The sequence below is a fragment of the Medicago sativa genome, chromosome 6 (assembly GCF_051527215.1).
Source record: "Medicago sativa cultivar Bolivia chromosome 6, Bolivia_mono, whole genome shotgun sequence".
In the NCBI taxonomy this organism is placed as follows: domain Eukaryota; kingdom Viridiplantae; phylum Streptophyta; class Magnoliopsida; order Fabales; family Fabaceae; genus Medicago; species Medicago sativa.
Genome location: NC_140754.1, coordinates 30,253,537 through 30,397,715, shown reverse-complemented (window position 1 = coordinate 30,397,715; position 144,179 = coordinate 30,253,537). Strand labels below are relative to the sequence as shown.

Genomic DNA, 144,179 nt, shown 5'->3' with positions numbered 1-144,179 from the left:
TGGCAGAGGATACTGTTGGTAGAATGGTGGGAAGAAAGGATGTTGAGAGTATTGCATGTAGTGATAAGGCAGAGGTAATTGTGTAGCAGCTGCAGATGGGTTACCAGATACCATCCCCACGTCAGATTCTTTCTTCTTATGATGACCATTACCATACTTCTTTGGTGCACTGTTTGAAGATTCACCTTTCTCTAGGACAATAATACCATCTCGGACGGCCTCCTCTAGACGCGTTCCCATTGTAACCATATCAGAGAAGTTATTTGGGGCAGAGACTATCATTCTCTCCTTATATTCCTTCTTCAGAGTCTTCAGGAATGTCTGTGTTAACTCTTCCTCATCAAGTCGAGGAGAAACACGGGCAGCTGCCCCTCTCCACCTCTGAGCATATTCTCGGAAGGTTTCATCTGATTTCTGAGACAAGGCTTTAAGAGAGTCTCTATTTGGCCTCAGACGGGTATTGAATTCATATTGACTCTGAAAAGCAGCAGCCAGATCCTCAAAAGTATGGATGTTGTCCTTACTCAAACTAGTGTACCAATCTGCTGCATCATCTGTCAAGCTACTCTGGAAGCAATGGATCATTAGTGCATCATTGTCGGCGTAGTTAGCCATCTTTCGGACATACCGGATAACATGGTTGTGTGGACAAGAAGTCCCATTGTATTTGTCAAATTCTGGCTCTTTGAATTTCTTAGGAACCTCAAATCGGGACACCAAGCATAGATCACGAGCTTTAGCAGGAGCACCATTGTTTCCTCGGCTAGCCTTGACCTCACGGAGTTCTCCAGCCAACTCCATCAACTGTCTTCTCATAGCTTCCATTGCGGGATCTTGTCCGCGCGGAGTGTCAACATCAATCACCTGTTGTACAGTGTGTACAATAGGGTCGGCAACAACAGTAGTCACCTGAGGCATAGCAGTAGATACAGGAATCTGTCCTTGACCAGCAAAACCAGAGACACCAGCAGCAGTATTAGGAGAATAGTAAGCTGAGAGACCATAAGGACGCCCATTGGGCATAACAAAACGAGCATCAGTAGCCACAGTAGATAGTGGGATAGACGGAATTGCTTCAGTAGAAACTGGGACAGATGTGGCTGGTTGTTCTTGTGCGGCCAGCAAAGCGGACATAGTGTCATGAGCCTTAGCCAAGTCTTCTTTCATAGCAGCCAATTCGGCACGGAGCCGAGCGTTTTCTTCTTCAAAGTTAGCCATAACCCTTCTCTTGTGAAATCTTGTTTGGTGAATTCTATCTGGTTGATACACTTTGCGAGCACGAGCCACTTTTCAGACTGCGGCGGACAAAACCAGGAGGCAATGAGCACGAGAGAAGCTTTTTGTGACCACTGAATGATGCATATGATGCATGATATGCAAATGCGAAAAGACTCTTTTTTGTCAGAGGACTTCTTCAAAGTGGTTGTGAACATCACGGAGAAACACGGTTTTATTTGAAAATCTTGAGCAAAACTAAAAGTTTAGTTGAGATGGTATCACTTGGCGTTCACATCCGTGATGTTCAAAAGATGACTTGTCTAAGTCCTCCGATAAATGCATGGAAAAAAGTTTATGCATGTATGCATGTATGCATGATCACATTCAAGTTCGGAGAAAACATGGTTGGTTGAAGTTCAAAGTCGAGGAGTCATGGGTGGACACGGCGTCCGGTGAAACTAGGGCTTTAGGATAATAGTAACCGGGTTTTACAAAAGGTTCCCAAGTTGCAACCTCTCCAACGTATATCATGGTGTCACGAGACAACACTCGCTCCATGATTATCCGTGGAAGGTCTAACTTGAGTGTAGTATCGCGTGACGACTAAAACTCGAGACAACACTCGGTTTAGCCTCCGCACTACATCCTAGAAAATGGCCATGGATGGGTTTGGTTATCTACGGTTCATAGCGTCATAGAACAATTAGAAGTAAAGTGCCTAAACGCGACAACACGTGCCGACAACATCACCCCCAAAATGCCTCAGCTATGTGGGATTGATCGCATAATCCAAAACACGAGGCAACCCCCGGAATGAATTGTCGATTATATCCCCCCTAAATCCTAAGTTCACTCAGCCCGGGTGCAGGACTTTTGATATTCTCACCCCACACGTTTGCAAGAGATTAAACATTTATTCACATAGGAAAGCAAGTAAAAGAAACAAGCAAAAATACAAGCGCAAGCGTGGAAATAAAGACTAGGCGTAACTCTCGAATATCCCCAGTGAAGTCGCCAGCTGTTTTATCTTGGTTTTCGGGTGTCAAACATTGATTACGTTTGAACCTTTTAAACCGGTGATATCTTATTTTTTCTTGGGAAGGGAAAAAGTAAGCAAAACCCTTGAGAATCGAGGTCCGGGAGTTGTTTTCGCTACGGGAAGGTGTTAGGCACCCATAACGACTATAGTATCCTATAGGAACCGTCTTTAATTTCTAAGCGCGCGCTTTATTTTTAAATGCTATTTTGAAAATGTTTATTTAAATCTAAGAGTTTTCTAAGTGAAGAATTGGAGGGAGAAGAATGTTTTTGGATTTTTATTTTAGTTGAATTGAAGGAATTTTATTCCTTGCCTACGTACCCGTTTAAGGGATCAAATCCACCGTAGTTCTCTTCCAAAAAATGTTTTTGTTTTTGTTGGTTGATTTTAAGTTTGAAAATTGGAGTTTGAAGAATAGAAAGAGGCCTCAAGGGCATGAGATTTAGAAAAGAGTGGGGTTTGATTAGTTATTTGCAAAAACAAGTCAAAGTATGATTAAAATTTGTTGAAATTTGATTAAGAAAATAAAAGGAAAATTCAATGGGGTTTTGACCCCAAGGTTTATTATGAAAAATGCTTGAGTGAAGTTGTTCACATTTGCTTGAAAAATTGGTTTTTTCTAAGTATAAGTCCTAGGCATTCATCTAAACATACAATCCTAAACATACATCTAAACATGCATATTCTAACTATATAGTGATGTGTGTGCATGTGTCGGTGCTTGTGTCGGTGTACATCATTAGAGTCCATTGTCCTTTACATCATACCCTAGATACATTCTATGGCCTCTTTGCCAAGAAATTAAAAGCATAGGAATATTACAAAATCCTTAGGTATCACATTCTAACTTTGGTACAAATTAAATTGCAAGAAAAATAGAAATGAATATGGGATGAAATGGAGATGCTTATGATGAACATGAAACATGAAATGAGAAGGTTAGTAGCATAAGGCAATATCAAAAGAAATAAAGCAAGAGAAACACTAGGATATAAAGGATAGAAAATAAACCAAAACAAAGGCAAAAAGAGTGCAAACATGACTAAAATTTGTTCATAGAATGCAAGAACCATATGACCTATAATTCTCATATTTCAAAGTGATGTTTTAAGATTTAGGATGAAGTTTTAATACAAGAATTAAGGCAACATGATTGATCTAGACATTTATGGAGCAAACCTAGACATTTTTGCATTTATTTATTCACAAAGACAACTTGCAAAGCAAGTAAACAAATAAAAATCACACACATGCAGCAACACAGTAGCAAAACATTCACCAAATCATTCAACACATATCATCAACACATCAAGAATTTGGAATAGAACTTGGACTATTTTCCATAAGAATTTCCACATAAAATCAAGAAATATAAGCAAAGAAATACAAGGATATTTTTTACCAACATTTTCAGTGAACAAATTGCTCATAAACTTCACAAAAATCATCAAAAATATACACAAAAACTTGTAGAAATTTTCAAGCAAATTTGAGCATATACGGAGGTGCAGGGAGTGAAAAAGGTATAGGAAATAGCAAAGATAAAAGAAAAACGAAATCTGCAAGGATGCTAAGCCCAAGCCCAAACCCATGGATGTGTCTGGATCATCCAAGAGCCTTAGAGGCGTTGGATTGATCCAGGGTTTCCAAAACCTAAATCTAACGGTCAAAATGAAAAGGAACCGAACCAGAAACAAACCGGACCGGTTCAACGCCTTTATATAAGGTATGAGACCGGTCCAGTCTCATTTCCAACACACCTCTCTCTCTCTTCTAACGTTCTCTCCTCTCTCTAGCCTCACCGGTCGTCTTCTCCGGCGGACTTGACCACCGCCGGCGACGGAACCCTAGTTTTACCCAGAAATTTGAATCAAGCACATCAAAATGTTCGTAATCTCATCCTAAGCACGAATCTAAAACTGGATTTCACAAGAAAGGCCTAGAACGGCGTAGATCGGATTTTGAAACATTCGATTTTGAAAAATGTTTTGAGTTTTCATGATTTTTTGAAAGAACGTATTCGATTTGCTTCGATCTACACCGTTTGAGGACTTAGAACACACATGCGAGGTATAAATCGACACTGACTTGCAACTGTAAGGCGAAGTATGCGAGGAACTTGAGATCTTACCTCGTTGAAGCTTTGAACGGAAGATGAAGAAAGAGATCCTCGCGAAATGCTTCGTTTCTCGCTTCTTTGGAGATTTTTGAACTGAAACCCTAACTGTCGCACTCTGCTTTGCAGGTTTAGAGTCCTCTTCGTTCTTGAGCTTTCTGGTTCAATATTCGATCTGAAACCCTAGGGTTTTGGATTGGTGACCTAGTCCTTGACTTCAGAGATGTTTCATGATGATTTTTGGATTCGGTTTCTTTCTGTTTGATTCTTCTTCTTCTCTTCTTCGAATTTGATTTCGCGATCGCACTGGTTCTCGTACTTCGCGATTGAGCTGGTGCTTGAATTGCGAAAGAAAAAAGTGCTCGATGATGAAGATCTTCGATCTCTGAGAGCTTGATTTTTTCAAAAGAATAGATTCTGCTGTTTTTTGCTATGTATTCATGTTTATTGAAGAAGAAATGGTGGATTTGGATGATGAATTCACGTTTCTGGTGACTTAGGGTTTCGGTTAGGGATGAATGTTCTTAATTTTCTTGATGAATATTCATCAAGTTCATCAAGAACTTTGGCTTTTGATCGAAAAAGGCAGAGAGAGAAAATTGGAATTGTGTTTTTGGTGATGTGTAAGATAATGAATGGTGTTGCAATGATTGGCGCCTTTTATAGGCTGCCACTTGTGATATTCTGGCCTGTCATGATCTGCCACGTGTACTTAGACCTGTAACTAACTTTCTGGACGCCTTTGCAATTAACCAAAAGACAAGGACCAATCTGCAATTATCAAACAATAGTGGACTGGACTGTGACTGGGACAAAAGGACTAATCTGCAAAATGATGAAAAAATAAGGACAAAAAATGACAAAAAGGAAAAAATGACACAAGGACTAAAATGCAAAATTAGAAACTTTAGGACTTAGAAAAAAACTAAAAATAAAATTGGAATAAAAAAATGGTAATTTGACTAAACGTAAAGTGAAACAATTAAAACTGACAAAACGGACTAAAACGAACCAATGGCCTAAATGAGGTACTTTAAAGTACCTCTCTGCCGAAATTTCGTGTGAAATGACCAAAATGCCCCTGGGGCTGAAAACGACTAAAAATGACTCAGATGCAGTTAAAAAATGGATTTTTGACAGAGATTGAATCAAAGACTCATACAAGCAAAATTAAAAGGCTCAGAGACAATTTTTAGGATTTAAACAGGGCTTTAACACATGAAAAGACTAAAATGCCCCTAGGGGCAAAACTGACCCAAAATGACTTCAAATGCAATTTTTGAAATGGATTTTGACATAGAATGAAACAGATACTTATTCTAACCAAATGGAAAGACTCAAACAAATTTTTAAAAGACTGAAAGTAATTTTGACATAGGAAATGAATAAAATACCCTTGCATGTGAATTTTGCAAATGACATTGAAATAAAATGCAGAGAAAGGTGCAATTGATCAGAGACATATCAAATGACTTGAAATACAAGAAAAGAAGAATTGAATTAGTATTTTTAGGTCCAAAATTAGGGTATAACAAAGAGTATCCACTTGGAGCTTCTAACAGAGATAAGAAGACTCTAAGAAGGTTGTTTGGCAATTTCTTCCTGAATGGTGACATTTTGTATAAAAGAAATTTTGACATGGTGTTGCTCAGATGTGTGGACAGGGACGAAGCTGATTTATTAATGCATGAAATACACGAAGGCTCCTTCGGAACTCATTCTAGCGGGCATACAATGGCTAAGAAATTGTTGAGGGCAGGCTATTACTGGATGACAATGGAAGTTGATTGTTACAAGCATGCCAGGAAATGTCATAAGTGTCAGATCTATGCCGATAAGATTCATGTGCCGGCAACTGCATTCAATTTTCTTTCATCTCCCTGGCCTTTCTCCATGTGGGGCATTGACATGATTGGAAGGATTGAACCAAAAGCTTCAAACGGGCACCGCTTCATTCTAGTGGCTATTGACTATTTCACCAAGTGGGTTGAAGCTGCATCATATGCTAATGTGACTAAGCAAGTGGTGGTCAAGTTCATCAAGAATCATATTATCTGCCGCTACGGTGTCCCTAACCGGATCATTACAGACAATGGGACAAATCTGAACAACAAGATGATGAAAGAGTTATGTGACGATTTCAAGATTGAGCATCATAATTCTTCGCCTTACAGACCTCAGATGAATGGTGCCATCGAAGCTGCAAACAAGAACATAAAGAAGATCGTCCAGAAGATGGTGGTAACTTATAAAGATTGGCATGAGATGCTTCCCTTTGCGTTACACGGATATCGTACTTCTGTACGCACATCGACAGGGGCAACCCCTTTCTCTTTAGTGTATGGTATGGAGGTTGTACTCCCCGTAGAAGTTGAGATTCCTTCAATAAGAGTTATAATGGAAGCTGAGTTATCAGAGGCTGAATGGGTTCAAAGTAGGTATGATCAATTAAATCTGATTGAAGAAAAGCGCATGACAGCCTTATGCCATGGTCAGCTATATCAAAAGAGGATGAAGCAGGCTTTTGACAAGAAAGTTCGTCCCCGTGAATTCAAAGAAGGTGATCTTGTGCTCAAAAAGATTTTGACTTTCCAGCCCGACTCCAGGGGCAAGTGGACACCTAACTATGAAGGTCCATATGTTGTCAAAAGGGCCTTCTCCGGTGGTGCCATGACTCTTCAAACCATGGATGGTGAAGAACTTCCACGTACTGTAAACACGGATGCAGTCAAGAAATACTTTGTCTAAAATTATAAGAACAACTCGGTAAGTCGAAAACCCGAAAAGGGCGGCTTAGGAAAAAATGAGCGTCTCGGTGGACTGAAAACCCGAAAGGGCGGTCCGGGCAAAAGTTAGAGACATTAAACAGAAAATCATCCTGATAGGCTGAAAACCCGAAAGGGCGGTCTATGCAAAAGTTAAGGATAAAAAAGGAAAAGACAAAGTAACTGCATCCGATCTGGCGCACCCACTTGGGACATACCTGCTATCAAAGAATCTCCAATCTGAAGCATCAAAAGCAGCGGAATTCAAAGTTGCTAGGGAAAATAGGGTTATGAAGTTCAAAGTACCTCTCCATTTTAAATTACCATTTTTCAAAATTGTGTAAAGATCTATGGAGTCGTGCCATTGGCAGGCCACCATTCAATCAATAAAATTTGAGCCTTCGCCCTTTACTTGGAATTCTCATTTATTTCGTCTTTCCAAAGTTTCTTCTATTTCCTTGATGATAATACTTTGAAGCAAAATTCTTAAAACTTTTTCACATCTCTTAAAGAAAGCATAAACGAATAGGTGCATTGTAGGGCTCGAGAGTAAAAGAAGTGAGCATCCATGTTCTCCTCAAGGGTGGTTAAATCCTACTAAACAAGCATGACTAGACACTGTGGGAAGCCCTCAAAAAAATGGAAAAAATAAAAGCTCGCTGAGTCGAAAACCTGAAAAGGCGGCTTAGGCAATAGAGAGCGTCCCGGTGGACTGAAAACTCGAAAGGACGGTCCAGGCAAAAATAAGGGGCATAAAAAAAAGAATATACTCCCGGTGGATTGAAAACCCGAAAGTGCGATCCAGGCAAAAGTTAGGGATTCAAAAAAAAAAAACAAAAAAAAACGAACAAATCAAGAAAAGGCACAACGACTAAGGTGGGTCATTGGAAGAGCATTCTGTGCTGGTTTACAAATGGCGACTTCTTCCAGATTTTTGGTCAACAATGAGCTTTATCCCCAGGGGCATCAATTGCTACCTTGTGCCAGACTCCACCCCGTCAACGGCTCGATTTTGTTCGCAATAATATCATCTCCAATGAAGTTTGCCGAGTGTATGTACTGTGATGTCAATCCGCTTCCCATCTTAGCTGCCTTGTCTCGTTTCATCAAATTCATCTATCACAATCCAATCTTCACACTCATTACATTCATTCATCCATTCACACATTCACGCATTATTACTTTCATTCATACACATCATACACATCATACACAACATCATTCATACATGGTCGCATTTATCACGACGTCGCCAATCAATTTTAGTCAATTTCAATTTCAAGTTCAAAAGTGTCATCCCCAGCGTTAGCTGTTCTAGTGATGTCGCTAATCAATTTCTATTTCAATTTCAATTTCAATAGTGTCATCCCCAACGTTGGCTGTTCTAGTGATGTCACTAATCAATTTCCATTTCAATTTCAATTTCAATTTCAATTTCAATTTCAATCAATTTCAATTTCAAGTTCAAAAGTGTCATCCCCAGCGTTAGCTGTTCCAGTGATGTCACTAATCAATTTCAATTTCAATCGCAATTCCAATTTCAATTTCAATTCCAATAGTGTCATCCCCAGCGTTGGCTGTTCCAGTGATGTCACTAATCAATTTCAAATTTCAATTTCAAGTTCAAAAGTGTCATCCCCAGCGTTAGCTGTTCTAGTGATGTCGCTAATCAATTTCAATTCCAATAGTGTCATCCCCAGCATTGGCTGTTCCAGTGATGTCACTAATCAATTTCAAATTTCAATTTCAATTTCAAAAGTGTCATCCCCGGCGTAGCTGTTCAAGAGATTTCGCTAAAAAGTTTTGTCTTCATTAAACTATCGTCCCAAACCAATACGGTAGTAGACAATCTTCCCCCAGTGAAACTACATTCCCTCTAGCGGAGTCGGATCCCATTCTTCAACAAATTTGGGTATCCCGTTGTTGCTTCCCGTCTCAGTCAAGTCCACTTTGTCGTCCTGCATTCATACATGAGTTTCATGAGCATTCCATAAGCATCTTAGGTCAAAAATGGTGCACTTTGTATTTAAGTCTCTTCGGCCCGTCAACTCGAAGATTCCATCTTCAAATCTCCGTACGAAGAAACTTAAATAGGGGCATCTGTCATACCCCATTTTTTGACCTAAGATACCACTGACACGTGTCGATAGACCATACATTCATATGTCGCATGACCCTGATCGATCTCTGATTTTCAGTTGAAAATTTGGCAGAGAGGTATTTCAAAATACCTCATATTTCGTCTGAGTCAGGCCCTCTTCTATCTTTATTTTATTTTCATCTAATTCCATATTTTATTTTTTTAATTAATTAATTTCAATTTTACCTTTTATCATTTTAACTAGTATTTATTAATTTTAATTAGTCTTTATTAATTAGTCTTTATTTATTTTCTTTTCTTTTTTTTAAATCACTTCTTTTTAGTCTTTATTTTTTTTATTTCTTTACTTTATTATTATTATTATTATTATTATTATTATTATTATTATCCTTTTGTCCATGAGTCCAAAAAACAGTCCCGATACAAGAAAACCCAGCCTGTCACGCTCTCCTTTTCGTCTCAATCCAGAAAGTTACCATCCTAATCCGACGAAAAACAGTCCAGATTCACTCCCAAGCATGTCACGCGTCTGCTCTCATCCATCCTAATCCAGTTTCACGCCTTAAACACAGGAACAGATTGCTCTCTCGGTTCCCTTCCAATCCAAATCCAATCACATAATTTTTGCTCCTTAACAACAAACCTAGCCTTGGCCTAGCACTATAAATACAATCATCAACCTGCACACAAAGGGGGAGACACAATTTCGAACCAGAGAAGCAAAGAGACGGAGCCAGAATCGCACAACACACAGATGAAGCATCACGATCCAGAACCAGTCTCAAAACCTGATTCAAATCGACATCAACATAACAACAAACAACAACAGAACCGATCCAGACAGAGACACTACGACCAGAGGAACAACTCAAATCGGCAGCCCCATAGACCAGAACCAAAAGCAGCGAAGGTATAACATGTTCCCTTTCATTTAGATATAGGTTTAAGTTCAAAACTTTGGATCATTTGTTTTTTTTTTTAAAACCAAAATAGGAGTAGAAAGAAAAACGAAACAAATTGTGGAAAGGTAGAAGAAGAAGAAGAATCCGAAACAAAAAAAATTAAAAAAATTAGGGTTCCGACGCGGTGGCGTTGCCCAACCGGCCGCCGCACCGCCGTCGGATCCCCCTTACCGTCGCCGGATTCTGGGTCGAAGGAGGGAAAATGTTCTTGCTGTTCATGTTTATAAGGAAGAAAGAATAAGAGAGAGAAAAGAGGATTTGAGAGAAATTTTGTAAGAAGAAAGAGAAACGTGATGGAGAAATGAACTGAAAACCGGTGGTATCTTTTTTATACTCACCCTAATGAACCGGTTCACTTAAACCGGTTCGCTCCAAAAGAAACCGACCCCTAGGCCCAACGTGTGCCTTCTGTTCTTTTAGCCCAATTCTTTTTTTTTCTACTCTTTGCACTCCCTGACTGCTCCTGCACCCCATATGCTGTAACTTTATTTTCTTTTTTCGTTAGCATCGCATTTTCTAATTCTCATGCATTTTCATTCATTTAATTTTATTATTCTGCTGTTATTATTACCCATCGCATATTTATTTTATTTTTACTTTAGAATTAGAATGTATAAATTAGGATTTAATGTAATTTATCCTTTTGTTTATTGCACATGGTTTAGAATGTAAAATAGGCTTTAAATGTAATTTATTTATTTTCTCGCAGACCATAGCATGTATAATAGGTTTTTTTAATAGCTTAGGTGCATGTGTGCGTGAGTGGGTGTATGTTTATTTTTATGTTTGGTAGTTTAGGTAAGAGGCCTTTGTGGTGGTCCAACGCCACCATGGGGTCCTCACACTTTTATTTCTTTATGCTCCGTTAGTTTAATTTTATTCTAGTCATTCAAAAAACAAAAAACATGCAAACAGTTCCAAACACAAAAATATTTTTTAAATAAACCTTGATCTTAAATCAAGTGACGTCTTTTTTTATTTTCTTTCCTTAATCAAACTTCAATCAATTTAATCATATTTTCAAGTCGTTTTTTCTTTAACATAAAAAATACAAACAAATTCATTTTGCCATTTGGCTTCTCCGTTTTAAAACCTTTTTTTCAAACTAATAAAAAACACACAACCAATCAAACGTCAGTTTTTTTTTAACCCCGAACTACGACGTTTTGATCCCTCACGGGTACGTAGGCAGAGGACCATGTCCTTCCAAATCAATAAAATGTAGATTATTAGGTCTTCCCTTTTTCCATTTTAAATTCCTTTCTTTTTTTCAAAAATAAGCAAGTTATATCACACTAATTAAATAAAACCAAGAGGTTCCCGTAGAGTACTACAGACATAAAGGGTGCTAATACCTTCCCTTTATGTAACTAACCCCCGAATCCAAAATCTTTTCAAAATGGGCAGTTTGAACTTTTTTCCCCTTTTCTTTAAAAATTAAATGTTCAGTCGTGAAATAAAAAAGTGAGTCAAAAGCTAATCAAATAGCCTTGATCTCCGAAAAATGACGCGACAAATAAGATAAGGAAATATAGTTTCCTTAAATAATATAAGGCGCGCGTACAAATAGGCATACAACCAGGCACATTGAACCATGCCAGGATGTTGGAACATCATATCCAACATTGTACAAAGATGCCTGAAACATGTTGGAACATTGGTCCTAACAACACATACATGGATATTTGTTTTAGTAACAATGCAGCCAATTCAAATACCCAACAACATTAAATAAGGCTGGTGAAAATACCAACTAACACACATATAAAATATCACTTAATTATTTGAAAAATGACTTCTTATAAAATTTGAAAAATTAACTTTTTTATTTATATTTTTTTCATTCTTGCAAGTGGGCTAAAATTGTTCTAAAATCTCGTGATTACATAATATGTGAAAAACTTTGGGAAAAAATAATTAACATTTTGATGTAGTACAAAAATATCTTAAATTGAGTGTAAAAAATATCATATGGAGTACGGATATTATATTTAGAATTGTTCTAAACCGGTTAGAAAGTCAGTCCAACGGTGACACGTGGATCAAACACCCACCGGACCAAGGTTTGTCGCCTAGAGGAATATGCTAGCAACAGTCCACCCTGCTTTACTAGAGCATGCCCTCATGCATCAGACACCGTAAATTTGTCTACCAACGGCATCCTGATTAGGCGCCTCAATTCACGGGGACGGTTATTCTTACACACGCCTATATAAGGGGCTTCATCCCAAAGGTATGATTCCCTTTTCCCACAATTTTCACACATTCCATCTCATTTCCCATAATGACTTGAGCGTTGGAGTGCGAACGTGCCTGCGGGCACCTTTGTCCCACCGTGAAGCTTCACTCAACGTTGCCTCCATCAGTTCTTCACCGGACATATCAAGAACGAAAATATATTTCAGATCAAATACCAAAATATATTAGATTAAAAACAAAAATATTTGAGATTGTGCACAAAAATATTTCAGATTTCATTCAAAAATATTTAAGCAAAACTTTGGGACTATGAAATCACTTTCTAATAATGTTTAAATTTAATTATTTAATTTAACATCTCATAATAAAATATATAAGTGTGTGTGTGTCTATAAAATTTAGCATCTCCAAATAAAATATTTAGGTAAAAAAATCCTAAAATAAAAAGGTAAATTTTCGCTTGTACTTACTCCGTTCACAAAATTATGTATCCCTTTAGAGGTATATCCCCACTATATAAAGAATACTGATGTATGTGATCCATCAAATGTGAGACTTTCAATTTTTTCAAAATTCACACTACACTAGTTCTTTCTAATGTGGGACATTGTGTTTAGTCTTATAACTCTCAATTTCCACAATGTTCCAACAAATGTTGTAACTCACACTACACTAGTTCTTTCTTTTTTTTTTTGACGTTAAAGACAATTTCAATAACCAAAGTCTGGCAACAAATCAAATGCCAAGACTGTAGAAATACAAAGCGGAGTTTCTTCTACCCATATGCAATCTAAATTCTTAAGAGCATATTTAGCTAAATAATGAGCAGCTTGGTTGGCTTCACGCCTAACATGCAAAAAATTTAAACTACGAAAACTACCCTTAAAACTAATACAATCTCGAATAATAGAGCCAACATAGTTGGAAGATTGTTGGTGATCATTCAACGCTAAAACCACATTAGAAGCATCTGATTCTGCGATAAGATTCAGAAAAGACATGTCTTTTGCAAATTCCAAACCCTTCCGCATAGCTAAAGCTTCTGCAACCTCTGAATCTGGTAATGAACATACTTGCCAACAACTAGCACCAACGACAACACCTTCATTATCTCTCACCACAACACCAATACCCCACTTGTCACCCTCTATCGGACCTGCCGCGTCAACATTAAGCTTATAGAAACCACTAAACGGAGGTGTCCAATGAACATCAACACTACACTAGTTCTTTCTAATGTGGGACATTGTGTTTAGTCTTATAACTCTCAATTTCCACAATGTTCCAACAAATGTTGTAACTCACACTACACTAGTTCTTTCTTTTTTTTTTTTGACGTTAAAGACAATTTCAATAACCAAAGTCTGGCAACAAATCAAATGCCAAGACTGTAGAAATACAAAGCGGAGTTTCTTCTACCCATATGCAATCTAAATTCTTAAGAGTATATTTAGCTAAATAATGAGCAGCTTGGTTGGCTTCACGCCTAACATGCAAAAAATTTAAACTACGAAAACTACCCTTAAAACTAATACAATCTCGAATAATAGAGCCAACATAGTTGGAAGATTGTTGGTGATCATTCAACGCTAAAACCACATTAGAAGCATCTGATTCTGCGATAAGATTCAGAAAAGACATGTCTTTTGCAAATTCCAAACCCTTCCGCATAGCTAAAGCTTCTGCAACCTCTGAATCTGGTAATGAACATACTTGCCAACAACTAGCACCAACGACAACACCTTCATTATCTCTCACCACAACACCAATACCCCACTTGTCACCCTCTATCGGACCTGCCGCGTCAACATTAAGCTTATAGAAACCACTAAACGGAGGTGTCCAATGAACATCAACACTACACTAGTTCTTTCTAATGTGGGACATTGTGTTTAGTCTTATAACTCTCAATTTCCACAATGTTCCAACAAATGTTGTAACAAGTGTGGAAATTAAATCGATAGTCTAAATACAAACTTACACATTGGGTAGAACTAGTGTTGTGTAAACTAGTCTCACATCAGATGGATTACACACATTATTAGTGTTTATATATTAGGGTGTACATCTAATAGGGGTAGATGATTATGCAAACGAAGTAAGCATTAGCGAAAAATATATATTTATATATTTTATTACATGGAAATTTTAAATTAAATAATTAATTCAAACATTTTAGATAGTGTTTTCTTTGTCCTCAAGTTTTGATAAAATATTTTGGAACACAGTCTGAAATATATTGGTATGCAATCTAATAAATTTGGTACCGAATATAATATATTTTTGTACTCAATATATATATTTTGGTACTCCATCAGATATTTTTGTACTAGATCTAATATGTTTTTTTCGAAGAAAGTACTAGATCTAATATGTGAATTACTTGTTCTCAAAGTAATTTTTGAATTACTTGTTCCCAAAGTTTCTCACATGTTAGTTGTAATTTTTCTCTATAAATAAAGAGATCACACATAGTTCATTCCACGCACTGAAAAAAGACTTCTGAAACTTCTTATCATTTTTTATTTTTTTTGAGCTTCTCTTCTCCCTTTTCGGTATAGTGAACTTTCTCTATAAATAGCAATGTTGTTAAAACCGGCCCGGCCGGTTTGACCGGTTCAACCGGGAACCGGACCAAGCACCGGTCCGGACAGTTATATAGAACCGGATGTCATTAAAACCGTTCAAAAAGCCGTGAAAACCGGTAGAAACGATGAACCGGTCCAATTTATTTCTGACTGGACGGTCTACCTTTTCCTTTTTAAACCACTAGAATTCCATTGTTTCTTCTACTTTTCAGCCCCTCAAATTATTTTGTATTCAATGACTATAACTCACGTTTAAATTTATGTATGTATATAAAGGGAAAACACAATAATTTACCTTGATGAATTGTTAAACCTGTGGAACAGTTACCTTATATAGTGTGTGCAACCATTCCTCATTTTCAACTATTAACTATGAGATATAATTTGCTATAAATTGGATACCAAAAGAAAAAATTGTTATTAGTTGAGTTCACTACAATTACGCCTTAATTGATTTGGTCAAATATGGCTAAATTGATTTGGTCATTTTTGTCAATGTTCTTATAATTATTAGACTATCTTTTAAATAAGAAATTTTTACTTACACTTAGTATGAATGAATCATAACATAACTTTTGTATTGAAATTGAATTTGCTATTATTTTGACTTGATGTAAACAAGACCTGACACTTTTGAATGCTGATTAATTTTATTTCATGTATTTGCTATGAATATGACTCTTTTGAATGTTTTTTTTAAAGGATCTTTTGAATGTATTTGTTAATGATGTTTTGTGTATTTGGTATATTTATGCTTTTTTACTTCTTTTTTTTGGGTACAATTATGCATTTTTACTTTATTAGTTATGATTTGAAATGAATTACTTATACAAATTAGCACTAAATGTATTATTTATTTATTTAATTCCAGTTTAAACAGTTCTATAGCGGTTTAAACGGTTGGACCGGTTGAACCATGACCCGGAGGTCACACCGGTTCGACTTCCTGTTTTAAAAATATTGATAAATAGTGAACTTTTTCTTCGTTTTCTCTTATCGACATAGGAAACCAATTTGAGAGTCCCACATACCCCAATATCATAAGAAAAATGAAATCGACCTCATTTTCTCCATCATCGATGTTCATTTGCTTCTGCCTCATATTTTATGCTTCTGTTCCGGTACAATGTGTCAGCTTGTATGAAACTGTATGCACCGAGGCCGGGCAAGATGCCAATGCTTGCTTGAATCTTTTAAAAATTGACTCAAAAATTACCTCAACCACAAATTATCATGACCTCTCCAAGTCAATCTTGTTTTTTGCATTTAACAAGGGGCTAGAGGCTCAAGCTTATCTTTTAAAAGTGGCAAGACAATTTCCCAATGATCAAGCTATTAGTGAATGTGCAAATGAATTCTACAAAATGAGTATTGCATATTTTGGAAATGCAATGAGTGATGTGGATACGGATCCTCAAAATGCAAAAAATGATGTTAAAACTGCTGGTGATGGACCTGCGAATTGTGAGAAAGCTATTCAAGATGACAAAGGAATTCATGATCCAACAATTCATGCTGAAAACAATGAGATCTTTTTACTTAGTGAAATTTCCTTTTTAGCTATAAACCATCTTACATAGTGAAGAGTTATGAAATAACCACAGAAAATTGTTGGCCTAATTTAGGATTTCTTATCTTTTTTTGGTGGATCTTGCATATATTATGCATTATCCCTATTCAAATAAAATTGTTTTTCGTTATGTTCTTGTTATTCTAAAGAATGTTTCGCCATTTTAATATTATGCTTGCGCAAAATTTATTATTATTTAATTTATATTTGATAATATGCGATGTCCTTTCTTTGAAATATATTCGAAACATTTTTGAAGATTTATTAATAAAAATACATTTTTTTTGTTATAGTTGAAGGAATTAATAGTGTTATTAAAACTAAGATTGACCAATTAAAACTAAGATTGACAACCGTTTACTATTAGTATTGTGAAGAAACCATATTTTTTTTTTTTATTGTTGAATGAATTAATTTTGGGCTCATATGAAAGTACTTGGTTAGATTGGGCAAAAAATTTGAACACTCACATAAAATATCCCTTATTTATTTGAAAAATAAATTCTTCAAATAAAAATTGAAAAATTATTTTTTAAAATTATTTTTTTCTTGCAAGTGGGCTAAAATTGTTCCAAAATCTCGGACCACATAATATGTGAAAAACTTTGGGAACAAATAATTCACATAATAGATTAGTACAAAAATATTTTAAATTGTATATACTAAAAATATCTTATAGCGTACAAAAATATATCTTATTGTCTACCAAAATATATTTCAACTCAAATGTCAAAGTATATTAAATTGCATGCCGAAATATTTCAGGTTGTGCACCAAAATATTTCAGATTGCATTTCAAAATATTTTAGCAAACCTTGAGGATTAAGAAAACCTTTTCTAATAATGTTTGGAACAAGTGTGGAAATTAAGTTAAAAAGATAAATACAAATTTTCACATTGGTAGAACTAGTGTTGTGTGAACTAGTCCCTACATTGGACTGATCACACACATTAGTACTGTTTATACAGTTGGGTGTTCATCTAATGGGGGTAGATAATTATCTGAACGAAGTAAGCATTAGGGAAAAAGTATATATTTATATATTTTATTATTTGAAAATTTTAAATTAAATAATTTATTTAAACATTAGTGTTTTCTTAATCACTAAGTTTTGCTAAAAGATTTTGGAACGCAATCTGAAATATTTTCGTATGCAATCTAATATTTTGGTAGTATTCTAGGTACCACATCTTATATGTGAATTACTTGTTCCCCAAGTAATATTTGAATTACATGTTCCCAAAGTTTGTCACGTATTACTTGTTCAAAAATCTCGTGACGACATAATTGCTTAAGAGAAGGAACTCCGAGTTCCTGACCGATATGGGTTTTTTCCTCTGAACCAGTTTGAAAAACAAGCAATTAGTGTCGATATGGGTTTTTTCCTCTGAACCAGTTTGAAAAACAAGCAATTAGTGTGTTTTGCCTGCAGCAAAAGCGCAGGGGCGCATAGCACAATACACATGGGCGCATTAGAAAACCCTGATTACAACACCTACAGGCCCCTCCCACAATTACACAAACACACTGAAATAGACAAACAACGAAAAGGTAGACCTCCTAACACACTAGTCTTACATAGTATCAAAAACCAAAAAATTCTACTACCATTAACTAGACCACCGAAAACCGCCTCCCAAGAATCTGCCACCCAAAACAATTACCATGCAAAGCAATATCTTGAGTTCCAACAACACTCATAGTACAAGCACGAAGTATTTTTTTCTCTACTCAAACTCCAATAGTAAGAAATCACCTTAGTTTTGTCAAACATTACATCAGCCTTCAATACTTGGTTATCGAAGATCCTATCATTTCTTGCCTTCCAAATTATCCATATTGTTGCATGTCAAATAAGCCAAGCATTGCGTCTAAGCTTCTTGGAATTCACCTCGTTTGTCCAACAATTAGGGTGAATGAAAAATTTCAGAGGAGTAATCAAATTAAATTTAAAAAAATTTGCCACCTTTCGCCTCACGTTAGTGATCACATGACAATGAAGAAAAAGATGAGTCGTCGTTTCCTCAATCTGACCACAAAAATTACAACATTTTCCACTTTCGTCATCCAAAAGGCGACGCTTCACAAGTTTCTAACTTGTTGGGATTCTATCCACCATATAGATTAAAAAGAAGGCCATACCGAACCACCCGTTCTTACTTTCCCACTCACCCTTTGGCAATATTTATCCTCTAAAACACTCTTCCAAAGAGTAGAGTTTTCGTTTAAAAGTTTCCATCTCCACTTATCAAGTAGGCTTAAGTTTACCACTTCAATGTCCCTTACACCTAAACCCCCATTGTTCCTCAATTGACACACCTTCTTACATTTTACACAACTAATTTTTCCTTCCTCCATCAGCTCCCCCATAAAGATTTTTTTTTTTTTTGTAATCCACCCACCAAATTTACCACACTTACCTGCATTTCTTGAAAAAGGAAATATACAAAATAGGAACCAATTTAGGAGTGAAATCCTTCCTCCCAAACTAATATATCTATTTCCCCATTAATTTACCATACTCCGTACTTGATACAACAACGGTTCCCAAGTTGACGTGTTTCTAGGATTTGCACCCATCAAAAGGCCCAAATATAGCAAAACGCAACGAACCCACGCTATAATTTAGGAAGTTAGATAACATTGTCAATAAGTTTGAGGACACATTAACCCCCATTAGAAAACGTTTTGTGAAAATTGACTTTCAACCCCGACACCATCTCAAAGCCACTTAACAACGACTTCAATATCTCAAGATTGTCCATTATCGCCTCCGACAATACAAAAGTATCATCGTCATATTGACGATGTGACTAAACCGTCCAGCCCCTCTTTATTTCAAACCCTTTGAAATATTCTTGTTCATTGCAATCATTATTAGACCACTAAAACATTTCACCACCAAGAGAAAATAAATGGAGCCAAAGGATCACCTTGTTTTAGACCCCTTTGGATATCAATTTAATCCGCGGGACACCCATTTACTAAAATAGACATACTCTCTCCAAACATACACGCCTTCATCCATGCCACCCAGTTGTCCGCAAAGCCCACCCTCCTTAACATTCACACTTCCTCCTCTTGGCTAAATGTCGCCCCTTGAAAAAAGTTGTTTGAGAAGATGAGATAATTAAGTTCATTACTATCGACAACCTTGCTGACAACAACTGTCCTATAAGTTTATACAAACCTCCAAATAAAGAGATCCGCCTATATTCCTTAAGAGGTATAGGGGAATTTACCTAAGGGACCAAAGTGACAAAATACGCCAATAAACTCTTAGAAATTATCTCATTTACGTGGCATTGATCTGAAAAGAATCCTCACGTCATTCTTCACTAGATACCAAAATTTTCTAAAGAAAGCAAAATTAAAACCATCTGGACCCAGACTCTTATTTCTAACACTATATTTCACCACCAATTCTATTTCCGTCATTGAAAAGGGTACGATAAATTTCCCATTCTCAACTTCAAAAAAAGTTGTAAAGTTTACCTCATCCAACCTTGGTCTCTCCCAATCACTACTTCTAAAGTGCCTCCAAAAATAATAAATCACCGTCTTTTAAATATCATTTGGTGTTTGCACTGAACCATTCCGACTAAATCTAATATTCATACAACAATTGAGGTACTTCGAATTAGCTTCCCCTCCCCTAAACCATTTAGATCTAGACCTTTGGATCAACATTTCCTTTTTACTCTTTAACGATCTCCACAACTCCTCAAACTTGCCTTTCATATCCACTACCTCTTGCTTGGATAACTTACCCCTTTTATTTTTCGTATCTAATTCCTCAATATCCTCGTTTAGCTTTTTCAACTAGTGTTCATCTCCCCATATTCCACCTTGCTCCATATTCTAATGTCATACTTGTACCCCTTCAATTTTGATTTCAAAAACTCCATCCACCCACTCACCTCATTCTTCCTCCAAGTTTCTTCCTCCACTTTCTTGAAATTACGGTTTTCAAGCCAATAATTATTCAATCGGAATGGCTTTGAACCCCAATCCCAAAAGTTCATCATAAAAACCAATAGACAGCGATCAGACACATCACTAGATAGAGCCCAGTAACGCTCCCCCAACACTCTCCCCACATCCCATCGATGGAAGGAAGACCCATTCACAATCTCCATCTCCCCACAAGTTATAAAACATATTATCCAAAACCGTTTCCATTTTTGTTTCTTGAATTGCAACAAAATCCACCTTTTGATCCCGCCGCAACAACTTAATCGTTTTACGCTTCATCACACCCCTCACGTTAAAAACAACAGTTACATTGGTTACCAACCATTCTCTCTCTAACACCTTTATTTGCCACATCGATATCCTCAAGCTCAACAAGTTTGTCAATCACCATTTGTCAAAAAAAAAATGACAATTACCTTCCCAACCACCATGATAAAAATAAGGGTCATGTTAACTTGTGCCCTTAGGGCACAGGGCACAGGTTAAGGAACTCAAAAGGAGCAATTTTGCATTGGAAAACATAGTATTTCAACTTTTAAAAAGTTGACTGCACGACTTTTGATACGTATATTTCTATAAGGAGTTCCTTAACATATGCCCTTGAGGGCACAAGTTAACATTTGCCTAAAAGTAATTCCTGCATTAGCTAGAAAAACAAGCAATTAGTGAAGGGTTGTAAAACTTCACTAACTAGAAAAACGAAACAAGAACAAGGAGGGGGACATAAAACCAAAACCTCCTAGAAGTTGATAAACCTATAGTTAGGCATACCTAATCTATTTTTGACATAAAATTCATTCGAGGTACTAGGCAAGACATTCCAAATTGTGAGAGTATCAATGGTCAGACCAATAGATGCTAAACAAGTTGTTTTTTTGAAGAAAAAAAATTCTATCATTTTTAGTTATAATAGCTAAATCTTATTTAGCAAAAACATCGACAAAATAAAATTTAATTTTTCTGAATTTTTACTACTCATAATACAAAATATTGATTATTTCTTATTATAAAATGTAAAAAATTTAGTATGATTCTTATAAACAGTGAAATCATTTTTATTCTTATGAAATTACTTTTTCTAAAATATAAATATCAACAAATAGCTCTTTATTTCGTAAAAATGATCGTTAATTTATAGATTTTGGAAACAAATGTATGGATACACCTCAATTTGAAAGTGATCTTAGAAGCTCCCATAGATGATTCCGGCACTACATACCCCATTTCCAAAAAAATAAAAAACCTTAATATCTGTATATATTTATTTCTTTAAATATTAATTTGAAATAAAAAATTGTGCTCTGACATAATTAAAAATATTTTGGTCAAAATATGTAAATACGATGAATGTTTTTAATTCATACTTATCCTATCATATTATGGCCATTTTTGTTAGCATATAAAATTTTATAATTAAAAATTAATATTTCTATATTTTGTAATTTTCTATATGTTTTATTCAATCATAATTTTAGTTTAGAATTTCGAAATTGCTTTATAAATTGGTCAAATATTTAAATTGATATCTCTCGGTGGAAAAGAATAGATACATTGAACTTTCATATAAGATGTCTTTTTATAAGTCACTTAATCAAAGAATATAAATTTATATGGCACATGTATAGACCTTTTGTATGTGGTTCAGGCCCTAACCTGTCTTTTAATTCATTTGCTTTATAAAAAAAATTAAAATATCACAACTCACTGAAAAAAAATAAAGAATTCCTCAAAAAATAAATAAATAATATCACAATAGTTATTGATTGCTTTATATCAAATTTAATATTGTTTTTCTTCATTGAGATTAATTGCTACTTAAATATATTAAAGCTTTTAAATATTTTTATTTTATTTTCTTACATTCTACCCCACAAAATATTATTTTCCATATAACCACTATTTTGTTACACATGGTATCATCAATAATTATTTTATTTTTTAAATTAGGAAAAAGGAAATAATTATTAATATCAATGATAATAATGATTATTTTACAACTATCTCGATAAGATTTAAATCATGTTCATTGAACAAGTATAACTTTTATCACTTAACCAGCTATATATATTTCTAATTGTTTCATTTTGAGAGGATTGAACTAATTTCTGTTTGGTACATTGGCATAGAAAATTCATTTGACTTACCCATGTTCATCAATATCAACATAAAAATGAAATCTATCCCACTATCACCATCATTCTTCACCCTTTTCTTGTGCCTCATATTTTATGCTGCTATTCCTGCATTAGGTCTTGGCTTGTATGAAATTATATGCAATGAGGCCAAACTGGTTACTGATGATTGCTTGGATGCCTTGAGAAATAACTCAACTATCACCTCAGCCACAAATTATCGTGACCTATCAAAGTATATCTTGGAGAAGGGATTGAAAAGGGCAACATCAGTTCATAATTATCTTATCAAAGTGGCAAAACAATATCCCAATGATCCAGCTATTAAACAATGTTCAACTGACTTATATGATAGGACTGTTGGAGCATTCATAAATGCATTGAGTGAGTTGGATAATGATCCTGATAGTGCATTAAATTTTGCAAGAGCTGCTGGTGATGGACCTGCAGCTTGTGAGAAAGCTATTGAAGATGAAAAGGCAAATAGTCTTGCAATCAAAATTCTAAACAATGAGATATCTGTACTTAGTGATGTTGCATTTATAGCTATTGAGCATCTTACACATAGTGGAGGCTTATGAAATCAACCATATATTGGAAGTTGATTGCCTAATAATTTAGGATTTCCAATGTAAAGCAAATAAAATAACATGTTTCTTTTAGATATGTAGTTATTTGAAAATACATTTTTCCATTTCAATTTTATTCATATTAGCCGTAAGAGTTTTTTTTTTTTTTTTTGTGGCCGGGGTTTGAACTCCGGACCTTGCATATTTTATGCATTATCCCTAACAACTGAGATACGCTCACGAGGACAGTTTAACATTGTAACATGAATGAACAAATTGAAATTCCATCAACCGTGATTTTAAATGTCAATAGTACAAATCAAAACGGCAATCTTAAAAACTTTTTTTTTTAGTTCGATAGAATCGTAATATTTTTTTTCTCACCGGCCCCAGTTTTTCAGTGATAGAAACTTCACATTATCTTTAAGTTTTCTTTTTCTTTCATTCATTGAGGAGGGGTGATTTTAGGTCATTTTTTGACCTACAATTACCCCTTTGCATCTTTTTCATCTTTCTTTCAATTTAAATAAGTGGTTTTCACATATCAAGTTTTTTATTTTGTGTTTTTTCTGATTTCGTCGTCTGAGTGTGGAGTTATGTTGTTCGTCATCTTATGCGGCGTTTGCTTTTGCGCCTTGTTGCAGTGTTCGTTTGGTTCATTTTGAAAGATCAACTTCATCAATTACAGATTCAATCAATGATTTAGACGTCGACGTTGGAGATCCGGAAGCATGGGTATTTCGGTGACTAAGAATTTATCATATTATTTGTAGATATTTTGCCGTTGTATGCTATTAACTTGGGTATTGTGAGTTTATTCGCAAATTCACCCTTTACGGTTTTAGTGATGTTGAACATGTTATTGTATCTGATGTACTCTCAATTAAATGAATGAATATCGTTTTGTTTTTTGTCAAAAAAAAAAAAGTTCAAATAAAAACATGTACCTATACTTTTGATCAAAATAAAAATGCCAATAAAAAAAACCAAAACCAAAATAATTTTAATCAAAATCAAAATTTCTTTTTTTAAGAGGACTAGTCATATTAGTATATATAGGTGTAACCTCCCCATAAGTGGGTTAACTTTCTCATTTGTAATATTACATTTCACTATCAATAGAACAATTCATAAGCTTTTCTCTCCTTCATCCATGGATACCATGTTTCCTAACATGGTATCAGAGCAAATCTGGTATCCTCCTTGAAGAATTTTCCGCTGCATTTTCTTGAGAAAATCCAATTTTCTCAATTTTTCTTTTATTTCTCTCTCTTCATTTTCCTGAGAAAATCTATTTTTCTCACGCCAGTTTCAATTCCTTTTCTTGTTCCTTTTTCTCGTTCATTTTTCTTACTGATTCAATTTCTTGCTTTCAAGTCTTTGATTCGGTTTCACCTTCTTGATTGTTGTTTGATCAATTTTCGTTTGCTTTCAGTGAATTTCATTTTTGTTTTTCTAATTGATCGCATTCGATTCAATTGTGATAATATCGTTTTTCCCCAAATTCTAGGGTTCTGTCTTTGTTCTTCTTCTTTTCGATTGAACCGATCATCCTTTGGTCAATTTCTGGATTCGGTTTCAATCTCTATCCTTTTCTGAATCTGTTTCCTCTTCGATTCAAAATTCTTTGTTCGTTCTTTGCTATTTTGTTCTTCTTTGTTCTGTTAGTTTTTGATCAATTTCATGTGCGATTTGAAAGTCTTGATCGAATTCTTCCTCGATCGCAATTTCGAGTTTCGATTTGAATCAGTGATTCGAAACCGTTTTGCGATTCCTCTTTATCATAGTTTTCGATTCAAGTCGGAGTCATCGTTTTCGCATTGATTTTCTGTGCCGTATTGTGAAATTTGTTTTCATAAACGATTTGTGTTGTAATTACTCACTAGGTGTTTGTGGAAATTCCTCACTGAAAGACATATTGGTGTTGAGGTCAGTTTAATAGCAACAGTTCCTGGTGCCACTGAAGTTGTGAGAGTTCAACAACTTTGATCAATTGTGGATTGCTAATAGCTTGTTGCTTCCAAGCGTTGTTGAATCAGCTTTTGATCTTGCTTTCTTTGATTTGTTGGGATTGGATGCATTCAAGTGTTCTAGATTTATGATATAGTTGTTCCTACCTCTTCAATTGGTGTCTTTCTGCCTATGCTCCACAAATTTATATTGCAGTTCATATTCAAGTTCTCTAAGTGTTTCATTGGTGATTTGATAGTTTTGTTTTGGATTTGTGCATCTGGTTTACTGGAAGTAATAACCATGCATATGCAATACGCTTGTTGCAATTTTTCTTTGAGATTTTGGATGCAATACACTATTGTTGATTGGATTTGAGATTGCCAATGGAGCATTTCTTAGAACAGGCAGTATAAAAATGAAAGATAGTGCTGTCATTTTCTTTTTCATGAAGATTGAATTGCCTTGATGTGAACTACATGGTTTGTTGTTATGAAGTTGTTCCTAACACTGTGATATATGATCACCTCACTTGACTCATGTGGATGTGGAACTTTGAAGCTTATAAGTGTCTTCAGGAAGGGAACATATTTGTCTCTCTTGGATTAGCTTAATTTGGTTCAAACTGTGAGATATTGCTTAGTCCACTCAAGTGTGAGATATTGCCTTGATAGTGGTACATTAATATTTGATACATGATGCATCTTCTGAAGCTCATATGTTAGTGTTAGAGAAAGCGAGAAAGTTTCTGTTCAATCACAAATTTCTTACAGATTTGAAAATTATTTGAAGTCTGTGATGAGTCATAGATAGTATTAATTATTGCCTTATTTAGTTTAGTTTTATTTTAGATTTGATTTAGTTTTATTGCATTTTATTTTATATTAGAATATTTTACTTCAAATTATGTTTTATTTTATTTTAGGAATAAATATATGGTGGAAGGTGTCTTGGAGCAAAAGAAAGAGGACTGGAGCAAATACAGCACAAGAATACGAAGATACGGGACAAAAATATGTTCCCACCAAGTCAGAAGCTTGGCACGGCCAGTGCCAACATGTGGCACGGCCGTGCCACCTCCAGAAGCCACTTTTGCTGCTTTTTCTTCAAGGCCAAGTTACCCTGTTGCAGCTTTACTGTTTTACCCTTTTAGTTGCTTAGTTTCTAAGTCGATTGTAAAGCTATAAATAGAGTAGCTCTCCACCATAAACAATCATGCTTTACTTTGTTTATTTCAATTGCAATTTTAATAAAAGTCTTTATTTTCCCTTTTACTTTCTTTGCAATTTATTTTACCGTATTTCTCTCTTCTTCCTCCATGTCTACGATGAACATGAGTGAGTAGACTTCTTAGTCTTAGGATTATTGGGGAGTCTAATGACTCAATCCTAAACAAAACATGTCTAAACCCTAATTTCTATGTAACCCTAATTTCTAATCTAGATTCACCGTCTTAACGTGGATTAACAATTATCAAACTGTGGAAGCGAAAGCGGAGGGTTTGATAATTGTTAATCCATCATCCCAAACATCAATTCATAAAGCGAGAGCGGAGTCTTGATGTTGGAACAAGTGAATCTAGACAATAGTTGCAAAACAGTGAAATAGTCTTTGCAACTATTGAGACAAAGAGTAGTTTCAATCCTCTATGCATCTTCTAGTAATCATGTCAGTGAAATAGGCTTGGTTGCTAGAAGTAAACTCTCACCGGACTTTCATCGGAAAGGTGAGGGGCTAAGGGAAACCGGTCTTTAGAAATTAGTGTGTAAACCATGAAATTAGAAGTTTAGGTTTTGTCAAGTGAAGGATTAGTTATTAAGATGAACCAATGATCCTAAGGCCCTTTTATTATTATTGTTTTTACCTTCAGCAATCAAACCCTTTCTAACCAACTTTCTCTCCTCTAATCATTCATTGAAAGTTAATTAAATTGACCAACTCCCTAGCGGAACGATACTCTACTTACTACTATTACTTCGATAGGCCGTGCGCTTGCGGTTTGGCTCTATCAAGTTTTTGGCGCCGTCGCCGGGGAGTTAACTAATTTAATTAGCTTTTTCTTAGTGATTAGAATTCTCTCTTCTTTCTCTTTTCTTTTTTTTATTTTTAACCTTTTTTATTTTTTTTCTATTATCGTTAACTTCTTGGGTTCTCAACCTTGTATGCGAAGAACTAGAAATCAAGCGGTATTCATACCCGAGATCGAAAGGTTCTTACATAGAAGGAGGAGAGCAGCACAAAATAACACCGCCATGGCCAATCGCACTCTCAAAGAGTATGCAACGCCGTCTACGGCTGAGCCACAAGCTGTTATAGTGTACCCAACGGTTGAGGATGACAACTTTGAAATCAAGCCTGCCCTACTTAACTTGGTGCAGCAAAACCAATTCTCGGGATCCCCCACTGAGGATCCCAATCTTCACATCTCTGTTTTCCTACGAATTAGTGGAACCATGAAGGAGAACCAAGAAGCCGTAAGACTTCATCTCTTTCCCTTTTCCTTAAGGGATAGAGCTAGCGCTTGGTTCCATTCCCTCGAAGTCGGTTCCATTACTTCATGGGATCAGATGAGGCAAGCATTCCTTGCCCGTTTCTTTCCACCATCTAAAACCGCTAAACTTAGAGACCAAATCACGCGGTTCAATCAAAAAGATGGGGAATCTCTCTATGAGGCGTGGGAGCGTTTCAAGGAAATGCTAAGACTTTGTCCCCACCATGGCCTAGAGAAGTGGCTTATAGTCCACACTTTTTATAATGGCTTGTCTTATACCACTAAGATGTCTGTTGATGCAGCTGCAGGTGGAGCACTTATGAACAAGAATTACACGGAGGCGTATGCCTTGATTGAAGACATGGCTCAGAATCATTACAAATGGACCGACGAGAGAGCCATCTCTAGTTCTTCACCCTCCAAAAAGGAGGCAGGTATACACGAAGTCTCTAACTATGATCACCTTGCTTCTAAAATTGATACACTAACTGAAAAACTTGAAAAATTCAATGTTAGTGCTATCAATTCTGCATCTACTCCTTCTTGTGAAATATGTGGTATAGCTGGTCATGCTGGTGTTGATTGCCAACTAGGTAGTGCTATTAATGGTGTTGAGCAAATGAATTATGCTCAATACAACCAAGGGATGCGACAAAATCAAAATTTTTATAAAAACCAAAATCCCTATGGACAAGTAGCACCACCCGGTTATGCAAACAACCAAAGATTCACTCAAAAATCCAATTTGGAAATTTTGTTGGAAAATTCTATTGCCAACCAAAACAAACAACTTCAAGAACTTAAAAACCAAACTGGATTTCTGAATGATTCTCTTTCCAAGCTCAATACCAAGGTTGATTCTATTGCTACTCACTCTAAAATGCTTGAAACTCAAATCGCTCAAATAGCCCAACAAGTGGCTACATCTTCCCAAACACCGGGAGTCTTTCCTGGTCAAACCGAAGCCAACCCCAAAGCCCAAGTTAATGTCATATCTTTTAGGGGTAGTAAGTTAGGCGAAACTTTTGCTAAGGTTAAAAACATTGGGAAAGAAAATGTCAAGCCCTTAGGTGATAAAGTTGTGATAGAAGAAGCTAAACCACTTGAAGAAAACAAAACTCCATCCCCCTTAAATCCCGAAAAGCTTAAATTAGAGGGTAAATTTGAAAAATTTGTTAACATACTTAGGAAAATTTGCATTAAACTTCCCTTTGCTGAAGCTTTGTCTAGGATGCCTCTTTATGCCAAGTTTTTAAAGAAAATTTTTTCAAAGAAAAGGGCTATAGAGCATAATGAGACAATAGCCTTGGCTAAGGAAACTAGTGCAATCATCCAAGAAGCACCCCCTAAGCTTAGAGATCCAGGTAGCTTTGCCATACCATGTGAAATTGGGAATGAAACCATAAACAAAGCCTTATGTGACTTAGGAGCTAGTGTTAGTTTGCTGCCTTTGTCTCTTCTTAAAAGGATAGGGATAGGAGAATTGAAACCTACCGAAATGGAACTAAAGATAGCTGATCGTTCTACCATGAAACTTGTAGGATTTGTCGAGGACATACCTATTAAGATAGAGGGGATATACATCCCCACTGATTTTGTAGTCGTTGACATTGAAGAGGACGACGACGTCCCTATAATCCTAGGTAGACCTTTCCTCGCAACTGCGGGAGCTCTCATTGATGTGAAACTTGGTAGGATAGTCTTTCAAGTGAGTGATAAAATGGTAGGATACGAGTTGGAAAATGTTATGAAGGGTCCCGCTCTTTACTCTTGTTGCATGCTTAACGATCATGTTGTGAAAGAACGTTTTATAGCGTCATCTACACAATATGATATCTTTGATCCATTCTAAGGACTCTTTCTAACCGTCAAGCTAATGACATTAAAAGAGCGCTTCGTGGGAGGCAACCCATGCATTTAATTGCTTTTCTTTTGTTTTTCTTTGTTTTAAGTTGTTTTGTAGGTAATTGTCCAAGTTTGATTCGAAGAAAACCAAGAAATTGAAAAATTCTGAAGCCCCCAGGACCAGAAAGGTGGCACGGCCCGTGCTAGGTATGGCACGGCCGTGCCAAGTTTTTAACAAAAAAAAAATGGCCATTGAAGTCAGAATGATGGCACGGCCCGTGCCAATAGGTGGCACGGCCGTGCCCGACTTCTAGCACCCTATAACTTCAAATTTTTCTTCCTTCTTCCTCATTCACAAACCACAACCCTCTTTCATCTTTCAAACTTCTCTCTAAACCACCATAACCTTCAAACCTTCAAACCTTCATATCTCCCTCAATTCTTAACCAAATCACTCCATTCTTTCACCAATCAACCACAAACTTCACCCAAAATAAAAACCACCAATCAAAAACATCTTTCATCCATCCAAACCCACAATTCACCAAAACCCTAATCCTTCAAAACCTAACCCAAACACCACAAAACCTTAACCAATCTCCATATCCAAACCAACAAAACTTCCTTAAACATCAACCCCAACCCTAAACCAATCCTTTCCACCAAAAATTTTCCCAAACCCTAAACCTTCAAAACCAATTCTACCAAAGGTCAATGGCTTCAAGAAGAAGTGGTAAAGAACCAGCAAGCTCTCAAGGAGGACCTCCCCCAAAGAAGCAAGCCCAAGTGAAGAATCATGGGATCCAGTTCAAAAACAACAAGCAAAGGGACAGGTATAAAAATCTTATCTCTAAACATCTGCACCCTTCTCGTTATCCTGATTCCCATACTTTAGATATGCTAGAGCTGCTTGATGATGTTTCTAGGTTGATAGGAAAGTTAGGTTGGACTGAATTGCTGAAACCTATGAGGGGTTATGAAAATTTCACGTATGAATTCTTGAGCTCAATAGATTTTACTAAAGATAAGATGAATTTTGATAACCCTAACCATAGAGTTGTTTTCCGGTTAATGAATATTGATTATGACATGTCACTTCAGCACTTTTGTGATGCCTTAGGCTTTGCAAATGAGGGATATATTCATGATCATTGGGATCCCAGCCTTAAACTGGATAACTATGACCCAGCTGCCTTTTGGAAACAAATCACCGGTCTTAACAAATACGTCCCTAGGGCGAACAAAGCTAGCAATATTCACAACCCCGTACTTAGGTACCTTCAGAGGGTAATGGCTTGCACTATTTGGGGTAGAACCGAGCTAGGAAACACTAGAACCGATGAGTTGTTCATGCTATGGGCAATGCTCCACAACCACCCCGTCAATACCTGTTTTTATTTGATTGATCACCTAGACTTTGTCGGTACTAGACCGGCCGGTAGAGGAGACATAGTGGTGGGTGGCATCATTACATATATAGCTAGGTGTTTTGGAGTGGGTGAAGATGAGGGGATCAAACCAATTGAGGGAAATAATAGGCTTAACATAGAGACCCTTATTGCTATGAATTTCATCAAACATCGTCCACCCCTCCATTACCAACTTAAGCTAAACGTGCCAATCATGTTTTTATTGCCTAACCCATCTCGGACTACCACCGAGGTGGAAGAAAATTGGTTGTATGTTAATGATGTGCAGGTTCTTGGTGATGATGAGGGAGAAGGTGCTAACTTGCACCATGATGAAGGAGAAGGTGCTAACTTGCACCATGAAGAGGGGCACCATGGCCATGAAACCGGTGAGCCTCATGAAAATCAACAATGGACATGGATTCACAATGAAATCGAGAGGATGAGCACCGAGCAACAAAGGCAAGGTGTTGAGATCTCCGGCCTTCGCAATGAAGTTCAAAGGGGCAACCGTGTCAATGATGAAAATAATGAGATGCTCCGTTGGATGATGCAACACCTCCAACTTCAAGGTCCTCCTTACGGACCTCAATAAACAAATGTGAGCTTTCCTCTTCCTCTCTTCCCTTCTTCTTCTCCCTATCTCTATCATCTTCTTCTACTCCTTCTTCTTCTTCTTCTTTTAATTTCTTTTTCTTTTGAATCATTGAGGACAATGCTTCCCCTAAGTGTGGGGGGGGCCTAATAAAGTGTCTAGAGTCGTAGTGTCCAAACTCCCTTGAACTTTATTCTTTCGTTTTGTTTTTATAGCAAGAGGCATGACTAAGTAGCTTGTTTTTTTTAATGTAAAAATGGCATGAAAATTTTTGTTTTATCTCTTCTTTAGGTCGCCTCTTGTACATGAAAATAGTTTCTTGTGTTTCTTGTGTTCTTGCTATACCCATATCATGTTTTATTGTGAAATTCTCCAATGAGAAAAGCACCCGGTTGCAATCCTTGAGTAAATGTATGAATAGGTATTTTAAGGAACACGTTCTATCTTTAGTGTTAACTCAGACCCTTTAAAGTCTTAAGAGTAAAAGTAGTATAAGTTTGTGTGGGAAAATTAATCAAATTGCTCTTAATTGTTATATTCTTATTAATTTGTTAATGTTAAATGGGGCGGGAGAATGGCACCAACATGTGGGGGAAAGGACAATCCCTAACTTCCTAATTGTGGTGGTGACTCCCTAATTTGAACCTAAAGTGAAACAAATTCATCAATGCTGGGGGAAAGGACAATTACATCCAAAAAGACTTCCTACGCGGAGATGAAACAAACAATAAATTTTGCAGCACTACTTAGGGTGATTTTGAATCTAGGGGGAAAGGACAATTACATCCGAGAAGACTCCCTACGAGGATAGATAGCCCCTAAGCATCTGCAGCCCCTTGTGCTTAATTGTTATATCTAATTTAATGTTTAACTCAAATTCCCATCACTCTTATATGAAATGAAGAAAGGACTTTTCTCGGTTACTTTAGCACTAAGGATAGAACCTATTCCTCATAATATCTGTATTATACAGGAGCAAGAAAAGGGTTGGACTGCACACACACACTCACTTGAGACTTGATGTTGGGTAGAATAGGTTCATGAGAAGTATTTGAAATAGTAATTAGTGTACTTGAGGCAAGGCCTTTCTCTAGAGACATTTGTTTTTAATATTGCCATAATCAAATCTTTTGTTGCTACTATGTTGCTGCCTTTTGCTTGAGGACAAGCAAAGATTCAAGTGTGGGGGAGTTTGATGAGTCATAGATAGTATTAATTATTGCCTTATTTAGTTTAGTTTTATTTTAGATTTGATTTAGTTTTATTGCATTTTATTTTATATTAGAATATTTTACTTCAAATTATGTTTTATTTTATTTTAGGAATAAATATATGGTGGAAGGTGTCTTGGAGCAAAAGAAAGAGGACTGGAGCAAATACAGCACAAGAATACGAAGATACGGGACAAAAATATGTTCCCACCAAGTCAGAAGCTTGGCACGGCCAGTGCCAACATGTGGCACGGCCGTGCCACCTCCAGAAGCCACTTTTGCTGCTTTTTCTTCAAGGCCAAGTTACCCTGTTGCAGCTTTACTGTTTTACCCTTTTAGTTGCTTAGTTTCTAAGTCGATTGTAAAGCTATAAATAGAGTAGCTCTCCACCATAAACAATCATGCTTTACTTTGTTTATTTCAATTGCAATTTTAATAAAAGTCTTTATTTTCCCTTTTACTTTCTTTGCAATTTATTTTACCGTATTTCTCTCTTCTTCCTCCATGTCTACGATGAACATGAGTGAGTAGACTTCTTAGTCTTAGGATTATTGGGGAGTCTAATGACTCAATCCTAAACAAAACATGTCTAAACCCTAATTTCTATGTAACCCTAATTTCTAATCTAGATTCACCGTCTTAACGTGGATTAACAATTATCAAACGGTGGAAGCGAAAGCGGAGGGTTTGATAATCGTTAATCCATCATCCCAAACATCAATTCATAAAGCGAGAGCGGAGTCTTGATGTTGGAACAAGTGAATCTAGACAATAGTTGCAAAACAGTGAAATAGTCTTTGCAACTATTGAGACAAAGAGTAGTTTCAATCCTCTATGCATCTTCTAGTAATGATGTCAGTGAAATAGGCTTGGTTGCTAGAAGTAAACTCTCACCGGACTTTCATCGGAAAGGTGAGGGGCTAAGGGAAACCGGTCTTTAGAAATTAGTGTGTAAACCATGAAATTAGAAGTTTAGGTTTTGTCAAGTGAAGGATTAGTTATTAAGATGAACCAATGATCCTAAGGCCCTTTTATTATTATTGTTTTTACCTTCAGCAATCAAACCCTTTCTAACCAACTTTCTCTCCTCTAATCATTCATTGAAAGTTAATTAAATTGACCAACTCCCTAGCGGAACGATACTCTACTTACTACTATTACTTCGATAGGCCGTGCGCTTGCGGTTTGGCTCTATCAGTCTGGTTACAGTTGGTGTTGCTTATTAAAGATTGGCTTTCGTTTTCTTCACAAACTCTTCAAACATAAGATGGTGATTTTTGTGGAATTTTAACATGTGGCCTTTGTGAAGAATTGGTTACTGATGTTTGGTGTGAATTTCCATGGTGTGAATTTCCATGGAAGGATTGAGGGACTACTTTTTGGATTTGTTTTAGCTTCACTATTGGAAGCATTGATTTTGGCCTCTATTTGAGTGCATCCACATGGATGGTTTTCTATGGTTTGAAGACATATCACATAACTATGCATCTCTATTGGCTTGCTTTTGGTTTTTTCTTGTCTCGGTTTGGCATAGGAGGGCATCACTTTTATCTTTGGAAGCTTGGTCTTGTTGCTTCATGGTACTTTTGGTATGAAGTTTGTTCAACATATGACCTCCTTCCATTGTTGACTATGGCTCTTCCTTGCATTTGGTTTTTCTTGTCTAGCTCCGCATTGGAAGGGCATCACTTTTATCTTTGGAACCTTGGTCTTGTATATGACCTCCTTCCATTGTAGACTATGGCTCTTCCTTGCACTTCTTTTTGGATATCATCATTGTTTTTTGGATATCCTTGTATTTCTTGTCTTGTGCTTCTATCTTGAGTGATTGAACACTCTTGATGGTTAAGCGTTGTGCCTTAATTGGCTTTGTTGATATTGGCTTCTACCGGATGGTGGTTAAGCGTTGCTTGGATGCTTATTTCTTCAATTGATTCAACCTTGAGTTGTGGTTGCTTCTTGTTGGATAAGCACTTGTTTGATGGTTTTTTTTTAGCCGATGTATTCCCGACATCTTTCCTTGTATTTTCTCATTTCAAGTTGGAAGTGTTTTGAACACCTTCCAACTTGAGGGGGACTATTAAAGATACATAGTTACAAGGAGTACTAGTCATATTAGTATATATAGGTGTAACCTCCCCATAAGTGGGTTAACTTTCTCATTTGTAATATTACATTTCACTATCAATAGAACAATTCATAAGCTTTTCTCTCCTTCATCCATGGATACCATGTTTCCTAACAAGGACAATAAAAAATTCATAAAAACCGTTGTTCATAATTTATATGTATTAACGCAATAAAAAGATAGGACAAATAGGCACAGAGTGTCGGTCTGAACGATAGTGATTTATAATATAATTAACAAACTTGTTGTGGAAGTTGTCTTTTTTTCATCATATATGTTAAGCATAAATATTCTTTTTATATTAAATAATTTCGATTCAAATTCAAAGTATCTCAGTCAATAAATTTTAAAAATATTTTATGAATTTTATTATAATTAAAAAACTTAATGAGGAAAATTCTTCATATATTTAATATAAAAGTTTTTTTTATCTCTTCATTTTGAATCATTATTGAAGAATCGCAATCAATATATGGTAATAATATTTTATGATTTTTAATATAATAAAAAAACTGACTAAGAAAGATTGCACATATTTTTCCAGTTATTTTATATAAATCAGTAGAAAGACAGACACTATCGTTTCTATCTTTTAGCTCTTTTTAGAACTTTAATTAAAAATAATTTTTTTGATTCAATTTATTATCACCGATGTATTTTCAATTTCAATATGTGCGTGATTGATTGGTAGTTTTTTTTTTTTTTTGAAACATCATAATATTATTAGGCTAAGATAGCGCAAGGTGCACTATCCCACAAGGAGGAAAAAGAGTACAAAGGGAGGCCTAATAACAACAGCCAAGCCCCACGAAAAAACTCGATAAAAAACCCCCTAACTACTGAATCCTGAACAAGCAGACAACAGAAAAACCGCCAACAACAGAGGCCAAACCGACCCCCAAACAGACGCTGAAAACCGCCTGCCTGCCGCTGCCAGACCCCACACATCCGGACTGCACTCCCACAGCAGAAAACCGAACACACACACCAGCACCAGCAGGAAACCGCCATCTCCCATCAGCCACGCAAACAAAACCTCGGGTTCCAACACCATTCAAAGTACAAACAAGTCTCTATATTCAATCTCGACAAACACCATTGCCAAGACAACACTTTTATATCGTCCACCAATTCCAAAATCTCAAAAGTCTTATTATTAAAAATCATATTGTTCCTAGACTTCCAAATCACCCACACCACCGTGTGCCAAATCAACCAAAACCCTCTACGAAGCTTCTTAGAGTTCACCTCTCTAGACCAACCGATGGCCTGAAGAAATAAATTAGGCGGAGTGATAAGATTAAAATTCAACCACCGCATAACCTCTCTCCAAACTTTCGAACCCAATTACAATGAAGAAAAAGATGAATTGCCGATTCTTCCCCTTCATCACAAAACACACACCTTTTAGATTCATCCCCCCGCAAGAGGCTTCTCTTAGCAAGATTAATCTTTGTCAGAATTCTATCAAGCAACAAAGTTCATGAAAATGCCAAAACCTTTGTCGGAGCCTTGGACCTCCAAATGTCCAGAAAGGTCACTTTTTCCACCTCATTCAAGTTAGCTCCTCCATAAGACAAGTTGCGAAGGAGAGTATAACATGACTTAACAGAAAATATCTCATCTTCCCCCGGTTTCCAAACCCACACATCCGGCTTACCCCCAAAACTTTCCCTTCCAACCGCACCAAGAGTTCCTTTACAAGATCCTTTTCCCACTCAAACAACTCCCGCCGCCAACCAAATTCCCACCTCACGGCACCCTCCCCACTACGACACATATCTCCCACCAAATCATCTTGGACATTCGCTACTGAGAAAAGCCGCGGGAAATCAATCATTAAAGGCACATTCAACACCCATGCATGCTTCCAAAAGAAAGTCCTCCTCCCATCTCCCACCTTCCTCTCCACTTCCCTCCTAAACCACCGGACCTCCCCACTCTCATCCAACCCCATTAAATCTTTCCACCACCGCGAAGAGTTCAAAGGCCAAACTTCACCCTCTAATCTACTTCTCACACTCACCAAAGGACCATATCTATCTTCGAGGACCTACCTCCACAAAACCGGCTCCTCGTTAATAATTCGCCATTTCCACTTTGCTAGACGGCTCAAATTCATCAACTTTATGTCTCTCACACCAAGCCCACCATTACTTCTAGATTGGCAAATCGTCCTCCACTTCACCCAACAAATTTTCTTTTGACCCCCCACTCCACCCCAAAGAAACCTTCTTTGGATGCCTTCCACCTTCTTCATAACCTTGGCCGGCATCTTCAAGAAAGATAAATAGAAAATAGGGATTGAGTTAAGCACCGAATTTAAGAGGACAATACGACCTCCTAGACTTATGTACTTATTACCCCAAGTGCTAAGTCTCAATCTAATCCGATCCAACACCGGCTCCTAAGTTGACAACTTCCTCGGATTAGTACCTACCGGTAACCCCAAGTACATAAAGGGCAAGGAACCCACTCTACAATGGTGAAAATTGGAAGCCATCTCCAAAAAGTCCGCCGAAACGTTCACACCCATAAGGCAACTCTTATTGAAGTTCACTTGGAGTTCGCATTTCCCTCTTTAAGCCACTTAGATTTCGACCTTTGGATAAGTAAAGACTCCTTACTTTTCCAAAGCCTCCAAAGTTCCTCAAACTTATGCTTCCTCTCTTCCACTTCACATTTGACAGGACACCACCATCACACTTCCGGTCAAGAACCTCTATCTCCTTTCTCAACCCATCTAAACGCAAATCCACATTACCATATTCCACCTTATTCCACTCACGAATGTCCCACTTCAACCCCTTCAATTTCGACTTCAAAACCACTCCCATCCACCCACTTCTCACATACTTCCTCCAAGCCTCCTCCACCACCCTTTTAAACCTCCGATTTTCCAACCAATGGTTTTTAAATCGAAACGGTTTAGGGCCCCAATGGAGAGAATTACCCTTTAAAACCAACGGAAAATGATCGGAAACATCTCTAGGGATTGACCACAAGGAAACATTTCCCCAAAACTCCCTCCATTCATCCAAAATAAAAGCCCTATCAATCGTACTCATAGCAATACCATTAGAATTGTACCACAGAAACTTTCTCCCCACTAGGCTCACATCTTCGACCTCCAAGACATCTACCACCTCATTAAATTGCTCAATTTCTCTTCTATACAAACCTCTTGGCACCTCATTCACACCCCTTCTTTCTTCTGGATGAAGAACGGAATTAAAATCTCCAATGAAACACCAAGCCCCCACGCCCAAAGAATTTCTAAGCCACACTAACTTCTCTCACAACCTTTGTTTACCTAATAAGTCACACTTTGAATAAACATTAACCACCAAGCATCTTCTCCTCAAAGGACCCCACTCCAAACAAACACCCACTATACCTTCACCTACAAAGGAGTAGATAAAATTGGATACCGATTTGCGCCAAATAGATAAAATACCACCACTATTTCCAACCGAAGGGAGAAATGCCCAAATAAAATCATCATCCCCCCATAAATTACGACACAAAGACTCCGTGATAATTTCCTTCTTAGTTTCTTGAATAGCCAAAAAATCCACCCTTTGATCTTTCACCAACTCTCTAATCTTCTTACGTTTCAACAAACCCCCCACACCTCTAGCATTGAATGATAAAACTATCATTAAATAACCTCCCTCCTCTCCTTAAATCCGTTCTTTGTATCCACATCTTCCATCACAACCAACCTATCCACCACCGTCCCATCTGCCATAGTAAAAGTCACACCAGCCTCTTTATCAACATTTAACAAGTGCACCGCTTCCGCCTTCTTCCTACGAATATCTCCTATCATACCCCAATTTTTGACCTAAGGATCCTCCATTCATACACCGACACGTGTCCTCTAACCCCGGTCAGTCTTTGACTTTTTCAGCGAAAAATTCGGAAAAGAGGTATTTTAAAATACCTCATATTTGGTTCCGAGTCGGACCCTCTTTTCTCAATTTTTATTTATTATTACTTTTAGTTTATTTATTTATTTATTTATTATTATTATTATTATTATTATTATTATTATTATTATTATTATTATTATTATTATTATTATTATTATTATTTATTATTATTTTTTATTTTTTATTATTATTATTATTATTATTATTATTTATTTATTTATTTTAAGTCCAAAATCTGTCCAAAAATATCCAAGTCCAGCACCAAGCAGCTGTCATGTTCCCTAAAGCAATTTCTGTCGCCCCCTTGTTCAGACATAATGTCTCAATCAAGTCTATAAATACAAGCACACCTGCAACCAACAGAGGAGGAGGGATTTCCAGCAAAAAAGAGGCGAATTCATGTGAAACAACAAGAAAATTTCCAGCCAACACAGAAAAATTCATCAACCCAATTCTTTTTTAAACCTGTATATTCTCAAACAATATTCATCAGAAGTATCAACACACAAAACCCAATCGGCCCACACCAAACCAATCAAAGCCGATTCACAAACTCACGCATACACACACACGCACCATCACAAACACACTCACGCACAACCACACAAATCCATCATAACAGAGCCTCATTCACAAACCCATTCGAACAACACAAATAAATCAACTGAACCGCAAAGCCTTCACAAACATATAGCCAAACCGATTTCAAAATCAAACCATAAAACCGGCACAAGCCACTCAAAATCCAACACCAAACCGTCACAAAAGCCGTTTTCAAACAAAAGGTAGTAATTTTAAATTCCTAGATCTAGGTCGTTTTGTGCGTGATTTGATAATTTTGAGCTTGGAATCGGATAGAGGGAGTGAAAAGAAGTAGAAAGGACAAAAAAAAAATAAAAAAGAGGTGGCTCTAGCGGCGGCGCCGCCACCTAAGGTGGTCGGCCACCGCACCGGAGCCACCTCCGGCCGTCGCCCTCCTCATCGGAGAAGAAAGAGAGAGATGGGAGTCTCTCTCTCTCTAGAATAAGGGAAGAGAGAGAAGGAAAGAAGAAAAATGAGAAAAAAACCGGTCAATAGCATATATATAGTGCTCTGAACCGGTTCGGTTCTCTTGAACCGAACCGGTCTAACTTAAGCCCACTAGCGCGCCTCTGCACTCCTCCAGGCCCAATTCCATTTTTTTCATTTCTGCACCCCCTGCATTATATTTTATTTTATTCGTGCATTTCAATTCCGTTTATCGTCTTATTTTTTCTTCTCATGCATTTTTAATACGTTTAAACTCTTCTATTTTCTTCTCATGCATTTTTAATTCGTCTAATCACTTTTATTTTCTTCCAATGCATTTTTAATTCGTTCAATCTCTTTTATTTTTTCTCATGCATTTTATTTTACCTTTTGCATTACATTCTATTGTCTACTGTTATCATATGCATATTTAAATTTTGTCATTAAGTACACACTTCAATCCAGAGTGCTCTGGTCCTTGTTAATTAAATTAATCCAGAATGCTCTGGTCCTAAATTAACTATTAATATTATTTTATTCTCCAGAACAATCTGGTCCTTGTTAATTAAATTAATCAAGAATGTTCTGGTCCTAAATTAACTATTACTATTATTTTATTCTCCAGAACAATCTGGTCCTTGTTAATTAAATTAATCCAGAGTGTTCTGGTCCTAAATCAACTGTTAATATTGTATTTTCTACTTATATAATCGTTCTCCAGAGTATTCTGGTCCGTGTTAAAATAACCTCATATTTCAGCTTAATATTATTTTTCTCATTCTGCTTATATAATTTTCATATTATTATTTAAAATAACAAAAACATGCAAATATAATCAAAAATCACAAAAATATTTTCATAGCAAACCTTGATTTTTCAATCAAGCGATCGTCATTTTATTTTGTTTTCTTAATCAAACTTTAATCAATTTAATTCTACTTCGAGTCTATTTTTTCTTTAATATTAAAAAACACAAACAAATACTCATTCGCCATTTTGGCTTTTCCTTTTAAAACTTTTTTCAAAAAATATTAAAAAACACAAAAACAAATCAAACGTCAATTTCTACCCCGGACTACGAGGTTTTGATCCCTCACGGGTACGTAGGCAAGGGACACGCGTCCTTCCAAATCGATAAAAATGTAGATAAATTAGGTCTCTCCTTTCTTTTATCATTTCAAATTCCATTTTTGAAAGCAAGCAAGTTTATAGCACAAAAGTTAAATAAAATCAAGAGGTTCTCGTAGAGTACAACGAATATTTAGGGCGCTTAACACCTTCCCTAAATATAACCAACCCCCGAACCCTTAATCCCTAAAAAATGTGGTATTTGAACCTTTTTCCACTTTCTTTTGAAAAGAATTAAATGTTCAGTCGTGAAATCAAAAGGTGGTCAAACGCCAATCAAATGGCCTTTTGACCGTCCGAAAAATGACGCGACAGAAATGGCGACTTCACTGGGGATTTTTGAGTAAGAGGTTTAAGCCTAACTTGGCATTATTTAAAATTTGTGCAATAAACTTGCTAAAAATTTTATGGAAATTACGTGTATATTTGTTCTCTTTTCTTCTTTATTATTTCTTAAACGTGAGTGGTGAGAAAGTAAGTCCTATACCCGGACTTGAGGGAAATATAAGATAGGATGGGGTAAAATCATAGTGACATACCAAGAGCATTCTTGGACCATGTTTACAAGTGATAACCCTACTCGGTGGAGGCCTCACGGAAGGTAGTAGTCTTGTTAACATGAGCATTCGTGTTGACGTTATTACTTTCAATGTGAGTGTCCGTTGAAGCCGTGGACCTTAGTAACCCTTAACCCATCTTGGCCTTTTTAGGACGTAGTGCGGTGGCTAAACCAAGAGCATTCTTGTCTTTAGTTGATACGCGATACTACACTCAAACTAGACTACCTTATGGATGTTATTGGAATAGGAGCATTCCTATACACCAATATATTCACAAGGGGGTTGCAATTTGGGAACTTGGTAGAACCCTTGCTACATGTGCAAATGAAAATCATAGTCCTTACCAAATGGCGTACACACCCTTGACTCCATCATCATGGACCTTAAACCTCACCATGTTTTACCGTTTGTGTTGCATAATCATACATACATGCATTCATTCATAAACAAACTCTTTTTCTCATAAATATATATATATATCGAAGGACTTAAAAAAGTTTTTGCTGTAAATATTGTAGATATGGCTACTAGAAGTATTAAGAGGTATAGCTTCCAAAGCCAAAATTTGGAAAGCTTGAAGAGTTTAGGAAATGTCATTACTGATCCGACGGGTTTTCAGTCTCGCCATGGGAAATTGCTCAAGATTCTCAATGCAAAGTTCGACGAAGGGATCCTCAAGACTTTGGTTCAATTCTACGATCCTCGCCTCCACTGCTTCACCTTCCCGGACTACCAGCTCGTCCCCACCCTTGAAGAGTATTCCTATTTGATTGGTCTACCCATACTTGATAGAGTACCTTTTAGTGGCCTCGAGGAGGACCCTAGGGCATCAGTCATCGCAACTGCCCTTCATCTCAAGATATCCGACATAACTGATAACCTCACTACCAAAGGAAAAGAGCAAATCTCGGGGCTAACTTCCAAGTTCCTAATCAACAAAGCCAACATCTTCGCTGCATCAAAACATACCCTCGCTTTCGAGTCTATCCTAACCTTGCTCATCTATGGCCTTGTGCTTTTTCCCAACATTAGTGGTTTTGTCGATACTAATGCCATCCAAATTATCCTCACCAATAACCCGGTCCCTACCCTCCTTGCTAATACTTACCACTCCATCCATCATAGGACAAAGAAAGGTGATGGAACCATCCTTTGTTGTGCACCTTTACTATATAAGTGGTATGTTTTACACTTACCCCAATTCTACCTCTCCAAAGACAAAGATCCATACTCAGATAAAATCATGTCCCTTACCCCAGATAATGTAGTTTGGTATAACCCGGCTTACGACACTGGAACCATCATTGACAAATGTGGGGAATTCAGTAATGTACCCCTCCTCGGTATTCATGGAGGAATTAGCTATAACCCTATCCTTGCCAGGCTCCAGTTCGGGTATCCCCTTAAAGAAAAACCTCTTAACATTGCGATCGAAGGCATATTCTATCACAAACATGCCGACATCAAAGGTATGAGAGAACAATTTGCGAAAGCTTGGCATACCATCCATAAGAAAAATAGCAATCAATTGGGGGATAAATTGGACCTCACTTATGAAACCTACACTCAATGGGTCATTGCCAAACCCGTTCAAAATAGGATGTCATACACTCTATCGAGGTGCCTATCCTCAACCACTCCAATGATACATTCACCCCTACCCCTTTGTACCCAAGAAAAGTACCGGAAGAAAGTGGCTGATTTAAACCGTGTGTGTGCAGTTTGGAAATACTACAGACCAAGCATGAGCTCCTCAACAAAGAGCGACAATTGATCGAGAAAAACGCTCAGATTCAAGCTCAAAGTGTGAGTCTTGCACAATTTATCAGCAAGAAAGAATGCATGGATTTCTTCGCAGGGGCACACCCAGACTTTGGGGAGTAGTCTGCTTCAGGAGCTCAAGAGTTTCCCAGTTGTTTTGTCTTTTTATGCTTTCTGTTATATACTTTGGAGTCTATCCCTTGGCTCGGTTTTGTTAAAAAGGGAATTATCTTGTTTCTATTTGTAAGTTTATCCCTTGGCTTTGTGTTTAGAAAGGGAATTATCTCGTAATACTTTAGCTATTCAATAAAATTTTCAATTATGACGTTTACCAAAATTACTTTTATAAGTCCTTCGATAAATAAAAAAAAAAATCATGTCTATTTTTGCATAAACATATCATGCATCATTTTGCATTTCATAGTCTCAAAGTTCAAAGTCTCACACAATTTTCTCTTTTCCAAAAAGGTAAGCTAGTTACGAAAGTGGCCCGACGTATTCTCCACCAGTCTACCCGTACTCATTACACTCGAGCAACCGTAAAGAGAAAGATGGATCTTCTTGAGCAAGAGAATCTAACACTCCGTGAAGAGGTAACTGCCATGAACACTAAATTGGATGAGCTGGCCGACATGAAAACAAAGATGGAAGAATTAACCAATCTGGTAAAGCGGTTGGCAGTAGCACAGACTCCACCACCTCCTCCTCCTATCAGGACCTAAGCCGAAGCTATTACCTCTGCTATCCCGGATTGGACGGTATGTGCTGAAACTCCAACATACTCTGCTCCACAACATTCCACACCATGGTTTCCTCCTCTGACTGCTGGCGAAATACTCCGTCCCACTGCCTGTGAAGCGCAAATGCCTACTTTTCAACATATAGCTCATGTTCCTCAGCAAGTTGCTATGGTTCCTCCCACTGTTGTAACATTTTCAACACCCGTTGTTCATACTACACCGCAAGAAGAAGCTCGACAAGGTTGAAGACTTACAAGAAAAGTATGAAGAGATGCATCGGGAAATGAGAGCCCTAAAGGGAAAAGAAGCTTACGGGAGATCTGCTTACGACCTCTGTTTGGTACCGGATGTCCAGATACCCCATAAATTCAAGGTACCTGATTTTGAAAAATATAAGGGAAACTCCTGCCCTAAGGACCACTTGACAATGTACGTAAGGAAAATGTCTGCGTATGCTAAGGATGATAAGGTCCTCATCTACTTTTTCCAAGAAAGCTTGACTAACCCCGCTTCGAAGTGGTACATGAACCTGGACAAAACAAGCATCCGAAGTTTCCAGGATTTATGTGACACCTTTGTGCAACAATATGATTACAACGTAGACATGGCGCCAGATCGAGGTGACCTCCAGGCTGAAACTCAAAGGGACAGAGAAACATTTAAGGAGTACGCTCATCGGTGGAGAAATATTGCTGCCCAGGTTAGCCCACGGGTAGAAGAAAAAGAGATGACCAAGTTATTCTTGAGAACTCTCAGTCCATTCTACTATGGAAAAATGGTAGGGAACGCATCCAGGAGCTTCGCGGAGATGGTCGGCGTAGGTGTAAGTGTAGAGGAAGGTGTCCGAGAAGGACGAATAGTGAAAGATGGTGCGTCTACTAGTGGTACGAAGAAATATGGTAACAATTTTCCAAGGAGGAATGAACAAGAAGTCGGTATGATGACCAATGAAAGAACCCGGCAACACTATCCAGCATATCAACATGTTGCTGCCATCACACCCACCACCAATGTAAATCAACAACAAAATCATCAACCACAAAGGCCACATAATCCTCGACCATATTATCCACCACTATACCAGCCAAATTATCAACCACAAAATCCTCAACCAATCTACCAACACCCATATTACCCTCCGCCGCATAATCCTCAACAACAACATCGTTTCCAAGCTCCACAACAACCTCGCCCTCCTAGAAACAATTTTGCTCCCATACCTATGTTGTACAAAATCTTGCTGCCTTCTCTACTTGCGAGAAACCTTGTGCAAACTAAGCCTCCCCCCAGGTACAAAATCCCTTACCTCACTGGTACCGCCCTGAGCTCACATGTGATTTCCATCAAGGAGCATAAGGCCACGATGTGGAGCAGTGTTACGCTCTCAAAGATGCAGTTCAGAAACTGATCCAAAGCAAAGATTTATCTTTCACGAATCCTGACCCTATTGCCCAAAACAATCCTTTACCACCTCATGGGCCTGCTATTAACATGATCCAAATATATCAAGAAGATAGCCCAGTCCTCAATTCTCGTGATATCAAGACTCCATTGGTCCCGAGACACATAAAGATGTGTGAGATGATTCTTTTCAACCATGATCATGAAGCATGTGACATATGTTCTGTAAATCTTCGTGGCTGCATACAAGTCCAAAATGACGTGCAGGGTTTGCTGGACATAAAAGAGCTAATTGTCACCAGGAAAAACAAGGATAAAGATGTTTGTGTCATCACGCCCGTATTCAGAACCCGGGAACCGCTAGTGATAACGCTCAGCCAGGCGAAGCCAACCAGCACTCCTCTGGTAATTTGCTCTCCGGAACAGACGTCGTACACTTCTCAAAGGACCATCCCGTACAACTATGAGTATGCAATCATAGAAGATGGAAAGAAGAAACCACTGGATTTGCCAATCCCTGTGGACAATATCGCCAAAAATAGTCAAATTCTGAGAAGTGGACGTATTATCCCTTCTATTGTTCAGAAAGAAGCTGGTGCTCCGGTAGAAGAACCAATGAAGGAGCAGAATTTGGGTAAAGGCAAAACCATGGGACAATCTAGTGGAACCACTTATGAGGATAACGATGAAATCCTGAAATTGATCAAGAGGAGCGAGTACAAGATTGTGGATCAACTGTTGCAAACTCCGACAAAAATCTCCATCATGTCTCTATTATCAAGCTCTGACGCCCACAGAGAGACTCTAATGAAAGTCTTGGACCAGGCTTATGTGGACGATGACGTAACGTTAAGTCACTTTGGAAGTATTGTAGGAAATGTGACTGCCTGCAACAACTTAAGTTTCAGCGATGAAGACCTCCCACCGGAGGGAAGAAACCACAACTTGGCGTTACTTATCTCTGTCCTTTGCAAATCGGACTCTCTGTCAAATGTTCTAATAGACACTGGGTCTGCTCTCAATGTAATGCCAAAATCTACCCTGGATCAGCTGTCATGTTCGAAGGCTCTCTTGAAACCCATCTCAGTGACGGTGAGGGCATTTGATGGGACTAGAAGGTCTGTGTATGGGGAAATAGAATTGCCTATCTCGGTGGGCCCACATGAATTCAAGATTAATTTCCAAATTATGGAAATACAGGCCTCTTTCAGTTGCCTACTCGGCAGGCCTTGGATCCATAACGTTGGGGCAGTAACGTCCACACTCCATCAGAAGCTGAAGTTTGTCAGTCAAGGGAAACTCATAACCGTGAACGGTGAGGTAGCATTATTGGTTAGCCATTTGTCATCCTTCTCCTTTATTGGTGGTAACAGTACAGATGGATCATCATTTCAAGGACTCTCTTCCGAAGAGAATGTGGAGAAGATTGAGACTTGTATGACTTCTCTGAAGGATGCCAAGAGAGTAATACAAGAAGGTAAGACTGAAGGCTGGGGTCAGTTAGTGGAGCTGACTGAGAACAAACGCAAAGAAGGGATAGGTTTTCCCAACAGTAAGCCTGGGGTATTCAACCCTACTGGAGGTACTTTTCATAGTGCAGGATTCATTCATGCTCCATCAGAGATTAATGCACTGCTCGAGGATCAGGCTGAAGAAGCAACACCTGTCTTTGTGAAGCCCATAGGAACTTGCTGCAACTGGATCGCGGTGGACGTCCCTTCTGTGATGCCTTATTCTAAGTAATGTGTTTGTCTTGTTTTTGTTTTTCTTAAAATTCCTTTCGTCCTGCCCCAGACGACCGTACTTTATTTTATTTCGCATTTTCTGGAAAAATGGTAACACATAAAACCAAAAAAAAATCTTGTTTTTTTTCTTATTTTGTTTTCTTCCTTTTAAAAATCAAATTCAAAGGTCTGCATTTACTCATTAAAATCAATCATAAATCATGTGCAGACCAAACATAAATGAGCCCGTTGAACATGGCAACCCTATGCTCCCTCCCAACTTTGAAGTCCCTGTTTACAAGGCTATGGTAAAAGAGGATGAAGAGATTCCTGATGAGATCAGATGGATGTTAGAACAAGAAAGAAAGGCTATTCAGCCTCATCAGGAAGAAATCGAGATTGTCAACCTGGGTACTGAGGAAGACATGAAAGAGATCAAGATCGGGGCATTGTTGGATGCAACAGTTAAAGAAAGAGTAATTGAGCTTCTCAGGGAGTATGCCGACATATTTTCATGGTCATACAAGGATATGCCAGGGTTAGATAATGAAGTAGTAGAACATCGACTGCCTCTGAAGCCCGAATGCCCTCCGGTTAAACAGAAATTGAGAAGATCTCATCCTGATATGGCCCTCAAGATCAAAGAAGAAGTACGAAAGCAGATTGACGCTGGTTTTCTAATCACCTCTGAATATCCTCAATGGTTAGCCAACATAGTACCTGTTCCGAAGAAAGATGGCAAGGTCAGAATGTGTGTCGACTACCGAGATTTGAACAAAGCCAGTCCGAAGGATAATTTCCCTTTACCTCACATTGATGTATTGGTTGATAATACCGCTAAATGCAAAGTGTTCTCCTTCATGGATGGTTTCTCCGGGTATAACCAGATCAAGATGGCTCCTGAAGATAGAGAAAAGACGTCTTTCATCATGCCTTGGGGCACCTTCTGCTACGTAGTGATGCCGTTTGGTTTGATCAATGCTGGTGCCACCTACCAGAGAGGTATGACCAAGATCTTCCACGATATGATACACAAAGAGATTGAAGTCTATGTAGATGATATGATTGTCAAGTCAGGGACTGAAGAAGAGCATGTTGAGTATTTGTTGAAGATGTTTCAGCGTTTGAGAAAGTACAAACTCCGACTGAATCCTAATAAATGTACCTTCGGTGTCAGATCCGGGAAGCTTCTGGATTTTATTGTCAGTCAGAAGGGTATCGAAGTAGGTCCCGACAAAGTCAAAGCCATCAGAGAAATGCCTGCTCCAAAGACTGAGAAACAAGTCAGAGGATTCCTTGGTCGACTGAACTACATATCCAGATTTATCTCTCACATGACTGCTACATGTGGGCCAATATTCAAATTGCTTCGCAAGGATCAAGGGATCGAGTGGACTGAAGATTGTCAAAAAGCCTTCGATAGTATCAAGGAGTATTTGTTAGAACCTCCAATTCTCATCCCTCCAGTTGAAGGAAGACCCTTGATCATGTACTTGACGGTGTTAGAAGACTCTATGGGCTGTGTACTTGGTCAACAAGATGAGACTGGAAAGAAAGAACACGCCATTTACTACCTGAGCAAGAAGTTTACTGATTGCGAATCTCGATACTCCGCACTCGAGAAAACTTGTTGTGCTTTAGTCTGGGCTGCCAAGCGTCTCCGCCACTATATGATTAATCACACTACTTGGTTGATATCTAGAATGGATCCAATTAAGTACCTATTTGAGAAGCCTGTTTTAACAGGAAGAATTTTTCGTTGGCAGATGTTGTTGTCTGAGTACGATATCGTGTACCGCACTCAAAAAGCTATCAAAGGCAGTATCCTGGCAGATCATTTGGCTCATCAACCAATCGAAGATTATCAGCCTATCAAATTTGACTTCTCGGATGAAGAGATCATGTATTTAAAGATGAAAGATTGTGAGGAACCATTGATTGATGAAGGCCCTGATCCTGAATCAGAATGGGGTTTGATATTTGATGGAGCTGTTAATGTCTATGGTAGCGGAATTGGGGCAGTCCTCGTTACTCCTAAGGGCTGTTAATAATCGATGAAGGCTGCGTCTTGACTGCACAAACAACATTGCAGAATATGAAGCTTGCATCATGGGTATTGAGGAAGCTATTGATTTGAGGATTAAAAGAATCAAGATATATGGTGATTCAGCCCTTGTGGTCAACCAAATTAAAGGAAAGTGGGAAACTCATCATGCTGGGTTGATACCGTACAGAGATTACGCCAGACGTCTGTTAACTTTCTTCAACAAAGTAGAATTGAATCATATCCCTTGTGAGGAGAATCAAATGGCAGATGCTCTAGCTACTTTATCTTCAATGATCAAAGTGAATTGCCTTAAAATTGTACCTTTAATCAGTGCCAAGTTCCTCGACCAACCCGCTTACGTTTTTGCTGCTGAAGCAGTCTTTGACGACAAGCCGTGGTTCCATGATATTAAAGTTTTCCTTCAAACACAAGAGTATCCGACCGGGGCATCTCGCAAAGATAAGAGGACTCTAAGAAGATTGTCTAGTAGTTTCTTCTTGAATGGCGATATTTTGTACAAAAGAAACTTCGACGCCGTTTTGCTCAGATGTATAGATCGGCGTGAAGCAGATTTGTTAATGCATGAAATACACGAAGGCTCGTTCGGGACTCATTCTAGTGGTTATGCAATGGCTAAGAAGGCGTTGAGAGCAGGGTATTATTGGATAACGATGCATGCTGACTGTTACCATCATGCCAAGAAATGCCACAAATGTCAGATTTATGCGGATAAGATCCATATACCGCCGTCTATGCTCAATGTTATTTCTTCCCCGTGGCCTTTCTCTATGTGGGGCATCGATATGATTGGTCGGATTGAACCAAAAGATTCCAATGGACATCGTTTCATACTAGTGGCCATTGATTATTTCACCAAGTGGGTCGAGGCGGCATCTTATGCTAATGTGACCAAGCAAGTGGTGGTCCGGTTTATCAAGAACAATATCATCTGCCGCTACGGTGTTCCTAACAAAATCATCACGGATAATGGTACCAATTTAAATAACAAGATGATGAAAGAACTGTGCGATGATTTCAAGATCGAGCATCATAACTCTTCTCCTTATAGACCACAGATGAATGGTGCAGTTGAAGCTGCAAACAAAAATATCAAGAAGAATGTGCAGAAGATGGTGGTTACATACAAAGACTGGCATGAAATGTTACCATATGCTTTGTATGGCTATCGTACCTCAGTACGTACTTCAATAGGGGCAACCCCTTTCTCTTTGGTGTATGGTATGGAGGTTGTACTCCCGGTAGAGGTTGAGATCCCGTCGTTAAGAATCTTGAAAGAAGCTGAGTTGACTGAAGCCGAATGGTGTCAGGATAGGTATGATCAGTTGAATTTGATTGAAGAAAAACGCATGACAGCTTTGTGTCACGGACAGCTATATCAGTCAAGAATGAAGCAAGCATTCGATAAGAGAGTGCGTCCCCGTGAGCTTAAAGAATGAGACCTTGTGGTCAAGAGTATCAAGTCTTTTCAACCAGACCCAAGGGGCAAGTGGACACCTAATTATGAAGGTCCTTATGTTGTTAAGCGGGCTTTCTCTGGTGGTGCTCTGATACTAACAAATATGGATGGAGAGGAGTTACCGCGTCCTGTGAATTCTGATGCAGTCAAGAAATACTTTGTCTAGAAAATGTATAAAAGAACAGCTCGGTAGGTCGAAAACCCGAAAGGGCGGTCTAAACCAAAAATGAGCGTCTCGATGGATCGAAAACCTGAAAGGGCGATCTATGCAAAAGTTAGAGGCATAAAAAAATGTTTACCCTGATAGATCGAAAGCCCGAAAGGGCAATCTATGCAAAAATTAAGGGATTATGACAAGTAACTGCATCAGATTATGCATCGCTCACTTGGGACACCTTAGCTGTCAGAAGTTTCTCCGATATCAAAGCATCAAAACAGTGGAGTTCAAAGTTGTTTAGGGCATATAGCGATTATTATGTTCAATATACCTTCCCCTTATTAATTACCATTTTCCAAATTCTGTAATTTGTGGTGTCATGCCTTTGGTCGGGTACCATTTCTATTAAATCAATTTGAGCCTGTGCCTCTTCATTTGGAATTCTTGTTTATTGTATGTGCAAAATTTCTTCCATTTTAATATTAGTACTTGAAGCGAAAAAAAAAAACTTCGAAAATTCTTTTGAAACTTTTGTGTTTTCTTTGAGAAGAACAAAAATAACAAACATATTATCTTTACAACTATGTATCATAGGAGCATGTGTCAGCATTCGGTCCGAAAGCAGGTAGATGCAACGAGTAGACATAGTCATTGCTAAAAAAAAAGGGAGAGCTCGCTAAGTTTAAAAACCCGAAAGAGCGACTTAGGCAAAAATGAGCTTCCCGGTGGATTGAAAACCCAAAAGGGCGATCCAGGCAAAAGTTAGGGATTTCAAAAAAAAATGAAAAAGAAATATACAAAAAAAAAATAAGCAATGACTATTTGAAGCATGAATTTGAGAAAGTGCCTCGATTTAGAAACGACGACTTCTGCCAGTGTTTATTCAAAGGGGCCTTACCCCGACAATGTTTGATTCATACCCAAGTAATGTTATCTCCAATGAAGAGTGTTGAACGATTGTAGCGTGATGTCGGGCCATTTTCCTTTGGACCTGCCCAGCTGTGTCTCATCAATCTTACCATCATATTGTCATGAGTCTCATACATATTCATACATTCATTCATTCATGCATACATAGCATGCATACAAATATCACTTATACATGGTTGCATTGTCACCCAGCTGTCTTATTTCAGTGGTATCTCATAAAAGTGTCATCCCCAATAGGACTGATTCAAAGAGCGTCACCAATCAAATTCGTTTCAAGTGGCAGGTCCCACCAAATATTCATCTTTACCAATGTCTATCCAAATTTCCCCAGTAATTGTTCAAACCTTATCTCGAGTGTCCTTTACTAATTCAAAAGTAATTGACAATTTTATTCCCTGTCATGTTCGTCTTTACCAGTTCAAAGGTAACAGACGTTGTCCTTTACTAATTCAAAAGTAATAGACAAATTTGTTTCTTGTTCGTCTTTACCAGTTCAAAGGTAACAGACATTGTCCTTTACTAATTCAAAAGTAATTGACAATTTTATTTCCTGTCATGTTCATCTTTACCAGTTCAAAGGTAACAGACTTTGTCTTTTACTACTTCAAAAGTAATAGACACTTTTATTGCTTGTTACATTCGTCTTTACTAATTCAAAAGTAATAGACAGTGTTGCGTTCGTCTTTACTACTTCGAAAGTATTTGACGGTTTCTTTCCTCGTAATGTCCTCCATTACCAGTTCAATGGTAACAGACATTGTCCTTTACTAATTCAAAAGTAATTGACAAATTTATTTCATGTCCATCTTTACCAGTTCAAAGGTAGCAGACATTGTCCTTTACTAATTCAAAAGTAATAGACAAATTTAGTTCTTGTTCGTCTTTACTAGTTCAAAGGTAACAGACTTTGTCTTTTACTACTTCAAAAGTAATAGACACTTTTATTGCTTGTTACGTTCGTCTTTACTAATTCAAAAGTAATAGACAGTGTTGCGTTTCGTCTTTACTACTTCAAAAGTATTTGACGGTTTCTTTCCTCGTAATGTCCTCCATTATCACTTCAAAGGGTAATTGGCATTCTTTCCTTCTCAACAATCATTATCAATTTTGTCCCCCAGTCGGCATATGCTTGCCGTTGTTGCATTCATAATTGCATCGCATACATACATACCATTATATTCATAAGTATTGCATTCATAACATCTTAGGTTAAAATTGGTGCACTTTTGGTATTTAAGTCCCTCCGACCCGACAAAACAAAGATTCCATCTTCAAGTCTCCGGACGAAGAGACTTAAATAGGGGCATCTGTCATACCTCAATTTTTGACCTAAAGATCCTCCATTCATACACCAACACGTGTCCTCTAACCCTGGTTAGTCTTTGACTTTTTCAGCGAAAAATTCGGCAGAGAGGTATTTTAAAATACCTCATATTTGGTTCCGAGTCGGACCCTCTTCTCTCAATTTTTATTTATTATTACTTTTAGTTTATTTATTTATTTATTTATTTATTATTATTATTATTATTATTATTATTATTATTATTATTATTATTATTATTATTATTATTATTATTATTATTATTATTATTATTATTATTATTATTATTATTTATTTTAAGTCCAAAATCTGTCCAAAAATATCCAAGTCCAGCACCAAGCAGCTGTCATGTTCCCTAAAGCAATTTCTGTCGCCCCCTTGTTCAGGCATAATGTCTCAATCAAGTCTATAAATACAAGCACACCTGCAACCGACAAAGGAGGAGGGATTTCCAGCAAAAAAGAGGCGAATTCATGTGAAACAACAAGAAAATTTCCAGCCAACACAGAAAAATTCATCAACCCAATTCTTTTTTAAACCTGCATATTCTCAAACAATATTCATCAGAAGTATCAACACACAAAACCCAATCGGCCCACACCAAACCAATCAAAGCCGATTCACAAACTCACGCATACACACACACGCACCATCACAAACACACTCACGCACAACCACACAAATCCATCATAACAGAGCCTCGTTCACAAACCCATTCGAACAACACAAATAAATCAATAGAACCTCAAAGCCTTCACAAACATATAGCCAAACCGATTTCAAAATCAAATCATAAAACCGGCACAAGCCACTCAAAATCCAACACCAAACCGTCACAAAAGCCGTTTTCAAACAAAAGGTAGTAATTTTAAATTCCTAGATCTAGGTCGTTTTGTGCGTGATTTGATAATTTTGAGCTTGGAATCGGATAGAGGGAGTGAAAAGAAGTAGAAAGGACAAAAAAAAATAAAAAAGGGGTGGCTCTAGCGGCGGCGGCGCCACCTAAGGTGGTCGGCCACCGCGCCGGAGCCACCTCCGGCCGTCGCCCTCCTCATCGGAGAAGAAAGAGAGAGATGGGAGTCTCTCTCTCTAGAATAAGGGAAAAGAGAGAAGGAAAGAAGAAAAATGAGAAAAAAAACGGTCAATAGCATATATATAGTGCTCTGAACCGATTCGGTTCTCTTGAACCGAACCGGTCTAACTTAAGCCCACTAGCGCGCCTCTGCACTCCTCCAGGCCCAATTCCATTTTTTTCATTTCTGCACCCCCCTGTTTATTTATTGCACCCCCTGCATTATATTTTATTTTATTCGTGCATTTCAATTCCGTTTATCGTCTTATTTTTTCTTCTCATGCATTTTTAATACGTTTAAACTCTTCTATTTTCTTCTCATGCATTTTTAATTCGTCTAATCTCTTTTATTTTCTTCCAATGCATTTTTAATTCGTTCAATCTCTTTTATTTTTTCTCATGCATTTTATTTTACCTTTTGCATTACATTCTATTGTCTACTGTTATCATATGCATATTTAAATTTTGTCATTAAGTACACACTTCAATCCAGAGTGCTCTGGTCCTTGTTAATTAAATTAATCCAGAATGCTCTGGTCCTAAATTAACTATGAATGTTATTTTATTCTCCAGAACAATCTGGTCCTTCTTAATTAAATTAATCCAGAATGCTCTGGTCCTAAATTAACTATTAGTATTATTTTATTCTCCAGAACAATCTGGTCCTTGTTAATTAAATTAATCCAGAGTGTTCTGGCCCTAAATCAACTGTTAATATTGTATTTTCTACTTATATAATCGTTCTCCAGAGTATTCTGGTCCGTGTTAAAATAACCTCATATTTCAGCTTAATATTATTTTTCTCATTCTGCTTATATAATTTTCATATTATTATTTAAAATAACAAAAACATGCAAATATAATCAAAAATCACAAAAATATTTTCATAGCAAACCTTGATTTTTCAATCAAGCGATCATCATTTTATTTTGTTTTCTTAATCAAACTTTAATCAATTTAATTCTACTTCGAGTCTATTTTTTCTTTAATATTAAAAAACACAAACAAATACTCATTCGCCATTTTGGCTTTTCCTTTTAAAACTTTTTTCAAAAAATATTAAAAAACACAAAAAGAAATCAAACGTCAATTTCTACCCTGGACTACGAGGTTTTGATCCCTCACGGGTACGTAGGCAAGGGACACGTGTCCTTCCAAATCGATAAAAATGTAGATAAATTAGGTCTCTCCTTTCTTTTATCATTTCAAATTCCATTTTTAAAAGCAAGCAAGTTTATAGCACAAAAGTTAAATAAAATCAAGAGGTTCTCGTAGAGTACTACGAATATTTAGGGTGCTTAACACCTTCCCTAAATATAACCAACCCCCGAACCCTTAATCCCTAAAAAATGTGGTATTTGAACCTTTTTCCACTTTCTTTTGAAAAGAATTAAATGTTCAGTCGTGAATTCAAAAGTGGGTCAAACGCCAATCAAATGGCCTTTTGACCGTCCGAAAAATGACGCGACATCTCCCGTAAGATTTGTAGGAGTTTCGGGAACCGCTGAGCCATCGTCCTCAAAAATCTTATGCACCCCGGAAACCGAAGATTGAAAATTAATCTCCACTCCCTTCCCTTTTTTCTTCTTATGCTTCCCCTCATGTCTAGTCCCTTGGGCTATTTCCTTTAAATTCACACACCCAGCCGCCCCCAAAAGTTGATTACCCTTCTTTGGTTTTTTGCCAATCACATTGCTTACTGTTGCCAAATGAACCCCCTACTTTCCACCCTCCAAAGCACAATTTATATCACCAGTAGCATTCTGCTTAGGCCCAACAGGAACTGGCCCAGCAGACTCTCCACAGCCCAACGGATCAACACTCGCAACCTGCCTAATTGGGTCCAACTGCAACCCGGCGTTGTCCCCCAAACCAGAAACCAAATTCAAACTAGGTGTGGCCCCCACTACAGGATCTTGGATGAGATCCTCCAATCCAATGTCAATCTCAAGGTTGACTTCTGCCATACCTATAGCCTCGGGCCCTACCCCTGCACCTTCATCCTTGTCAATCCCACCAACTAGCTCCATGTGTCCAACACCCAATGGCTGCAAAGTCACTTCTTTCTCCAACAACTCAGGTTGAGTCTGAATTCCAAAAAGCCTAGTGAGAATAGGAGCTTTCCTCCCCCATTCACCACGCGCCCCATCAGCTCCCTGTGGACCACTCTCCCTAACATCTGAAGTGGACACATCACCAAGCTGGGACCCACCCTAACCTCCTCACACTCCGATCTAGAATCTTCCTCTGAAAGCTTGTCGCCGGAAATTAAGTTACCAACCAAATCTTCCAACTCACCGCCCGCCACCGCCACTTTAAAAAATTGAGGATGATCTTCCTCCCATGAGACACTTGTTAAACCCACTTCACTTACCTTCTCTAAGTCCTCCCCTTGTGATTGAGCTTCCTCCTCCACCACCCACACATCAAACATAGCCCCCATGACCTTCAACCTCAACCTTTTATTGATCAAAGAAAGTTGATTGGTAGATATCAACAGCCTCACCACATCTTGTCTCCTTCTCTCAGCTGTAGCCAAATCAAAATCCACGAACTCACCGAGCAAATTCCCAATCTGGCATTTCTCCTCCCACACATGAAGAGGAACACCCCTACATTTCACCCAAACTCTTCTCCTTTTAGCCACCAGATTCGGTAACCATGGAATCACCTTGTTAAAATTTGCATCCCACCATTCTATTTTCCTCCCCAATGCCGCCACCATCCCTCCTTCCTTACTAGAATGCATCAGGACCAGATTATCCCCCATGTTAGTAACACTAACCCCCTCAAATCCCTCCATGAATAGGCATGTCTGAACAAGCTTAGCCTCCCTAGGGTAGTGCAAGAAACCAACATGACAATCTTTCAACCTATTCAACACCTCCTCCTCCTGCCAAAGCTCCAGCACCGGGACTTCCGCATCAACAACCACCTTCTTCCCTTTCTCCCCAGCCAAAACGTGTTTGAAGGAGACATCTTCAACGACCCTCTTAGAAGGTACAATCTGCTTCTTACCCACATCCTGCGCCTCCGACACCTTCTCCGTAGCCCCCTCCGAGTCCCTCCCGAAGCGAGAGAGGTTCACCTTCAACTTCCTCTCGCCACACCACACATCTGAGAGCCTAGCTTCAAAAGCAACAGGATCCTTAACCTCTTTGAACTTCACAAAACCAAACCTATTTCCCCACTTATTAAGCTTGTTAGGAATAAACACTTCTCCCACCCATCCAAACTTAGCAAAGATCCTCCAGAGAACACCTCTACTCACATCATCGTCAAAATTAGAGAAGTAAAACGATGTTGTTGACTGGTCCAGGAACCGGAATGAATTCCTGTTCTGGTTACCTTTGTCGGAATTCTCACCTCTCTCCTTTTGAAAAACCCTTGTTGACCCACTTGTCCCTTTCCCCCTCACACTTTCTCTCTCTAAAACCTCACTCATTCTCTCTCTGATTATTCTTGAAAAATGATTGATTGATAGTTGATCCGAAAAATTATAGTTGCTGGAATAATATTTACTATTTTGCTTGGTTTTGATCCCAAAAACCGCAACTCTTTATCCCTTACATCATCCGATCATTATTATAAACAAAATTTCTCTTTTTTAGATTCAATGAATAACTGAATAGTCCGGATACATTGGTTATATTCAATGAATGTGAAAAGGAGAAATTTCCTTTATAATAATCCGGAGACATTTGAACTAACTACCTATATATAAATCAACCTTTTGGATGATATATTGACATATCAAATCAATTTCAGGTTCCCATATTCATAGAAAAATGAAATCCACAACACCATCATCCTTGTTGTTCATCTTTTTCTTATGCATCATATTTTATGCCCCTCTTCCAACATTATGTACCAGCTTGTATGAATCATTATGCAATGAGTACAGGCCTGAAGAAGATATCCCAAAGTGTTTGAATCTTTTGAAAAATGACTCAAAAATCCCCTTAGCCACAAATTACCATGACCTCTCCCAGTATATCTTGGAGATGGTAGTAGATGAGGCTATATTGATTGCAAAAAATTATAGTGAACTGGTCAATCGATTTCACAATGATCCAGCAATTAGCAATTGTGCATTTGATTTCTACACTACAGCTATTGGAGCATTGAGCAGTGCATTGAATGAGTTGGAAAATGATCCTCAAAATGCAAGAAGTGATGCAATAACTGCTGCTCTTGAAACTGATAAATGTGAGAAAGCTGTTGCAGATGAACCTGCTTTTGTGGTCGATCCTTCAATCCGTGATAGAAACAAAGATATCACTTTTCTAAGTATAATGGCTTCTTTAGCTATAATTCATCTTTTTTCATAGTGTAATTTTCGATTTAAGCAAATGAAATAGTCACACAGCATATCAAATAAAATAATTAGAATAAATAGTCACAGTTTTTCGTAATTTTTATTTTTATTACCGATTTTCTTCTTGTTATTATACTGATGTTCTTCTTGTTTAATGACGTTTATCTTTTTTAATTAATAATTTGATTAATGTTATTTGTACCAAAAAAAAAAAAAAAAAATTTGATTAATGTTATAAAAAAGAAAAAAAAGTAAAAAAAAAGATTAAATGAAGGATAAATTCAAAATAAAAATAAAAATTCATTCCCAAAAGGGGTATTTTTGAGTATGTTGCGTTTTTCGAATATGAGTTTTTGACGAATTTTTTATAGACCGATGAGGATGCCTAAAATTATTGTCTTTTAATTTTCGATCAATATATTGCAACGAATCACCTCTTCTCGAAAGTCAAACGATGGAAATGAATCCAGACATAAATTATAATTAACTACTTTGATTTTTTTAAAGGGAATTTTAACCATTTTAATTAAAATGCAAGAAATATTAATTATTAAAGTTGTAGAAAAAATAATTTTAAGAGAGAAGTTTGAATAATAATAATATTATTATTCCTATAAATTTTTTTGTGGTGTTCGGAGTTCGAACCTCAGACATTCCATATATTATGCATTGTCTCTTCTCAACTGACGTAAGCTCACGATGACATTATTATTCTAATAATAACATAACGAAAAACATTTGTCAAAAATACATAACGAAAAACATGTTGTGACTATTTTATTCTTTTTTATCACATATTATGACTATTTTATTTGCTTACATCGAAAATCCTAAATTATTAGGCCAACAATTTTCCATCGGAAACCCTAAATTGTTAGGTCTCCACTATTCAAAAAGATGAATTATAGATAAAGAAGCCATTACATTTACAAAAAAGATCTCATTGTTTTGATCTTGGATTGCATCAAGGACATACTTGTCCGATGGATTTTGAAGAGCTTTATTACAATGATCACCTCCAAAACCAGCAGATATTGCATCATCTCTTGCACTTTTAGGGTCATTATCAATTTTGATCAATGCACTGTTCACTGCTCCAACACTATTGTTGAGTTCAGTTAAACATTTGCTAATAGCTTCATTAGAGGGAAAATATTTTTCAATTACTTCAAGATAAGTATGAACTGTTGTCACCTTAAATAATGCCATCTCCAAGATATAATGGGAGAGGTCATGATAATTTGTGGCTAAGGTGATATTTGGGTCAGTTTTCAAAAGATTCAAACATTTTGGGATATCTTCTTCAGGCCTATATTCATTGCATAATGATTCATACAAGCTGGTACATGATGTAGGAAGAGGGGCATAAAATATGATGCATAAGAAAAGGATAAACAAAAAGGATGATGGTGTTGTGGATTTCATTGTTCTAATCATATTGGATATCTCAAATTGATTTTTTATGTCAAGATACTAACAGTTAGATTTATAGATAGCTAGTTCAGATTTTGATGATACATGTATCAATTTTTTTTTTTAATAATTGTGTCAAAAAAATTACCTAGCAAATTTAATTAACTAGCATATTGAAAGAAAAATTGTTTTTGATGAAAACCATTAAATGAGAATGAAAAATTTACAATAGCTTTGATAAATATTAGTAGAAAATAATGATAAAAAAATATTTGTTTGATATAGAGTTATTTGGTCAAAGAAATTTAATTATTTAATTATTCTTTAGTGATAATATAATAAAAAAACCCTTTAATATGATATTTAAAAATATTTTATTACGAAATTAAAGATATTTTAAATATATACTTGACCAATATTTTTAAAAATAACCTTTCTTTTCAATCATATATAATTGACCAATATTTTTAAAAATAACTTTTCTTTTCAGCATCAGATCATTATGAATTCAGCATGAGATCACCCATACATACCATAATCCAGAAAACTTAATATTATTTTTTCGGAAATCTACCAGAAAATTTATATTTAGTTTTTTGGTTTGTAATTTTTTTTTAAAATATCAAACTTTTATCCAACAATTAAAAAGTAGTTGCAAAAGATTTTAATAGGAAATAATTTTTTGCGATAATAACTGAAATATTGTCGCTTGTGCGTTTGACCCAAATTTTTGGGGCTTAAAAAGCTATTTCAAAACTAGAGTTGCAAATGTCTTTGTGAGCATAGCTCGGATGGTAGGGAAAATGCATAATAATATATGTAAGGTCTGGAGTTCAAACCTCGGCCACCACAAAAAAAAAAAAAAGCAAGGTCTGGAGTACAAACCTCGGCCACCACAAAAAAAAAGAAAAAAATAGAGTTGTAAATAAGAATTTTTTGGGGTTTTTTTTGAAGTGGCTTTGGTGTAAGTAGCGGGTAATAGGTGTTTTTTTTTGACCAAGCGGGTAATAGGTGTTTGAATTTCATTTAGGAGGCTATTCACGATCGTGTGTGAGATTTTGTCTTAACTTTTGGTTTATGTTGGTTTGTGGCTGTTTATCTTGGTTTTGATGTTGATTTGATTTTGGAGGTTTGTTTTTCTATTGGTGTGTAAGAATTAAGATGTACAGTGTATTCATTTTTTTTGTTGGTATTTCGCCTATATACGACGTCTTTTACTTTATAGTTTCTGTATTACCGGTCCATGTTCGTCTTGTTGAAGGACTTGAATATTAATAAAATTTTGCCGTTCAAAAAAATAAATAAATTTAAAGTCGTTTAGTCATATAGCCATTTTTTCATTTATTTTTTTAGGGACTTTTTTCATATAATTTGAACAACTCATATTTGCACGTAAACATTGTCAGAAATATTATTCATCATTCTCATTATTTTTAAACTTGTTAACTTATTTTCTTGAGAACTCGTTTAAAATACATACTAATTTTGTATTACTTGTGATTCAATGTGATCCTAAGGTTTGAAAAGAGGTGATATCTATTGGTTTAGAGTCTCTTCCACAAAGGATAATTTTGTGTGGAGAGTGCTCACTGTCTTATTGAAGTTACTAACTTTTCCTATTTAAAACCTTTGTTAATGAAAATCTCAAGGTGTTTTTATTTGGAGATTACACGTAGGCCTTGTTGTTTTGGGCCGATCTAGAATAAACTTTTTTGTGTATTTTTTTTTCTCATCTCTTTATCTCTTTTACTTTATTTGTTAATTATTTTACTTCACCATCTCAATTTTCTAAATTTATTTAAACCTTAAATAAGCATTTTATATGGTTAAATGTTTTTTTAAGTGCTTATTTTTAAAACATTAAGAAACACAATTCATTCCCTTCTGGTGTGTTTAAAGTACTTGTTCAACAAGTGGTATCATAGCTTGAACTCTTGTTTAAGAACTAATTGTCTCAAGAGACAAGATAACTTTAAACAACAATTCAATTAACATACCCAATCTTTCATGGTTATTGGAAAGAGAAAATGAAAGATTTCATCGAGGGGTAGATTGTGATATTTGGGGTGCTGTAGAAAGTGACTCATTTATTCTCACTCATTTAGTCAATAATGCAGTAATGAATATACCAAGATTTTAGACCAAAAATGAAAAAGAAAAGGTTCAATACAATTTGAAAGCTAAGAGTTGTACCACAACTTCATTAAGCATTGATGAGTTCAAAACAATTTCAAAATTTAGCTCCCCCTTTTGGTATTATCAATGCTTAATGAAACTGTGATAGTGTTCCTAGCTTTCAAATTTTATTGAACCTTTTCTTTTTCATCTTTGCTCCAGAGAGATCTTGGTTTATTCGTCACAACATTATTGACTATAGAAGTGATAATAAATAGAACATTTTCCAGAGCATCCTAAATATCATAATCAAACCCCGCAATGAAAGTTTTCCTTCTCTTTTTAAACCCTTCACCATTGAAAGATTGGGTTCTGTTCATGGAAACATTGTCTGAAGTCATTTTGGCTCTTGAAACAATCAATCTTTAAATAGGAGTTCAAGCTCTAATGCCACTTGTTAAACAAGTGACTTTAAACACACAAGAAGTGGAGTGAATTGTGATCTTTAAGAAGTTTAAACACTGTCACCAATTCACATAAGAAATTGTGCAAATTCAGGATCATTCATTGATCGCATATTTTGTACCAAATGTAGGACATTGGTATTAGCCCATAAATAAGACCTAATAATACGCATGTAGATATCATTTGTGTCTTAGTACCTTTTTGAATAACTGGAAGTACTTGACGAAAATCTTAATCGATGATCATAATTTTTCCACCAAATGGAGCATCACAGTCTAAAATATCTTTTATTGTTCGATCTAATGCTTCTAAACAGTATCTAATTTTTAACAATATTTTTTGCTCACGTTTGTTACTAATCTTTTTTTAGAGGATTTAAAGTCAAATCTTGAACAATATTTTTTGCTCACGTATGCTACTAATCTTTTTTTAAAGGATTTAAGGTCCAATCCTTAACATTATTTTTTGCTCACGTTTGTTACTAATTTTTTTTAGAGGATTTAAAGTCCAATCTTTAACTTTATTTTTTTTTATGAGCAGCTTTATTTTTTTAACACGAGTGAATTATAAACAATAGTACAGATAATGAAAATCAAAATTTCATAAAAACTATTGTTTATAATTCACAAGAATTTCTTAAGAAAAAAATATAACTTACATGCGTAAACATAGTAAAAAAAAATCAGACAGATAGTCTAAACGCTAGTGCTAATAAAAATATTGTAAATTTTCTCAAAAAAAAAATAAAAATATTGTAAATGATAAATCAAATTAAATTCATATTCATTTTAAGAGGTTTTGTCCTTTATAATAAAATATGATATATTGTAAAAGGTTCAAACAAATTATATATTAAAATAAATTTATTTAATATGCCACATAGAAATTCCTAGTTCGAAATTAATCTCATAATTTATTTATAAATTTTGTCAAAAAAATATTGTTTTATAAATATATTGTGTCAGCAAAAAATTAATTATCTCTATTTTAAAATTAATATAAAAATTATCTTTTCATTGAGTCAAAGAATACCACATTATTTTAAAATTAATAGTTAAATTTCTTTGACCTATTAACTCCATGTCAAATAAATATATATTTTTTGACTAAACAAAAATATATTTATTTATCATTCTTTACTACTAAAGTTTATCAAAACTATTAAAAAAATTCATTATTATTTAATGCTTTTCCATTTTAGTAAAAATTGAATTTATAATAATAAAAAAGGATATCAAATTGAGATATGACTTGATGACAAATTAAATTTTTTTTGACGGATTGTTGACAAATTAATGGTTTTATCATTGAATCAAAGAATGCCACATTATTTAAAAGTTAATAATTAAAGTTCTTTGACTTTTTTTTTGACAAATAAAGTTCTTTGACTTTTTTTTTAAACTTATTAACTCTGTCAGATAAATATTTAAAAAACTATTAAAACCCTTAAAAAATTTCATTTTCATCTCCTTTGAAAAAATATTAATTTTTATTTAATACTTTCCATTTTAGTAAAAAAAAAATGAATGTATAATCTAAATAAGGATAACAAAAATATATTTTTTTTTTTAAATTTACAAAAATTAAAGGATTCATTGTTGGACCGGGTTGATATTAGACAACTTATATCATCGATATTTGGACTAATGTTATAAATCTGCTAGTTTATATATTGACATAGAAAATCAATTTGAAGTTCCCATATTCATATATATATTCATATATATCATAAGAAAAATGAAATCCACATCAATATCATCCTTTTTGTTCATCCTTTTCTTGTGCTTCATATTTTATGCATCTCTTCCAGCATTATGTCTCTTCGTTGGTGTGTATGTAAAGGTATGTGCTGAATACACTCCACTAACTAATTTCAAACATTGTCTTCAACTTCTACAAACTGACCCAAGAATCCCCAAAGTTGCATCATACCCTGAACTCTCCTTTTTTATCTTGGAGATGTCAATAAATGAGGCTATGTCAACTCAAGCTTCTTTTATCGAAATGGCACAACGTTATCCTACAGAAGAAGCTCTTAGTCAATGTGCAAATGAATTCTATAATACAGCTATTTCATCATTCAACACTGCATTAGATATGTTGCATAAGGATGCTCTAAGTTCAAGAAATGATGTACAAGATGCTACTAGGGCAGTTATTGGTTGTATAAAAGCTCTTCAAAATACAAATGAAACTTTTGATCCTAAAGTTTATGCTCGAAACAATGATACATTTTTACTAAGTGTAGTTTCGTTTTTCGCTATAAATCATATTCTTACATAGAAAAGGTTTAAGAAATAAACCATAGGAAATGGTTCCAATGTAAGAAAATAAATGAAAAATTGTACTCGTGGTTCTCTAATTTAATTTCAGATAACTATTTCATCATTTATCTTTTTTTCACGTAATTCTTGTGTTTGTGATCCGTTTGCACATAGATTTTTAAGTATCAAATCTAAAAAACGTGATTGAAAGACCACAAATTTAAACACTAAAGGTTCATACTATGCCTAAGGCCCGTAAAACTCTAAGAACGATCCTGTTATACAATGCAATTTTAAAGATACTAGACATTAACTAAGATGATTAAGGCTCTGTTTGGTAAAAATAAGTTATAAGCAGGCTGGTAGCTGATAAGCTAGCTGGTAGCTGAAAAGCTAGCTGATAGCTGATGACTGATAGCTGATAGCTTATAGCTAAAAAGCTCACTTTTTAAAAATAATGTGTTTGGTAAAATTAGTTGTTGAAGTGGCTGATAAGTATAAAATGACATTAAAGGACATGTTTTTTTTTTTAAGTTATATATATATATATATATATATATATATATATATATATATTATACACACATTTTTTCTAATGTATTTATTTTTTTAATATTTTAATATATGATTAAATATGTTTTTGTGTTCCCTATAAATATTCAAACTTTTGGTCTTAGTCTCCATAAAAAATTTCTTCAACTTTTAATCCTCAAAGAAATTTAACCGACAATTTTGATCTCTGCTTTTATGAATCTCAAAAATAAGAGGGAGGAAACAAAATGTGAGCTAGAATATATAAAATTTTACAACGTATAATAGGCCAATTATTTATTGTTTGGTGTACAGTAGGCTAGTTATAACAATAGGGTTAATTATGTTTCTAGTCCCTATAAAATAGCGACCTTGTAAGTTTAGTCCCTACTTAATTTTAATAGCATTTTTAGTCCCTATAAAAAAAAATTTACTTATAATTTTAGTCCCTGCTAAAACAAAGTTTGATTAATTATCCTTAAACTCTTAAATTTTTGAACGATTTTTTTGAGACAAGATTAGAACACTATGAAAGGTTCGTTTACTAAAATTTAGAATTTTCTAACATGAAATGAATTAAATATGAATTTTTTAAAACGGCAAAAGTTAAAGATAAAAAGTAATAAAATCTGGATGTAGAAATCAAATTTTGCGATAATTTTTTGCGGACGAACTTTTAGTAATGTTCTAAACATGTCTGCAAAAAATTGTTCAAAAATTTAAGAGTTTAAGCATAAATTAAACAAATTTGAATTGAGTAGGGACTAATACTCAGTGTAGAAAAACAAAATTAGGGACTAAAAATGCTATTAAAATTAAGTAGGGACTAAACATACAAGGTCGCTATTTTATAGGGAATAGAAACATAATTAACCCATAACAATATATAATTCTTCAAAAAAAAAAAAACCCATAACAATATATAAAGCATTTTTTTAACAAAAAATACATATATATATATATAACGTTCCTTAGAAAAAAGCGTGGCAGTTTTTCTTTTTTATTTTCTTTAACGGAAAAAACGTGGTAGTTATAAACATGAACATGGGGTAGTTGTTTTATTAAAATTAATTAATTTAAATTAATAGGGTTAAAATTGGAAGAAAATATAAAAAACTACCAGCTATAAGCTCAAAAGCTACTTGAAATAGCTTCTCAAAAAAAGCTATAAGCTCGTGAGAAAAACTTGTTACCAAACACATCACATTTTCATCCAACAAGCTTATAAGCTAATCTAAGAAGCTATAAGCTAGCTTTTTTGTGTTACCAAACACAGCCTAACTATATGTGCATCGCATGAGTACAAGCACATGTGCAAAACAAAGGCAGCCCGCAGACCTGTTCCAATAACAAACCCGCATCACACCCATGACCCATCTGTGTATCGCCTCCTACCATGGTTTTGTGGCAATTAGTATATGTCAAAATTGATATTTCATATGCGAGATCCAGGGTTCGAACCCCAGCCACCACTAAAAAAAAAAGTCCAACCAAAGGTGTGCTGAAAGGGGTAGTTTTCTTTATATATAGTATAGGTTAATTTGGAACAAATTTTTTAGCCTCTAAAAGTGTCGGTTTGTTCTTAGAGGAATTTAAATAAAGGATACCAAGAAAAGGTAATCTATCTCATCATGGAGTGTTGCATGCAGGATCGTTGTTGTGTTCGGAATGAGGAATCAATTAATCATTTTTTTCTTGAATGCGATTTCTTGTAGGTGGTTTTTGCATCTTGTTCTTAGATGGTTGTGAATTTATAAGGTTACTCCGTCGGATGTTGGCGAGCATTCTTTGCAATTTGGTGGTTCACATGTGTTCGTGAAAGATATTATTTTTGTCTTCATGTAATCTTGTTTGGTTGTCTCTAGATTATTTGAAAGGAGTGCAATTCTTATATTTTTCGTAACACATAATTAACGTTGGAGCAGCTACTTGATCGTATTAAGCTTCATTCATGGTGGTCGTTGAAGACGCACAAACCTAATCCTTTCTTCGACATTCATTCTAAAGTGGTCTAATGTGTTGGTTTGTATGGGTTATAATATCATGTAAGTTTAGCATTGTGCTTTGTGGCTAGTTCTTCTAGTTTTCTTTGTAGACTTAATTCATGTTTGGTCATTTATGCTTATTTTAGGTTTCAAGTCGATCTCTTATGTTTTAAAAGTTTTATGTTGGTCCCTTATGTATTAAAAGTTTCAAGTAGATTCAAAATATTACTCACATTAGAATAAGTTAGTCATTTATGTCACTTGACCGTTTAAAGATTTGGATTGACAATATTATTAATAGAATTTAAGTTATTTAGAAAAACAGTTTTAATGTTTTTTTCTTCCATCTTTTTGTTTTATAAAACTCAATATCATGTTACGGAAGGCATTAACTTATTCGAACGTGAGTAAGGTTTTGGAAAACCTTTAAAACACAAGGGATCAATTTTAAATCCAAAATAAACACAAGGGTTCAAACATACATTAATGAAGTCTTCTGTGTACTAAGTACTCTTTTTTTTTTATCCTTTAAGGCACACGTTGTGCTTCAGAGGGTTGTTTTTTATAAAACGATAAAATATTTACAAATAGTGTCAATCTGTAATTGATCGAAGTGGAATTGTCAATCTCAAGCACAAAAACACCACACTAAGTCACAAAATCAAACAAATGCCACACCAAAACAAATAGAAAAACAAACTTGTGATGAGATGACGAAATATATACGATACATGAAGTTTGCACAAAAAAAAAGACAACACTTAGCTCAGCTAGCAAGTACATTGTATAATATATACATCGGGGTCAAGGTTCGAACTCACGACACTCCACTTATTCACCTTAAAAAGGTGTTTTTAGTCACTAGACTACTTGAAAAATAAACAAATTCGTTATACATGGAAAAGACTCTTTATATTTATCGAAGATTCCATATTTTTGAGTAATCTATTATTACGTTCATTCCATACCAACCACACACACAAGAGCCAAACTAGCTGAAGAAACAAGTGTCGCGCTTTCAAACCACCTGAAGCGTAGATGAATTGAATGAAATGATCCGGGAGAACCTGAGGATCCATCCTTGGAATGCCAATCCACGAGCGCACCTTATGCCACAGGAGCCGAAAGTACCTCATGAAAGAAATAAATGTTGTGCATTCTCCACATGACCACCACTTGCCGTGCAAAAACTTGCCTCCGTGAGATTATGCCTCGATTCAGCATATTTGATTTAGTTGGTAATCTGTCTTGAAGTAACCTCCAAGCAAAAATTGAAACCTTTAAAGGCACCTGTTTGTGCCAAATTAAATCCGCTTATGGACCAACTTGAATAGACTCCTGAGCCGTTAGGAACCTATAAACATCACAAACTAAATAACCCTCTATAGGGTCAAGTTGCCACTGCCAATGATCTGTAACATTCGATTGCAAAGAAATATTGTGAAGTAAAGTCCTACACTCCACTAATAACTCCTCCTCCCACACCCACAATCGTCTCTTCCACCGCTAAGCCGCACCCCCATCCTCCTAACCAAGAAAGAACATGGTTGACATCGAACACGACTTATCCACCACCAAATCAAACAGCTGCCTGAAACACACACTAAAAGGAGAACCTCCTAACCACATGTCATTCCAAAAATAAGTATCCACTCCATCTCCCACCTTCCGTGACACACACTTATCAAACCACCCACCGCCATCCACACCAATACCATCACGAATCTTCACTATCTCCCTCCACCAACAAGAAACACTCCGACCCCCAACCACCAACACCATACCTAGCAACCACGACCCTATACCTCTCTCCACTAACAACCTCCAACATCACTTCCCTAATAAAGCATAATTATATTCCTTCAACTTCCTAACACCCCAGCTATCCATACTCCTTTCGTAAACAAACAAATCTCCGATTAACCCAAGACACTTTCCTAAGATCCTCACCCCTCCCCCAATTTTTTTTTATTTTTTTTATTATAAATATATTTAATTGTAGAGATTATATCCGATGAAGCCTTGAACAAAGAATGAATATAGATAGGTAGAGAAGTCAGGACAGACTTAAGAAGAATCAGATGACCTTCAAAGGAAAGAAAACGACTCTTCCAACCAGACAATTTAGAATTAATGCTTAGGAAGTCATAAATTATTAGGCCAATTCTCTCATTATTCAGAAAATGGCAATTATCTCATGTAACAAACAAAAAAATAATTAGGTCAACAATTTTTTGATATACGTTGTGACTATTTTATTTGCATACATCAGAAATTAATCTAAGAAAAAAGATGAATTATAGCTAAAGAAGAAATTACACTTAGAAAAAATATTTCATTGTTTCGAACATGGATTACATCATCGACACATATATTTTTGATATACTATGTGAATACTTTATTATGCCAACAATTTAAAGTAATTAATTTCATAAGCATCCACTATAGCTTCTTTCAAAACAGATGAATTATACCTAAAGAAGCCATTATACTTATGAAAAAAACTTCATTGTTTCGAATATGAATTGCAGGATCATGAACTACCGTATCATTTTGAAAAGCTTTATCACAATCAACAGCTCCAAAACCAGCAGTTATTGCAGCATCTCTTGCACCATGAGGATCATTATCCAACTTATTCAATGCACTATTCAATGCTCCAGTAGCAGTAACATATGTTAAATATATACATTCACCAATAGCTTTATCACTGGGATAACGTTTTGCCAATACGGTAAGATAGGTTTTAACCGAAATTGCTTCATTTAATGCCATTTCCAAGATATACTTTGAGAGGTCATGGTAATTTTTGGCTAAGGGGATTCTTGAGTCAGCTTTCAAAAGGCTTATACAATATGGGATCTCTTTTTCAGGTCTATACTCATTGCATAGAGATACATACAAGCTACCAGATATTGCTGGAAGAGCTGCATAAAATATGATGCACAAGAAAGAGGTGAAGAACAAGGAAGATAGTGTTGTGGATTTCATTTTTCTAATGATATTGATGAATATGGGAATTTGAAATTGATTTTCTATGTCAATTTATCGACCAATGCTTAGATTTATATATAGTTATGATATGATGATAATTTTTGTTTTTTATAATTGTGTAAGAAAAGTATTGTTGGTACATTCTTCAATCAAATATAATTAACTAGCAAATTGAATGAAAATTTGTTTTTGGGGAAAAATTTATTAAATAAAAATGGAAATTATTTAATAGTTTTGAAAAGTTTTCGTAGAAAATAATGATAAAAAAAATTATTCATTTGATAATAAAAAATATTGTTGATACATTCTTCACTCAAATATAATTAATAGCAAATTGCGAAAAAAATTAATAAATATGGAACATAATTAATAACTTTGAAATTTTTTATCATAAAATAATGATAAGAAAATATTATTTGATCTTTATGGAGTTAATTGGTCAAAGAAATTTAATGTGATATTTTTTATTAAAAAATTGAGGAAGGGAATGTTGGTCTATACGGCTAATTAGTCTGTAAGCTAGAGGGGGGTGAATAGCTTTTTAAAAGTTTTTCCGGAGTTTAATAAAAAGTGAGTTTAACAAAGTTGATTATTGGAATCGTGGACAAACAATCACAACAATATACAAAAAGATAAATCTATGTGCAATAAGATTTAATCTATACGATACAAATCTTATATACAATCAAACTTCAATAAACCTTGGAACAATGCACAAAACTTTTAGACAAGTTCAAATCAAACCTATATGAACAAAATTACTAAGCTATCAAATGAAAACACAATACATGTGAAATTGAAGAATTGAATAGATTTTGCAATCACTTGATCTAAGCAAATTATTTGAAACCTAATTCAATGAATTAGATTATCTTTCAATTAAAAATAACTTAGATCAACACTATCAATTATCCTAACAATTATTCAATTAATCACATGCAATAGAAAAAAGTAAAGAGGATAGATAAGATAGATAACACCAATATTTTTATAGTAATTCGCTTTTTCTCGTCCTCGCTAGAGCTACGTCTACTCTTCTTGATGAAGTACGCCTTCACCAAGGTCATCAACTAAGTAACGAATGTTGATTAGAACGTGTTTACAAGAGTTTCTTGAAATTAAACCTAATTCTTCAACCCCTATGTAAACACTCCCCCAAACTTCAAATAACCTTTGAATTTGGTGCTCCTTGAATCGTCGAATCTTTGAATACCCGTGCACCCCTTGGAACTCTTCACTCGAGCCTTCGATGCTACTTCCGATAAGCGAATCCCCTTCGACTTCAAGAACGGTTAGTAAGACCCCCAAGTCCTTTGGAGGTGGAATGAGATTATTCACTTCACTTTGGAACCTTGTTTAAGCCCAACCAATTTCCTTGAAAGAACCAACTTACAATCCCTACTAAAACCCTAGGAAAACAATGTGACTCAATGTACAAAGTGATTCTAAGAAAAAGTGTTTAATTTTGAAGAATGTATGAACAATGAGTTTTTGAGACCTAGAGAGAATAGATCCAAATGATTCAATTAATTTGTGAGTGTGTGGAGGAGACTATATATAGTCAGGGGTGATAAGAGCAAAATTTCGCACAAAAACAACCTGGTGAATCGATTTACTAACTGAGTGAATAGATTCAGACATCAAAAACCATTTAGAGATACATGAAGGATGATACAATTCAGTGTACATGTGAATCGTTTCAAGGAAACATAAGATGAAGATTGATACGATTCATTTAAAAAATGAATCAAATTCAAGCTAAGTCAGAGAGTTTGATGAAACGATTCAGACATATGTGATACGATTCATGCATTTTTTAAATAAGTCAGAGTGAATCGATTCAGTCATGTCATGAGTCGATTCATATGAAGTCAGAGACTTTTGTGATGCGATTCAGATATGTATGAATCTCATGAAATAACATGTGGAATTTTTGACAAATAATGCAAAGGAAAAGAAGACTTGAGACACACATATGCTTTGGTGCTTTAACATATTCTAAGGTAGCAAATCTCAACTAAAAACAAAAACGATAAAAAGCTAACATCATAAAAAACTAGCTTGAGGCTTCAGGGAAACTAACATAATCGAATAACGAATACTGACTGATTCCCTTCTGATAGTTGGTTGCGGTAGAGCTTCAATGGAGGTTGATGGATTCAATGAAGACATAACTTGTACAAAGGATTGCGCATAAGCAGTAGTTCTACCAGTTGCAATGGTTTCACCCGCACAGCCTGTGATGGGGCCGCCGGTGATGGGGCCGCCAGTGCAGCAAACTCTGTCTGCCAATCAAACGGCATGGTCGCAGAGTAGGCTCAAGACACCAAACCAGAAATAGTAACGGTTGTGAAGGCTTGATGTGATTTGCGATTAGGAAACAAGGGAAACAGTAGAAGAAGAAGACGAAACATGTACACATTTTAACATACAATTTCCTACACTCTTTTTGATTAGTTAAAATTCACATATGTCCGGTCCCACCAAATCATGTGGGTCCCATATAAATTTGGTGATCACATGTAAAATTTAACCAATCAAAAAGAGTATGTTGTAAAATATGTGTTAAAATGTGTGTTACTAGTAGGGGTGGCAAAACGGGTCTGACCCGTCTGGCCGGCCCGTTTGGCCCACTTTTTTTGGCGGGCTGAGTTGAAGTTTTGAACTCGCTTTCTATAGTTGCTCAGCTCGTCTCGTCTCGTTAAAATACGGGGCGGGCATGGGGCGGGGCGGGCCGGCCCGCTTAAATCGTTGGAAACGGGACGGACACGGGGCGTGGCGGGGCGGCCCGTTTAACTTGTGTTTCAATTTGTTATTTTGAGTCTTATTTTATTTTTTGGGATTTATTTTGGTTGTTAGATATATTTTGAGACTTATTTTATGCTTTTGGATTTATCTTGGTTGTTGAGTTTATTTATTTTACGACTTATTTCATAATTTGGTTGTTGGATTTATTTTATGATTTGTTTTATGTTGCACATTTGCCTTATTTTGCTATTAGTTATGATGTTGAATTCGACAATTTGATAATTATCGTGTTTTTCACAAATTTACTTGCTACCTATTCTTTTATATTTTTTTTACGATAAAAGCAACATTGTAACAATTAAGTTGAAAAAAAATTAAAAAAAAGTTTTTGTTTGGCGGGCCGGCCCGCCAACTCGTAAGCCCGCCACTAAACGGGGGTGGGGTGAGATTTTGGACTCGGTCACAAAATTTAACTCGGCTCGTCTCGTCTTGTTTTTAGCGGGCTTAGACGGGGCGTGCCTAAATGGGGCGGGCCGGCCCGCTTTGACATCCCTAGTTACTAGCATTTCTCTTTAGATTTTTGCTCTTCCCCCTGCACTTTTCTCTCGCGCCCTGCAACAATGACGAAAATGTGCGTTCCCCTTATAGAGAGTCAATATAACGATATCATATCTCTCATTTTTACCCCTTTTTTACGGGGTTAATTAACAAAGGGTATTGCTTAACATATCATGTAATTTCATTATATTTATTATATAATAACTTTTTGGGTCATGCTAACCGGTGCCTCGGGGCACTGGTTAAGCATTCAAAATAGGAAATTCTTATCATAAAAGGAAACTTTGGTGACTTATTTATGGATTAATTACACATTTTTGAATGCAATAATTACTATATTATTTCCCTTTTTAGTATCCTTAACCAGTGCCCCAGGAGTACCGGTTAGTATTTCCCTAACTTTTTTATATTCATTTTAATCCCTGAATGTATGATGAGTTGTCACAAGAATTCTTCAATGTATCGAAATTTCAAAATAGTTACTGATTGTGCAATTCGCTAGTCAAAATAGTCTCTAATTTTAAAATATTTCGTTAATATTGTCATATTAATCCTTCAATATACTTATTTATTGTCATATCGGTCCTTATAAGTACATATTTATTGTCACTTTAGTGCCTATATGAAAAGACTTATTGTGAGTATTGAGAGATTATTTTAGCGTCAATGACTATTTTGACTAACGAAGTTCAGAATCAGAGACTTTAAAATTTTAATACATTGAAGGACTATTGTGACTATTTCCTAGAAAGTCAAACACCAAAATACCAAAATGACCATTAACTCATATACTATATATAATCAAATTTATATTTCATTAACATTTTCTAAAATAAGAGTCCACCGTTGACCCGATTCCATATTAAATGGACCCATGTATCATCAAATTTGAACAAATTATTAATTTATTTTGAACTAATTGTTTATTAACCTAATTGCTAGTTGATATATTGACTTACAAAATCAATTTGAGATTCTCATATTCATCAATATCACTAGAAAAATGAAATCCACAACTCTATCATCCTTGTTGTTCATCCTTTTCTTGTGCAACATAGTTTATGCTCGTCTTCCAGTACATGGCAGATTGTATGAATCTCTATGCAGGGAGTACAGGCCTATTGGAGATGTCAACTATTGTGTGAATCTTTTGAAAACTGATCCAAGAATCCCCCTAGCCAAAACATACCATGAACTTTCCAAGTACATCTTGCAGATGGCAATAGATAAAGCAACATCGATTCAAGATTATCTTATCATAATGGCAAAAAAATTTCCCAATGATAAAGCTGTTGGAAATTGTGTACTTCCATATTATGATAATTGTATAATGTCATTCCACACAGCATTGGATGAGGTAGAAGGAGAGGAACCTAAAAGTGCATTAACTGATGCAGAAGCTGCTTGTAATGAGATTAAAAATTGTGACAAAGCTATGCAAAATGACAAGCCAAGTTTTGATCCCATCGCAATCAATGTTAGAAACAATGAGACCTTTTTCCTAAGTGTAATGTCTGTTTTAGCTATAATTCATCTGAAATAGTGGAAACTTATGAAATCAACCACAGAAAAGTATTGGGATAATAATATAGGATTAGCCAGCAAGCATGTATCTCTCTATGTTATTATTTTTAATAATAAAAAATATTAGTATTCATTTCATCTTTTGTCATCTAAATATTTGTTATCTATTTATTACGGTTGCGCAAAATCAATTATTATTCAATACTCTGAGAGAACTTAGTAGTTCTCTGTGTTATTTTTATTTTTATTTTAAACCAAAGAAAAACTAGACATTTTAAAAGAAATTTTATTGAGCCTGCCCTAATAGATTTTAGAGAGATAAACTCAAGCTTTTCACTATGCTCTCTCTTTTTTTGCTTAATTCATCGAAAATGGGTGATTTTGGGTCATTTTTCTTGACTCGGGATCACCCCTCTATATTTTTCCCCTCTTTTAATATATAGATACAAGTGTTTTTCACACATAAACTTTGCTCCTTCCCAAACCCTAACCGTCACCACCTTTCTTCTTTTTGTCTACCGAATTAGGGTCAATTTTGATCCAAAATAACCCATCCAAATTGAAGTATTACTTGATATCTATAATGTCCTTGATAGGACATTTGAAATTCTTTTGCTGCAATTGAAATTATCTATTCATTCCTTTTGTCCTTGAAGTTCTTTGTTTGTATCTGCACGAAGACAAGTTGTACTATTTGTGTCTGATAGAGACAACTTCAGAAGAGGACAAAGTCTGACGTGGCTTCTGGAAACCTTAAGTGTTTGATGATCTTCAGGTTCTGATAGCATTCAAAGTCTGATGCAGATCTTCAGCGTCCTATGGCCGAGACATCCCCACCATCAAGTGAAGCAGAGTAAATAGGAGGTTCCAAGGCAGCTGCACTTGAGTCATCAGGGATTTCAGTATGCGCAGGGATTTCGATCTTACAGGCACCCATTCTTTCTTCGTAGATATAACTTTCAATTTCCCTTTGTCAACATTCTCAGGAGGCTCCTTATTTTCCTTCCTTGGATACAACCAACGGCAGCTAGTTACACTATGACCAAGGTTCTAACAGTGAGTGCATATTCTGGAATCAATGCATAAACAACCTCAACAAGAAATGAGAAACCCTCCCGTTCGACCAATATATCATAGAACAACTTCTTCGAAAAGTCCATGTCAACTAAAATTCTAGCATAGTGGCCGTATAATTATTTTAGCGTCAATGACTATTTTGACTAACGAAGTTCAAAATCAGAGACTATTTTAAAATTCAAAATAGAGATTATTTTAAAATTTAAATACATTGAAGGACTATTGACTATTTCTTACACATTCAAATACCAAAATGACTATTAACTCATATACTATATATTATCAAATTTATATTTCATTAACATTTTCTAAAATAAGAGTCCAGCGTTGACCCGATTCCATATTAAATGGACCCATGAATCATCAAACCTGAACTAATTGTTTATTAACCTAATTGTTAGTTGATATATTGATTTACAAAATCAATTTGAGATTCTCATATTCATCAATATCACTAGGAAAATGAAATCCACAACTCTATCATCCTTGTTGTTCATCCTTTTCTTGTGCAACATAGTTTTTGCTCGTCCTCCGGTACGTGGCAGATTGTATGAATCTCTATGCAGGGAGTACAGGCCTATTGGAGATGTCAACTATTGTGTGGATCTTTTGAAAACTGATTCAAGAATCCCCTTAGCCAAAACTTACCATGCCCTTTCCAAGTACATCTTGCAGATGGCAATAGATAAAGCAACATCAATTCAAGATTATCTTATCATAATGGCAAAAAAATTTCCCAATGATAAAGCTGTTGGAGATTGTGTACTTCCATTCTATGATAATTGTATAATGTCATTCCACCATGCATTGGATGAGGTAGAAGGAGAGGAACCTCAAAGTGCAATGACTGATGCACAAGCTGCTGCTCATGAAGTTTTCAATTGTAACCAAGCTCTTCAAAATGACAAGCCAAGTTTTGATCCCATCGCAATCTATGTAAGAAATAATGAGACCCGTGCTCTAGGTGTACTGTCTGTTTTAGCTATAATTCATCTGAAATAGGCTAATAATATAGGATTTCCTATGTACGCGAAAAAAAAAATAATAAAAAATAGTCACATAGCCAGCAAGCATGTATTTCTCTATGTTATTATTTTTAATAATAAAAAAAAATATATGTAGTCATAAGTCATTTCATCTTTTGTCATCTAAATATTTGTTATCTAAATACTAGCGGAAAGACGGGCACTATCATGCTCGTCTGTCCGCTCTTTCTACTGCGCTAACGCATGTGATTATTTTATTATGTTTTTTTGTATAATTTTGATTAAATTTTTTAAATTTTTAAATATTAATGGAAATTATTGATATATTGATTTATAAACAAAATATTGTCAAGTTATATAACAATTATTTATGAACTCAACATATTTTAGTTTGTTTGCATATAAAATAAAGAAAAAAATAATGATCTTTTATTGTTTATTCTAATATTAATTAGTAACATCATAACATAAATGTATAAATGACATTTTATGTAAAAGAAACACTGTTATGATGTATAAATGACATTTTATGTAAAAGAAACATTGTTATGATTGCGATAAAAGAATATCTTTAAAAACTACATTTTTCGTAAAGTCTCCATCTTCTCCTTCTATTTTCCTTTCATTAATGAGAACTTTTGTTGAATTTTGAGAAAATCCTCTCGATAAAGCTACATATAATTGACCATGACTGAACACATGTCGTGGAAGATAGATTCCGACATTGGGAATGGTCTGCCTTTAACATTAACTTTTGCTCACATTTGTTACTAATATTTTTTTAGAGGATTTAAAGTCTAATCTTTAACATAATATTTTGCTCACGTTTGTTAATAATATTTTTTTAGAGTATTTAAAGTTCAATCTTTAACATTATTTTTTTCTCACGTTTGTTACTAATCTTTTTTTAGAGGATTTAAAGTCCAATCTTTAACATTATATTTTGCTCACGTTTGTTGCTAATCTTTTTAGAGAATTTATAGTCCAATCTTCAACAATATTTTTTGCTCACGTCTATTACTAATCTTTTTTTAGAGGATTTAAAGTCCAATCTTTAACAATATTTTTTGCTTACGTTTGTTACTAATTTTTTTTAGAGGATTTAAATTCCAATATTTAACATTATTTTTTGCTCACGTTTGTTACTAATCTTTTTTTAGAGGATTTTAAGTCCAATCTTTTCCATTATTTTTTACTTACGTTTGTTACAATTGATCAAAGACTAAGGATGAGTAATTTATATCAATAAAATAATATGGAATACTATTTTTTGTGGAAGGGATATGAAAATACTTGGCAATCTTTGTCGGTCGTATTGAGGGGAACAACACAAATGTACAACATAAAAGCGGCTGATAAAAAAGTAACATGAGTTGTTGTTTCGTGCTAGTTTTTTTGTGAGTTTGATCTTTGGTTAACAGAGGTAAAAGAGGGTTAACGGTGACGATTAGTGACATGGATTACTAATCCACGTAGTATTTTATAATTGACTATTTGTATTTGAAATTAAGGGTATTTTTGGAAAGAAAAGTCCAACCCAAAGGTGTGCTTATAGATAAAAAAAAAAAAGCACACTATCATAGTTTGTATAAGCAATTATAAACCAGCAAAGTCAAATAATTCTTAAAATTAATCGTAAATAATTTGAATCATAATCACTTATAAACTAGCAAAGTCAAATAATCCATAAAATTAATCAACTTTGATTAGTTGCAACATGAAAGTAAAAAAAAAAAAAAAACTTACAGGTTAATTCTGAATTTTGATGCAGAGGGCGGAGAGATGTTGAGAAAAATTAAACAATGCGGGAATGAACTATGAACTGTGAGAACACTACTTATTAATATTTTTAATATAGTGCTAACAAATCTTTTTCTAAAAGATTTTGAATCATAATATTTTGCTCACGTTTATTACTAATATTTTTATCAGAGGATTTAAAGTCCAATTTTTAACATTATTTTTTTCTCATGTTTTTTACTAATCTTCTTTTTTTTTTTGCTCACGTTTGTTACTAATCTTTTATTAGAGGATTTAAAGTCTAATATTTAACATAATTTTTTGCTCATGTTTGTTACTAATATTTTTTTAGAGGATTTAAAGTCCAATCTTTAACAATATTTTTTGCACACATTTGTTACTAATCTTTTTTTAGAGGATTTATAGTCCATTTAATATAGTGCTAACAAATTTTTTTCTAAAAGATTTTGAATCATATTTTGCTCACGTTTGTTACTAATATTTTTATCAGAGGATTTAAAGTCCAATTTTTAACATTATTTTTTGCTTAGTTTGTTACTAATCTTTTTTTTTACTCACGTTTGTTACTAATCTTTTATTAGAGGATTTAAAGTCTAATCTTTAACATTATTTTTTTCTCATGTTTGTTACTAATCTTTTTTTTTTTATAGGATTTAAAGTCCAACCTTTAACAATATTTTTTGCTCATGTTTGTTACTAATTTTTTTAGAGGATTTATAGTCCAATCCTCATCTGGCTATTATTTTTGTTTAAAAAAAAATTAAAAAAACTCATAGACTCGTGAGAAATAAAGCAGGAAAAAACATAAACTTTGGATTTTTTTTTTTCATAAGTGATTATTGTTCAACTTTGATTTTCTCAAATTCTGATTCATTCATTCTTCTAACAAAAAAAAAGTAAAAACAAAGCTTGAATTGTAATGTTGGCGGAAAGTAAATTGCTTGAAGGATAAAATAGAAAGATATTCAATTCATGAAGTGGACCTTAAAGATATTCCATTCAATGGTGCTTCAGAAGTACTAATCAAGTTCGTGAGTCTTGGAACTTTCTAATTTTTTAGAGGTGATGAGATGTGATCAGAGGGTACTATGATGAATTCGGGATCGATTTGATTTCATGAGAACAGACGTAAAGAATGCAAATATAATTTTTAAACTTTTTGTGAGTTTGATCTGTTGTTAACGGTGGTAAATGAAAGTTAACGGTCACGATTATTGACATTGATTATTAATCCACGTGTTATTTTATAATTGGCTATTTGTATTTAAAATCAAGGGTATTTTTGGAAAGAAAATTCCAACCCAAAAGTGTGCTGAAAGGGGTAGTTTTCTTTATATATAGTATAGATTACGATTGTGCAAAATCAATTATTATTCAATACTCAGAGAGAACTTAGTATTTCTCCGTGTGTGTTATTTTTTTTTTATTATTCTTAATAAAAAAAAACTAGACATTTTAAAAGAAATTTTATTGTTCTCGTGAACTTAACTCAGTTGGTAAGAACGATGCACAATATATGCAAGGTCCGAAGTTCAAACCCCGGCCACCACAAAAAAAAAAATTGTTGACCCTGCCCTAATATATTATATTTTAGAGAGATAAACTCAAGCTTTTCTCTACGCTCTCTTTTTCTTTTAAAAGTCTCTATGCTCTCTTTTAATATACACAAGTGTTTTTCACACATAAACTTTCGCTCCTTTCCAAACCCTAGCCGTCACCACCTTTCTTCTTTTTGTCTATCGATATAGGGTCAATTTTGATCAAAAATAACCCATTCAAATCGAAGTGTTACTTGATATGGATAATGTCGTTGATAGGACATTTGAAATCCCTTTTATGCAACTGAAATTATTTGTTCATTCCTTTTGTCCTTGAAGTTCTTTGTTTGTTTCTGCACGTAGTCAGAAGAAGACAAGTTGTACTATCTGTGTCTGATAGAGACAACTTCATAAAAGGACAAAGTCTGACTTGGCTTATTGGTCCCCAAGAGTCTTTTGTCTTTCAGAGTCTGGAAACCGTAAGAGTTTGATGATCTTTAGGTTCTAATAACATTCAAAGTCTAATGCAGATCTTCAACTTCCTTTGTTTCCAAATGTTGTTGTATATATTCATCCATGATCAAGACTTGATTCTATACAATACCCCCCCCCCCCCCCCCCCCCCCCCCCAGTTTGATGATGACAAACATAAGTATTGAAGACATTTGTTGTTGATTTAATTAACAAGCCGACTGCAGAGATTGAGGTTTGTAACCTCCCCGAGTCTGATATTCCAGAGGGTGAGGTAAGTACAAATTCAATTTTGCTCCAACAATACCCCCCCCCCCCCCCCCCCCCCCCCCCCCCCCCCCCCCCCGATGATGACAAATATAAGTATTTATGACATTTGTTGTTGATTTAACTGACAAGTTGACTTTAGAGTTTGCGGTTTGTAAGCTTCCCTAAAGTCCTATCCAGGTAAATTAAATTTTCTTTTAAAGCAGGATAATGATAAATCAATCATTCAGAGTTTGGTTTAACCCATTAAAAAATTTAGGTTCTGAGCTCACAAGAGTCGGACTTCAGTTTTATTTAACTAGGATTCCAATTCTAAGTCACAAATGCTAGAGTTAGATATTTTCTAGGCTCTATATACGCTTAGACTCATACTTAAATACTTTCTATCAACTCCCCCTTTTGTCATCAACAAAGCATAAAACACATATAGGGAAGGAGATGTATATTAAATCAGAATAGCATAGTTAAATAATACAAATCCAGAAGTACTTGTGCAAAATAAACATAAAGAGCACAAAAAAAACTAAAGGGTAATCATAGGGTTTTTGAGTGAGCAACTGCAGCAAGGTCTTGATATTGTTGCTCATCTCATATTGTTGATTCTACATCTTTGTATAACTTTTCATTAAGGTTGATTGAGTCTGAACAATCTCTTCCATCTTAGTTTCTAAAACTTCTTGCTTTAACCTCTGAGTTGTTGTTTCCTCCTTAAGCACAACTAGAGCAGGGTTCTCATAGAGATCCTTTTTGATAAGAAAATGTTCAGGTTTGAGAGGAGGGATATCAGAATCAAAAACCAAAGATATGTAGTTTGGCAAGTCATCAACCAGAGGCATCTTGGGAGTCTCTAGTTGTCTTCTTGCACTCCTCTTGTGTTCTACCAGATCCACAATCATCATAATGTCACGTTAAGATGTCATGACATTATACTGCAACAACTTGAGTGATGTCAATATTTCTCAGAATCTCATTCAACACAGTAGAACCAAGTACCTTGACATTCATCATCATTTCATCAAGAAACATGTTGAAAATAAAGTTATGAACCATGAGTATGTAGCAACTGAACAACAACAGGCCAATATTTTAACTAAGGTTTCATATGTTGTTTAATTTGATAATTTAAGGGGCTCTTTACGTATTTGCTTGTAGGAGAATTTATAGCAATTACAGTTGTGGAAGCGCGCAAATGGATACTTTCTCTTTACAATATCTAGAGATGCACGAGAAATAAGGAAACTCATTGCCATTTTGAAAATCGATGAAAATGTAAGTTCTCTTGATGCTTCATCTTTACCGATCAATGTCCACACAAACCCTTTTGATTCTGCGGATAAAAATTCTGATGTTACTGCAACTTCAATTATTGCATGTTGAACCTAATGCTGAAACCAATGTTGAACATAATGTTGATCTTGTTTTTAAAACCTCTGTCAAACCATGTGTTGATTCTGTGAGTCAAGTAGATTATGTCTCTGATAAGGTTGTTGAACCATCTAGTACACGTGATATTTCTGCTGTTTTTGTCGATGATGTTGTTAATGAACCCCCCACCCAAAAAAAAAATCTCTTGGTTCTGAAACATCAACTGACCAAATAAATCCTCGTATTAAATCCACAAAAGAAACCCCTCTGATGATGTTATGAAACCATATGTTGGATCATCCCATGTCCAAATAGATATCATTGTTGAACCTTATTTTGAGATTGTTGTTGATGTGTCTGTGCTCTCCAAGAACCCCCAAATTGAATTGGCTGAGAGCCAAAATGTTAAGAATACAGAGGTTAATCAAGGTATGAGTACTAAGATTGTGAATATTATGGAAGGTTGCCTAGTAAATTTGCTCAGAGGCCCAAGGAGAAAAAGAAAAAAAAAAGTTGTTAAGAAACCCTGACCAGGAGATGTTAGTAGGAGCATTCCATAATGGGTTCAATGATGGGCATTTCAGTGGGTCGCTAGCCAAGAAGTCTGCTAGTTCATTGGAAGGTAATCATGTCAAGAGATGAGCTCTTTATAAAGTTGGAGGAGAGTAATGCAGAGAAATGAGCCAGAGACGCCAAGGAGTTGATTCTTCCATTCAAGGTAAGAATAATTACCCCGAGTCAATCAAAGACATGGGAGCCTTCGAAACATTCCTCAAAAGACAAACAAAAAATTGCCCTTGAACAAAAGGTATGAGTAGATATGGCAAGAAATTTATCACATCAGGGTTCTTCCAAAACATATCTTCCAAAAAATTACCCCGAGTTGAACAAAAGGCATGAATATCATGTGTATGTTCCTACACACATATTTTCTGTTGAAGAATTGTTTTAGCCAAAATTTTCCAAATGGGGAGATTTGTGTTTTTGGTTGTTGTGTTGGCTTCATTTAGTTAAAATGTTATGTTCTGACAAGATGTTGTACCAGATGTCCTATACATGTAGTACGATATCCTTAATATGAAGTTGTGCCGTATTTAGCATTCTTGGATTGAAGAACTGGTTTATTTTACTTGTGCTCCAAGAAGCGCTTGGTTCAGTTTATATTTGCCGTGTGTTTGAAGTAATTTCCGAAATATATTTGGGAAAAATATATTTTGTACTTCTAGAAGATTATTGATGAAAATATAAAAGATTTGTTTCAAATATATTTTGTGCTTCTGGAAGATTGTTGCTGAAAATATATTTATGGACATCATATATATTTTTGTACCGTATGTTTCTAGAAGGAAGATTTAATGCAGATATATTTCTAGAAGGAATATTTGATGCAAATATATTTCGGCATGTTGAAGAAAAAGGCCAACACGTGGATGGCTATTTTAGAAGGCTCAGACCCTAGTTTCAATTCACGAAATCAAGCATTGAAGAATTGAGTCATTAGAGTTTATTGTTAAGCTTTGTGCTTTATTTTGCATATCTCTCTATGTGCTGCCATTGATTATCAAAGCATAGAGATGGTTTGTTTAGTTGACTTGTAATTTCTCTTTGTATACTATACTCTGTTTCTTCTAGCAAGAGTTAGTTTGTTTTTGGAGTTGTACTCCTAATCTTATTGTATTTGTGATTGAGTTAATCATTGAGATTGTGGTTAAGTAAAAGTGAGAAGGGATCTCATATTTAGGGGGAGTCCTGGATATAAATTCACGGGTAGTATTAGGTGAAGAGGCGGTGAACAAGGTTTGTTCACATAAGACTAGGGAATGATACTATTGAGAGTGAATTTCCTTTCTTGGCATCGATGCCACAGATGTAGGTGACGTTGCACCGAAGTAGGATACTATTTGAGTTTCTGGGTTACATCTCATGATCTCTATGAGATAAATTTGAGCTGTTCTGTCACCTCCGCTTATGATTCATAACGGGGAAGAACTGTTGTATCCTGGGAGAATATGCGCTTATGAGGCGGATAAAATCCTCAAGGACAGTGACTATGTCACGCCTCAGGTTACTTAACAGTGTGTTGTTTTGCAGGTTTCTTCTAATTTGATTTGTGTAGACTTTGATTGAGCTGTGTCGGCAACCAAAATTCGATAAGTTCCTTTGCTTTATTTCTCTTTATTACTGGTCTTAATTATTTGTTATCATATTTCTTTTAATTTCTTCTTATACATAATAATTCCACATCTAAATTTACAACAATCTTGAGGATTTTACTAATTAAACCCTACAATGCAACTCACAATCGTAAGTTGTTGCCGCAGCTTTCATATGCTGGTAGAAGAATAGAAAAGGAATGGAAAAAGTAAGAGGATGGGAGATGACAGTATGGTGTGATCAACTTTTTGTAAGCTTTAAACTCTTCTCTCATTAAATTTACCTTGAAGAGACCAGGTACATGTTTTATAACCTATAAATCTCACAAATCTTGATTTTGTGTGTAAAAGTTGTATGTGTACATTGCATATGCTTTGGGAATATAGTGATTATATGGTCTGATTGTACTAATTTTGTGATTGTTCTTTATTTTGATATTCATTGAGAGACCGGGACAACTTCTAAAGCTGGCATGTTATCTTTCAAACTTGTTAAACATGCTGAATATATATTGAAATTGTGTATATTATTATGGAGTAATTATTCAGTGCTCATATTAATACCAGGATATGTTATGTATGCATAAATAAAGTCACTTTTAAATTGTAAGAAATAAAAGAGGAAATTAGTGTCATATTTGCGGTTCTCATGGAATATAATTTTAGTTAAACTTATTTGGTGTTTCTTTAATGCTGTACATGAAGCTGCAACTATTTGGTCTAGTTATAAACTCCTTTTATTTATGCAAGTTTATATGTGGTTGCGACATTGGCTTTCGTTATTCTACCGATCAATTTTCAATTTTGGTTATTGGCATATTCATATATACTTCGTAGCATATTTATTTAGAATAATTATACTATAATAATATAAGGTTTTGTTATGTAGGCTTATGTGAATAAAGATGAAATGTTTTGTTGGGAACTATATTTGGTTGTGAAGTCATAATTAGTTAATTGTTGAAGTAATGATACACGTAATATTGGTTTGAGCTAGTTTCTGATTTCTTCGGATCCTAGTTTCAATGATATAAACTAACTTCATAATTTATTTATGAGAATGAATGTTTCCCTAAAAAACATGATTTATTATGTTGGAATATATAGTGTAGTTGTGTGCAAAACTTTCTCTACTCAGCATCTGATAAATGTGTTGAGATTTATTAGATTATTGTTGGCTATATATGAAAATGGAAAGCTTTTATTTTATGTGGTTGAATACAATGATTAAAATATGATTTCTGATTGCAATGGAAGAAATTAACTCATAAGTCGTAAGGAAGAGTGCTACGATAAAACTATCATAAGATATTCATTTAAAATCGTTGAGTATCCTTTACGATTTTAACGCTTGTTGAAGAAAATATTGAGTTCACCTTGTCACTTGAAAATCATCCAAGTAGACTTGAACAAATCTATTTATATTACTCAATGTGGGGGTATTGTCACTACTACTACAAAATACCCCCTTTAATAGCACTTATTTTGGCTCTTAATAGCGCTTCTCAAGCGCTAAGAAAGCCCCCGCTATAAAAGGTCAGGAGCCTATAATAGCGCTTTCCAAACGCTATTAAATAGCAACACATCAATAGCGCTTTCAGAAAAGCGCTAATATAGCCTTATTCTAGTGCTATTAAAGTAGCTTTTCTAACAGTTGTTTCTTAGCACTTTCTGAGAAGCGCTATCGTAGCCTTTCAACTCAAATAGGGGTATCTTAGCGTTTTACTAAAAGCGCTAATAAAAGTTGCGTATTTTTTTTTTTAAAATTTGTAACCAAAAATGCTATAATTAAAAGCTATAATAAGATACTGAAATATGAATATAGCAAATTACATTCATAATAATTTCCTTACAATCTTCAGAATTCATTCCATAAAAAGATAAAAGTACAAAATAAAGATGAAAATGAGGGGGGACATAAAACCAAAACCCTCCAAAAAGTACTAATTTGGGAACATAATTAAACAGTTCCAACAATGACAATTTACTTAGAAACCTCTTGAGAAAAGTACTAATAAAAGTCACAGAAAATTGAATTGTTCCGAATCTATTTAGAATTATGATAATCCTATATTACATTATGCTACAACTAATATCTAATTACCTCTTTAACAATGACAAGAGCAGTTGCAGGCATACTAACATCAAAATAGGCCACTCTAGCTCCATTCAATGCAGATAACAATTTTGCACGCGAAAGATCTTCCGGTACCATTGTAGGAGATCCTTCTATGAATATACAAGTTCGTGTCTTCCTGAATGTTCAACGTTATAGGATAAATTTATACATTACTTATATGAGTCAAGATTAACTGACACCATGTGTCAAAATTAGCAGTTGCATTACATCTCTAATAACTTTGTGTAGAATACGAATCAGATCAGACCGATTATCAAACCACATGCTTAAGAAATCCAATTATCTATCAAGCATGTCTCACTATCAATGTAATCAAGTAACTTGTGAATAGTCAAGAGTTTAATGTAACTTCTGAATATCAATGTAATCAAGTAACTTGTGAATAGTCAAGAGTTTAATGTAACTTCTGAATATCAAATGTCTAGACAAAAATTTGGTATGATTTTTTTACTTTAGATATGATTTTTTTGAAGTAATTTCTTTAGATATGATTGATGCAGTATGAACTTTGAACTTTGAAAATTCTTAAATGAAATATTAGTGCCTAAAGTGAATATGTAAGGTCCATTATGATACCTTGCCAATCACATGTACATTATGAAACCGCCTTCTTGGTATACACCAGAATAAAGTGCCTTTAAAGAGAATTAAAGAACTGCATGTTAGTGACATCAAAAGGATTTGAATTTGGATTAATTATTTTGGTAGTTCTACTAAATTGGTTCATGTCCCTGCCATATCTCTTTCAATGCAAATCATAGTATTCATCCATTCTAACTAATACTAATTTAAGAATTATCACCACACAATCAGAAACATTTTACCATACAAGCAATTAACAAACAAATAGGTAATAAATCAAAAACAACGCATAACATATAAGGCACAAAACAAGTAGCAAACAATTATTCAGTCTTACTCAATTCATAACAGTTAGCGAACAAAAGGGAGATAACACTTACCTAAAACCAATTCAGTCATAACATATATTTCAAACAAAACACATAAAAGGCACACATGCAATCATATGTATGCACACAACAGTTCGATTCCCAAAATACCCCTTAACGGTTAATCAGCCCCCACCTAAATACTTTACCGAGTACTCCTGTGCAGCATTTACAGAACATTGATTCCCTCGCTCCGATTCAAAACGTACAACCAAACTGCTTCAAGCATACTAAGTTGATATCCACTATAATCAGAGTCAACCCATCCAAAAATGAATTAACCGGAGTTAGAATTAATTCAACCAATATACTAATTAGTAAAGCATCAAGGTGAAGTTTTAATAGTTTAAAATACTACTTTAGTAAATATAATTATGATCAAATCAATATTGTCAAATACTAGCTTATCTCATAAATATAGCTATGATATACATATACGACATCTCTATTCAACTTTGGAGCATTCGATCTAATTCGAATTAAATTAGAACTTTGATATCTTCATCACAAACAATTGTTAACTCCTAACTTAGTTATTTTTCTACTAAACCAATGTAACTTTAACGATTAGAGTTGATACCACATAAAAGTCCCTAGTCATATCCCTTTCACTGGATTCAAGCTTATATAAATGGACATCTTAAATTAACTTAACAACTCCGACAAGCATGAAGCCTAAAATCCGTCATGGCATGACTATAGGCAAACCATCATCAACTTAGCTTTATACTTTATTACTACAAGTCAAACTACATCAACTAAGGTTACTAGTAGTCATAGTTAAAACATTAACAAGGTGGGCTTCTAATACTTTAAAACATCAATTAGATCAAAACAACTATGAATGCGATCTTTAACGGTAAAACTCCAATTAAAATACAAGGTCAAACTTCCAACTCTCATTATCAACCCATAAGTCCCAAAATATCTTTGGACATTTTTCTATACTCAAACAAACATGCCTAAATAAGACATATACTCTAAATCCGAAATTTACATGTTTGAAGCTAATTATAAATCTCTTGAACATCTCTTTACAACAACTCACATCTTCAAATTCAAAAGAATATAGTTCCAACCTTATATCAACATAAACTATGATTTTTAAACATATAACAGGATAAAATAAGGCTCAAACAACAACTAAGTCTCATATATCCATTGAAGCCTTACTAGGAAGCTTAAAATCATCAATTTAACAAAAATAAAGTGCTGAATTTGTAGCTTTCTTCAAAAATCCGAAAATAGATATAAAAATTCCAAAATTATAATTTTGAGAAGAGGTAGAAGATGGAACTCACCAAGAAGAAGGAAAAGAAATGAAATGGTTGCAGGGTGCATTTTCCAGCATGGCGGTCACGATTTCCGGCACGGTTGCAGCGGTTTTCGGAGCGGTGGTTGCCGGAGGAAGTTCTCCGATCCCAAAATAAATATAGGGGTTTTGATGCAGACATCATGGGGAAGAAGAAAATCATATTAGTTTTTCAAATGGAGGTTTGTGGTGGCCGGAAAGTTAGAGAGAAGGTGAAAATTGATATTTTGAAATTTCATCAATCTAGAAAACAAATGGGTGCTTTTTGAAGAGGAAAAAGAGAGGGTTGCAACGGTGGTTGTGGCAAGGCCAACTGACGCTGAATGAGGACACGGTGGCCAAGAGAGTGTCGCCGGTTTTCATGGAGGAAGGGCGTGTGTGTGTTGGTCGTGACAGAGAAAGAAAGAAGAAGGAAAAAGCCTTTAAATGATTTTTTTTTTGAGAGATAAGCCTTTAAATGATATCCTCTCACCTAAAAATAATAATAATAATAATAATAATAATAATAAATAATAATAGTAGTGGAAGTAGTAATATTAATAATAGCGTTTCCTAAAAAGTGCTATCTATACACCCCTCCAACAATAGCGTTTATAAAAAGCGCTATCTTTGTGAAACGAAATAATAGCGTTCACCGAAAAGCGCTATCTAACCTAGTTTTTAACATGTTTTTCTTAGCGCTTTCTAAAAAGTGCTATAACAGGTCTCTGGGTGGCATTTTCAATAGCATTTATCCAGAAGCGCTATTAAACTTGTGCTATTAAAAGCCAAAATTGTGGTAGTCTTGAAGCTTATTCAAGTAGACCTGCGTAATATAAATCAACACAGAGTTATATTTTCTCAATGTGGGGGTTCGTCACTTAGAATTTATCTAAGTAGACCTGATGAAGTATATCAAAGAAGTCAGTTTGGCACTTATGAACTATTTAGAGTTGATGAACCATTGCATCAAAATAATGCAATGATGTTAATTGAAATTAAATTTCAATGAGAATAAATCAAAATGTAGAATTATTTTATGGGATGTTGTCGCTTGAAGTCATTCAAGCAGACCTGTATAAATATAATTATAGAGATCAGACCTCTATAAATATAATTATAGAGATCAAGTTTATTGTTATGGACTTTGATAAATACCTGAGGTTAATTGACTTAGAGACGTCTTAGTCAATCTTATATGATGAAAAAAAATTGTCCTCATCATTTGTGTATAAAGTAGCTACTAATAAAGCCCGTGGGATGAAATAAATTTGTGAGCATCGAGGGGATTGAGACTTAAGCCAATCGAAATTGACATGTGATAGGAACCCAACCTTTGTGATTGGAGATCCCATGAAGAAGGTTCAATGTGGTAAGAACAAGTCACATGTTAGTTCTGCTAGCGCTAAATTTAATCCTAGTCTCTTTCCTATGGTGTATTTGAGTAAGTGCTAGACACTGCAATATTGAGAGGATAAGTTGTAATGCTTTCAATGATTATCATATCCCTTATGGGTGGTGTATGACTTGCAGCATACACTTGATGAAATCGCCTATATCGGTGTCGAGTGGGGCCGCTTGCATGAGACCGTGGCGGGTCTCTAGAGCACTCATGAATACGAGGCACGCGCATGGCCTATTCGCGCACAACCGCGTAACAGCGAGAATTGTGGGGGTGTAGTGTGATTATAAGACCTCTAACATACAACAAGTGTATTGGGTTCCATAGCTTGCTAAACCAATTCACTGTGTGTTAAGTCTTATTAGTCTAGGACGGGTTCCATAGCTTGCTATACCGTTCCGATGCATTACATCTACGATGTTTACCCAGAAAAACTCTTTTTTACCTTTTAGTTTAACTTTTGAAATATGTGGGGGATTGTTGTAATTTTAGAGTTTTATTTTATTTCAAAAGTTAATTAAAAACAAGCTTTATTTTACTTAACTATTATTTTGACCACATGTTAATATACTTAGTCAAAATTGCAAATGAGGGTTGGTATTGATGCTTGAAATGAGCCTATTTTATCTCAAGAATATTCTCTCTTTTACTTAGTCATTAGTTTTGGCTTATTTGTAGGAACAATTGTTTTCCACGTTTATTGAATTGCATTCCACATTATAAGGAACAACTAAAGCACAGTTGTCATTCCATGATTTTCCCAGTTCTGATCAATAAATTCATTAGCCTATATATATATTGCTTTGAGCAATACGCAAGAGACAGAAAATAATCAACCTGCATACAATACATATATACTCCCTCACTTCATATTTATCTATACACAAATTATTTTCCCTCATCCAAAAAATTTGAGTTTCTGGGTTACATCTCATGATATCTATGAGATAAATTTGAGTTGTTCTGTCACCTCCGCTTATGATTCATAACGGGGAAGAACTGTTGTATCCTGGGAGGATATGCGCTTATGAGGCGGATAAAATCCTCAAGGACAGTGACTATGTCACGCCTCAGGTTACTTAACAGTGTGTTGTTTTGCAGGTTTCTTCTAATTTGATTTGTGTAGACTTTGATTGAGCTGTGTCGGCAACCAAAATTCGATAAGTTCCTTTGCTTTATTTCTCTTTATTACTGGTCTTAATTATTTGTTATCATATTTCTTTTAATTTCTTCTTATACATAATAATTCCACATCTAAATTTACAACACTACTTAGAAAACTTCTAGTATTATCATTGTGCTTATAAGAAAGATCCTTAACTTTTTTATACATTTAGCCTTAGCTGTTGTTGGATCTAGGAAAGATGCAAACAACCTTAAGTAAATCAAAAGGTAAAAAAAAAAAAACTATATTTAAAAACTTTAAGGAGAGAAACAAAAAAAAAACAAAAAAAAAATTAAAGGCAAAAACATCGTAATAGAATTGGCCTTTGCAACCATCACCGGAGCGGAGCCAACTCTTTAACAAAAGGAGATTTCAAAAACTATCTTTATTAGTTTCGGGGAAACATCTAAGAATTGAATCACATCAAAAACACATATTAGTATTCAATCCCGGTGGAACAAACTTGTTTCGAGACGGAGGCTCTGCATTAATATTCAATCCCGGCGGAACAAACTTGTTTCGGTCTTCTCTTTTTCTGTCAAATGTGTTTGCCACATCGTTTCATATTTTTTGTCCTGCGATGATGCTGCCACTGAGCTATCATTCTTTCAAATCATCACATTTCGTCTTTGATCCTGGAGGGATAAGAGTTACGTCTCCATGCATCATAACACCAGAATAAAACACCAAAATTAATGAAAGTGAATAGATTAATTACGACTCAGAATCATATGAGAATACACATGAAAAGTGCGTTTTTGGGAAAGCTATTCTGGACGTATTTAGGAAATCTATTGTGTTTTGCGTGTTTGTGTTTGGAATCTCCTTTTCAGAATTGCTTTTGCGTTATCGGGCCACCCACCATTTATGTCCACGATCCAAGCCCAATAGTTCTGGTCGTGAGGGGGTGTGTTAAGAGTCCCACATCGGATAGGTGATGGCCTGACAATGTGTTTATAGTTGGGGGCATACTACAGAGGAAACTTTATTTTCCCAAAGTCCTTACTCGCAACAATGAGATATTGAAATGGCTTTCGAAATCAACCATCGAAAATGGTTTTCCATATACCACAATGCTTATATTTTGGAAGCTTGATAATTTAATAAGCAACATATCTTTATCTGAATTTCATTACATTCTACTCGAAAGTGGGAAGTGAGTGTGCTATAATTTTACACTTAGAATTTAGTTGAAAGGCCCTAACCCTTAGGGCGTGTTTGGATTGAGGGTTTAGGAGGGGATGGAGGGGAGAGTTTAGTTTTCTTTTTTAAATTACCGATTATATAACATGTTTTTCTAAAATAAATCAGGTGTGATTTAAGTATTACATAATCTTTTATCATGTTAATATGTTAACTTTTTAAAATACATTTCATAGTGTCCGTAATTTAAAATTGAAAAGTAAACCCTCCCCTCCATTCCCCTCTTAAACCCTCCATCCAAATACACCCTTAGTATTTATATTTTGTTACTTGAAAATTTAGTAAAAAAATCACAGCATGCATGACATGAACTAATTGAATCGGAAGTCATGTTGGCATTTTCCATGGCCAGGAAGAGAAAAAAAACACCTCCTGAAATTGTTATGTTGGTATTGAATTGATTGCATGACATGAATATATGAATTCAGAGATGAAATGCTTGGACATATGCTGCAAGATCAATTTAAGGCAAACACAAACCATTTGATGCTTTGGCTCCTTCTGCGGCTGACTGGTTAACACTCAATGTCATTGTGTTCTCTTATCTTATCGCGGCATTGCCTCATGTCTTCTTGTTCCTGTATCCTATGCAGACTTTGTTCGTGGCTGGGAAAAGTCAGATATGTTATGAAACATGGCATCCATTGATGAAGGAAAGAAAAGCTTGTGAATTCTTTCTATTGATGGAAAATGAAATGTTACAATATGAGTGAGTTAACCCACTTATGGGGAGGTTACACCTATATATACTAATAGGACTAGTACTCCTTGTAACTAAACTATGTATCTCTAATAGTCCCCCTCAAGTTGGAAGGTGTTCAAAACACTTCCAACTTGAAATGAGAAAATACAAGGAAAGATGCCGGGAATACATCGGCTAAAAAAAAAGACAAAGTCATCAAACAAGTGCTTATCCAACAAGAAGCAACCACAACTCAAGGTTGAACCAATTGAAGGAATAAGCATCCAAGCAACGCTTAACCACCATCCGGTAGAAGCCAATATCAACAAAGCCAATTAAGGCACAACGCTTAACCATCAATAGTTCTCAAGAACTCAAGATAGAAGCACAAGACAAGAAGAACAAGGATATCCAAAATTAATGATGATATCCAAAAAAGGAAGTGCAAGGAAGGGTCATAGTCTACAATGGAAGGAGGTCATATGTAAGACCAAGGTTCCAAAGATAAAAGTGATGCCCTCCTACGCTGAGCCGAGACAAGAAAAACCAAATGCAAGGAAGGGTCATAGTCTACAATGGAAGGAGGTCATATACAAGACCAAGGTTCCAAAGATAAAAGTGATGCCCTCCTATGCCAAGCCGAGACAAGAAAAAAAACAAATGCAAGCCAATAGAGATGCATAACCATGTGATGTGTCTTCAAACCATAGAAAACAAATCCATGTTGATGCATTCAAACCATAGGCCAAAACCAATGCTTCCAAGCAATCCAAGAACAACATGCTAGAGCTCAACAAAGAAACCAACATGTTGAAAACCAATGGCTTCAACAAAATAGCAAACAAGTTTGTGCACATAAGGCACAAAACCAAACAATCAAATAACTTCCAGCAAGCAGAAAAAAAAATGAGCTAGAACCACAAATATAAGCCTTTGCCTTCACTTGCACTAGAACTTGAACCAATATAGCCAGCAAGGAAAACCATCCGAAAATTGCCTTCAAGCTAGATGACAAATTCAGCAGCCAAATCACAAGCAACATTTGCAAAATAGAACATCTCCAAAATAAATCCAATGAGCTAATAAAATTGTCTTCATACCAAACTGTGTCACAACCTTTGCTTAACTTGAGAGATGACAAATCAAAAATGATATATGCAGCAGCAGTTGCACGAATTCTGCCAAGAGTAGGTTGCAGCAGAGAGTTGTACAACCAGGAACACAAACCATCCTCCGTACCTCCATAAACACACCAACAAACGAATTCGAGGCTGAGAAACACAACGCAAACTCACCACAAATCTGAAGCCACCAAATATCACACAAAAATTGTGCCAATACATCAAATCCAAGGAAGCTTCATACAACTCTTCTTTATAGATTTACCACATCTCAATCAACACGCTTCCAAAACAAAGGAGCTGAAATGAACAAGAACAAATACTAAACTGCAGAGAAGTAAGAATGTTCTGCAGGATTATTAACAGAAATCTGTCACATGCCACCATCCAAACTGCACCTCAAGGAACATGTAACTCAAGAACTCACTCATGGATTTGACAAGCTTTGTGAATGGACATCAAGAAATAGTGAATTGGCCAATCTAACCAATCAATAACCAAAAAACAATGTTGCAGCAGAGACAGGACCCCAATAATTCTCAAAATAGTGCTATTCGAGACAAATTGCTAAAAGAATGCTCCATTCAATAGCATGCTATAATGCTCCATTAGCAATCTCAAATCCAATCAACAACAGTATATTGCAACAGAGTATTGTATATGCATGTGCAATACTTCCACTAAACCAATTGCACAAATCCAATTAACAATGAAACACTTAGAGAACCTGAACAGGAACTGCAATATAAATCTGTGCAGCATTGGCAGAAAAACACCAATTGAAGAGGTAGGAAAAGCTATACCAGAAATCCATAACACTTGAAGTTGCACTGTTACCAACAACACTATCAAATTGAGCACAATCATCAATATGTTTTCAGGGAAACATTTCAACAAACACCTTAGATGTAGGGAAAGGTGAGAAGAAAAATGTGATGAAAACAGAAAATTGACGGTGAAAACGTGAATAGACTCGAATCAACTGTGAATTTGAATCATAAAATGGATTCTGATCAAGAAATAGAAGACGAATTCAGAATTTTAAACTGAATCGCATGCTTGAATCAAATGCGATGGAAATCAAACTCGTAAACCCAAGAATTTAGGATTAGGAACATTCGAGAACAAACTGTTATCGAAAAGGAATCTCAAAATAGAATTGATTGGAACAGAAAAGGAATTAAACTGAATCAGAAAGTTAAACCGAAACCGCGGTTGAAGAAGAAACTGAAAATTGGGAAAAACAGTTACAACGAAGATGAAAAAAGCAAGAACAATCGAAAATGAAATCATTCGATTGAGAAGAAAAGGAGCAGTGAAAAAGGAATCAAAAACAATAAGAAAGGAATGAAAAACGAAGGAAAGTGAGATTAGAAAGAAGAATTGGAACGAGAAAGAAGGTGAAGGTGAGAAAATTATATTTTCTCGAGAAAATGCAGCGGAAAAATCCTTCAAGGAGGATACCAAATTTGCTCTGATACCATGTTATGAAACATGGCATCCATTGATGAAGGAAAGAAAAGCTTGTGAATTCTTTCTATTGATGGAAAATGAAATGTTACAATATGAGAGAGTTAACCCACTTATGGGGAGGTTACACCTATATATACTAATAGGACTAGTACTCGTTGTAACTAAACTATGTATCTCTAATAAGATATTCCTACATGAATCAAATGACATATTTTTTAGGCAGTATGACATATTTGTACATATAGGTGGTTTCCTTTTGTGATAGATTAAGAGGAAATAAGATTAGGATCTATGGTCTATATATTAGTACATTAAATTGCTTATAAAATATATAGACAAACAAACCATTTTTGTCAATTTCTATGGTCTATATATTGACGTTACTACCTTTTTGTTTATTTTTGTTTTTCTTTCGATCTCTTGTTGATTTTTAAAATATGGACTAAAGTTTATGTTTGACTTGGTGAAATGCTTTCAAGCAGAAGGATTCAGTGAGTTCCCTGCAAAATGTAAACGAATGATTCATTTTGTTTGGATTGGGACAAATGTTGTTAGATTTAATAATGCTAATGCCTTTATGCACTCGGCCATTGCAAATTTGCAAAGTTTAGATCAGCTATCTCCATCAGAGCATCTTTGTTTGGACTTTTTTTGGTGGGATACTATCTCAGTCAGCCTTTGGGGGGACTTCGTTAGGGATTGTTGTAATCTCCCGAATTTTCGATTTTGGTAGCTCTTTTTTATTTTTTCATGTTTGGGGTTTTGGCCTAGTCCCCCCTCCGACTTGTATTTTTTTTTTCTTCCTCTTTTATTAATAATATTTTTGAGTTCTTGGCATATGATAAGGGGAAATATAGGATTTTCTTTAAAATCTATTGTCTCTCTCAAGAATTTTTTAAACCGTCTTTCCAGTTTTTTTGGTAGGCTGAATTTTCTCATCAAAACTCATGGCTAACGACGTCCCTTATTTTTCTCATCTTGAAACAGTCACATTTATCCCTCTTTTTATTTTAGTAGTTTTACACTATTTTTACTACAGAAAAATTCACAAAGTCCTATACCTCAAGGCCACAAAGCACAAGCAATCAATTTCAGGGCGGAAACTGAATGCAAGATGCAAGAGACCCCCATAAACAAATAGAAGAAGTAAAGTCAAAACAACCTCCCAAAGCAATCAATTTCATCACAAAAAACCTCGAAACACCGTGAAGCTTGCTCAAAACAAGGATAAGAAAAGCACAGGCCCCAGAAGACAAAACACACATAAGAGTTGTCATCATGGAGGTTCTAAAAAATGGTCGCGGTCGCGATCGCGGTCGCGTTAAGGTTGTCGCGATTTCGGCTGTAACGGACGCTGCGATACAAATAACGGTCTTCGCGGTGTGAATTATTCAAAACGTTTCACAAAACATATTAAAACTATTTATACTATCATATAATGTATAATAACTTAGATTAATACTTTTTTCCATAATTATAACATAATAAATATACAATCAAAGTTCAAAGTTCTAACATCAAAGTCCCAATTTTTCTCTAAAATTTCATCTAATATTTGTTACCTAAATACTCAAATTAAGTGGTTGAATTAAGAGTGTCAATTTAAAATTACCTTGAACTTAAATAAGAGACGAATGCACTTTTTTTTTTTTGAGTTTAATAAATAAATATATGAATAAACAAATAAATTATCTAAAATAATTATTAATTATTATTATTATTAATTTATTATTATCTTTATATATCTAAATGTTAGACAGTCTCCAAGTAGCCCTGTTTAACCCTAATCCCGCCTTTTTTGATTTAAAAAAATCTTTGCAAGGATTCGAACATGAGACCTAATGGCTTCCACTCAACATATTGACCACTAAGTCGCTAGCAATTTTCTTGATTAGTTTTGTTTCCATTAATTGATATCCAATATCAAATACCCTTTTTAGCAAACCATTAAATCCCTTTTTCATTTTCCACTATCACATCATCCAAAATCCACTGACCACCTATTAATTTCTACCAGCACAACCCACACATGATTCTTTCAGTTCTTGCGAAAAATTTATGTGGTGCTATAGATTAGGCTTTTTGGAGACCTAATGTAAAGTTAATAGCTTCCAATGTGGATTATATGGGTGTTATCGTTATCATTTTGTAAATGAATATGAACAGGTAATGAGCAAACCTTAATGCATGACTAAATTTTTTGACAAATTGTCTACGTTATTGATCATTATTTTAAGATAGCCACTTATAGCATTTCTATAAGCAATATATATGTCTCATTTCAAGTTAGGGAATATATATGTCTGATTTCATTTTGATTCTTTATTTTTTTTTGTATGAAATATAGACATCATATAGTTAATTAATGAATCAATTTAGTTTTTTTAAAACACTATTGTATTCCATTAAATGTTTCTAATGATATAATCAATTTGATACCTATACATGAAACTCTAAAAAACCCGTGCATCGCACGGGTTAGAGTCTAGTTGAATGAAAAGTGAAGCTGTGCATACGTGTATGTATTGGTAACCAAAACCTTATTCACTCAAAAAAAAACCAGAATCACAAACCTGAACAAAGCAGAACGAAGCAACAAACGGCAAGCAGAACAAGAAGCAACAAACGGCAAGCAGAACAAGAAGCAACAAACCGCAACACCAGAATCGCAAATCGCAAACAAAGAATCACACAACACTAGAGTAACAACACAAGAGATCTGTTAGTTTACCAGTCCAGCACCAAAGAAGAGAAGTAAGTAATTGATTTGTGTAAAAAAGGTAAGATTGAGATTTGAGATGCCTGATTTTTCAAGATAAGATTCAGATTCCTTCTTCTCCTGTTCAAATTACTGAATTTTCAAGTCTGTAACGGAGTCCGTAACGGTGTTTCACGGCCGTAACGGCGTTTCGCGCCCGTAACGGCGTTCCGTAACGGCCGTAACGGCGATTTTGCTGTGATTTTTGTTCTCAACGTGAAAAGGACCAAAAACGGTCACGGTGGCTGCCGATACCGATTTGTAACGGCCGCAATCCCGGTACCGGTCCGTTTTTTAAAACCCCATGCGTAAAGAGTTGTGTGGATGGCGAGATTTTACAACAATCTTGCGGATTTTTGTTTTATTGATTAAACTTGTGATTCACAACGTTGCATAAGCTGTTGACGAGACTTTCGTCGGCCGGTGGAAGAAAAGAAAACGGAAGGGAAAAGATAAAGGAGCAGATTTCTAACTATAAATAGTCTATGACAGGTTAGTTAAATAGTCTATGACAGGTTAGTAATCACAATTTCCTTTTTCATTTTTTTTTATGGTACTGTTTTATAAAAGTGTATTGAAGTCGTTGAATTTTGGGTTAATATATGTTTACCATGTGATATTAACGTGGTTTACCCTTGTAAAAAAAAAAAAATAGATTCCAACTATGTAATTTTAAGATTTTGTAATTTTGGACCTTTATGAAGAATTTTGACAGTACAAAATCGATGACATGACATGGGAGGAAACCAAAATTCCCTCAAATTACAAGGGACGAAAATATATTAAATTTTAAAATTTGATACTATAAAGGTCCAAAACAAACGAATTTTCAGATTTAACGGTTGTAATCTAAAGAAATTTACAGGGTAAACCAGAACCCGCTAATATTATATGGGGTAAACATATATTAACCCTGAATTTTTTTATGAAAACAAAATATATTAGGATTTATGATATGATGGATTGACTCATGAAATTGATTGTTTTTATCATATACTAATAATGGGTTGGTTCAATGGTTATTGATGCAGATCTATTTGGGTAAACATTTTGTATAGCGTGATTGTTGACATGGAATGAATGGTAAAAATAATAAAAAAAAAAAAAAAAAACACACTCATATTGTTGATTGTAGATTAGTCAAATATATAGAGCAACATTGACATTGACTCAGTTTGATGTAATCTAATTTTCTACCAAGTGATTCACCTTCTAATCTTAAAATTGAATTGTAGTCACGGAAATTCTTAACTAAGGAAGCCACATTATTTTTATTTGTTATCTTTGATGAGGTGTATGTATTCTGAAGCAACTCCACCTGAAACACTGCAAAAACAACACACCAACTCTAAATTATTTCTTCGTCGCTCTCTTAATGAAGTAAAGTCAAGTTCGGCTTCGCTGACATTAACTGCTCCACCGTCCTCTGCAGTGCTTGTTCGCCATCCATTTGTCGTGGAGTCAGCTTAGGTTACAGTGACCATTATCGAGGTTCCTTATCTCGTGTCACTGTGTCAGAATTTTTTTTGTTTTGCTATAATTTTCTTTCATGCGTTTTGTTTCTTAGTTTATCGTTTTTGGATATACATTCATTACAGTTTCTATCATTTTATGTTGTCCCCATCTATCCTAGCTCTAACAATGGCCAAAGTCGAATAGATGAAAAATTTAAGTCTCTTTATTATAGGCACGATGATGCGACTAGAACTTTTCCTAGTCACATTCCCCCTTTCTCAAAAAACTAATGACACAATTGCATTGTTCAAAGATAATTTATCCTTTTTTTTCTTGCTAGTTACTTTATCTTTTGTCACCTTAAAAAATGGCTCCCTTTATAAATCGAGGAGTGAAGCTGCCTTAGGTTCCTCATGCTACCTTGAGAAGTGGCATTTTCCTCTGGCGTAGGCTTTTTCTCTACTGTGTTTTAGAGTAGAAACACAATTGAGAGGATGCCTAAGCCCGAGAAGAATGCAACCACCCAAGATAACAAAAGGCACCTAGATAAGTTTCTCTCTGCTTACAAAGGGAGTTGTTTTTCGGGGCGATTAAAGATTATGTAACCGACCAAGAAGTGAAATGATGAAACCTCTTTGAAAAATACAACTTTGTCTTCTGTGTTAGGAGATATGGGGAATACTACTAGGAAATTTTTTAGTATTATCATCGTTCTTATAAGAAAGATGCCCAACTTCTTCATCCAATCGGCCTTCGTCACTGTTAGAGATAGAAATGATGTGGACAACCTAAAATAAATGAAAAGGTAAAAAAAAACCATATAAAAAACGTTAAGCAAAGAAACAAAATTTCAATTAAACAAAATCAAAGGCAAAAGCAAACTCATCAGATATAATAGATTGAGCCTTTGTAACCATCGCTGGAGCCGAATCTTCAAAAAATAGATGGATAACCAACATTGCGATGGATGGAGGCATAGTGACTATTACTATAGCCGACTCTGCAAACGATGGGTGAACAAACAGCATTTGGACAAATGGTCGAGTTGTGAATGTCACTCGAACTGGAACCAGACGTAACATAACATCAATTGTTAGCGCTTTTGTCAGTAGAGATAGAACAAGTGGATACAAACCTGAATCAGCAGCAACATCTACTGTAACAGATGGATCGATGACTGGTGCAGGAACACATGACAAATAAGGTATATATGGTGGTGATGAAGACAAATCAATATGTCTATCGCTTGAACCACCTGCAACATTCACATAATAGTGTAGCGATGGAGATATTACACAATTTTGGAATAGAGATAGTTACTGTGAATAAAGAAAAAAAATAGGGAGTAAGTGTGAACTAATTTGTATACACACGGTGGAAGTTTAGATTTTAGGTTATTCATGGAAGGAATATGAGTAAAGTGAAGAAAAAGTTAGAGGAAATAATAAAGATTTCTCTCATTAGAAACGAAGAAGAGTTTCTCTAGAGAAAAACATTATCACAGACTGTTAAGGAAGAAGCTAAAAATACAAAGGAACAAGATAACTTGCGCCCCAAGAAATCTTAGTTTGCTATGTGCTAGCTTATGATTTCTTACTATGTACCTTCAATATTGTATATATAAGCATTGTACACTCTCATTTCAATCAATAAGAATCATTTCATTGTTTTCCTAATATGGTATCATGCGCTTTTTCTCCCTCTTTGGGAAAAGTTAGTTACGATCCATAACCGTTTTCCGTTGCACAATTTCTTCATCTTCTTCATGGATCCTTCATTTCTGATCCAATTTTCTGTGATTCTTCTTCATTGATTTGCATTTTTTTGCAATCAATTGTTGCTTATTTCTCGTTTTGATTCTACTCTGTTTTTCGATTGATTTTGTTCAATTGCACTTGTTCTTCGTATATTCACAATTTGTGTGAATTTCTTCTCTGAATCTATGGCGCGCGGTACGAATCAACCAGATACAGAATCTGAGTATTTTGTTCATCCCAGCGAAGGACCAAATTCTCTAACGGTTTCACCAAAGCTCAATGGTTCAAATTTTTTGCCTTGGAAACGTTCAATGGAACGTGCTTTGGGAACGAAGAACAAGCTTGGTTTCATCAATGGTACCATTCCAGTACCTGGTAGTGATGATTTGCTTCGTCCTGCATGGGAACGATGCAATCATTTGGTGCAATCTTGGCTCATTAATTCACTCTCTGAATCCATTGCTCAAACTGTTGTTTTCTATGATTCTGCTTTGGAGATTTGGACTGATCTTCATGAACGTTTCAGCAAGGTTGATAGAATACGTATTTCCAATTTACGTGCCTCTATCAATTCATTGAAACAAGGTAGCAAATCTGTTATTGATTACTTTACTGAATTGAAAGCTCTTTGGGAGGAATTTGCTTCACACCGTCCTATACCTGCTTGTGTGTGTGTTCATCCTTGTCGTTGTGCTGCCACCAAAGTTGCTAAGAATCATAGAAATGAGGATCAAATTATGCAGTTTCTTACTGGCTTGAATGAGAATTTTTCAGTTGTTAAAACTCAAATTCTATTACTTGATCCTCTTCCTTCATTGAATAAAGTGTATTCATTTGTGATTCAAGAAGAGAGTAATTCAGCTTTACTTCCATCTGTAAGTGTTAGTGAAGACACTTCCATTCAGTTAAATGCTACTGATGCTAGAAGGTATCCACCTCGTGGTAGAGGTGCTCCTTCCAACAATGCAAACAAACCTGCCAGATATTGCACCTTTTGCCATCGTAACAATCACACTGTTGACTTTTGTTATAAAAAACATGGATATCCTAACTCTTACAAGCAGCAGCCTCGTTCAAACTCTGTGGTGCAGGCTAAATCTGATGAATCCACCACTGGTGCAAGTTTGAATGCATCTACAAGTTCCAATACTGGTTTTTCTCAGGAACAATATGCTCAACTTGTATCCTTGTTACAACAAGCAAGCTTGGTTGCCCCTGCATCTACTCCTTCTGGTCCTGCATCCACTCCTTCTGGCCCTGCTTCTAATAATATCACAGTTTCTCCTCTTGTGTCCTCAAGCACTTCTGCTCCTGAGGACACCTCTTCAGGTATACCTTCTGATTCTCCTCCCACTTCATGGATCATTGATTCAGGAGCAAATGAACATATTAGTTGCACCATGTCTTATTTTAGTGCATTCTATAAAATTAAACCTGTCAAAGTTTCTTTACCTAATGGTAACTCTCTTGTTGTTTCTTATGCTGGCACTGTCACATTCACTTCTCTATTTCATCTTCATCATGTTTTGTATTCCCCCCATTTTCATTTAAACCTCATTTCTGTTTCCAAATTATGTGAATCTTTATCATGCAGCTTGCATTTTTCACTGAATCAATGTATGATACAAGACAACTTGCCTATGAGGATGATTGGTGTGGCTAAACAAGTGAATGGCCTCTACCATTACTACCCTCCAGCTCCTGCTTCAGTTTTAGTTCCCAGTTTACCTATTAATAATAAAGTTTGTAACTTTCTCCTTGTCTTTCAGACACTATTGTACCATCTGATGCTTTATGGCACTTCAGATTTGGACATTTATCTCATTTTCGATTACTTCAACTATCCACATTGTATCCCTCTATCAATATTAATAAAGATTCTGTGTGTGATTTGTGTCATTTTGCCAAGCATAAACATTTACCTTTTCCTATTAGCAAACATAATGCTTCACATAACTTTGAACTCATTCATTTTGACATATGGGGTCATATTTCTACTGCTTCTATTCATGGTCATAGATATTTTTTGACTATTCTTGATGATCATAACAGATTCCTTTGGGTTATTTTACTCAAAACCAAGGCTGAAGTTTCTACTCATGTTAAAAATTTCATTACATTGATTCAAAATCAGTTTCATACCACTCCTAAATACATTAGAACTGATAATGGACCAGAGTTTTTACTTCATGATTTTTATGCATCTCATGGTATTGTCCACCAGAGATCTTGTGTTGAAACTCCCCAACAAAATGGGAGAGTTGAAAGGAAACATCAGCATATTCTCAATGTTGGCAGATCTTTACTATTTCAGTCTAAATTACCACCCTCTTTTTGGTCATATGCCATTTTAGATGTTGTGTTCCTTATCAATAGAGTCCCCACTCCATTACTTAACAATCAATCTCCTTATTTCATTTTACATCAACAGTTACCTGACCTTAATCTTTTCAAGGTTTTTGGCTGTCTTTGTTATGCTTCCACTTTACACAGTCACAGAACCAAACTTCAATCCAGAGCTAGAAAAACTATTTTCTTGGGTTACAAGTCTGGTTATAAAGGATTTGTCCTATTTGATCTTCATTCTAGAGAAATATCAATTTCCAGACATGTCACCTTTCATGAAAATGTCCTTCCTTACCCTCAAAATTCATCCTCCACCACTCGTGATTGGCAGTACTTTGTTATTTCTCCCTCTCCTGTTCCTATTGATTCCACTGACCAATCAAAACCTCCATCCTCTCCTGTTATTGATGATATTTTACCACCTGTGATTGATGATGCACCTTCTTCTCCCAGGAGATCCACTAGACTTAGAAATGTTCCATCCCATTTAAAAGATTATGTTTGTAACAATTTTCATTCTTCCACATATCCTTTGTCCAATTATCTTTCTTATCATAATGTGTCTCCTAACCATGCTTCTTTTGTTCTTTCTTTGCAAACTCATCCTGAACCAAAAACATATGCTGAGGCAAGCAAGCATGATTGTTGGAACCAAGCTATGCAAGTTGATTTGTTGGCTCTTGAGAAAACTGGTACTTGGGATATTGTGGATTTGCCCCCTCATGCACAACCTATAGGCTGCAGGTGGATTTACAAAGTTAAATATCATGCTGATGGCTCAGTTGAAAGATACAAGGCCAGATTGGTTGCTAAAGGTTACACACAAATTGAGGGTCTTGACTATTTTGATACCTACTCTCCTGTAGCTAAGATGACCACAGTCAGGATTGTTATAGCTTTAGCTTCCATTCATAACTGGTTTATACATCAACTGGATGTCAACAATGCTTTTCTGCATGGTGATTTGCAAGAAGATGTCTATATGTTGTTACCTCTAGGCATCAAATCCACCAAATCTAATCAGGTGTGCCAGCTTAAGAAATTTCTTTATGGTTTAAAACAGGCTAGTAGGAAATGGTATGAAAAGTTGACATCAGTTTTGATTCAACAACATTATGTTCAAGCATCTTCAGATCATTCCTTGTTCATCAAGAAAACTGCTCAATCTTTTACTGTGTTACTGGTGTATGTTGATGATATCATCCTCACTGGTGATTCTCTTTCTGAGTTTCATCACATCAAAACAGTTTTGGATGATTTGTTCAAAATTAAGGATCTTGGACAACTCAAATATTTCCTTGGAATTGAGGTTGCTCATTCTCAGTCAGGCATCTCTCTTTGCCAAAGGAAGTACTGTCTTGATCTCCTTTCTGACTCTGGCTTCATTGGATCCAAACCAGTTTCCACACCATCTGATCCTGCTATTAAGCTTCATAATGATTCTGGCACACCATTTGCAGATGTCCCTGCATATAGAAGATTAATTGGCAGATTAATCTATCTTAACAACACCAGACCTGATATCACTTTTATTACACAGCAGTTGAGTCAGCTTTTATCTAAGCCTACTGTCACTCATCATAATGCAGCTTTGAGGACTCTCAGATACTTGAAGGGTTGCCCTGGCAAGGGTTTATTCTTTCCCAGAAAATCTTCCATTCACATTCAAGGCTTTACAGATGCTGATTGGGCAGGCTGCTTGGACACCAGAAGATCAATTTCTGGTCATTGTTTCTTTTTAGGAGATTCACTCATTTCATGGAGAACCAAGAAACAAACCACTGTTTCTAGATCCTCTTCTGAAGCTGAGTACAGAGCTCTAGCTTCAGCTACATGTGAGCTTCAGTGGATCCTCTATGTGCTTCATGATCTTCACATCACTTGCTCTAAGCTTCCTGTCCTCTATTGATAATCAGAGTGCCCTTCACATTGCTGCAAATCTTGTTTTCCATGAGAGGACCAAGCATCTTGAGATTGACTGTCATATAGTCAGAGAAAAGCTTCACAATGGCATCCTGAAGCTGTTACCAGTTGCTTCTCAAGATCAGCTAGCTGACTTCTTCACCAAGTCACTTCTTCCTAAGCATTTTTCATTCTTTCTGTCCAAGATGGAGTTGAAAGATCTCTATCAACTTCCATCTTGTGGGGGGCTATCACAGACTGTTAAGGAAGAAGCTAAAAATACAAAGGAACAAGATAACTTGCGCCCCAAGCAATCTTAGTTTGCTATGTGCTAGCTTATGATTTCTTACTATGTACCTTCAATATTGTATATATAAGCATTGTACACTCTCATTTCAATCAATAAGAATCATTTCATTGTTTTCCTAATAAACATCAATTTAGACATGACGAGCAATGAATTTTAAAATTCTTCCATGCAGAAGGGTTCTTAAATTGCAAATATATATCGTTTTGTGAACTGCTTCATTTGATTTCATTCTTTTATTTGTGATTAGGCTGAAGTGTAACAAATGATGTTTCTTTTTTGTTTCAATAGATTTTGAAGAATGTTTCCTTTATGTCTAAGAGTCTTTTTTAACACGACTAAAATGTATTATTATTTTTATTATTAATATTCATCCCTTCATAGTCCTTCTAACTAGAATTTGATTCTACTATGTTTTATGATGTTTTTTTTTTTGTTGAAGGAACTATGTTTTATGATGTTATTGCCTGCATATGGCCTTAAAACAATTCAAGGGAGTTTCTTCAAAAAAAAAAACAATTCAAGGGAGATGTGCCAGTGGCAAATACAACTTATTTAAATGTTTTTTTTTAATTGTAAGGCTAAATTATGCAAATGGCCCTACAAATATGGCTTGGTTGAGTTTTGGTCCCTGTAAAAAAAATTGAAATATATCCTTGCAATTTTTTTTTTTTAAGTTCTTGGGCCAATTTCCTTGTTGGTTTGGCGCATTTCCTTGTTTTTTCCTCATCATTTAAAAAAGATAATGGTTGAACTTCAATTCAAATATTATAAAAAGTGTAACCAACACGATATCGGTCCTTTTCTAAAAAAACACAATGAGTATATGTACTGTTTTTTCGATTATCCTTACAAAAAGTGCAACAAACTATATCAAGTATATGTCACTATAAATAAATATAAACAATAAGAAAATGAAAATTATCAATGATATATTGAGATAAAATATTTTCAAAGGAGCAATTAGAGAGTAAAACAGCGACTTTATCATATCCATCTTTTCAAAGGTAAGGCCTCTTAACATATGTAAGATAAAATATTTATTTTGTATCATTGATTATAAAATCAAGTTTCCAAAACAAATTTGTGTTTCTCTTTTCACTGATTCATGTTCTGTCGATCATTGTAATCATAAAATCCCAAAAAAGAAAAAATTATTTTATTTTGGAATTATTATGAAATCATTAATATTTGTTTTATTTAGTTTATTTCACAAAAATAAAAAATACAAAATCTCTGGTCCATACTATTTGTGTCCTTGAAATTTGTCCATTTTTATTTCTAAGTTTGATGATTTCAATTTCATATATGGATCTTTTCTCAGATTAAAAAAAATGTAACAAAGTTAGGGATAACACCAAAAGGCACATGACCAAGTCCAGTACGTGAAATACACTATATTAAATGAATAATAACTAATTTATCCAAATTTTGAGACCACTTATTGTGTGATATTTGTTACGGCACACTCTATTTAAATCCTCACCTATATCCTTATTTATTAATTTTGTTACGCCTGCAGCAATTTAACTCCTTATTTATTAATTTTGTTACGTCTGCAGCAATTTAACCTAATTTTTTCCCGCTCATTTGCTTTATTAGATTTGCAATTATTTAACCTAACAAATTCCATCTAAAAAAATGCATCGCATCAATTTCATTCATATCCTCTTGCCTTTTTTTTTTGAAGAAAATATTTTCTACACTTATTTGATGCTGCACGTTTGTTCTAGAAACTATGAGCATATCAATGATCACGTTTGATGCCTTCTATTTTATACTTTTTTTTCGGCTACCCTAATTTCCATGTAAACTCGGTTATATATACCTGAATTATTGATAGGATTACCGAATTTTCTTTTATAATATTTTCAGATTTCATACATTTTATGAAGTGATTTATTTTGTCTACTATGGATTATCACGTGTTATTTTTTCACCGTTGCCTATTATATATTGCATTTTATTATTCGTATGTCAATCCCTTTACAATAAACCCGAGCGGAGCAGGGGTCAAAAATCTAGTTTCATTGAAAGAAACTCTCTCTTTACCCTAGTGCCGCCAAGAAATGGATCCAACTAAAACAAGGTACTACATCTCTTTAATATTTTCTTACTTTTAATTTCTGTGTAATTCGAAAAGCTATATAAAGGTATGTATATCTCTATTAATTAATTCAATCCCTCTAATTTACCTTTATACTAATTTGTAGTTAAGTTAGACTTTGTAACCTTTAATACTTTGTAAACAATATATGGTATCGTATGTAAGTATAGTTTATACAAATTTATTATTTAATTTTAGTTTCTTATTTATATTGAATGGTGTAAGCTAAGTTGCAAATCTTGTAGAGAGAAGGCAGGTCTGATGTATTCTCACCCTTATTTGTGCTATTCTTTTTTGCTCTTAATTTATTTATTATTATTTTATTTATTTATTTTTGTAAAAAACACTCGAACCAATGTATATATGTATTTGATCTCATTATTAATGTATAGGTACGTGATCAACGACAGAGATCACACTCTTAGAGTAAAGCAAGTAAAGACATTATCCGCGCTATTGATTATCATTGCTGCATTGAGTATATCACCATTTTTTGGGAAGTTCATGGCCGAACACGACACTACCGTGATGGTCATAACCCTTGCTCTTGTTTTATCTTTTCAAATAATACTTGGTTATGGTTTTACACGACATCATGTCCCTTACAACAACATCAACAACAACTTGATAATCTTCGACGTTTTGCTGCTATCATGTATTATATCAAGTATCGAAGTGAGTCTTGTTTCATCGCAGACCGACGTGATAATTACTTTTATCTTATGCTATACCACAGTTTCATGGTTTGTCTTTCTAAATTTGAAAGATAGAATTTATTCTTGCAGCTGTGCTAGTGAGTTTGATAAGTTTTCCAATGGTCTGTATCTTAAGAAAATTTTGCTTGGCTAAACCATGTATTAGATTGCCCCATGATATTCATGATATCCAGTTTTACGGTATGAGATTATTGAGTTGTAATCTAAGAAGCGGGCTCTGAGTCAAGAGATTGATCAGAGCTATTTTGTTAATTATCATGAAACTAGAAGAATAACTGTAGGGTTTAAGTACCGTTAAATATTATTTGTTTTGGAATTATTATAGAATCATTAATATTTGTTTTATTTAGTTTATATCACAAAAACAAAAAATTTAAAATCTCTGATCCATACTATTTGAGTCATTGAGATTTGTCTATTTCTTCAAAAGTTTGATGATTTCAATTTTATACATGGATCTTTTCCTAAATTAAATAAAAAAATGATTGTAACAAAGTTAGGGATAGCAACCAAAAGGCACATATTGAATGAATAACTAACAAGACTTCGACCCGTGCGATGCACGGGTTTTTTTTTAAAGTGTCATATATAAGTGTCAAATTGACTTATATCAAATTGATTATCTTTTGGGCTCCCTGATAACATACTTACACAAAAATATTATCTTTGATGGTATCTCTTATATCAGTAAATCATGTCTTTGCACTCCAATATAAAGTTTAACCTTGCATATTTCCTTAGTCATGGATGTTACCCAATGCGAGCATCTTTCAAAAGTGCACTGTCTACAAAAAAAATGCAAGAAAATTAATTAAAACAAAGAAAAAATTAGCAAAACAAAAAGCAAATACAAAGTTCAAAGAAAATTCTAAAAGAAAAATTAACATAAATTAATACTTCATTGCACTTATTGTTTCTTGTTCCTGTTCATCCTTTCTGCTCCAAGAGCTATCAATTAGAATACGATTAAATTGTTCAAAAAAAAACAACAATAGTAGAATACGATTAACAAAAAAGATACATAATATAGAATCCATTGACTACCTATTCGAATTTTGGTGTTGAGTCTCTTAAATAATGGGCATTACAACTTTACTGTAAAAAAAGCACTTGTGAGCAGCAAGTTTGTAGATAGAAAAATTAACAAAGGAACAAAAATCAAGTTGAGGTAGATTGTTCTGTCCGACACAAAATTGTATTTGACCGTCGCAATAAACCGAGGATAATTAAAAGAAATCCACCATTATAAAATTGTTTGCATGGAAATTAGGATAGCCGAGTTTGCGTGGAAATTAGGGTATTCTGTTTGTAAACGTATTAAATAAGTGTACAACAACTTGTAAAAAAAAAAAGTCTATCGAATTTTTTAGGAATTGGTGCGCTGCATTTTAGATGGAATTTGATAGGTTAAATTGCAGCTAACCTAATGCATCCTTTTAGTGGGAAATTATTTGGTTAAGTTGCTGCAGACCTAACAAAATTAATAAACAAGACAAGACTAGTAATCCGACGCAATAACTCAATTGATATATGAACATCCGCTTACAATGTTCATAACTTTTTGCAGTTTATTACGGCTTTGTCATTTCATTTGGCTACAACAACAAATAAAATAGGACCTTGCCCATACCTTATCAATGACCCAACTAACTTTGTAGATTACCCTGCAAATCAGTAATTTTTTTTTTTCGGTGAAGCAAATCAGTAATTTATGTTTAGCCTTTTTTTTTTTTTTTTTTGGTGACGAGAATAGAATAAATAATTAATTAATTACCTTACTCTCTCTCATAAGTCATAACTTGATAAAATTAGGGTTACGCGAAGCAAAGGAGGATGAAGAAGAAGAAGATGCATCTATATCTGCCTCACGAACTGATAATTGAAATCCTTCTAAGGTTACCAACGAAATCTCTTATACGTTTCAAGTGTGTTTGTAAGTCTTGGTTTTCTCTTATATCTCATCCGAACTTTGCAAATTCGCATTTTGATCTTACCGCTGCAACGCACACTCCAAGAATTCTGTCCATTTTTTATTCACCTCTTGAATTTCAATCTATAGATTTTGAATCCTCCAACGATTCTGCTTCTTCAGGGAACCTTAATAAAAAAATTATTCCCCAATCTGGTGATAAAGAATTTCGTGCATATATTGAAATTTCATGTAGAGGATTTATATTTTTCCACTGTTTTTCAAGACTCTACTTGTGGAATCCATGTACAGGACATCACAAACTAATGCCTTTGTCTCCTTTTGATTCCAAATTCTTAACATATTGTCTAAGGAGTAATCTATATGGTTTTGGTTATGACAAGTCAAGAAATGATTACTTGGTGGTTGTATTGGGCTCTGAATCAAACTTAGCTAGTAATGTCGTTTTATCACATTTGGAGGTTTTCTCCTTGAGAGATAATACCTGGAAACAAATTGAGGGTGCTCACTTCCCTTATCAGAATGTCACTAATGATCATTCCAAACAAGGGGTTCTCTTTAATGGGGCTATTCATTGGTTGGCTTTTCGGTGTGATTTAAATGCGCATGTTATTGTTGCCTTTGATTTGATGGAAAGGAAACTTTTTGAGATCCCTCTTCCTGATCATGATTTTCACTATCAGTCTTCATATTGTCATTTGTGGGTATTTGGAGAATTTCTCAGTATATGGGATGCCGATTATGAAAATTATAGAACAAAAATATGGGTGATGAAAGAATACAAAGTATGTTCCTCTTGGAATAAGAAACTTGTTCTTCCTCGTCCTGACATTTTCCCTATATACTCTACAAAAAATTATGATATCATTGGAGCAAATTTTTACAAATTGGTGAAGTACAACAATAAAGGACAGTTGTTAGGGTATCACCACTACCGTGGGAAGCTAGAAACATTCCATGTGGTCATGTATACAGAGTCTCTACTTTCACTCCCTGGTGAAAATGATGAAGTTTAAGATGACACGGACAAGAAGAATGAGGTTTTGAAATATTCTTCCTTCACCATTTTCTTGATATTTATAATTATATTTTATCATGAACTACTTGGGCCGCGCCATTTGTATGCTAAATGTGTTTGACTGCCTTTGTAACATGTGCTAGTATGCCGCACCGCATGAGCTGATCCAGTATGCCGTGAAATGTTTATTGGTTAACTATTTGTGATATGCTTATTGGATATATTGACAGCTTTGTTTGTGTGATTCACCGCTGGTTATGCGTGTGTAACAGGATTGAGTTCTAAATGTTATGTCGCTGCTCAATTTATGCAGGTTGAAGGGAAAATAAGGTTTTTTGTCCTCTGATTTCAGTGGACTCTATTTACTTTGTCCCTTGCCAATTCTCTGTTTCAAACCAGGAAAAAAATGAACTTCAAATTAATGAGCTATACATGAATTTACAGGACTTTAGGTCAGAAGAAACATCAGAATTAACTTACCCCATGATCTAAAATAGTGCTACAATTATATAGTGGGGTGTATAGTGTATACTTTTCTATTAATTCCTAACTTGTTACATCCTTTTCTTTTGCACCTTCTCTGATTTGATACGCTGATTTGATCCACTAAGTTATTTCACATGTGTTGTGCAGTTACCTTAGTTCAACCACTACACATTCATAATCACATTACATTCTTGCAGCTTATAAATATTCTGATGAGGTTCCTGGTAGCAGTGTGCTAGCTAGACACTGTACCGGTAGGAGTTGTTACTCACGAGCAGGACATAAATTGGCATCCTCCTTCATGGATGAAAGACTGTTTTATACAATTATACTAGATATGAAAGAAACAGTTTGTTTCTACTAGAACCGTTCATTTAAATATGGAATAAAAACTTATATGATAGCTAAGCATACATGTTTTTATAAAAACTGTGACTTGCACGATGAAAACAAGGCGAAACAGTAGTTTGATGACAGATTGTTTTAGGAAACATAGTATAAAGGGCTCCTTCTATTGTGATATGAAAGACTTATATGCTTGCTTGCAATGTTCTTTTTTCTTTTTATATTCAGTCTTGATAGGATTTGAATTTTATAATTATTAGCATAATTACGGTTAGAACCAAGGGTGCATTTAGTTTGCACCACCAATTAGATACATGCTAAGAGAGTTCGTACTTAAGTTATGTATGTTAATGTTCAATTTTGTGAGAGGTAAAAGTGAATTTATAAATATAAAATTGATTTCGATTGATATATTTAGTGTTCTCGAGATTTTAACTCAAGATAGGATTTAATGCTTCCATTTCCCTGAAGAGAAAATAATTCTAGTGTCAACTCGCTTTTGCCTATTTTGTAATCAACCGTTTTTTTTTTTTTTTTTTTATGTTGAATTCAGTATGAACTTAAATCAATTTCACAAAATCATCTCTAATTCGTTGTAATTTTTTTATTGAACTATTCACTGTATGTTTAATATGACGAATGATGCATTGGTCAATTATATATGACACATAATTTGTTTGATCTTTTATAATTCCTTCATTTACACTTTGATTTACTTGTTGATTGGCTCTTATTGTATCATATATGATGATATGTTCAATTATACAGTACACAGTATTTGTTTGATGTTTTATAACTTCTTTTACATTTTTATCTACTTGTTGGTTGGTTCTTTTTTTTTTTTTTTTTTGAGAGGAATTGTTGGTTGGTTCTTATTGTCTCATATATGATGAATGATGAATTGTTTAATTATATAGTACCCACTATTTATTTGATCTTTCTACAATTCCATCGTTTACATTTTGATCTACTTGTTTAGTTTGATTCTTATTGTCTCGTTGGTGAGATTATTGAAATCACAACGGCACCGGATTTTGCTGAAGATATAATATGTAACTTTTGTCAAAAGTACAGTGGTCCATCATGATTTGTCAAACTCATTGGCAATCTAAACATAGACCAACTATTCAACATGGAGAAAAAAAAAATTAAATCCTTTACACTTGGAATGTACATTATATTATATGATGGACTCGTTCCTTTATTGGCATAGTTTGGAATACTTATATTTTGAAAGTTAATCTTTTGCTATAAGACCAGTTCACACAAACTTATGTAACTAGTTTCACACAAATTTTAGTTATATGCATCAGTTTCACACTATGAATAATCAGTCGTTATTTATTCTCTAAATTTTTCACAATCTAAACATTAAATATATCCGCGCAACACTTGTTGACTCATTTGTTTCTTGTAAAAAGGACCAGAGGAAGTATTAGTTAAAGTTCACTATTGAAAAGTTTACGTAGGATATTACTATCCATCTTTGTGCACCTTTCAGTTGGGGTTTCATAAAACCTTAACAGAAAAATAAGGACTCAATTCTTGATTGATTGCATTGGATATTTAGTTAAATTAGAGTTCATCAACCTGAACACAACAAGATTTTGAAGCTCTAAAATCCACATTGGCAACTTTTGTAGCCTCCCATCTATTGTCAGTTTTCGAAGCTTAGTTGGTCGTGAAATCATATTCAAATCAATGAATTCATCATTAGTTGAAGAAATTAAATTAACATGTAATTTCTCCAAGTGTTGCATTTCATTGATTGAGGAGGATAGAATGATTCCATCTTTTCTACGAACACCAATCAATCCCAAATCCCTTATCTGCTTCAACTTTCCCAACTCTTTAATTACCTCTACAGCTCCATTCATATTTAAATCAACATAACAAAGTGTTTGTAGGGATGTCATCTCTCCAATATTTTGCTTTATTTGATTCAAAGATAATCTTCTTCCAATAAGATGTCTTAGATTTTTAAGTTTATTAATTTCCTTTCGCATCACACATCCATATGTAGGATTCATGTTGTGAATTCGATGAAAAATCACACCAATATAATACTTGATGTGTGGAGCAAGTAATAATCAAGCAACCAAACAAAGTGTATGGAAGTTATAAACACAAGTAAAAGTATAAAACAACGAGAAAAAAGAAAGAGAGAACACACGAAAGTAGTTTACCCAGTTCGGTCCAATACTGACCTAGTCTTGGGGAGAGAGCAGCTCTCCGTTCCACTATAATGATGAGTAACTTTACAAAAGAGATATCAATGGGTTACAAGATTAAGTCTCCCGTCTAATTCTACCCAAAGTCCCAATCTTTTCCTGTGACCAAGAGACTCAATGCTAATAGTGTTTCCCAAGGTGAATCAACCCCAACCCTAGTGTTTGTTGCCAAGAGCAAACTATATACAAACCCTAGTCTGTTGTTTGTTTCTAAACTTTTGTTTTCAGCCCCCTTTATCTCAAGGTTTACTCTGATACAAAGTCTATATTTATAGTAAAAGTATCCCTCATAAAATTGGAACAAATCTCAGCCCAAAAATATGATTTTGTTATATTTTCTGCTGACAAATTCGGGTCCGGAATTCCTCCATTCGGCCACCGATTTTTGTCGAACCAACAAACTGAAAAACAACACCCAAATTTGGGCCCCGGACAGCGCCATTCCGCCCCCGATTTTGACATATTCAAAACTCCAATTTTGAGACAACAATCTCCACCTTGACTATAAATTAGTGATGATGTCAATATAACATCAACACCATGCTGCTCTTTCCCTTGCTTCCCACTACACCATGTAGCTCCACAAGTTTACACCTAACCTCTTTAACCACAGGAATGCCTTCCGCCTTTTTGAAGATTCTTCCATCCAACTACACAAGAAATTTTAGGTAGTTCCACAAGTATACACCTTAACCTCCTCAGACATAGGAATGTCTTCCACCTTCTCGAAGGTCGTTGCACCCAACTACACTAGGAATTTTAGATAGTTTCCACAAGTCTCCACCATAACCTCTTCAACACAAGACATCTCCCATTTCCTTGAAGATCTCCTTGCATCCAATCACCCTTGGCTTTTTAGGGTAATCCCGCAAGTCGTGCTATACATTCTTCAACCTCCGGAATGCCTTCCGTCTTCATGAAGAAATCCCTTGCTCACCACTAGAGAATAGCACCCAAGGTCCTCCATAGTCGTACCATTCCCAGTGTGTTCAACTCCACCTCAAGCTGAGCGTACTCAACCTCAACTAGCAAATGCGTACATCCCACTATGTCTTCGACGTTGAAACTCCACCTCACATGTAGATCACAAGTATTCTTATCACCGCTTCTCCAAGGTGACTATAAGTAGGGGTGGGAACAGGCCAGGCCGTCCGACAGGGGCCTACGGCCTAGCCTATTTAAAGCCTAGCTCGGCCCAGCTCGTTTATTAACAAGGCCAGGCTCAAGCTTTTTATAAGGCCTATTTAATTAAACAAGCCAAGCTAAGGCTTGCAAAAAAGCCTATTAAGCCCATCAGGCCGGCCTATTAAGCTTTTCATATATAACATATCTTCCATTATTGATATTTTTAAAGTTTTTTTTTTCCATAAACACAAGTCTTCATATGATTGGTTATTTAGTAGCTGATATATTGGTGTGATTAGACCTTCGTAAGAATTCATTATTTAGTAGCAAACATATTTGTGGGCTTTATGCCTAAATAAGTTTTGGCCTATTTAGGAGTAGGCTTACACGTGTTGATAGGCCTTAGGATAAAATAGGCTTTTAAATAGGCTTTCAGGCTTCATCAGGCCTTTAAAAAGGCCAGGCTCAGGCCTCGAAAATGAGCCTATGACGGGTAATAGGCCAGGCTCAGGCCTATAATTTTTGAAGTAGGCTAGGCTTAGGCCTTACAAAGCCCGGCCCGGCCTAGCCCATTTCCACCCCTAACTATGAGTATTCTTACCACCGCCTGTCCAGGCTGATGTTGAGTGTTTACCGTCTCTCCAGACGATCACCGCTCTACAAGGCATCATTCACAAGGTGAGTAACATCACCTTTTTCATCCTCCCAACAACACACCAACAAAGCTCCCGCATCCTTAATGTTCTCCAAATCATCAAGAATTTTGTTGAACTCCGTAAGATGCTCCATGATGGCCTTTGACTCCACCATCTTGAATGAGTAGAGTTGTTGCTTTAGGAATTGCCGATGAGCCAAAGACTTCGTCATATATAAGGACTCCAACTTTGATGTTGATGCCCCGGTTGGTTCCTTGGCAACATCTCTCAAAACTTTATCTCTGAGGCACAAGACAATGACACTCCTGGCCTTGTCCACCATCTCGGTCTTCTCCGTTTGTGACATGGTGACCTGTAACGCACCTTCACCCTTCAAAGATTTCTCACACTTTTGTTGTATTAAAATTGATTCCATCTTTACCTTCCATAACCCAAAATCGTTATCTCCGGTAAACTTCTCAATATCCCACTTCGAACCATACTTGATTATCGTTTGATTTTTGCCCCACGGTGGGCGCCAATTGTAGTGAATTCGATGAAAAATCACACCAATAAAATACTTGATGTGTGGAGCAAGTAATAATCAAGCAACCAAACAAAGTGTATGGAAGTTATAAACACAAGCAAAAGTAGAAAACAACGAGAGAAAAGAAAGAGAGAACACACGAAATTTGTTTACCTAGTTCGGTCCAATACTGACCTAGTCTGGGGGAGAGAGAAGCTCTCCGTTCCACTATAATGATGAGTAACTTTACAAAATAGATATCAATGGGTTATAAGAATAAGTCTTCCTCCTAATTCGGGCCCCGGATTCCTCCATTCGACCACCAATTTTTGTCAGTCCAACAGGATGAAAAAGAACACTCAAATTCGGTCCCCGGACAGCATCATTCGGGCCCCGATTTTGGCAGATTCAAAACTCCAATTTCGAGTCACTTTCACAACACTTCAAATTCAAGGTCTCTAGGTTCTTGAGCATGCCAATGCATTGTGGGATTCCATCGACCTCTATACTTCCCAAGCTTGAATTTCAAGTGGACAATACTTCCCAACTCTTTAGGACCACTCAAAAGTTCATGACATTTATAATCAAGAACCTATGAGTGATTTCTTAAATAATGGAATCGTTCTAGAACTTATTGGAAGACCTAAGACCAATTACATGATGTAAAACCATAATGAAATAATCAAAACACAGTGTTGAGGGCTGGAGAAGAATGTTCGGGCGCCGACTTTGTGGATGTTGGGTCCTGGAGTTGAGCGCTAGGTCAAGCGCCAGGAAGCGCTAAGCCAAGCGCCAGGCACAATTCTGAGCAATTCAAAAACATGTGTTTTCTGTGGTTTTTCTCAGTTTTTGGGTTCGAATGGTTGTAATGCTTCATAGATTTGATTGGAATGCATTGTTATTACATAACTATAAGTGAAACCAATATATTTTTTGAATCAACAGTTGTGATTTCAAATGATTGCAACTATTGCTGAAATATTGTTTTCTCGTATTTGAAGTGGTGTATCATGTGTTATAAATACATGATCTGTAATCATTAGAAGGAACATGAATTCAGCAAGTTAGATAGCCTTAGTCTCTCCAATTTTCTTACTCTAAATCCTCATCCTCTTCTCTAATGCATGAGTGAAGTGTAGGAAACAATCTTCTGTAAACTATTATCGAAAGATACGCTCAGTGTGCTTGTGCAAGTCACATTAAGGAAACCAATAGTATCATGAGGGAGATTTGTTGTTCATACCATTTGCACCCAATATATATACTTATTGGTGGGGCGAATTGAACCTAAATGTTAGTGTGAGAAGACACGCTTTGGTTTTACATGTATTATTCATAATCCTTTTGCTTTGACCAAGTGTTGTATCCTCTCCCCAAATACAAAATAATCAACAATCTTTAGGTTGGATCTTCATAATCAATGACAACATCACTCAAAAAAATTATTTCTATCTTTGTGAAGTTGGATAAATTTGATGGAGGCAATTCCGTCCGCTGGCAGAAAAAGATGAAGTTTCTTCTTACAACTCTGAAAGTAGTGCATGATGTGAACGTTGCAAGACGATTAGAGAAGGAATATGAATCTATTGCTGAAACAAGAGAAAGGAAAAAGTGAGACAAACTATCAAAGCAGTTTTTCTGCAAAAGAACTACGAGACAAACTAGAGACAAGGTACATGCAAGAAGACACCATAAGTAAGAAATTTCTAGTTACCCATTTCAATAATTATAAAATGGTTGATAATGTATCTATTATGGAACAATTACACATTATACCATATTATAAAATTTCTAGTTACCCATTTCATTGTATTATTTTAAAACAATAGGTAATCCATATTATACCATACTATATTTTATGGTATCTCTCAAAATATCTTTGCGGTAAAACAAATGCCACAAAATATGTACAGGTATGCTTAAATTATTTCTAAGAGACAACATCTCAGTCACACTTGTTTTACTCATGCATATCATACAAGTATTTCTCAATAATACATTGTTATAGAGTACACTTCCGCTTATTAAAAGTGAATGTCAGAGCTAAAGATCATTTTATTTTAATAATCTTGAAACAACAACGCTCCTACAAATGTGAAGCTAGCTTAAAAATGAAAATCCAAAAAAATAAATTTTTCAATAATTTTGTCAAGGGTTAGATATGCAGTTTTTCCTGCAAATAGGGGTCACGTGTGTTCTAGTTCATGTAATTCCAATCATTTTAAACAGTTAGTGTTGGTTGAAAATATACATCTTGAAGAAAGTTGAATACGCTACTTTTTTTTTGTTGACAAAATTGAATACACTACTTGTTTCTCAAGTAGGTGGAAACACAAGAGCGTTTTTCTGCATGATAAGTCTTGTAGTCCACAAGGTTTTTTCTTAGGCAATCTTTCGATAAATGAAAGCGAAGGGAGATTTTTTCTGCATGAGAATAACATATGACTTTTTGGGATGCAAAAATAGGTATTTAGGCTTAATAGGTCAAGCTAACTTGATTTTTCATGAGTATAAGATTTTTTTTGTTAGTGAGACACTTGTTTATTACTATAGATATGTGTTTCCCATGCTTATTAGTTATATTTTGAATTGGTACTATCATCTTTTATTTTTTTTCTTACTGCCACTTGTTTCTCTGCTTTAATTTTCTACACCCTTGCTCTTTTCTCCTGTGCTTCCTCCTACAAAATCTCTAGTTCTATATTTGGGATGGATGATTTTGAATGGCCCAATAATAACAATGCAGCTCATGACTCGTTTTTCTCCTTCTCCTCAGACATTTATTATCCACTACAAATCCATTTAAAATTCATGAATTCTTATTCCAATTTGTCTCTTCCATACAGGGTCATAAGATATTTCATTCCATTGGACATCTTCCCGCGATAGACTGCGACGAAGAAGAGCTTGGCAATTTAGTCTAAAAAGAACATATAAGCCTAATAATATAATATTGGCTTAATTAATGATTTGGTCCCTTAAGTTATTTGTTGGTTACATTTTGGTCCCATAAGTTATTAACGTTACAATTTGGTCTCTTAAGTTATTTGTTGGTTACATTTTGGTCCCATAAGTTATTAACGTTACAATTTGGTCCTTTAACTTATTTTTTGGTTTCGGTTTGGTACCTTAACTCTTCCTCCGTCAACCACTCTGGTCCTTTATGTTAGGATGAATGTGTGATCAAAACGAAACCAACAAATAAGTTAAGGTACCAAAACGAAACCAAAAAATAAGTTAAGGGACCAAATTGTAACGTTAATAACTTATGGGACTAAAATGTAACCAACAAATAACTTAAGTGACCAAATTGTAACGTTAATAACTTATGGGACCAAAATGTAACCAACAAATAACTTAAGGGACCAAATCATTAATTAAGCCTATAATATTATAGTTATCTCTAGCATGGTCATAACCTGATCCGTGAAGAGTAATCAAAGAGCCCCAAGAAGATGGTATAGACTCCATAGAACGGGAAGGAGCGGCATTCTCATCGGTACTTGGATTCCACAATACAATTTTACGGTGTCGATACGGGCAAAGAGTTAAAGTAGTAGCTTCAGACTCGAAAATTTGCGCTTAGAATAAAATTTAGCAGGATAAAAAAAAAAACTCTTAAATTTCTCATTGAGTAATGAACTTGGTCATACAAATTAGAAAAATTCAGTCTTTCTCTTAAGGAATCACCAACGCCAATGATCCGGCATTGGGGTATTAACTAGAGCACAATCAAGCAGGACGAGTTTTCCGGCAAGCATCATCTTTGGAGATACGACTGTTTCTTTCCATTATGCTTCATAATTAGGCCATTTAGTTCTTATTTGAGGCTACTCCACCCCGCTGCCTTCTGGCGAACCCTATTAGATTTTGGATTATATAATCAGAAAAGCCGAACACTACAGGAAAATATAACCCATTTAGCACACCAATGGTTGGTTTCTTTTGATTCCAGCGCCCCTATAGTAGCTAGAGCACTAAACCACATTTTCTTTTTATCTCATTCTCTTTAGCTTCAAAAACATGTCTTACTAATTGACCAATAATAATAATAAAACAATATTTGACTCAATAAATCAAAAATGATAATTTATTGTCCAGAAAAAAAAATATATTGTCGGTTCTCTTACTATTAATTTCATTTTCGAGAAATCACGAGAAAAATGTATCTTACTATTAATTTCATTTTCGAGAAAAATATATTGTCCAAAAAAAAAATCACGAGTGATATCAAGATTCTATTATAAAGTCGGTTCTCTTCCAAGTCGAAAAATCATATTTAAAACTTTCATGGTGCATGACATGCTTCTCCTCAATATGCCACAATCCACAACAAGCAATGCTACAACTACAGGTTAGGAAAAGGTACACTGAATCCTATATATTATCTCAAAACTTGTCCAATAATAAAACAATAAACCATTACAACATTTTTCAATCCAGTCCATTCATTCGCAAATCAAAGGAAAAACAAAAAGGACAAGGTCCAACCCAAAGTGTAAAATCATAAGCATGTTACTCAACGAGAGTATAATCTACCTCATGTAGATGTTTAAAACACCAATCTATGTAAGGTTGTTTTGAGCGGCAATAAATAGGAAGTGGAAGTTCAATATGGTTAATACCAGGAAAAATGAATTCTGGCATTTTATTGTTATCTCCTTTATACACCTTGTATTTGCCACATGGAAGATCAATGACATAGATAGAATTGTTCTCATAACCCCACATGCGAGGGTTGCTCAGTGCATAATACTTTTTCCACGGAGCATGAAATATTGCAATGTCACCCAAAGATTCCAACTTGACATAATCCATGGTAGAGAAGTCTATCTTGTACACATTAAACATTACCTTTGACATAATATTAAGCACTAAAAGATATCCATCACAACTAACCAACCCTATGTGTGCGCAAGAATTAGTAGAAGTTACACCAGGAGTACTCTTGAGTTCTAAAAAATGTATATTTGCATATTTCAAGCTGAGTATCCCTATGTTGGCGTTGTCAGTGACAACATATATGATATTATTAAAAACAACAAAGTCAACAACCTTATGTGGTGCCGAATAAGCAATCCAACAAAGATTTTTAGATTGATAGACATGCAAATTATCAGAATTTCTACATAAAACAACCAAGACAAATTCCTCTGAGCCTTTGGAAAAAGCAAGCAAGACTTTGCAAGAAAAACAAGCGAAAACCACTTCGAAGACTGAGTTATTGATTAGCATCTTTCTTCTTGTAAATGGATTAATAAGTATAAATGAATTATCTTTTCGTGTCATGATGAAATATCCGCTAGAAGACCCTTGGTAGGCAAATCGGAAGTTGTTATTGATAATCTTTGAGTGATAAACTTTATGGTGTGGTAAGCTGAAGAAGTAGAAATATTTCTTTAAAGAGCACCTTTGAACAAGTAATGGTTCTTGGGATGCCATGAAATTCCTCCAATAAATTTTATGAAATTCTCGCCAATTTTTGCATACACTACCAAATTGAAAGAGGTCATCAAAATCTAGATTTCTCGAAATGATGTCAAGCAAATCCCAAGGAAGTTGACAGTTCTCTTCTACCTTCTTTTCTTGTCCTTTGAACCACAGCAAACGATGATGTTAGGTGATTTACAAACATGTTTTTTTTTTCTTTCTATATTTCTAAAACATATGATTTTTTTATTATTGTCCCATAATATCATAGATAATGTGGAGATAAAAAAAATATTGATTTTCCCATTTTTTCGAAACAAATATCGAGACCAACATATAAATATAATACAATATAATTATGTATTATCCATATTTTTTTGTTTTATGTTTTTCTGTAAGTAGTTTAATTTCCAATCCTACCTAGTCATAGCTTTGCCTGTATAGCCGGTCCCATTTCCATATGGAAGGATAGGGTTGTGTTAGGCCTCAACAACAACCGTAAAACTTTTTTCGAATCTCTATGACATGGACCAAATATGTAATGGTGTGAATGCTAGGTCATATCCAGTAAGCAATGTGTTGTATAGCTTAAGTACAGTGTCAAATGAACGAGATGCAACATGGCCACCTCGATGCAGTGAAAAATGAGTTTTCACGTCTTCATGAATGGTTGTGGGTAAAGACGTCGGTTCGTAAGAGTAGGATTAATTTTTTGGCATGGAATATAGGCACTCTTTCGGGAAAGTCTACGGAAATAGTGGACAATATGACCAGAAGGAAGATTATTTTTGTGCATATAAGAAACTAAATGGTTGGATGAAAAGGAAAAAGAATTAGATAATTCATGATTTAAGATTTGGTACTCTGGCAAAGTTAGATCGAGGGGGTTAATGTTATGATGGATAAATAGTGGAAGAAAGATATTGTAGATTTAAAAACAATAAGTGATCGAATCATAGCTCTAAAATTTGTAGCGGAAAAAAACACCTTTAATGTTATTAGTGAGGGGATTTAAATGTACATGTCGGGAGTGTTGAGAGTGGTTTTGAGGGCTTGCATGAATGGGGTGTGGCTTTGGAATAATAAATGCGTAATGTAAATCCATCCTATAGTTTTTTTGTGAGCTTTTGATCTTACTTTAGCTAATATTTAATTTAGGAAAAGAGAGGAGCATCTTATCTTATCACATATACAAGAGTATTGTGGCATCTTCCAAGATAGATTTCTTTAATGTTAGATAATCAGGCATAAAAATTTGTTTGTATCATAAAGTCATAGCTAGAGAGACCTTGACTGCTCAACATAGGAAGCTATAGTGTGGCTATCAAGTGGTGGCATTTAAAGGGAAAAATAAAGGTCTTTCCAACACAAATTCACCCTAATTGATGAATTACTATTCACTAAACTACTTGACATCAAAATAAAATAGAATTGACACCAACATTATAGGCTCATTTAAATGTAGGAAACTCATCCATTACCATACCTAGCTACAAACAAATAATATACGACCTTCCCTTATATTTAAACAAGGTTTTTTCTAGATTATCTTTGAAGAATGGTGGGTAATTTACCCACCAACCAATGAAAAACAGCAATTTATTGTTGGAGTCAAGATAGTTCAGGGATACCACCTAAAAAGGTGAATGTTCATTGGTTGAGGTAAATTACCCACCATTCTACGTCCTTTTGTGAAGATAGATTAACCACGACAATAAAAAAAAAGCGGATAGAAGCGTTTGCAAAGATAGTGTATATAATATGAAAGAAATATCAACATATGTGAAGTCCATGAATCATAAAAACAACTACTAACCAGTCCTATGACCTCCTCGTTGTTCATCATCATTGATTGGAATTGGAAGTGTGATAAGATAATGCTTCATGTAGGCGTTGAATCCCAAAATTAAATGATTATGCCCTTTAAGTACCTTGTTCATCCTTTCTTTGAATTTTTGAACTTGAAGTCTAGTGATTTGATAATCATTCATCCAGGTCTTAAAAGCATGTATGTCTTTTATAAACTCTTCATACTCTCCCCTCTTACCATGAAACACAGATTTTACTTCGTGGAGAAACCCTAGAACTGGAAGTGTGATTCCATGTTCGTTTGCCATGGAGGCTGCTTAGCTCAATTTGCTGAATTAAAGAACAAGAAGAAACCGATCCTAAATTAAAGAAAGCGACTAATCCAAAATTCAGATTGGATGCGTGTGTTGTTGTTGTACTTACGAGTAAAACGACTTCATAACCCTAATTTTCTCCCCCCTCCCATAAAAAACATAATCTTAATATCATTTAATTTGAAATTGTTTTTAGATTTTTTGTAGATCCTGGTTTTAAAAAAAACAATAACAAAGAGAAATAATGCTCTGTGATTTTTTTTAAAAGTTATAACGAACAACCCCATAGACCCTGTTTGTAACAAATTTAAATAAAAATGATTTTGACATTCAATAATTTAGAGATTTTTTTTTTCTAAATTAACATTAAAAAATAATCAGAGCGTGTTTGACATTCAAAAATCATATTGGTTATTAACTTTCAAAAATAGTGTTTGGTTGTATGAATTTTTTAGTGGATATGATAAAAATTCGAAAAAAAATCAGTTATAAAAAAAATAGCAAATTCAGAGCCAAGACTTTAGGGTTGAGGATTAGGATTTAATGATGCAAATTTAGAGCCAAAATTTTAGGATTGAGTTGTTGCAAACCTAATAAGGGATTAGTGGAGGGAAAAAAATTAGGTTAAGTTGCTGCAGACTTAACAAAATTAATAAATAAGGATTACTAAATTAACATTAAAAAATAATCAGAGCATGTTTGACATTCAAAAATCACTAATAAGGGATTAGTGGAGGGAAAAAAATTAGGTTAAGTTGCTGCAGACTTAACAAAATTAATAAATAAGGATTACTAAATTAACATTAAAAAATAATCAGAGCATGTTTGACATTCTAAAATCATACTGGTTATTAACTTTCAAAAATAGTGTTTGTTAGTATGAACTTTTTAGTGGATATGATAAAAATTCGAAGAAAAAAAACCAGTTTAAAAAAAAATAGTAAATTTTATAGCCAAGATTTTAGGATTGAGGATTAGCATTTAATGATGCAAATTTAGAGCCATAATTTTAGGATTGAGTTGTTGCAAACATAATAAGGGATTAATGGAGGAAAAAAATTTAGTTAAGTTGTTGCAGACTTAACAAAATTAATAAATAAAGATTATTTAATGTCAAAATCATTTTTATTTTCACCCGTAACAAACTGGTCATATGATGTCGTTTTGTTATAACCTAAAATATCACTTTTAAAGGGCACGATAGTTGTTTGTTATAGACCTAAAAAAAAAAATCTAAAAACAATGTCAATTGAAAAGATATTAAGGTTGTTTGTGTGGGAAGAAGAGCTTATGGGAGAACTTGTTTATTACTTCAAAATGTGACTTTGAGGTTGATAACGAGGACATGTGGCTTTGGAAATTTGAATCGAGTAATGATTTCACTGTTCGAAGTGCTTATAAAGTCCTGCAAATGCATGTGGTACCATTCTAGGGCATAAGCCCTCATCGTCGTTGAGCATAAATATACTCCTAGGGCATAAACCCTCATCGTCGTTGAGCAAAAGCTCCTAGGGCATGAGCCCTCGTCATCGTTGAGCAAAACCTCCAGGGCATGAGCCCTCGTCTTTAAATGAGTATGCATGGACTCAACATCTCACGTCTTAGAAACTTCATGAACATCTTATAACTTCTTGACTTTTACCGACATTTTCATCTTAATAAAGATCAACAGCAACATATGCAGCACTTATAAATTCATTTCATATCAGCATCACAACATAACAGTATCAAATGATAATAATAGCATCTTAAGCATCACATCAACATAAGCATCATAATAACACATAATGCATATACGATTATATATATCATCAGTAACAACATTAAATCATCTTATAACAACTCCACAGATCATCATTAATATTATATTCAAACATCAACAATTCATCATATAACATCGTATTCAAACATCAACAATTCATCATATATCATTGTATTCAAGTATCAACAATTCATCATGCATCTTTGTAAGAACATAAATCATCATGCACAACATATTTTCATGTCAAACCAAGGCTACTGGAAAGATATCACAATTATCAGCAACTTTCATGTTTACAACAAAGATCAATTAAAAACAGAAACATATGAACAAAACGCAAAAACATGAAACAGAGAATGCTGTCACTGTGCAATTTCGCTAAGACCGCCTTGTAGTATTTTCATCATAACTAAAAGACCAAACATCATTTTCACGTAACCAAAGCCACTGGAAAGCTAACAAAATTATCTAAAACTTTCATGTTTACGCCTAAGACCAATTCTGTACCGATCAATACTAGTTTTCATTATAAATTCGGAAAAGTTGTGCTGAAAGTCCATAAAAATTCACTGTGACCTACGTGCAGTAATTTGACCATAACTCAAGTTCTATAAATCCTTTTGAAGTCAAACCAACGGCATTAGAAAGCTAACATTCATACCTACAACTTTCGTGTTTACACCTAAAGCCAATTCAAAACTGAAATGTGTGAAAAAGATGCAAAAACATAAAACAGAGAATGCTGTCAGAGAAGCTCTTGGGAAAACTCCTTTTTTCATCCCAAAATCCCAATTTTGAATCCCCTAAGCCCAAATTTGGTCCTAAAGTTTGTTTAAACGTTTCTAAACATGAAAAGACACCCAAATCCATATAAAACTTGAACTAAAACACCCTTCAACAAAAATCACCATTTGACCCATTTTTCATGAAAACCTTCAAGAACAACATAAATTCACTTCAAGCTCTATGATTATGATTACCCATGGATTATCTAAGATCTGTACACAATTTCTACATCAATCTAACAACTTCTCGTCATCTAATCATCAATTCTCTCTCAGAACCCTAATTCGCAAATTCACACAAACTAATCCTAGAACATGTTAATTGCAAATTCAGAATTATAGATTTAATATTACCGAATGATAGTCTCGCCCTTACCTTAGAATTATCGATTGGCAACCCTTCTCTTGGTTCTTCTCTCCTCTTGTTCTCTTCTCTCTAAACCTTGTTTTCTGCAAATCCTTGTTTTTTTTTGAATATATTAGTCTTTCAACCTAATATCTCCTCTATTTATAATACTAACTTCTCTTCTTAAATCTAATTAGGCCCAATAACTCTCTTCTTTCTATTTCAGCCCCCAAATCTACTTATTCTAATAATTATATTTCTCCACTAACTATATTCTTCCACTAAATATATTCTTCCACTAAATATATTCTCCCATTAGATATATATACAATAGGGGCTACTAATAAACATATTTCTACACCAGATAACATATATATTTCTACACAAAATAACAAATATATTTCTACACCAAATAACATATATATTTCCACACAAAAGAACAAATATATTTCTACACCAAATAACATGTATATTATACTAGTAAATACCAGCGTATAACATAACAAAATATCACTCATCAAAATAAGTCGACTAAATTATAAAAAGACATCTAATCTCAATAAAATAATAAATAATAAAAGTAGGGCGTTACAGCACGGTCGAACCTGATCATCATGCCAAAAAACACCCAAAGACCAGAAGGTTGGCACGGCCCGTGCCCCTAGCTGGCACGGCCGTGCCCGACCCCTATGTAAGCATACCCACAAAAATTTTCTTCTTCTTCCCTCATTCTCCAACACAAACATCTCTCCCCCTTCAAACTTTTCTCTAAAACCTCCATAACCTAAAACCTTCAAACCTTCATATCTCCCTCAAATCTTCACCAATTCACACAATTTCTTCACCAAATCAATTCCAAACATCATTCCAATCATAACCCTTCCATCAAAAACAACTTTCATCCACTCAAACCCAACTCACCCAAATTCGTAACCCTCATTAACCTAATCCAAAAACCATAAATTGTTCACCAATCTCAACAACTAAACACACAAATCTTACTTAAACCTTAACCCCATAACTAAAACAACCTTTTCCACCAAAAATCTTTCCAAACCCTAACCTTCAGCAAAACCACACAAAACCAAAACAAGGTCAAGGTCAATGGCTTCAAGGAGAAGTGGGAAAGAACCAACAAGCTCTTTAGGAGGACCTCCACCAAAGAGACAAGCACCGACAAAGAATCATGGAATACAATTCAAGGAAAACAAGCAAAGGGATAGGTATAAAGTTCTAACCTCTAAACCTTTACATGCTTGTAGATACTCTGATTCTCATAGTTTGAATGTGCTAGGCATTAGAGATAAGTTGCTAGGAAACCTAGGATGGATTGATATGTTGAGACCTATGAGGGGTTATGAAAACTTCACCTATGAGTTTTTAAGTTCAATTGTTTTTACAAAGGATAGGTTGAATTTTGATAATCATGATCATAGAGTTTCTTTCCGGCTTATGAACATTGATTATGAGATGTCTCTTCAGCACTTTTGTGATGAAATAGGCTTCGCAAATGCGGGGTTTATCCATGACTCTTAGGATCAAGATTTAAAGCCGGCTGACTATCAACCCGCTATCTTTTGGAAACGTATAACCGATCATAGGAAATTTAACACAGGTGCCAATAAAGCTAGTAACATTCACAACATTGTGCTTAAGTACCTTCAGAGGGTTATGGCTTGCACCATTTAGGGTAGGACTGAGTTGGGAAACACTAGGACGGATTAGCTTTTCATGTTGTGGGCTATGCTTTACAACCATCCTGTGATCACTTGTTTATACTTGCTTAATTATCTTTCCTATGTAGGTAATAGGTCTGACGGTGAGGGAGAGATAGTAGTAGGTGGTATCATCACATACATAGCTAGGCAATTTGGAGTGGGTGAGGATGAGGGGATAAAACCTATCGAGGGGAACCATAGGCTTAACATAGAGACCCTCATCTCTATGAAATTCATAAACATCGCCCACCCATGCAATATGCACTCAAGCTCAATGTGCCTATTTTATTTCTACTTCCTAACCCATCTCGGTCTAACACCGAGGTGGAGGAAAATTTGTTGTATGTTGATGATGTCCAGATACATAGAAATAAACTAAGGGGCTTGTAAACATGTCATACAAAATAGAATTTAAATTTTTTTAAAATCATCTTTACCCTGACAAATCATACAAAATAGAATTTGAAAGCCCCATTTAAACATCATGGTTTGAATACTAAAGGAAAAATTTGAAGAAAATGGCAAATTACCTTTCTTTTGGAGAATATTTGAAGACCCAAATTAATTAAAGAAGGATTTAACAGTTTGTGGGGTCTGTGATGAATAGAATGAAATAAGTGGAAAGTGGATGTTAATATTGCGCACAAGTTCATAACCCTAATCATAAACACAAGTTCAGAACCCTAATGAAATCACAAGGAAACCATAAACATTGAACCCTAGAACACCCTAAAGCATAACTATAAAAATAATTGAAGAATAATTTAATGAAATTGACAGAGGAAAGGTTAAAGAAAGAATGAAGATTGTACCTGAATGTTGTTGAACTGATGATTGATAAAGCTGGAACCCAAACCCGGTCGACGGAATCCAGTTACAAAGTGAACTGAAAGAGGTGGCGAGAGAGAACAAGGTGAGTGAGGGTGACAGAGCCGCAATGAGAGGTGGCGAGAGAGAGTCAGATGCAATGGGTGAGACTTTGAGAGGCAAAGAGAAAGTTTGAGAGAGTGCACATCGCACATTCAAGAGAGAGATAATGGTTTGAGATCTTTTTTTTTTTTGTTATAATAATAGTTTGAGATCTGTGAGACGAATTTTTTTTTAATTAATTTTTTGTTTTCGTATTTGGGAAAAAACTCTTAAGTGAAAGCGCGCTTGAAAAAAAGCCAAAAAAACCTGCGACTGTTGCGGCTGCCAGTCGCAGTAACCGTCGCAAATGTCTATTTTACAACAGTTAAGAGATGGGGGTCGCAAAGGAAGTGTCGTAAAATGCATTTTTTCTTGTAGTGCATGAGGAGCAAAATCTAGATGAGGGAGAAGGTGCTCACTTTCACCATGATGAGGAGCCCCATGATGAAGAGCACCATGACCAAGAAGCCGGTGAGCTCAATGACAATGAAAGATAGGCATGGATGCAAACTGAGATTGAGAGGATAAGCACCGAGCAACAAAGGCAAGGTGTTGAAATATCCGGGCTAAGAAATGATGTCCAAAGGGGCAACCACATGACTCAAGAAAACAATGAAATGCTCCGAAGGATGATGCAACACCTTCATCTCCAAGGTCCTCCTTATGGACCTCAATGAAAAATTATGGGCTTTCCTCTTCCTCTCTTCCCTTATTTTCCTCTCTTTCTCCTACTCTTTCTTCTTCCTCTACTCCTTCTTCTTCTTCTCTTCTCTTTTATTTTTCTCGTTTTGAATCATTGAGGAAAATGCTTCTCCTAAGCGTGGGGGGAGCGTAATAATGTGTCTTGGGTCGTAGTGTTCCAAACTCCCTTGAACTTTATTCTTTTGTTTTGTTTTTATTGCGAAAGGCATGATTAAGTAGTTTGTTTTTATTGAAAATTGTGACATAATTTTTTTTTGTTGTCTCCTCTAAATTGGTTATTTCTTGTACATGAAAGTGAATTCTTGTGTTTTAAGTATTCTTGATATACCCACATCTTGTTTTATTGTGAATAAATTCTCCAATGAGAAATGCACAAGTTGCATCCCTTGAGTAAGTGTATGAATAGGTATTTTAAGGAACACGTTCTAATTTTAGTGGTACATTGAGTAATGAACTTGGTCATACAAATTAGAAAAATTCAGTCTTTCTCGTAAGGAATCGCCAACGCCAATGATCCGGCGTTGGGGTATTAACCAGAGCACAATCAAGTAGTAGGAGTTTTCCGGCAAGCATCATCTTTGGAGATACAACTTTTTCTTTCCATTATGATTCACAATTGAGCCATTTAGTTCTTATTTGAGGCTGTTCCAGCCCGCTACCTTCTGGCCAACCCTATTAGATTTTGGATTATATAATCAGAAAAGTCGAACACTACAAGAAAATATAATCCATTTAGCACACCAATGGTTGGTTTCTTTTGATTCCCGCGCCCCTATAGTAGCTAGAGCACTAATCCACATTTTCTTTTTATCTGATTCTCTTTAGCTTCAAAAACATGTCTTACTAATTGATCAATAATATTAATAAAACAATATTTGACTCAATAAATCAAAAATGATAATTTATTCAAAATAACTTTAAATTAAATACTAAAATAAACATTGACTAAAAATATGGTATGACTGATTGTCATCCCCATGTCCAAAATGCCTCGTAAAATGCTTGTTGTATTGTAAGGCAAGGGGAAAGGAATCACTATTAATTTCATTTTCAAGAAAAAAAATCACGAGTGATATCAAGATTCTATTATAAAATCGGTTCTCTTCCAAGTTGAAAAACCATATTTAAAACTTTCATGGTGCATGACATGCTTCTCCTCAATATGCCACAATCCACAACAAGCAATGCTACAACTACAGGTTAGGAAAAGGTACATTGAATCCTATATATTATCTCAAAACTTTGTCCAATAATGAAACAATAAACCATTACAACATTTTTCAATCCAGTCCATTCATTCGCAAATCAAAGGAAAAACAAAAAGGACAAGGTCCAACCCAAAGTGTAGAATCATAAGCATGTTACTCAACGAGAGTATAATCTACCTCATGTAGATGTTTAAAACACCAATCTATGTAAGGTTGTTTTGAGAGGCAATAAATAGGAAGTGGAAGTTCAATATGGTTAATACCAGGAAAAATGAATTCTGGCATTTTATTGTTATCTCCTTTATACACCTTGTATTTGCCACATGGAAGATCAATGACATAGATAGAATTGTTCTCATAACCCCACATGCGAGGGTTGCTCAGTGCATAATACTTTTTCCACGGAGCATGAAATATTGCAATGTCACCCAAAGATTCCAACTTGACATAATCCATGGTAGAGAAGTCTATCTTGTACACATTAAACATTACCTTTGACATAATATTAAGCACTAAAAGATATCCATCACAACTAACCAACCCTATGTGTGCGCAAGAATTAGTAGAAGTTACACCAGGAGTACTCTTGAGTTCTAAAAAATGTATATTTGCATATTTCAAGCTGAGTATCCCTATGTTGGCGTTGTCAGTGACAACATATATGATATTATTAAAAACAACAAAGTCAACAACCTTATGTGGTGCCGAATAAGCAATCCAACAAAGATTTTTAGATTGATAGACATGCAAATTATCAGAATTTCTACATAAAACAACCAAGACAAATTCCTCTGAGCCTTTGGAAAAAGCAAGCAAGACTTTGCAAGAAAAACAAGCGAAAACCACTTCGAAGACTGAGTTATTGATTAGCATCTTTCTTCTTGTAAATGGATTAATAAGTATAAATGAATTATCTTTTCGTGTCATGATGAAATATCCGCTAGAAGACCCTTGGTAGGCAAATCGGAAGTTGTTATTGATAATCTTTGAGTGATAAACTTTATGGTGTGGTAAGCTGAAGAAGTAGAAATATTTCTTTAAAGAGCACCTTTGAACAAGTAATGGTTCTTGGGATGCCATGAAATTCCTCCAATAAATTTTATGAAATTCTCGCCAATTTTTGCATACACTACCAAATTGAAAGAGGTCATCAAAATCTAGATTTCTCGAAATGATGTCAAGCAAATCCCAAGGAAGTTGACAGTTCTCTTCTACCTTCTTTTCTTGTCCTTTGAACCACAGCAAACGATGATGTTAGGTGATTTACAAACATGTTTTTTTTTCTTTCTATATTTCTAAAACATATGATTTTTTTATTATTGTCCCATAATATCATAGATAATGTGGAGATAAAAAAAATATTGATTTTCCCATTTTTTCGAAACAAATATCGAGACCAACTTATAAATATAATACAATATAATTATGTATTATCCATATTTTTTTGTTTTATGTTTTTCTGTAAGTAGTTTAATTTCCAATCCTACCTAGTCATAACTTTGCCTGTATAGCCGGTCCCATTTCCATATGGAAGGATAGGGTTGTGTTAGGCCTCAACAACAACCGTAAAACTTTTTTCGAATCTCTATGACATGGACCAAATATGTAATGGTGTGAATGCTAGGTCGTATCCAGTAAGCAATGTGTTGTATAGCTTAAGTACAGTGTCAAATGAATGAGATGCAACATGGCCACCTCGATGCAGTGAAAAATGAGTTTTCACGTCTTCATGAATGGTTGTGGGTAAAGACGTCGGTTCGTAAGAGTAGGATTAATTTTTTGGCATGGAATATAGGCACTCTTTCGGGAAAGTCTATGGAAATAGTGGACAATATGACCAGAAGGAAGATTATTTTTGTGCATATAAGAAACTAAATGGTTGGATGAAAAGGAAAAAGAATTAGATAATTTATGATTTAAAATTTGGTACTCTGGTAAAGTTAGATCGAGGGGGTTAATGTTATGATGGATAAATAGTGGAAGAAAGATATTGTAGATTTAAAAACAATAAGTGATCGAATCATAGCTCTAAAATTTGCAGCGGAAAAAAACACCTTTAATGTTATTAGTGAGGGGATTTAAATGTACATGTCGGGAGTGTTGAGAGTGGTTTTGAGGGCTTGCATGAACGGGGTGTGGCTTTGGAATAATAAATGCGTAATGTAAATCCATCCTATAGTTTTTTTGTGTGCTTTTGATCTTACTTTAGCTAATATTTAATTTAGGAAAAGAGAGGAGCATCTTATCTTATCACATATACAAGAGTATTGTGGCATCTTCCAAGATAGATTTCTTTAATGTTAGATAATCAGGCATAAAAATTTGTTTGTATCATAAAGTCATAGCTAGAGAGACCTTGACTGCTCAACATAGGAAGCTATAGTGTGGCTATCAAGTGGTGGCATTTAAAGGGAAAAATAAAGGTCTTTCCAACACAAATTCACCCTAATTGATGAATTACTATTCACTAAACTACTTGACATCAAAATAAAATAGAATTGACACCAACATTATAGGCTCATTTAAATGTAGGAAACTCATCCATTACCATACCTAGCTACAAACAAATAATATACGACCTTCCCTTATATTTAAACAAGGTTTTTTCTAGATTATCTTTGAAGAATGGTGGGTAATTTACCCACCAACCAATGAAAAACAGCAATTTATTGTTGGAGTCAAGATAGTTCAGGGATACCACCTAAAAAGGTGAATGTTCATTGGTTGGGGTAAATTACCCACCATTCTACGTCCTTTTGTGAAGATAGATTAACCACGACAATAAAAAAAAGCGGATAGACGCGTTTGCAAACATAGTGTATATAATATGAAAGAAATATCAACATATGTGAAGTCCATGAATGATAAAAACAACTACTAACCAGTCCTATGACCTCCTCGTTGTTCATCATCATTGATTGGAATTGGAAGTGTGATAAGATAATGCTTCATGTAGGCGTTGAATCCCAAAATTAAATGATTATGCCCTTTAAGTACCTTGTTCATCCTTTCTTTGAATTTTTGAACTTGAAGTCTGGTGATTTGATAATCATTCATCCAGGTCTTAAAAGCATGTATGTCTTTTATAAACTCTTCATACTCTCCCCTCTTACCATGAAACACAGATTTTACTTCGTGGAGAAACCCTAGAACTGGAAGTGTGATTCCATGTTCGTTTGCCATGGAGGCTGCTTGGCTCAATTTGCTGAATTAAAGAACAAGAAGAAACCGATCCTAAATTAAAGAAAGCGACTAATCCAAAATTCAGATTGGATGCCTGTGTTGTTGTTGTACTTACGAGTAAAACGACTTCATAACCCTAATTTTCTTTTATAAAGGCTGCGTGTGTTGTTGTTGTACTTATGAGTAAAACGACTTCATAACCCTAATTTTTTTATAATCTACAAATTATTTAATGTCAAAATCATTTTTATTTTCACCCGTAACAAACTGGTCGTATGATGTCGTTTTGTTATAACCTAAAAAATCACTTTTTTTTTTAAGAAAACCTAAAAAATCACTTTTAAAGAGCATGATATTTGTTTGTTATAGATCTACAAAAAAATCTAAAAACAATGTCAAATGAAAGGATATTAAGGTTGTTTGCGTGGGAGGAGGAGCTAGTGGGAGAACTCTGTTTATTACTTCAAAATATGACTTTGCAGGTGGATAGCGAGGACATGTGGCTTTGGAAATTGGAATCGAGTAATGATTTCAGTGTTTGAAGTGCTTATAAAGTCCTGGTTCATCAGCATAACAGTGACACTACGGTTTCTCTGAAGGCCATTTGGCACAAGGCTGAAGGTCGTTCTTTTTGCTTGGCGACTGTTCTGTGCAGGTTGCCAACTAAGGATAATTCTTCGTGGAGTTATAGCTCCCGATGCTAGATTGTGCGTTGGTGGTTGTGGTACGATGGAAACTTCCCCTCATTTTTTTCTTCATTGTCAATTTTTTGGGGAAGTGTGGCACTTTATTCATCGTTGGTTGGGTGTCTGTTCGGTCATTCCTAGTGTGCCTACGGATTACCTCAATCAGTTTGGTTTTATGGGTGGCAATTGTTCCAAAGTGCAGTAGTCTATTATGCATTTGATATGGTATGTTACTGTGTGGGAAATTTGGAAGGAAAAAAATAGCAGGATATTTAACGTCAAAGAATGTTCAACATATTAGATTGTTGCAAAGATTAAGTCACTTACTTATTTGTGGTTGAAGGCGAAAATCGCTAATCGCTCTTTCAACTATCATGCTTGATGGCTTAGTCAGCTCACTATGTTGGGCATCGACAAATGTTTTTTCTTTCTCAGTTTTTTAGATATTATGTAGTTCTATTTCTTTTCCTTTGTACATATGTTTGTGACTTTGTTCTTTTCCTGGTACTTGTGCTAGGAAGAACACCTTGATTAGGGTAATATATTCCATTTTAGCCTCTTCAAAAAAAAAATGAAAAGATATTAAGAGAAGCTTTTTAAAAAATAAATTTTTTTATAGGGAAAAATATGTATAAAAAGACGAAGGTAAGTTTTTAACGAAAAATCCATTTGATATAGTTTGTACCAAAAAAAAAACATTTTTTTTTGAAAGGAGAAATCCATTGCTTCTCATTATCAATCAAAGAAGAAATACATGACGGTACATTATCATAAACATATGGGAGCTAGCATGAGATGGGCTACCCTAACTAATTCATGAGCGACCCCATTGGCTTGCCTCCTATTAAACTCGACATGAGAGTTCTGAAACTAATCTGAAACAATTGTTTACAAGCATGCATAATACATCCAAATTCATTGTCATCCTCTTAACCGAAAATGATCAACCACTATCTTGGAATCTAAAGCAAAGTCGACATTATCATAGTGAAGCTCCGCCATTAATTTCAACGCCGTATGAAAGCCTACAGCCTCACCCACAGCAACAACACCAAGAGGGGAAAAACAATTTGTTAGTTGCATCCAAACAAATGATATTGTTTTTTTGTAAAGAAGTGATTGTTATTACGATAAATAAAGATGAAGGTAATTTTTTTTAATAAAAAAAAACCATTTGATATAATTATGATAAATAAACGCAAAATTGATTATATTTTTTGATAAAATCTTTTTAAAAAATAATTTATAAATTATTGAATGTCAAAATCATTTTTTTATCTATAAAAAATGAGCTATATATTTAATTTACATTTATTAAAAGTAAGCTTATGATGTTCATGTGTTTTTATATCACACTTGTTCAATTTTATGCAATAAGTACCTTCCTGTGAGGTTTTCATTAATAGGCAATCAAATGAATGACAATTATTTCAATCTTTAGTATAAAAAACGTTTTAGTAAAAATGAATTATGATATAAACATTAATAAATACATTCACATATCAATAATATTAAAAAAAATTATATGGAAGTAACATTTATATACTTAACAAAATACGGGAGCAATATTTTCACCTAGAAAATAAATAAGAAAAAAACACAAGATTATTTCTCACAGATACATATCTTTGTATCTAAATTTATTCAATTATATCTTATTGATAATCACAAATAACATTACTTTGGGAAAGTTACAATTTTTTTCACTTATAAATCATACACGGGATTAATATTTATTACAGAATAGATATCTATTTTTCTAGAGAATTGCACATTTTCAAGATTGTTTCTTTTGTAAAAAATAATTTGCCCCTGTTTATCTTAATGTCATGGTGTAAATTTTGTTTTTATTGTTATAGATTATCAATTATTATATCTTTTGATTTAAATAATATTATGATCATAGTAGTTTTAAAAAGTATGGAGACTCTTTGCCTGGGTTTATACGCTCGCTTGAGCATCGCCGTTGACTTGTATCAAGATAACACAACATGAACATGAGAAAAGAACGAAAGAGTGTCAAAGAAAGCTTCACGAACGCTTGGTGCTTAGCAAAGGTGACAAACCATATACAACGAAGGAGGTCTCAATGAAGTTATCAAAAATATGAAAAACAGTAAATCTTTGGCATCTAATTTTGCTTGGTAGATGGTTTTTGAATTCATATTGGAATTCACAAGGCACCATCAATATGAAACCAGAGTCCGTTCGGCTTTCAAAGTTGACAAAGGACTTTAACACGCACTCCCAAGGGAAAACTCATGCCCATTCATGGATTAGATTGATGGAACTTTCGTAGGAGTACTGGTACGATAGAACTCTCAGGAAATAGCAGGAGCAATTGGAAGCCCTCTAATACCGCTACTAAAAAAAAGAATTTTCAGATGCTATGCGCGTGTGTTAGTTGGTGTTTATTTTTTTACGCCATATACTTGACAACATTATGGTGGAAAAGAGAGTTCGCATTCAAGTTAGTAGTTGAGTATGAATGGCTTCAAGACTTTTGTGCACATTGTAAGCGACTCCGCACCAAAACACCATCAATCTAAAAACAGTAGCCAAAACACGATCCTTGTGCTCCCCCCCCCCCCCCCCCCCCCCCCCCCCCCCCCCACACACACACACACACACACACTCTACAAACCTGGGCACACCTCAAAGAACAGCATGTCCACCTCGACCCTAATCAACACCAACAAAAAACACAACAGCACCTGAGAACTACTACATGCCATGACCCTCGAGCCACAAAAAGTCTAAACCCACCCAACCACCCACGCCAAGAACACCATTCATAATAGAGGCAATCTATTAATCTATCAAGGAAAGGCTACCGAGACAGACAGTCGTTCGTGCTCCAGGACTGCTCATAATAGAGGTGACTTGCGGTCTTTAATCTAATAAGACTCCAACGCCATGACCATCATTGATAAAAAGCATCAAGAACTTTTTATTTCTATTGCCACTATCCATCTTTCTCTTAACAAATCCATTGACTCTTCAGTTACAATGCCATTAAAATCACCATCTCCTGCATATTCATATTGAACATATTAAAAAAAATAAAAAATTAACATACTAGAGAAATACGAGGAATTAACATATGTAAACCATATTTTTTGCACAATTTTCATGCAAACAAAAGTTGGGGAACTAAACTAAATATCTTTGATTAGTTGTCGTAAATAAAATATTAGTATTTTTTTTAAAATCATTATTATCGATAATTGGTATAGTATTTTGTTTTTTAAATCTGATGTCTCTCTAAAAAAGTTTTTTAACCGTTTTTTCAACTTTTTTTGGGTCAAAAGCTGATATTTCTCATCAAAACTAATGGCTACTGACGTCCCTCATTTTTCTCATCTTGAAACAGTCATATGTATACATACATGTATAGAAAAAATCACAAGCCAAGACACCAAGGCCATCAAAACGTTTTCTCATCTTGAAAAGCTGAATTTTTCTCATCAAAACTTTTATTTTAGTATCTTTACACTATTTTTACTACGGAAAAATTCAAAGTTCTATTTTTACTATTTATGCAAGATGCAAACCACCATAAACAAAACGAACAAGTAAAGCCAAAACAATCATAGGTCTTACAGAACCAATCAGAAGAAAAAACACACAGAACACCACAGGCTTCTACATCAACGAAACGGTGAGTTGCTAGAAGATGCATAAACAGTTGAAATATCAAAATCTATGCAACATAGGCAAATATGAGTGAAGATCCTCTCCATTTTTTAAAATATATATCAAATTGGCAATATCTATTACTATAGTTTTGGTGTATAAATGTCTAATTAATGTGACATATTTTAGAAATGGATATTGCCATTTATTTTAAGAAATGAAGAGGATCTCAACTCGGCAAATATATGCTCATAGGCGGCAGGACTAAAACATAAATTATACTAAATTTTTGGTGTATGAACTAAATTATACTAAATTTACTAAAAGATTACTACTAATACAAGGTAAGGTTGTGTACAAAACATCTAATGGTGGAACTCCTTCACAGACCTTACGTATGCGGGAGTTTTAGTGCACCAGCCTTCCCTTTTTACCAAATTTTTATTTCATAATGTGAAAAGTAATTATTGTGCTAACTAAAATTTATTCTATTTTGAAATGCTAACTCAGATTGTATTTCTTTTGATGGTCATTTTGCTAAACTGACACTCATTTTAATGCAGGAAAAAATGTCCAGAAGAAGAGCCAGTTTTGACAATGAAGAGCCAGTTCTGAACAACAACAAAAAAAGAACTAAACAAACCAACTCTTCAACGTAAGATTTCTGCTAACCGTTGTTATATATTCTTTATTTTCTTGGCTCCTATTTTAAACAAATCAATGATGCTAATATAGTTCTGCCAAAGAATGACTCTAATTAAAACAAGGTACTACATCCATGGGTGGAGCCAAGGCCCAGCTAGCCTGGGCAGTTGCCCAGGCTCTAGCCCAAAACTTATGCAATTTTTTATGTAAATCCTTCTGAATTTTTTATATAAACTCCTGTAGATTTCTTATGTATATTTTTATGTTGGACAATTTCTTTAGATTTTTGATTATTTTCTTGCAATTTCTTATATAAACCCCTCCGAATGTTGATTATTTGCTACAAATGCAATTTACTACGCTTTAAAGCTTTAAAACCTGTAGCCGAACCTGATGTAAGCTAAGTTGTAGGTCTTATAAACCGGTCTATATTTTATTTTTTGACGTAAGCTAAGATGTAGGTCTTATAACCTGGTCTTTATATTTTATTTCTTGAAAAGTCTGATGTATTCTCATCCCTTGTATTATTCTTTTTAGATTTTAATTTATTTATTATTATTTTATTTTTTATCTTTTTTTTTGTTGTAGAAAACACAAGTTCACTAATCTCATTATTATTATATAGGAACGACATCGATCGAAGACTTAAGCAAATTGTCATGACAACGACAACGTTGTCTTTGCTTTTAATTATGTTGGCTGGAATGAACATATCTACACTGTTTGGTGAGTTCATCAAAACATATGAAACTACAGTAACAGTCATAATCCTTGCTGTTGTTTTATCTGCTCAGATAGTACTTGTTTATGGTATGACAAAGCATCATGTCCCTTACAACAACAACATCAACAACGACTTGATAATCTTATACGTTTTGCTGCAATCATCTATTATATCAAGTATAGAAGTAAGCCTTGTTTCGTCGCATTTCACCGCAATAATCACTTTTCTCTTGTGCCATTTCACAATGTTATGGTTTGTCTTTCTTAACATGGGAGAGAGATATATTTCTACATTTGTGGTTATGAGTTTGATGTCCTACCTAGTGATTAATATTTTAAAGAAATTTTGGTGTCGCTATAGCTACCCCCGTGACATCTGGTTCTTGCCATAGAGACTGTGAATGATGATAGACTCAGCTGTGGACGATGAAATACAAATTCATGTCTCATGCTGGTTTACATCAGAACTATTTATTTAATGTTCAATTCAAGAAAAGATTGTTTAGTCTTTGTAATAATTGATATTTGTTGTTTATTTAATTTAATGTTCAATTCAAGAACAAATTGTTTAGCCTTTGTAATAATTGATATTTGGATGGAAATTCTATTTACTATTATAGCATTCCTTGTTGTATGTATTTTAGTTTTATTTAATTTTAATTTTCTATTGTCATGCATGACATATTATTAACCTAATTTTAATCTTTTTATTTGATTAAAAAGACATTTAGATTACTAACCTCCCACTAATGGCCAATCATGACCGTGACATATTAGAGAATATCACAAACTTTTTACAAAAACTTTTGATTTTTTTTTAAGGAAAATTTTACGAAAACTTTTTTTTTTTTTGAAGAAATCAAAATGAGATGTGATAACTATGGTGTCGGAGGGACGTCAAATCGCGGGGGAGGAGCATGGTTGGCAGTGTTATGTGAAAACGAGAGACTAAGGGTGCGCTACTGTTGTGGCGCATAGTGGTTTTTAGCGCCTTCGTCATTAGCTGTATGTCCTAGTGGTGGGAAGTGAGAACCTAGATATAAATTAAAACCAGCAAATTTCAAATGACAATGACGTAATCAAATCAAACAATAATCACAACCAAATTAGTACAAAAAGCAATATACAAATGAGTTCAAAGATGCTTTCGAAGAACAGACCTCACATCCCTTGGCATCACTTATTTCCATAACAAATTTCAAAACACCATAGTTGTCCCTGCAACAAATAGTTCAATACACAATTTGTGTTGTCACCACAAACACGAAATTGTGCCAAAGAAAATAAAATGCGAAGGTTTTAAAAATTAGCAGCTCTTAGATAAACTCTAGTCATGTAAAATGTAAGAATTTGTCGTTACGCGACGCTAAACAACAGCGGTGAAGGGCAGACCAACTGCAGAAAATAATTAGGAAACCTCGATGTAACAAAAATGCAGCAAGTATTTTATTTTTATTTTTTAAAGCAAAAGAAGGGGTGCAAAGAGGTCTCCTGCTGCAGAACCCTAAAATTCAGCAAGTATTGATAATCCCATATGTTGAAATAATCAGCAAGTATTGATAATACCATATGTTGAAATAGATATCAACAATGTTTTTTCAAAAATGGATACCCTGCTTTGTTTTTTCAAAAATGTTGGGATACCATTGCAGGCTCATTATACAATTTTGTTAGTCAGGTTTGGATAAATCCTTCTCTCATCTCTTCTATTAATAATACACTGATTGTTATGATACCTAAAGTTGATAAGCCTGATTTTGTTTCTCAATTTAGACCTATTTCTTTGTGCAATGTTATTTATAAAATTATTTCTAAAGTTATTGTTAACAGGATTAAGCCTTTGCTTGATAATATTATCTCACCTTTTCAATCTAGTTTTATTCCGGGTCGTAGCATCCATCATAATATTATTGTAGCTCAAGAGATGGTGCATTCTATGTCCAAAATGAAAGGTAATAAGGCGTTCATGGCTATCAAAATTGACTTAGAAAAAGCTTATGATCGTCTTAATTGGAACTTTGTGGAGGAGTGTCTTAAGGAGTGTAAGTTTCCCCCTAAGCTAATCAAGATCATACATCATTGTATATCTACTCCATCTTATAAAATAATGTGGAATGGTGACAAAACTGAATCTTTTTACCCATCTAGAGGTATTAGACAAGGGGATCCTCTTTCCCCTTATTTATTTGTCATTTGCATGGAAAGGCTCTCCCATATTATAGCTGATCAGGTGGAAGCTGATTACTGGAAACCTATGCGTGCTGGCAGGTATGGTCCCCCGATTTCTCATTTACTTTTTGCTGATGATCTTCTTCTTTTTGCAGAAGCATCCATTGAGCAGGCTCATTGTGTTTTACATTGCATTGATATGTTTTGTCAATCTTCGGGGCAAAAAATTAATAGACAAAAAACTCACGTGTATTTTTCCAAGAATGTTGACAACCAACTTCGGGAAGATATTATTCAACATACAGGGTTTAACCAGGTTAACAGTTTGGGTAAATATCTTGGGGCGAACATAGAACCAGGTAGAACTTCAAGAGGTCATTTCAATCATATTATCAACAAAATTCAAAACAAGCTAAGTGGTTGGA

The 144,179-nt window shown here is 35.0% G+C and overlaps 5 protein-coding genes, 2 long non-coding RNA genes and 1 other non-coding gene across 8 annotated transcripts; 4 read left to right on the top strand and 4 right to left on the bottom strand.

Moving 5' to 3' along the window:
• Nucleotides 1-27,800: 27,800 nt before the first annotated feature.
• Nucleotides 27,801-27,907, bottom strand: LOC146914448 (small nucleolar RNA R71). The gene has a single exon (XR_015017009.1). It is a non-coding gene; the product is annotated as a small nucleolar RNA R71 (small nucleolar RNA).
• A 14,108-nt stretch (nucleotides 27,908-42,015) lies between these two features.
• On the top strand, nucleotides 42,016-43,978 carry LOC146914447 (uncharacterized). Its single transcript, XM_085721067.1, has 2 exons — nucleotides 42,016-43,115; nucleotides 43,681-43,978. The coding sequence occupies exons 1-2, from the start codon at nucleotides 42,016-42,018 to the stop codon at nucleotides 43,976-43,978; spliced, it is 1,398 nt and encodes a 465-aa protein (XP_085577193.1).
• Nucleotides 43,979-45,568: 1,590 nt separating this feature from the next.
• On the top strand, nucleotides 45,569-47,730 carry LOC146914446 (uncharacterized). The gene is made up of 3 exons (XM_085721066.1): nucleotides 45,569-47,136; nucleotides 47,351-47,659; nucleotides 47,724-47,730. The coding sequence occupies exons 1-3, from the start codon at nucleotides 45,569-45,571 to the stop codon at nucleotides 47,728-47,730; spliced, it is 1,884 nt and encodes a 627-aa protein (XP_085577192.1).
• Nucleotides 47,731-86,502: 38,772 nt separating this feature from the next.
• LOC146914445 (uncharacterized) lies at nucleotides 86,503-89,837 on the bottom strand. Its single transcript, XR_015014204.1, has 2 exons — nucleotides 89,050-89,837; nucleotides 86,503-87,993 (listed from the first exon to the last, which is right to left on the bottom strand). It is a non-coding gene; the product is annotated as an uncharacterized LOC146914445 (long non-coding RNA).
• A 21,820-nt stretch (nucleotides 89,838-111,657) lies between these two features.
• On the top strand, nucleotides 111,658-112,514 carry LOC146914444 (F-box/kelch-repeat protein At3g06240-like). Its single transcript, XM_085722128.1, has one exon. The coding sequence runs from the start codon at nucleotides 111,669-111,671 to the stop codon at nucleotides 112,377-112,379; it is 711 nt and encodes a 236-aa protein (XP_085578254.1). The 5' UTR covers nucleotides 111,658-111,668; the 3' UTR covers nucleotides 112,380-112,514.
• Nucleotides 112,515-122,113: 9,599 nt separating this feature from the next.
• On the bottom strand, nucleotides 122,114-125,389 carry LOC146914443 (uncharacterized). The gene is made up of 2 exons (XM_085717310.1): nucleotides 124,976-125,389; nucleotides 122,114-123,320 (listed from the first exon to the last, which is right to left on the bottom strand). Exons 1-2 carry the CDS (start codon nucleotides 125,274-125,276, stop codon nucleotides 122,245-122,247), a joined length of 1,377 nt encoding a protein of 458 aa, XP_085573436.1. The 5' UTR covers nucleotides 125,277-125,389; the 3' UTR covers nucleotides 122,114-122,244.
• Nucleotides 125,390-132,793: 7,404 nt separating this feature from the next.
• Nucleotides 132,794-136,008, bottom strand: LOC146914442 (uncharacterized). Its single transcript, XM_085717309.1, has 2 exons — nucleotides 135,595-136,008; nucleotides 132,794-133,941 (listed from the first exon to the last, which is right to left on the bottom strand). Exons 1-2 carry the CDS (start codon nucleotides 135,893-135,895, stop codon nucleotides 132,866-132,868), a joined length of 1,377 nt encoding a protein of 458 aa, XP_085573435.1. The 5' UTR covers nucleotides 135,896-136,008; the 3' UTR covers nucleotides 132,794-132,865.
• Nucleotides 136,009-140,031: 4,023 nt separating this feature from the next.
• Nucleotides 140,032-142,207, top strand: LOC146914441 (uncharacterized). The gene is made up of 3 exons (XR_015014200.1): nucleotides 140,032-140,242; nucleotides 140,781-140,872; nucleotides 141,488-142,207. It is a non-coding gene; the product is annotated as an uncharacterized LOC146914441 (long non-coding RNA).
• Nucleotides 142,208-144,179: the final 1,972 nt, after the last annotated feature.

What these genes read in the sequence shown, in the direction of transcription:
- LOC146914447 (XM_085721067.1), top strand. Translation starts at nt 42,016, where the DNA reads ATGGCTACTAGAAGTATTAAGAGGTATAGCTTCCAAAGCCAAAATTTG. An exon ending in ATGTCATACACTCTATCGAG is followed by an intron (nt 43,116 to 43,680) that starts GTGCCTATCCTC and finishes TGCATTTCATAG; the next exon opens with TCTCAAAGTTCAAAGTCTCA.
- LOC146914446 (XM_085721066.1), top strand. Translation starts at nt 45,569, where the DNA reads ATGTGTGAGATGATTCTTTTCAACCATGATCATGAAGCATGTGACATA. An exon ending in TCTGTGATGCCTTATTCTAA is followed by an intron (nt 47,137 to 47,350) that starts GTAATGTGTTTG and finishes AATCATGTGCAG; the next exon opens with ACCAAACATAAATGAGCCCG.
- LOC146914444 (XM_085722128.1), top strand. Translation starts at nt 111,669, where the DNA reads ATGCCTTTGTCTCCTTTTGATTCCAAATTCTTAACATATTGTCTAAGG.
- LOC146914443 (XM_085717310.1), bottom strand. Translation starts at nt 125,276, where the DNA reads ATGGCAAACGAACATGGAATCACACTTCCAGTTCTAGGGTTTCTCCAC. An exon ending in ACGAGGAGGTCATAGGACTG is followed by an intron (nt 123,321 to 124,975) that starts GTTAGTAGTTGT and finishes TGTGGTTCAAAG; the next exon opens with GACAAGAAAAGAAGGTAGAA.
- LOC146914442 (XM_085717309.1), bottom strand. Translation starts at nt 135,895, where the DNA reads ATGGCAAACGAACATGGAATCACACTTCCAGTTCTAGGGTTTCTCCAC. An exon ending in ACGAGGAGGTCATAGGACTG is followed by an intron (nt 133,942 to 135,594) that starts GTTAGTAGTTGT and finishes TGTGGTTCAAAG; the next exon opens with GACAAGAAAAGAAGGTAGAA.